Raw genomic sequence first — 144179 nt, 5'->3', positions numbered from 1 at the left:
ATGGATACCAGATTTTTGAAAATCGGACCTGGGGAACCGGAGATATCTGACTTGAAAGCAGTGGTCCCCATCCAAGCCTGTTAATTGCTATTCCCAGCCAGATATCTCAGGTTTTGTCTGACTTAGAGTTTTTCTGAGAGTATACTCCAAAAGCTGGGACTCTCCCCTTTTGGTGGACACTGTCAGTTTGTCTTTACTATGCCCAGAACCAGAGATATCAGCCTTCCAGCAGCCTGTCCCTGCTCTAGCTCCACATGCCTGGGATGCAGTTTTAGATTTTCATTGGTGAATTTCTCTGGCTCCTGAACTCTGATCCCCAAATCCCCAGTACCTCCTGACAGGTGTCCCCAGTACCTCCTGACAGGTGTCCCCAGTACCTCCTGACAGGTGTCCCCAGTACCTCCTGAAAGGTGTCCCCAGTACCTCCTGAAGGTGGGACTCTCCCAATGTTTTATCCCATTCAAAGCTAAGAAATATATTTTCAGGAACTTGAGATATTGTCAGTCAAGCAAGCTGCCCTCCCACCAGAAAATGATGATGCCCCTTCTACAGTTCAGTGTTCTCCCTCCCGCCCCATCTCCCACCATCTGTGCAGTAAAGGAGTAATTAGGAGAAATTACTGCTCTAGGTCCTGCATGCTGAGCGAAAGATAGAACACCCCCTACTGCCCACGGGACATCAAAGCAGCCGCTGATAGAACCCCCTACCACTGGAGGATGTGTAGGGGGCCCAGTGCATTGCTGTGCCCAGGGGCCTACACTGCTGTTAAGATGGCTCTGACCGTGCTGTGTAAAATGGGGACACTTTCCTGCCGCAATGTGTAAAATGGGGACACTTGCCTACCGTGCTGTGTAAAATGGGGACACTTTCCTGCCGCAATGTGTAAAATGGGGACAATTTCCTGCCGCAATGTGTAAAATGGGGACACTTGCCTGCCATGCTGTGTAAAATGGGGGCATGTGCCTGCCGCAATGTGTAAAATGGGGACACTTGCCTGTTGTACTGTGTAAAATGGGGGCACGTGCCTGCCACAATGTGTAAAATGGGGACACTTTCCTGCCGCAATGTGTAAAATTGGGGCACGTGCCTACCGTGCTGTGTAAAATGGGGACACTTGCCTGCTGTAATGTGTAAAATGAGGACTTTTTTTTTTTATCCTGTGGTGGCCGTGATGATGAGATCAGATGAGGCCACGCCCATCTTAACAAAGCCACGCCCATTTTAACGAGGTCATGCCCCCTTGCCGGAAGCGGGATCCGGTCTGAAGATCGACAGTGTCTAGGTCGACAATGTTTAGGTCGACCACTATAGGTCGACAGTCACTAGGTCGACATGGATGGAAGGTCGACAGGGTTTCTAGGTCGACATGTGCTAGGTCGACAGGTCTAAAGGTCGACATGAGTTTTTCACATTTTTTTTCTTTTTTTGAATTTTTTCATACTTAACGATCCACGTGGACTACGATTGGAACGGTAAAGTGTGCCGAGCGAAGCGAAGGCACCATGCCCGAAGCATGGCGAGCGAAGCGAGCCATGCGAGGGGACGCGGTGCACTAATTTGGGATCCCGGTCACTCTACGAAGAAAACGACACAAAAAAAAAAATCCTCATGTCGACCTTTAGACCTGTCGACCTAGCACATGTCGACCTAGAAACCCTGTCGACCTTCCATCCATGTCGACCTAGTGACTGTCGACCTATAGTGGTCGACCTAAACATTGTCGACCTAGACACTGTCAATTTGATGAACCACACCCGCCGGGAGCGAGCGCGCCTGTGGCGCGCGCATACTTTTCCTCTTTATATCTATGGGGGGGGCGCATTTTTTCTTATGTGAATGGGGGGGCGCATTTTTAAATCTCGCACTGGGAGCCAAATTGGCTAGAAACGGCCCTGTTTGTACACAACGTAGGAAAGTATTCTTCACAGTAAGGGCAATAAAGATTTGGAACTCCCTGCCGGAGAAGGTAATAATGGCGGATTCTGTAAATGCATTTAAAACCGGACTGGACAAGTTTCTAACTAAAAAAAGTATCCAAGGCTATAGCATTTAAGATATTGACAATAACTATCTGGGAGTGGTAAGAATCATAGGGGTATATTTACTAAGGTCACGATTTTGACCGAGATGCCGTTTTTTCTTCAAAGTGTAATTTCGGTAATTTACTAAGCAAAAATCTCGGCAGTGATGAGGGCATTCGTAATATTTTGGAAGTCCTAGGAAAAAATCACGAATCAATACACCATAGGTCAAATACACCTGCAATTTGGTAGAAATCGGGAATTTACTAAAAAGTGCAAATCACAAACACTGCCGACAATAGCCAAACACTGCCATGCAGAAATACAATTCGTAAAAAAGTGCTAAAAAAAATCAGACCTGCTTTTTTATCCCGTGTTTGGATTGGCATGCAGGGATCCATGAGATCCGTGCATGTTTATCAGTGGGAAGGGGGTGGGAAAGTGTTCATTTTTTGATAAAAAATTGCGTGGGGTCCCCCCTCCTAAGCAAAACCAGCCTCGGGCTCTGTGAGCCGGTCCTGGTTGCAAAAATATGGGGGAGAAAATGATAGAGGTTACCCCATATTTAAACAACCAGCACCGGGCTCTGCGCCTGGTCCTGGTTCCAAAAATACGGGGGACAAACAGCGTAGGGATCCCCCGTATTTCTGAAACCAGCACCGGGCTCCACTAGCCAGATACATAATGCCACAGCCGGGGGACACTTTTATATAGCTCCCGGCGGCCCTGGCATTACATAACCAACTAGTCACCCCTGGCCGGGGTACCCTGGAGGAGTGGGGACCCCTTCAATCAAGGGGTCCCCCCCCTCCAGCCACCCAAGGGCCAGGGGTGAAGCCCGAGGCTGTCCCCACCATCCAAGGGCTGCGGATGGGAGGCTGATAGCCATTGTGTAAAAAAATGAATATTGTTTTTAGTAGCAGTACTACAAGTCCCAGCAAGCCTCCCCCGCAATCTGGTACTTGGAGAACCACAAGTACCAGCATGCGGAGGAAAACCGGGCCCGCTGGTACCTGTAGTACTACTACTAAAAAAATACCCCAATAAAAACATAAGACACACACCTTGAAAGTATAACTTTAATGCATACATACACACCTCCATATACACATACTTACCTTATGTTCACACGAGGGTCGGTCCTCTTCTCCATGTAGAATCCATGGTGTACCTGTGGAAAAAATTATACTCACATACTCCAGTGTAGAAGCCTCTTCTTCTTGTAATCCATTTGTAAGCCACGTACTTGTCAAAATAAAAAAACGGACACCCGACCTCGCACTGAAAGGGGCCCCATGTTTTCACATGGGCCCCCTTTCCCCGAATGCCAGAAACCCCCTCTGACTTATGTCTAAGAGGGTTTCTTCAGCCAATCAGGGAGCGCCACGTTGTGGCACCCTCCTGATTGGCTGTGTGCTCCTGTACTGTATGACAGGCGGCACACGGCAGTGTTACAATGTAGCGCCTATGCGCTCCATTGTAACCAATGGTGGGAACTTTGTGGTCAGCGGTGAGGTTACTTTCGGTCAACCGCTGACCACAAAGTTCCCACCATTGGTTATAATGGAGCGCATAGGCGCTACATTGTAACACTGCCGTGTGCCGCCTGTCATACAGTACAGGAGCACACAGCCGATAAGGAGGATGCCACAACGTGGCGTTCCCTGATTGGCTGATGGAACCCACTTAGACATAAGTCATGTATGTACAAAAGTTATACTTTCAAGGTGTGTGTCTTATGTTTTTATTGGGGTATTTTTTTAGTAATAGTACTACAGGTACCAGCGGGCCCGGTTTTCCTCCGCATGCTGGTACTTGTGGTTCTCCAAGTACCAGCTTGCGGGGGAGGCTTGCTGGGACTTGTAGTACTGCTACTAAAACAATATTCATTTTTTTACACAATGGCTATCAGCCTCCCATCCGCAGCCCTTGGATGGGGGGGACAGCCTCGGGCTTCACCCCTGGCCCTTGAGTGGCTGGAGGGGGGGGACCCCTTGATTGAAGGGGTCACCACTCCTCCAGGGTACCCCGGCCAGGGGTGACTAGTTGGTTATGTAATGCCAGGGCCGCCGGGAGCTATATAAAAGTGTCCCCCGGCTGTGGCCTTATGTATCTGGCTAGTGGAGCCCGGTGCTGGTTTCAGAAATACGGGGGACCCCTACGCTGTTTGTCCCCCGTATTTTTGGAACCAGGACCAGGCGCAGAGCCCGGTGCTGGTTGTTTAAATATGGGGGAACCTCTATCATTTTTTTCCCCATATTTTTGCAACCAGGACCGGCTCAAAGAGCCCAAGGCTGGTTTTGCTTAGGAGGGGGGACCCCACGCATTTTTTTCTTGTAATTTAACACTGATTTTTTTTTAAAAAAAGTGCACAATGAAGCCCAGCACGGATCTCTCAGATCCGGCCGAGATTCATTGTATTAATGTCGGCAGTGTTTTACAAGTCACTCACGTAAAACACTGCCTAAAAAAACGAATGACATCGACATCGGTAAAACCGAAAATGCAGAATACGGCAGCTTAGTAAATTAGTCGTACTAAATTCAAAAAGTTGCTTATTTACACTTTCGATGTCATTCGTGATTGAACTTTGACCTCAAACGGAAAAATACGAATCTTAGTAAATTTACCCCATAGTTGTTAATTGGTACTAAACCATTACTTCAGCAGACACATTATAAGGTGCACAACTTAACTCAGAATACAGGTTGAACTCGATGGTCATTTTGCCTCTATTCAACCTCATTAACTATGTTACTATGTTAATTCTATGAAATTATTCATAGCAGCTGATTGGTTGCCATGGGCAACTTCTCCACTAACTCACTTCTCCACTTCATATCACTGCTTCATACATCTACCCCAAATCTCAAATGTGGACTTTTACAGGATGAGGAGGGGGGGAAACCCAAAGCATTTTGTTGCACCTGGGCCCACCGCTCGCTAGTTCCGCCACTGAAACTGAATATGGTAAAAACTAAGTTTACATTTATTTAGACACAATATTATAAAACATTAAATGTTGCAACAGACTGCAACTGTCTGGGGACAGTGATGGGGAGTGGTGTGACCCAGTTACTGAGTCTTCCTATGCAATTTCACTTGTCCTGCAGATTAGTTGTGGACATTCTGAACAGCTATAGGGTTGCATAAGGTCTGATCGTCCAACTGATGTTCCCAATGTTCGACCGATGCTGCGTCTTAGGACACATGCAACGTATTCAAGAGGCTGGGGTTGGGTGTCTTATTAGAAAAGATGGATGCTGTGGCATTTGCATTTCTTCACAGATCCGGTGTGACCTGGGATGCGGCACTGACCCAATTTGTGTACACCTCTGAATCAGGCACTATGTATCATAGGCTTTAATGTCTTCTATGCATATGAGTTATATACTTTCAGGGTAAGCCCCATCATTTCTTAAAATGTCTCTGACTTGATTGCTCAGTTAACAAACTATAGGTCTGTAAAAGTAGATTACAGGAAGCCTTGAAATACTGGGATCTCACTAAGCTCACTACTGTCTCTAGTGGTGAATCTGTTAATAAACAATTCATATGGCAGCCAGAACAGAAGCAAAAATAATGTATTGTACACCAGAGTACCAATGATAACCATTAACCTGTCCAATTTAATTCATTTACCAATTATTTAATTATTGTTTGGCTAGCTTTTCTGCTGGGTGCAAATCTAGGATTCCTTCTGTCACATGCAGGGAAAGTACAGTCACAGAACTTATCCCTAGGAACTTCATACATGCATACACTATTTGCCTGCACATGGCAGCTTGTCATATAAGCCCCAATGCTCTGTAATAACTGTGGCTGCAGCATTTAAGAGAGCATACAATAAGAAATCAGCATTTACAGGGCATGGGCAGAAAAAGAGAACATGTTAGGGCTATGTTCAATGTATAGATGTATCTAGCTGCAGTAATGGAATTGTTTTCTACAGAATAGTGAATTTATGAAAACAAACTTCACAAGTGATGTCATAAAAGTTTTAGGTTTTTTTTCTTTTTGACCCAAATCAACAGTTTTTTTTATCCGCTAACTACAAAAACATGTATTATGCTGTACTCTGTACTCTGCTGGTTAAATTGGCTGTGCTGTGTCCATCTAAAGTGGCTGTGTATTCACAAGCAGCACTACAGTGTCACTTGCCAGTTGCAAAAAAGTAAAAAAATAAACAAAAAAGTAAAAAAAAAGTATAAAAAACATAAAGATTTAAAAGTACGAAAAATTTATTATTTTAAGCTTGCACAACCTGTGTGCACTGTATTCCTGTGCATTTATTATTCACGTACATAATAAACTAAAAGCCCTTTGAATTGCCATAGTGAAATATGAGCTGCGAAGTGAAAAATAAATATATTCTTCTATTGTTTGTACTGTTTGGTGCACTTTACCTTAGTGAACTTTGTTCAAAGCTGTGGTACTCCACGCAGTTTGAACCAAACTCATGTTCAAAAAATAAAAAATATTATTAGTTAAGTTTCTATTGTTTGTACTGTTTGGTGCACTTTAGCCTAGTGGGCTATGGGGGTCATTCTGAGTTGTTCGCTCGCTAGCAGATTTTAGCAGCATTGCACACGCTAGGGCGCTGCCCTCTGGGAGTGTATCTTAGCTTAGCAGAATAGCGAACAAAAGATTAGCAGAATTGCGAATAGAAAATTCTTAGCAGTTTCTGAGTAGCTCCAGACCTACTCACAGATTGCGATCAGCTCAGGCCGTTTCGTTCCTGGTTTGACATCACAAACATGCCCTGCATTCGGCCAGCCACTCCCGCGTTTTTCCCTGACACGCCTGCGTTTTTCCGCACACTCCCAGAAAATGGCCAGTTTCCTCCCAGAAACACCCACTTCCTGTCAATCACACTCCGATCACTACAACGATGAAAATTCTTCATTCGGACGTGAGTAAATCTACTAAATTTTGTGTTAAAATACTTAGTGCATGCGCACTGCGTACCATGAGCATGCACATTTTAGCCTTAATCGCTCCGTTGCGAAAATCGGCAACGAGCGATCAACTCAGAATGACCCCCTTTGTTCAAAGCCATGTGGCTTGCTAGATTTAATCAGGTGATTCCCCTAATTAGGCTTTTGGAAAATCAGCTGGAGAAATTGAAGGAGGAGATTAAATGAAGCAATTCTGCGGTTTGCTTCGCCAGGATCCAAGGGTTACAAATATCTTGAAATTAGATAACTACATTTTGACAACTGTGCTTGATCCTAGATTTAATCAGAATCAGAATCGACATTATTGGTCACATATACTCACGTATACTAGGAATTGTTTGCAGTTTACAATGCTTCGACAAATAACAACATAAAGTCATCATGTCTTTCAAACTGACCCAGATCTTAAGAGATGCAAATTGCTCCTGGAAATCAAGTTGGCAGCTCAAGTGGTACACAACATGATGGCATCTCATCCTTCAGTTTCTCCTGCAGCTGTCAGTAAGACTTTTACACTTAGAAATCTATAATAGGTGCAGTGTGTGCAGTACACATGGCCCCCTGAGTCCAGGGGGCCCACACTGCAACTGCTGCTCCCATTTTTTTGAATACTCACCCCTCTGGAGTACTGCGCCGATGTCCACAATGCTCCTAAATCACTGTGAAAATGCCATTTTCACAGAGTTCTGTGCATGCGTAATAGAGAAATCACTGGGAAAATTTCCACTATACCATTTTCCTGGAGATCTGCGTATGTGCAGTAGAATCTGAGCCCACTAGCACTCAGACTCTCAGCACTGCCGTCAGAGAGGAGTGGGTCCGAATGGAAAAGTCTGCACACGAGCCCCCTCCTCTCATAAAGCACCCCTGGACCTTTATCAGCAATTACATCAAAGTACAGAGACTTCTGTAATGGTGGATTCCAGGGGGGATGAATTGAAATTGTGTGAGGATGATGTACACGCTCATGAGGGTGAGGATAAGGATGGTAGTGACAATGACATCTTGCCTCTGCAGAGCTGTTAGCTAAGAGTTATGTCTCTACAGCTGCAGCCTCCCTCCTGTATGTCATCCCTCCAGGAGCTATGGTCAGTGGCACAGACATACCATGACAGTGAATGGTGGGAGGGGGGTTTAGGTTGCTACCTAGTATAGCCTTAGCTTTCTGTTAGTTGCCATTCTATTTGAATTTAATATTAAAAAAAACCTCTGTTAGTGTAGATATTGAAAATAGGAGTAAATGTAACAAAACATTTATTCTAAAGTACACCCACGTGATCAATGAAGAAAGCATCTATCAGTTTAAAAGGTCAATCTTTAGTCAGTCAATCAATCAATCAATCAATCAATCACAAGCAGGTAGCTAGTACTGGTCACCATCATTATCACCAGTATTTTCATCAGCCTCCAGGCACATATAAGTGATTCCACTACTGACAAGCATTTCTATGTCTTCAAAATGCCTTTACTGTAACCTGTGTGTGATTGTCCCTTCCCTCTCCCACTCCACCTCTCCAACTATGAGGACATGCAAATGTCAGTTCTTCTGCATATGGGCATAGGTGTACACTTTTTTTTGTGTGGGCATACTGTACAAAGTACAAATGTGTACATTTTCTTTTAAAATGGGCTTACATTCAACACAGCATTCACACAGTGTCAATTTAATCCAAATGTGTGTGGCTTTCCACAACTTGTATATATGTATATTCTGAGAATATATCTAAAATGCTTTGTTCCAGTGCTAAACAATGAATTGCAGTGTCCATGCAACATAAATAAATAAATAAAAATATATTCTATATGACATGTGAACCAAAATATGAAAACACATTTTTAAAATAACATGTAAGGAGAGCTTATAGCTATACAAAATAAAGTTTATGCTGAACTAGGGTCATTCTATCTGGACAGTCATTCAGGAGAAGCATCAAGGAAGTAAAAGCCAAACTATGACTATATATACATACACATACTAGTTATAGTAACATCCATGCTGGTTTTATTCATTAGCTGTTAACATATATATACATTGAAGATACTGCATGTATGTATACATATACAGTATAGCTATATAGAGAGAGAAAGAGAGAGAGAGAGAATGAGAGAGATTTTATATATATATATATATATATATATATATACACACACACACACACACACACACACACACACACACGCACGCACGCACGCACGTGTGTGTGTGTGTGTGTGTGTGTGTGTGTGTGTGTGTTGAGATAGATAGATAGATAGATAGATAGATAGATAGATAGATAGATAGATAGATAGATAGATAGATAGATATTTAGCTAGTACTTTGTACTGTGTGACCTTAGTGCCCTGTTCTTAAGACAAGTAGCAGTATTTAGGCGTGATCATTACTTTCTTTGGTCCAGAAGAAAATAAATAACCCCGCGTATATTTGCAATGCAGAAAGTGTAATGTTTACAGCATATATCACATCTACCTTCAGCATTCATTTGCTATGTGTGCAGCTCTTTGATGTTTCTGATCCCTCAGAACAGTGTACTATGTAGCTTTATTGAGGAACAACGAATTTCTTGTAAGACATCTGAGTCTTCAGTAAACAACTTATTTAACCTCTATAAATAAAAGGTTTATTCAGCCTTCCATTTGGAAATGATTTCAGAGCAAATATGAATCGAAGCCAACTGGAAATAGTTTAGTTTTGAGTCCAGCAGGGCAAACACGTTAAATAGTAATGATAGTGTCACTGCTTGTACCAAGCTGGCTGTGGGCTGAGGCTCCCTGTCCTGATGCCATACCTGCAGATCGCCAGCGGATGGGGGCGCAAGAAGACAGCAGATAGTACATCAGCTGCAGCGGTCTGTAGGACGCCAGTGATAAGATAACAATGCATTGGATCCGGAAATACTCACAGCTATGTATACTACATATTTATTAACGCTATATTGCTGCAATATTAATGGCTAGTGCTAAATTACTTTTCAATGTTATTATGTAACGTTAATATTTTCATGCAATGTGCATGGTTGGTTAACGTTATATTACTACTGCATCTAACCTTTACTTCTCTGCATTTTATATATAGCAAGCATCCTGGGACTTGTAGTTTCACAAGAGCTGTAGCTACAAATTGCCGATACCTGTTATTGGACAATAGCGCTTTCATTTGGAATCTTACTCTTGTATCTTGAATTACAAGCTCATACACAAGAATTATATTGGCAATCTAGAAGAATTCCGCCGCCTGATATAAATATGTTTTGCCTGGCATGGATTGCGGATTGATTTACAGGTAAGGAATGCATGCAGTGTAACCTTACCTGGAGCTGGTGGAGTTATACCTGACTTTTCCACTTCTTAGGTTATGCGGCTGTTACCCATTAACAGTAGAATCACTACAGTGTCCAGTCCACGGAAATGATAGATCATAAACGCAGGATGAGGTTTCTCCCCTAGGAACTAGGGCTGGTGTAAGACACTTTCATAAAAACTCACTACTTGTTTAACTTTGGAAGATTGTACGAAAATATTTGTAAATCAGCCCACTAGGTCTGATTAATTCCGCCCAACTCATATTACACTGATTTTATAAATAAATGCAATAATTGTTGGAGAACTGGTTTATTTTTTCTCGCTATTGAAACTTGCAATTGCAAACGGATTTTTATAATACGCATATGCCATTCTGTTCATGTACAATTTTCCCCAGTCCGAAAATAACAGCGCAAATTACTGACCTATTTATGTACATTCTGTAATTGTATAATCGGTAATAGGTAGGATACGGGCAAGGGAATATATACACTACAAATGCAATATCTAATAAACAATTTGCTGACATGCTCCTGCATTACGACAGTATGTGGTACATGAAATGTCGCATTAACGTCAAGCCGACGACGTTCCCAAGCGATGGTAGAAGAGACTGACCTTTTTTTGTCATAGATAACGTATTGTAGTGTGTGTTCTCATTTACATTAATCATGTGGTAGAGAATGCTGTGTATTTTCTTGCACATGTTTAGGTGATTACAGTTAAGGTGCAAGTAAATACTCAACTTAAGGAAGACAAAGATACACAAACAACACATTAACCCCTGCTAAAATTGTCTATGAGCTTCTGACTTATGAGATAAATAGCACTACAATAATTATAGACGTAGTAGTAGTAATACGAATATCATCATCATCATCATCATCATCATCATCATCATCATCAGACGTTTGAATTTTTGCATATACTTTTGCATTACAGAATAAATAAGTGATACAGGTTGAGTATCCCTTATCCAAAATTTAAAATCCCACATTTTTGGATCCCCTACTGAGATAATGACATATGTATTACATATATTATCTTTAAATATATATATTTATAAATAATATATATAATATTTATGTCATCTCAGTAGGGGACCCACACATTTGGGATTTTTAATTTTGGATAAGGAATACTCAACCTGTATATTTAATATGATTCATGGTCATGCAAATGATACTATTACCTGCGATGCCTCTGCGCCCTTCCACCGGGTGCAGATTATGATTTAATAGTTCAGTCGTGGGTAATTCTGTCCTTACCGTACTGCTACTCTCAGTAATTCTATTACATCAAGAGAAGCGTGTCCAACTACTGTACTTCATTCATCGGCAGACCGGGAGTTGTTTTAATTATTTAACAGTAAACCTAATCGTTAACAAAGTTATATGCTCACAGGAGTGTAAGAAAAAACATTTTATTAATATTTATAGAAACAAGCAAGTGCGACTGCAACTGTTTTGGAAAAACTGCTAAACTTTACTTTGTTATTCTAAAAGGATAGAGCTTCATGTGTCCTACTATAGAGGGCAGTATAATTGTATGGGTTGGTAGTACGTACATAGTCATTACAGTATTGGTATGTGCTGCTACTGTATTTTCATCTCGGGTAAAAAATGCCGTTTATCTATTTCCATTAATTAAAAGTAGGTAAGTACTGTACTTGCACAAATTAGTAATCGCAAAGTTTGCTAGTAAATAAAACAATATTTTAGCTTTGGTGCGTGTAGTAAATGCTTTAATCCGAGAAGAACTAATATAAATATAACTGATTTATAATTAGTGAAATTGTGAGCCAAGTATAATGTTGCAACTATGTACAGTATTTAGCTAATATCAGCGGACAAAAACGGTACAACGATTGGTAACGTTCGTAATTAATCAAGGATACCATAGAAATTACATGTTTTACTTTATATGTATAACTATTTACAGTAGCTATCATATTTATATTTGTAATGATAATTCAGGGGTCTCTATTATATGATTGTTATATCACTGTATAAGTCAGAACATTGATGAAATATTTTTTTTTTACTTTTCTAATAATTTAAGTCACTATATTTACCGTATTTCCAGCGTAATTGTTTATTCTATATACTTTCTGTAATCTCCGGAAGCCTGATTATATTACACACAATACGTGTCCAATCATATTTTCTTTTGTCCAAATCAATTCTAAGCAAAATATACATGAAAACAAATATACCTTATTTTAAAGGTATTCGAAAACATACTTTGATCAATAACAAAATTAATATTTCTATAAATTATACGACAGACATTATATAGCAAATAAATTACAATCACCACTGGTTTGTGTGCGGCAGTAGATCGCCGAACGTTCTGCTTAAATGAGTTTCAAACGGCAAGTGAATTACTATTTTAGCAATCAATGCAATACAGGGGAAGAACGCTATTATCATAAATGAATGTAGTAATCACAGGCAGATTTGCCAACTGTTCGATTTTAGAATAGTGCAATTTTCATCTGTGTGTAAAATTAAAATTAAAATGTCAAGTAAATCCCGTCTTTATCCTGACATTATTTTTTATTATTATTATTATTATTATTATTATTATTATTATCCTTTATTTATATAGCGCCACAAGGGTTCCGCAGCACCCAATTACAGAGTGCATAAATAAATAATCAAAACAGGAAAACAGCAACTTACAGTTGAAGACAATATAGGACAAGTACAGGGTAACTAAACATAGCTACATCAGCAGATGACACTGAAATGAGTATCAAGTGGCAGAAGACTGCTGGATTTGGTGCAGGTGAAGATTTTTAAAGTAAGAGAAAGGATAAGCACATGAGGGAAGAGGGCTCTACTCCTGAGAGTTTATATCCTAAGGGGAGAGGCAGACAGACAGGGGTGACACAGATGGGGTACATAGAGAGCGAAGGTTAGGATGAGATTTGGCTGGGTTTGGTGAAGAAGTGTGTTTAGAAGATGACTTCAGATATTTTGAGACTGTAGTGATTAAATATAATAATATTACGTATTTTTTCCATTTGTGTAATATATTTGTGCTAAATTGTAATGAAAAATTCGTTAAAAAATGTCGTGATCAAGAAGAAGGATTAACAGTGCACATAAATAATGGAGTATGATATGTTTGGCGAGGAACATAAATGACAAAAATAATTATCACGATCATGTTTACAAATGACAAAAAATGTTGTGTTGCGCGAATGAACACAAAAATCATACACCATAAGCCATTACATACGTTTACTATTCCAATATCTAATACTAGCTACTGTAAATTAATTCCATAATCTTAGCACATACAGTACACTGACTGGAGATACAACTCCGTTTTCTAAGTGGCTGAATTGTGTTGTAGTATAATTTTATGATTTATGCTTTACGCTGTTTTTTATTGTTTGTTAGCAATTCAGTTTATTAATCCAAGTTAATTTTACTTATTAATCAAAGTTAATAACTTTAAAATAGCACGCACTTTTAGTGAATATGGAAGCATGCCGTGAATAATTTCTAGAACATTTTCTAAGATAAATAAAAATTAGGGAAATTCAGCACAATTCTCTTCATTGTTAGACACCTATTAATGGGACATTCGGAGAGCATCACTGCACCATGTACATATTTATCTGAATTACTTGTCCCTGTGATAATTGATTCAACACTGTTCCCTGTACTTTTAGTAAATATAAATACCTGACTGAAAAAAAACCTTTCAGTGTCTGTCAGACATTTGTTAAACACTAGTGAATATAATTCATAGAATTATTATTATGGTCAGTGATACCTATTTTCACAAGCATTCAATTTGCGTCATTGTCTTGTGAATGGAAAACATGGGTGGAGTGTGGACGAATAACTGACTCAAAGTTTTTCTTTAACACATCTGACGTTACTGATGTTTTGAGGTTTAGGTTAACCTCAGATATTGGAACTCAGAGTGAAATGTTAAGTATTGCACGTTCAGCTCAAGATTAACACTCCTAGAAAAGGAAAGTATCAATTCTAAAAATACTTCAACTCCTCAGTGCCTTAAACCCTATCTCAAAGAATCAGTGTTAGGGAAATGTAGGACCCTCTAGTGAATACATATACAAGGATCCAATATACAGCTGTCAGCTGAACTTAATGGTGCTCGTTTATGGTTAAACTATATTGTAGATGTTTTTTCTTCTGGACTTTGAATCTACACCATAAATGGATGCACCCATATATGTTTTCTTTGCATATCGTTAACTTACACCTCTAGAGGTATGGAATGAGGGTGCATGGGCAAACGCGGGGGGAGGGGGGGAGAGGGTCCAGTTGCCTGGAAGCCCACCTCCTCTTGGCAAGTGGCTCAACTTATGAGAATAGCAATGGTATATACTGCAATTACTAGAGCTGTCAGCACATTATGCAATTTAAGGGACAGAGCAGAGCTTCTGCACACAGGGCCATTTATGCAGATTTAGACAGCTGCCTATGGGCGCCGGCGCTTGACGGGTAGCACTGATACAACAACAACAACAAACATTAAGGCAGTAATTGTGAAAGTGATGAGGGATGTGAGGGAGACCTGTTCCCTGCTCACGCTGGGTTAGAGCCACATGTCCCTCCTGCGTCGCTCACTCCCCCCAGTCTCCCGCCACCCACCTGCTGACCCAATGACCATGTTGATTTAGATTTGCTTCCAAAGCACCCAGAGGCAGAACTTTCCTTAGAGGATTTCCAGGGTGTGGGTCCTCCTGGACTGCTGTGGCTGTTTGGCATCAGGAGCAACGCTGATTAACACTTATTTTCATATTTACTTTCATCCCTATCGTGTGCTTTGTTTCAATGTAATTCATTTCCCACCTTCACTTTTCACTACTTTACCTCTCACTACTTTATTTCTCACTTTTACCTCACTAATTTACCCCTGCTGTTATCTGCAGCCTCTCTCACTAAACTATTTTCACTATATATTTTTTCACTTTAGTGTTGCCCTGGGGTCACTCAGCTGCTTCATTTTGGGGTGTCCAGCGCCCTGGATTTGTACCACCCCAAAATGTTAGGTACTTGCCCGACTAATGAGGTCACCTGGACGCGGTGGGCAAGCCATTACTTATATCCATAACTATGCGAAGAACCTCGCTCAAAATGCAAAATTTTAGTGCAATTATTATTATTCATATATTGGTAGTGTTTGAATTGTGCACCTGCAACCTTTTCTTTGTATGCACTTCTACTGAAAGGTCTCCGCAGGGTCGCACCTCTCATTACCGGTGTGCACCTCAGGACCCCTCCCCTGTAAAAGTAAAGCCGCCAGTATTTACCCTGCACAGAAACAATATAACCCACCCAAATCTAACTCTCTCTCCAAATGTTATATCGGCTCCCCCTGCAGTGCACATGGTTTTGCCCAACTGCTAACAAATTTGCTGCTGCGATCAACTCTGAATTACCCCCTATATAAATAGGCCCATCATCATGGACAGACATTGGGCAGCTATAGGGCTGAAGGACTTTGCATTAGAGATTGTCCCAGGGCTGGCTATGAGTGCAGCCTGATCATCTGGCATCCTGAGAACAAGGTACATCCTGTCCAGTCCCCAAACCATACACTGTGACCGGGGACGCCCTAACCCTTTCACCATCATGATAATGCAAATAATGTAATTAAAAATAACCTCTCTTCTGGGTCCCATTCAGTGCTCCGTTGCCGCTCTGACAAAATCATTGAGAGTGCGGGAGCTAGGGTGGCGGCGGGTGTAGTGAACCTGGCTCAGTCCATCATCATGCTGCTACTTCTGGGGTCATTGAAGAGACCTTTGGCCGGGGCCAGAGGGAGGTTGCTGCTGGGCTGGTTAACTTTCTCCAGGTCTCCAGTTGGTAGAACAGCTTCATCACTTTTCACGGCTAGTGGCACCTGGAAGTTCCCGTTAGCCTAACTTCCGGATTGCGTTCCAATGAACTGCAAGTACTGGAAGCAGTGTGAGCCAGCCCATCCTGAGTGTGAATCGGCATGTCTGAGTGGGGTATGGGACCGGCCCATTGGAATCTGTCATGGTGTTCTGGTGGGCCAATCCGCCCCTGATTGTAGCACCCAATTATAACATTTGTTACAAACCGTGTGTAACCTTGAGCACCACCATGTAAGTGATCCTAATTATGACGGAATACATACGATATACCGGCTGTTGGGATACTGGCTGTCAGCATTCTGACAGCGGGCATACCAGCATGGAGTGCAGTGAGTCCCTCAAGGGCTCGCTGAGCTTGCCATGCATGGGGCCTGGTGGAGAGCTTTGCTCGCCACTGGTTGTATTCACACTCGGGTGCTGGCATAGACCCACCACCCTAGTGAGAAAACGGGGCAGCGGTCGGGATTCAGACCACCAGCATTTAGCTGCCTGTCGGGATTCTGGCGTCGGTATCCTGAATGCCGGGATCCCGACAGGCGGTATATTAACCGCATACCATTATGACAGGTAAGCACAATTTACTTAATGTATTTATTTTTACTGAATTGAGAAACTTTTGGCCTAGGAGTGCCGTGAAAAAATTATGATACTCTAGGGCACCTTGAGTCAAGAAAGTTTGAGAACCACTGACTTAACTGCAGATGGGAGGGGTGGTAGTACAGCAAAGGGAGTCTCAACCTTCAAAGGTACTTCATATGCCCAAATAAAGGGTGGGGGGTGTACTAACCATTCTAATTTTAAACATAGTAAGATGTGCTACTATGCTGAGACTTATAGTGCCATGCAGGAAAAAGAAAATAGGATTTTAATTACCTACCGGTAGGGAGGTCAATCCCGGGATCGGGATCGGCGGGATCCCAGGATTTGGGCCCAAAAATGCCAGGATTTGAATCCCGGGATTGGAGCATCCAATCCCGGGATTCACGGGATTACATTGCGCATGTGCGGGAGGGTGGGTGTGTAAGTAATACCACTTACAATTAGGCGGGCGGCAGCCATAGACAAACGCTGAACGCGACAGCACTTCAAATGTGACGCCGGCCGCCAGCCAATCAAAGCTGGCGGACCGGCAGCCAATCAGGGAAGCTGCCGCTGCAGCCAATCAGGAGCGACTGCTGCGGCCGCTTCCCTGATTGGCTGTCGGTCCGCCAGCTCTGGTTGGCTGGCGGCCGGCGCTTCATTTTAAATGCCGCCGCGTTCAGTGTGTCCATGGCTGCCGCCCACCTAACAGTAAGTGGTATTACTTACACCCACTCTCCCCCCATGCAGTGCTAACAGCCTCCCTCCCGCACCGCTACCTACACCCTCCCACACCGCTACCTACATCCTCCCGCCCAGCTACCTACATCCACCCGCCCAGCTACCTACACCCTCCCGCACCGCTACCTACATCCTCCCGCCCAGCTACCTACACCCTCCCGCACCGCTACCTACATCCTCCCGCCCAGCTACCTACACCCTCCCGCACCGCTACCCACACCCTCCCTCTCTTCCGCGCCTCTACCTACACCCTCCCGCACCGCTACCTACCCTCCAGCGCTGCTCCCTGCACCCTTCTTCACTGGTCCCTACTGCAATCCCGGGATCTCGGGAATCCCAGGATTGAGCGTTTTTCAATCCCGAATCCTGGGATTGAAAAAACGTCCCGGGATTGGCCTCCCTACCTACCGGTAAATCCTTTTCTCGTAGTCCGTAGAGGATACTGGGGTTCCATTTAGAACCATGGGGTATAGACGGGGTCCACTAGGAGCATGGGCACTTTAAGAATTTGATAGTGTGGGCTGGCTCCTCCCTCTATGCTCCTTCTACCAGATTCAGACTAGGAAATTGTGTCCGAGGAGACGAACATACTTTGAGAGAAGGATATAAAGGATGGTGGTGGGATTCCAAACTAGCACACACAAACCACAGAAAAGCTATGCTAACCCAACTTTAAACAGGAACAGCAACAACTGAACCAACAATACTTAACCAAGTAACAGTGCAGAAGAATGCAGCACCGGACAGGCGCCCAATATCCTCTAGGACGTAAGAGAAAATAGGATTTTAATTACCTACCGGTAAATCCTTTTCTCGTAGTCTCGTGGGGTTTCATTTAGTACCATGGGGATGTACCAAAGCTCTCAAACCGGGTGGGAGAGTGCTGAGGTTCCTGCAGAACTGATTGACCAAACTGAAGGTCCTCAGAGGACAAAGTATCGAAATTGTAGAACTTAGCAAACGTGTTCGAACCAGACCAAGTAGCTGCTCGACAGAGCTGTAAAGCCGAGACACCCCGGGCAGTCGCCCAGGAAGAACCCACCGACCTAGTAGAGTGGGCCTGTGCAGATTTTGGAACCGGCAATCCTGCCGTGGAATAAGCATGCTGGATAGTGAGCCTGATCCAGCGTGCAATGGACTGCTTTGAAGCAGGACACCCAATTTTATTGGAATCATAAAGAACAAACAGCGAGTCCAATTTTCTGTGACGAGCTGTTTGCTTTACACACACCTTCAAAGCCCTGACAACATCCAAAGACTTTGAAGTAGCAGAGGTATTGGTGACAACCGGAACCACAATAGGTTGGTTTATGTGAAAAGCAGAAACCATTTTAGGAAGAAATTGCTGATGAGTTCAGCTCTGTCCTCATGGAAAATTAAATAGGGGCTTTTGTGAGACAAAGCCCCCAGCTCCGACATACGTCTTGCTGAAGCCAAGGTTAACAGTGTGACGGTCTTCCACGTAAGATATTTTACATCCACCTCCTGTAATGGTTCAAACCAGTCCGATTGGAGGAACTGCAGCACCAAAATGAGATTCCAAGATACCGTGGGAGGCACAAAGGGAGGTTGGATGTGCAGAACAGCTGTTAAGAACGTCTGGACCTCAGGGAGAGAAGCCAATTGTTTCTGAAAGAAAATGGACAAGGCCCGAAATCTGGACTTTTATGGAGCCCAAACATAGGCCCACATCCACACCTGCCTGCAGAGAAAGCAGGAAACTTCCCAGATGAAATTCAGCCGCAGAATAATTTCTGCTCTCACACCAAGAGAGGTATTTCTTCCAAATATGATGGTAATGTTTAGACGTTACTCCCTTCCTGGCTTGGATCAAAGTCGGGATAACCTTGTTAGGGATCGCTCTTCTGGCTTGAATCATCCATTCAACTTCCATGCCGTCAAACGTAGCCACGGTAAGTCCTGATAGACGAATGGGCCCTGTTGCAGAAGATCCTCGTGAAGATGTAGAGGCCATGGATCTTCGAGGAGCATCTCCAGAAGGTCCGCGTACTAGGCCCTTCGAGGCCAGTCTGAAGCAATGAGGATTGCTTGAACCTTTTCCCTTTTTATCCTCTTTAGAATTCTTGGGATCATAGGAAGTGGAGGAAACACGTACACCATCTGATAGACCCATGGAGTCATCAGAGCATCTACTGCCACTGCCTGTGGGTCTCTCAACCCAGAACAATACCACTTGAGCTTCTTGTTTAGACGAGAGGCCATCATGTCGATTTGTGGATATCCCCATCGACGTGTCAAGCACCTGAACACGTCAGGGTGAAGGCCCCACTCCCCCGGGTGCAGGTTGTGTCTGCTGAGAAAGTCTGCTTCCCAGTTGTCTAATGAAGACCGCTGACAACGCCACAGAAAGGGGCCCCATGTTTTCACATGGGACCCCTTTCCCGGACTGCCAGGAACCCCCCCTGACTTCTGTCTAAGAGGGTTCCTTCAGCCAATCAGGGAGCGCCATGTCGTGGCACCCTCCTGATTGGCTGTGTGCTCCTGTAGTGTCTGTCAGGCAGCACACGGCAGTGATACAATGTAGTGCCTATGCGCTCCATTGTAACCAATGGTGGGAACTTTGTGGTAAGCGGTTGACCGAAAGTAACCTCACCGCTGACCTCAAAGTTCCCACCATTGGTTACAATGGAGCGCATAGGCGCTACATTGTATCACTGCCGTGTGCTGCCTGACAGACACTACAGGAGCACACAGCCAATCAGGAGGGTGCCACGACATGGCGCTCCCTGATTGGCTGAAGGAACCCTCTTAGACAGAAGTCAGGGGGGGTTCCTGGCAGTCGGGGAAAGGGGTCCCATGTGAAAACATGGGGCCCCTTTCAGTGTGTGGTCGGGTGTCTGTTTTTTTATTTTGCAAAGTACGTGGATTACAAATAGAACAGAAGAGGACCGATCTACACTGGATTATGTGAGTATAATTTTTCCAACAGGTACCCCATGGATTCTACATGGAGAAGAGGACCGACCCTCGTGTGAACATAGGTAAGTATGTATGTTTGGAGGTGTGGATGTATGTAATAAACTTTTACTTTCAAGGTGTGTGTCTCCTGTTTTTATTGGGGTATTTTTTTAGTAGTAGTACTACAGGTACAAGCAGGCCCGGTTTTCCTCCGCATGCTGGTACTTGTGGTTCATCAAGTACCAGCTTGTGGGGGAGGCTTGCTGGAACTTGTAGTACTGCTACTAAAAACAATATTAAAATTTTGACAAACAGGCTATCAGCCCCCCATCCGCCGCCCTTGGATGGGGGGGACAGCCTCGGGCTTCACCCCTGGCCCTTGGGTGGCTGGAGGGGGGGGGACCCCTTGATTGAAGGGGTCCCCACTCCTCCAGGGTACCCCGGCCAGGGGTGACTAGTTGGGTATGTAATGCCAGGGCCGCAGGGACCAATATAAAAGTGTCCCCCGGCTGTGGCATTATGTATCTGGCTAGTGGAGCCCGGTGCTGGTTTCAGAAATACAGGGGACCCCTACGCTTTTTGTCCCCCGTATTTTTGGAACCAGGACCAGGCGCAGAGCCCGGTGCTGGTTGCTTAAATATGGGGGAACCCCTGTCACTTTTTTCCCCATATTTTTTCAACCAGGACCGGCTCAAAGAGCCCGAGGCTGGTTTTGCTAAGGAGGGGGGACCCCACGCATTTAAAAAAAAAAATTAACAATGATTTTTTTTTTTATGAAAGGTGCACAATGAAGCTCAGCATGGATCTCACAGATCCGGCCGAGATTCATTGTGTTAAAGTCGGCAGTGTTTTACAATTCACTCCCGTAAAACACTGCCAAAAAATACGAATGACATCGACATCGGTAAATACGAAAATGCAGAATACGACAGCTTAGTAAATTAGTCGTAATAAATTCAAAAAGTTGCAAATTTACACTTTCGATGTCATTCGTGTTTGAACTTTAACCTCATTCGGAAAAATAAGAATTTTAGTAAATATACCCCTATGCCTGACATAATGTAAATGTGACAACACACACACACAGGAAAAGGTTAAGCACAATTAACCCACAAAGATCCCTTCAGGGAGACACAGAGTTATTTGGAGCCAGCCCCTAAAGCGCCGTTATTGCTAATGCCAAGCTTAGTCGGGTCGCAGACTAAGTACCCTGATAGGGGACTTAGTACACTAACATGTGATTGCGGGCGATAGACTTAACGCAGGCCCTAGCAGGTCACCAAGGGCTAGGAACAGAGGCCGACGCGCAGGTACCCTAGTGAAGTGGCAGCGGAAAGGGCATAAGTCAGCACTCCCTGCGATCGTACTGTCAAATGTGCGCTCACTGACAAACAAGCTTGATGAGCTGTCCCTCCTTCTGGGCTGTGCGAGGTCAGGCGTTGCCAGGTCATTGGTCCTTTGCTTCATGAAGACGTGGCTGGATGACCTCACTGTGGACTCCCTGGTGTCCCTGCCCAGCTTCGGACTCTACGGGCAGACCGCTCCAAGGAACTCTCTGGTAAATCGAAGGGCAGCGACATCTGCTTTTACACCAATGACAGATGGTGCACCAATGTCACGATCCTAGACAAATCTTGCAGCCGCCACCTGGAGATGCTATGCATCAACTGCAACCCCTTCTATTCCCCCCAGGAATTTGCCTCAATTGTCCTCGTAGGAGTGTACATCCACCCGCAAGCCTGCGCAAACGAAGCCCTGCATCACCTGGCCGCCAGCATATCAGACATAGAGCAAAAACATCTGGACTCTCTGCTACTCGTGCTAGGTGACGTCAACAGGACCAACCTAAGCAAGGAACTACCAAAGTTCAAACAACAGGTGACATGCCCTACCAGGGAAGGGTGTACCTTGGATCATTGCTACACCACCCTCAAGTCTGCCTTCCGGTCAATCCCCCGAACGGCTCTTGGCCTATCCGACCCCTGTCTTGTCCACCTTCTCCCCACATACACGCAGAAGCTGAAAGCGGCCAAGCCAGTTTGTCAAAACGGTCAAGAAATGGACCAGTGAGGTTAAGCTGAAGCTACAGGCCAGCTTCGACTGCACGGAATGGGAGGTCTTCGCAGCCGCGGAATCCGACCTGAATGACCTGACTGATACCACAACATCCTACAGCAAGAGTGGTAAGGTCTGCTGAGAAGATCATCGGAGTTAACCTCCCACTTTCCACGACCTGTACCGGTCCAGAGCCAAAAAAGGGCAACCAGGATAGTCAGTGATCCGCCTCACCCGGGCTATGGCGAGCTCAACCTGCTGCCATCGAGAAAAAGATACAGGGTCATTCCAACCAGAACCAATAGAAGCCTCAAAAGCTGCTTTCCTCAAGCAGTCCACCTGCTGAACTCCTGACAAACCGCCGGGTTGACTGTCCAGTCACTCTACTCTGATCTTCTGACTGTAACGGACACTGTGTTCTTTTTCTTAAGCTGTATACTGCATATATTCTCCCTCCCCATCCCCCCCTCTTGTTTATGTGTTCCCTTCGTGGCTGCTGCACTTTAAACCGAAATCAAATTCCTAGTATACGTAAGTATACCTGGACATGAAAAGCTGATTCTGATTCTAATAATCGCTTACCCCCTGCTATGACCCCCTTGTACCGCTGAGGTAAACTGGAGTCACTCCGGAGGAGCTGCGCATCCCTGTCAGTCAGCATCTGTGTCCACTGCAGAGGGAAAATGGTGCTGGTGAGCTGCTGGATCCGCTCATAGTGAAGGCCCCGCCCCTTCAATCGCACGTGGTCTTCCCGCTTTTTTATACTGGCTGAAGTAATCTGGTGCTTAAAATGGAGAGAAAACCGTTTTAAGGCTGTTTTTGCTAGTGTGGGTACTGTATAGTGTACTGAGACGCAGTTCTGTACTGTGCCTGGAGATGCATTCCGCCCTGGTTAGAAGCCGTGCATCTCCGTACCCTCATGCCGCCATAATGGCGGTTAGAGGGGCGCCGACTTAGTACTCACCACTCTTCATTCTTCTGGCTCTGTTAGGGGTGGCGGTGTGCTGCGGGAATGTACGATTGCCGTGGTGGGGCTTGCAAATAGTTCTCTCAGGAGCTCAGCGTCCTGTCAGCGGGGAACGGGACCATTAACCCTTCAAGAGGTTTGACTGCCCCCCCCCTCGCCCCCCCCCCTAAGTCCCACGAAGCAGGCAGGCTGGTGTCAACCAGCCCTGTCTGAAAATAACAAACATAAATTAAATGCAGAAAACTCTTCAGGAGCTTCCATAAGCGTGACCGACTCCTCTGGGCACATTTTCTAAACTGAGTCTGATAGGACAGGAATAGAGTTAGGAGCCAGCCGACACTATCAAATTATTAAAGTGCCCATGGCTCCTAGTGGACCCGTCTATACCCCCTGGTACTAAATGGAACCCCAGTATCCTCTAGGACGTAAGAGAAAATACAGATGCACACTCTAAGCACTAAGAATACTGCAGTGAAAACAAGTTTCATAAACTCTACAATTGACGTGGAGTATAAATTCAGGGGGTTATTCAGATTTGTTAGAACAGCAAAATAGTTAGCAACTGGGCAAAACCATTTTGCACTGCAGGTGGGGCAGATGTAACAGGTTCAGTATGGTATGCCGGCAGTCGGGCTCCCGGCGACCAGCATACCGGCGCCGGGAGGCCGACCGCCGGCTTACCAACAGTGTGGCGAGTGCAAATGATCCCCTTGCGGGCTCGCTGCACTTGCTACGCTATGGGCACGGTGGCGCGCTATGCGCACCACGCTATTTTATTATCCCTCCAGGGGGGTCGTGGACCCCCACGAGGGAGAATAAATGTCGGTATGCCGGCTGTCGGGATTCCGGAGCCGGTATACTGTGCGCCGGGATCCCGTCAGTCGGCATACTGAAGACCACACAATGTAACACGTGCAGAGAGAGTTAGATTTGGGTGGGTTATATTGTTTCTGTGCATGGTAAATACTGGCTGCTTAATTTCTACACTGCAATTTAGATTTCAGTTTGAACACACCCCACCAAAGTCTACTCTCTCTGCACCTGTTACATCTTCCCCACCTGCAGTGCAACATGGTTTTGCTCAATAGCTAACTTTTTGGTTTGCTAACAAACCTGAATAAGGCCCTAAGGGGGTCATTCAGACCTGATCGCACACTAGCTTTTTGTGCAGCGCTGCGATCAGGTCAGAACTGCGCATGTGTATGCACCGCAATGAGCCTGCACGTTGCACGGGTACAAAGTGGATCATTGCTGTGCAATGGTTTTAACGAAGAATCCGTTTGCACAGCCGATCGCAAGGTGATTGACAGGAAGAAGGCGTTTGTGGGTGGCAACTGACCATTTTCTGGGAGTGGTTGGAAAAACGCAGGCGTGTCCAAGCATTTGCAGGGCGGGTGTCTGACGTCAATTCCGGGCCCGGACAGGCTGAATTGATCATAGTGGCTGAGTAAGTTCTGGGCAACTCAGAAACTGCACAAATATTTTTTGTACCGCCCGGTTGCACAAGCGATCGCACACTTGCACAGCAAAAATACACTCTCCTGTAGGCGGCGACTATCTGATCGCAACACTGCCAAAAATTGCTAGCGAGCGATCAGGTCTGAATTAGGCCTTAAGTCTGTAGTGCATATTTGGACAAACATGTGAGCTGAGCCCATCCACCACGCCAAGGTGAACCTCATCAGATGGGACCTTAACATCCATAACACATATGGCCTGATTCTAAATCAGGTGCAGGCACATCTTTTTGCAAATGGCGCAACTGATTTTGATGATACTGAGATGCCCACTTTCAGCGATGGAAACCTGTCTTGGGTCTTGGTGTGTCCTTAGATGCACTATCAGATGCACCACTGAAATGTGCACCCGTCCCCTGCCAGGTACAGTTTCTCCATCTGGACATAACCTATGTGAGTGGTTCTGCCCCTTTAGATGCAGCCGCTGTCAGTGACATGCCCGTGTCACACTATTGTTTGCCTAACCACCCCATGTTACCTCCCAGAAATATCAATGAAAATCTCCATGCACAGTGCGACCCGACTGCATACACTGTACGACACCAGCCATCTGGGTGCATATCGGCATTGTGTGTGATTAGCGTCCAACTCAATATCAGGCCAATTATATTAATTGGCACGGCCCAGTTGTTTCTGATTGGCTGATTGTTTATTGACCCTTCTGGGTGATATTGATTATATCATTAGTGTGGCTGTCATATTGTATGTAGCCATGGACATCTATTTGCATAGGTAGGTGATTTTACATTTCTACTACAAAGGACAATAACAGATGTTTGTATTTAACTTAATTTAATTTGTGATTGTATTTAATTAAATTAAATATTGAATATTTGACAATTTCAATAATTAATATTCTGCCGTGTGCATATGACACTTCATTATATTACTCTATAATGTACAAATGAGGTAATGTGATTTTAGCATTTACTGCTTTCTCTGTTGAACCACATATGTTATCATACAGCATATGTACACACATTTATTACGCTAGACACCCCTGATGCTAATACTATGGTCTGTGATCCAGACATACCAGGTTATGCATCTGATTCCATATAGATACGTGAATATTCTTTCTGAGCACATTCGCAGTGGGATGGGTTTGTACATGACAGAATACTTTTGGAGAAAACAGGCAGCATGAAGGGTTCTAATTGTGCAGTTGTAGCAATGAAAACATTGTATATAAACCTTTTTCTGTGTTTTCTAATACGTGTTAATGATCCATATCATTGCTAAATTCAGACCATCTTCTCATATGGGCCAGAGGCACAAATATTAGAGATGAGCGCCTGAAATTTTTCGGGTTTTGTGTTTTGGTTTTGGGTTCGGTTCCGCGGCCGTGTTTTGGGTTCGAACGCGTTTTGGCAAAACCTCACCGAATTTTTTTTGTCGGATTCGGGTGTGTTTTGGATTCGGGTGTTTTTTTCAAAAAACACTAAAAAACAGCTTAAATCATAGAATTTGGGGGTCATTTTGATCCCAAAGTATTATTAACCTCAAAAACCATAATTTACACTCATTTTCAGTCTATTCTGAATACCTCACACCTCACAATATTATTTTTAGTCCTAAAATTTGCACCGAGGTCGCTGTGTGAGTAAGATAAGCGACCCTAGTGGCCGACACAAACACCGGGCCCATCTAGGAGTGGCACTGCAGTGTCACGCAGGATGTCCCTTCCAAAAAACCCTCCCCAAACAGCACATGACGCAAAGAAAAAAAGAGGCGCAATGAGGTAGCTGTGTGAGTAAGATTCGCGACCCAAGTGGCCGACACAAACACCGGGCCCATCTAGGAGTGGCACTGCAGTGTCACGCAGGATGGCCCTTCCAAAAAACCCTCCCCAAACAGCACATGACGCAAAGAAAAAAAGAGGCGCAATGAGGTAGCTGTGTGAGTAAGATTAGCGACCCTAGTGGCCGACACAAACACCGGGCCCATCTAGGAGTGGCACTGCAGTGTCACGCAGGATGTCCCTTCCAAAAAACCCTCCCCAAACAGCACATGACGCAAAGAAAAAAAGAGGCGCAATGAGGTAGCTGTGTGAGTAAGATTAGCGACCCTAGTGGCCGACACAAACACCGGGCCCATCTAGGAGTGGCACTGCAGTGTCACGCAGGATGTCCCTTCCAAAAAACCCTCCCCAAACAGCACATGACGCAAAGAAAAAAAGAGGCGCAATGAGGTAGCTGACTGTGTGAGTAAGATTAGCGACCCTAGTGGCCGACACAAACACCGGGCCCATCTAGGAGTGGCACTGCAGTGTCACGCAGGATGTCCCTTCCAAAAAACCCTCCCCAATCAGCACATGATGCAAAGAAAAAGAAAAGAAAAAAGAGGTGCAAGATGGAATTGTCCTTGGGCCCTCCCACCCACCCTTATGTTGTATAAACAAAACAGGACATGCACACTTTAACCAACCCATCATTTCAGTGACAGGGTCTGCCACACGACTGTGACTGATATGACGGGTTGGTTTGGACCCCCCCCAAAAAAGAAGCAATTAATCTCTCCTTGCACAAACTGGCTCTACAGAGGCAAGATGTCCACCTCATCTTCACCCTCCGATATATCACCGTGTACATCCCCCTCCTCACAGATTATCAATTCGTCCCCACTGGAATCCACCATCTCAGCTCCCTGTGTACTTTGTGGAGGCAATTGCTGCTGGTCAATGTCTCCGCGGAGGAATTGGTTATAATTCATTTTAATGAACATCATCTTCTCCACATTTTCTGGATGTAACCTCGTACGCCGATTGCTGACAAGGTGAGCGGCGGCACTAAACACTCTTTCGGAGTACACACTTGTGGGAGGGCAACTTAGGTAGAATAAAGCCAGTTTGTGCAAGGGCCTCCAAATTGCCTCTTTTTCCTGCCAGTATAAGTACGGACTGTGTGACGTGCCTACTTGGATGCGGTCACTCATATAATCCTCCACCATTCTATCAATGTTGAGAGAATCATATGCAGTGACAGTAGACGACATGTCCGTAATCGTTGTCAGGTCCTTCAGTCCGGACCAGATGTCAGCATCAGCAGTCGCTCCAGACTGCCCTGCATCACCGCCAGCGGGTGGGCTCGGAATTCTGAGCCTTTTCCTCGCACCCCCAGTTGCGGGAGAATGTGAAGGAGGAGATGTTGACAGGTCGCGTTCCGCTTGACTTGACAATTTTGTCACCAGCAGGTCTTTCAACCCCAGCAGACTTGTGTCTGCCGGAAAGAGAGATCCAAGGTAGGCTTTAAATCTAGGATCGAGCACGGTGGCCAAAATGTAGTGCTCTGATTTCAACAGATTGACCACCCGTGAATCCTTGTTAAGCGAATTAAGGGCTGCATCCACAAGTCCCACATGCCTAGCGGAATCGCTCCCTTTTAGCTCCTTCTTCAATGCCTCCAGCTTCTTCTGCAAAAGCCTGATGAGGGGAATGACCTGACTCAGGCTGGCAGTGTCTGAACTGACTTCACGTGTGGCAAGTTCAAAGGGCATCAGAACCTTGCACAACGTTGAAATCATTCTCCACTGCACTTGAGACAGGTGCATTCCACCTCCTATATCGTGCTCAATTGTATAGGCTTGAATGGCCTTTTGCTGCTCCTCCAACCTCTGAAGCATATAGAGGGTTGAATTCCACCTCGTTACCACTTCTTGCTTCAGATGATGGCAGGGCAGGTTCAGTAGTTTTTGGTGGTGCTCCAGTCTTCTGTACGTGGTGCCTGTACGCCGAAAGTGTCCCGCAATTCTTCTGGCCACCGACAGCATCTCTTGCACGCCCCTGTCGTTTTTTAAAAAATTCTGCACCACCAAATTCAAGGTATGTGCAAAACATGGGACGTGCTGGAATTTGCCCATATTTAATGCACACACAATATTGCTGGCGTTGTCCGATGCCACAAATCCACAGGAGAGTCCAATTGGGGTAAGCCATTCCGCGATGATCTTCCTCAGTTGCCGTAAGAGGTTTTCAGCTGTGTGCGTATTCTGGAAAGCGGTGATACAAAGCGTAGCCTGCCTAGGAAAGAGTTGGCGTTTGCGAGATGCTGCTACTGGTGCCGCCGCTGCTGTTCTTGCGGCGGGAGTCCATACATCTACGCAGTGGGCTGTCACAGTCATATAGTCCTGACCCTGCCCTGCTCCACTTGTCCACATGTCCGTGGTTAAGTGGACATTGGGTACAACTGCATTTTTTAGGACACTGGTGAGTCTTTTTCTGACGTCCGTGTACATTCTCGGTATCGCCTGCCTAGAGAAGTGGAACCTAGATGGTATTTGGTAACGGGGGCACACTGCCTCAATAAATTGTCTAGTTCCCTGTGAACTAACGGCGGATACCGGACGCACGTCTAACACCAACATAGTTGTCAAGGCCTCAGTTATCCGCTTTGCAGTAGGATGACTGCTGTGATATTTCATCTTCCTCGCAAAGGACTGTTGAACAGTCAATTGCTTACTGGAAGTAGTACAAGTGGGCTTACGACTTCCCCTCTGGGATGACCATCGACTCCCAGCGGCAACAACAGCAGCGCCAGCAGCAGTAGGCGTTACACGCAAGGATGCATCGGAGGAATCCCAGGCAGGAGAGGACTCGTCAGAATTGCCAGTGACATGGCCTGCAGGACTATTGGCATTCCTGGGGAAGGAGGAAATTGACACTGAGGGAGTTGGTGGGGTGGTTTGCGTGAGCTTGGTTACAAGAGGAAGGGATTTACTGGTCAGTGGACTGCTTCCGCTGTCACCCAAAGTTTTTGAACTTGTCACTGACTTATTATGAATGCGCTGCAGGTGACGTATAAGGGAGGATGTTCCGAGGTGGTTAACGTCCTTACCCCTACTTATTACAGCTTGACAAAGGGAACACACGGCTTGACACCTGTTGTCCGCATTTCTGGTGAAATACCTCCACACCGAAGAGCTGATTTTTTTGGTATTTTCACCTGGCATGTCAACGGCCATATTCCTCCCACGGACAACAGGTGTCTCCCCGGGTGCCTGACTTAAACAAACCACCTCACCATCAGAATCCTCCTGGTCAATTTCCTCCCCAGCGCCAGCAACACCCATATCCTGCTCATCCTGGTGTACTTCAACACTGACATCTTCAATCTGACTATCAGGAACTGGACTGCGGGTGCTCCTTCCAGCACTTGCAGGGGGCGTGCAAATGGTGGAAGGCGCATGCTCTTCACGTCCAGTGTTGGGAAGGTCAGGCATCGCAACCGACACAATTGGACTCTCCTTGTGGATTTGGGATTTCGAAGAATGCACAGTTCTTTGCTGTGCTGCTTTTGCCAGCTTGAGTCTTTTCATTTTTCTAGCGAGAGGCTGAGTGCTTCCATCCTCATGTGAAGCTGAACCACTAGCCATGAACATAGGCCAGGGCCTCAGCCGTTCCTTGCCACTCCGTGTGGTAAATGGCATATTGGCAAGTTTACGCTTCTCCTCCGACAATTTTATTTTAGGTTTTGGAGTCCTTTTTTTTCTGATATTTGGTGTTTTGGATTTGACATGCTCTGTACTATGACATTGGGCATCGGCCTTGGCAGACGACGTTGCTGGCATTTCATCGTCTCGGCCATGACTAGTGGCAGCAGCTTCAGCACGAGGTGGAAGTGGATCTTGATCTTTCCCTAATTTTGGAACCTCAACATTTTTGTTCTCCATATTTTAATAGGCACAACTAAAAGGCACCTCAGGTATACAATGGAGATGGATACTAGTATACAATTATGGACTGCCTGCCGACTGCAGACACAGAGGTAGCCACAGCCGTGAACTACTGTACTGTACTGTGTCTGCAGCTAATATAGACTGGTTGATAAAGAGAAGATGTCTATGTAACTATGTATGTATAAAGAAGACTGAAAAAAATCCACGGTTAGGTGGTATACAATTATGGACGGACTGCCTGCCGAGTGCAGACACAGAGGTAGCCACAGCCGTGAACTACCGTACTGTACTGTGTCTGCAGCTAATATAGACTGGTTGATAAAGAGAAGATGTCTATGTAACTATGTATGTATAAAGAAGAATGAAAAAAAACCACGGTTAGGTGGTATACAATTATGGACGGACTGCCTGCCGAGTGCAGACACAGAGGTAGCCACAGCCGTGAACTACCGTACTGTACTGTGTCTGCAGCTAATATAGACTGGTTGATAAAGAGAAGATGTCTATGTAACTATGTATGTATAAAGAAGAATGAAAAAAATCCACGGTTAGGTGGTATTACAATTATGGACGGACTGCCTGCCGAGTGCAGAGACACAGAGGTAGCCACAGCCGTGAACTACCGTACTGTGTCTGCTGCGACTGGATGATAAATGATATAAAAAATATATATATATCACTACTGCAGCCGGACAGGTATATATTATATATTATATAATGACGGACCTGCTGGACACTGTCTGTCAGCAGAATGAGTTTTATTTTTATAGAATAAAAAAAAAAAAAACACACAAGTGAAGTCACACGACGAGTGTTTAACTTTTTCAGGCAATCACAATATAAGTATACTACTAACTATACTGGTGGTCAGTGTGGTCAGGTCACTGGTCAGTCACACTGGCAGTGGCACTCCTGCAGCAAAAGTGTGCACTGTTTAATTTTAATATAATATGTACTCCTGGCTCCTGCTATAACCTATAACTGGCACTGCAGTAGTGCTCCCCAGTCTCCCCCACAATTATAAGCTGTGTGAGCTGAGCAGTCAGACAGATATATAATATATATAGATGATGCAGCACACTGGCCTGAGCCTGAGCAGTGCACACAGATATGGTATGTGACTGACTGAGTCACTGTGTGTATCGCTTTTTTCAGGCAGAGAACGGATATATTAAATAAACTGCACTGTGTGTCTGGTGGTCACTCACTATATAATATATTATGTACTCCTGGCTCCTGCTATAACCTATAACTGGCACTGCAGTAGTGCTCCCCAGTCTCCCCCACAATTATAAGCTGTGTGAGCTGAGCAGTCAGACAGATATATATAATATTATATATAGATAATAGATGATGCAGCACACTGGCCTGAGCCTGAGCAGTGCACACAGATATGGTATGTGACTGACTGAGTCACTGTGTGTATCGCTTTTTTCAGGCAGAGAACGGATATATTAAATAAACTGCACTGTGTGTCTGGTGGTCACTCACTATATAATATATTATGTACTCCTGGCTCCTGCTATAACCTATAACTGGCACTGCAGTAGTGCTCCCCAGTCTCCCCCACAATTATAAGCTGTGTGAGCTGAGCAGTCAGACAGATATATATAATATTATATATAGATAATAGATGATGCAGCACACTGGCCTGAGCCTGAGCAGTGCACACAGATATGGTATGTGACTGACTGAGTCACTGTGTGTATCGCTTTTTTCAGGCAGAGAACGGATATATTAAATAAACTGCACTGTGTGTCTGGTGGTCACTCACTATATAATATATTATGTACTCCTGGCTCCTGCTATAACCTATAACTGGCACTGCAGTAGTGCTCCCCAGTCTCCCCCACAATTATAAGCTGTGTGAGCTGAGCAGTCAGACAGATATATATAATATTATATATAGATAATAGATGATGCAGCACACTGGCCTGAGCCTGAGCAGTGCACACAGATATGGTATGTGACTGAGTCACTGTGTGCTGTGTATCGCTTTTTTCAGGCAGAGAACGGATTATAAAGTAAACTGCACTGTCCTCACTAGTAAACTCTCTCCACTCAGTCTCTACACTTCTATAGTAACAGTACTCCTCCTAGTCAGCTCCAGTAAATCTCTCTCAGTCTCTTATAATCTAAATGGAGAGGACGCCAGCCACGTCCTCTCCCTATCAATCTCAATGCACGTGTGAAAATGGCGGCGACGCGCGGCTCCTTATATAGAATCCGAGTCTCGCGATAGAATCCGAGCCTCGCGAGAATCCGACAGCGTCATGATGACGTTCGGGCGCGCTCGGGTTAACCGAGCAAGGCGGGAAGATCCGAGTCGCTCGGACCCGTGAAAAAAAACATGAAGTTCTGGCGGGTTCGGATTCAGAGAAACCGAACCCGCTCATCTCTAACAAATATATCAGAATCATTGCACCAGTATATCTGACACTATTCCCTCTTAGGTGAAAAATGTGGAAATGATAATACAATATATTGTGCTGGATTTGACTGGACACAATTGTGAAGGTAACCCTTAAGTTATAGATCACGTTTTGAATATATTGATGTCCTGATTGGCCATTGTAGAAGGAACATAGGGGGGTAATTCAGACCTGATTGCTAGGCAGCGATTTTTGCAGCTCTGCGATCAGATAGTCGCCGTCTATGCGGAGAGTGTATTTTAGCTGTGTAGCAGAGCTGTACAAACTGATTTTGTGCAGTCTCTGCGCAGCCCAGGACTTACTCAGCCGCTGCGATCACATCAGCCTGTCCAGGACCGGATTTGACGTCAGACACCCTCCCTGCAAATGCATGGACACGCCTGCCTTTTTCCAAACACTCCCTGAAATAGGTCAGTTGCCACCCACAAACTCCCTCTTCCTGTCAATCTCCTTGCGATCGCCCATGCGAATGGATCCATCGCAAAAACCCATCGCTGAGCGGCGATCCGCATTGTAGCCATGCGACGCTGCTGTGCATTGCGGTGCATACGCATGCGCAGATAATTGCTGATCGCCCTCTGTGAGAAAACGCACAGCAGCGATCAGGTCTGAATCACCCCCATAGATACCTTTGTCATTACATTTGTGCAGCTTCAGATTTTTCTTTTATTCTGAATATTTTGACATATGTATCTATTTACAAGAAATTAAATATACAAACAGAACTGTAGGGCCCAGTCATTAACATGAAGCAGAGTTTGAAGTAAATCGGATGTACATTGCTCAAAAGGAACACTCATACATAGAATAAAGGCATCTATTCCCCAGGGCCGTAACTACGTGTGTGCCAAGGGGGCTTGGCACACAGCGCAGTTGCCCTGGGGGCGCAACGGCCAGCGGCATGTAATGAGTCAAATTGACTGATTACATGCCGCCTCTGTGTGCGCCGTGCGCCGCGCTGGAGGAGAGAGACCAGCGCCGGGTTCAAGGAGGAGGAGGGAGGGGGAGCAGGGAGCCGCAGCAGCGCTATTTGATTGGTAGTAAGCGCCGCTGCAGCATCCCCCTCTCCTTCTGTATTGGCTGCCCGGTGCTGCTATGGATGCTGGGATGCGGTTCCTTCATCCCAGCATCCACAGCAGCGCCAGGCAACCAATACAGAAGGAGAGGGGGATGCTGCAGCGGCGCTTACTACCAATCAAATAGCGCTGCTGCGGCTCCCTGCTCCCCCTCCCTCCTCCTCCTTCTCACCTCACACAGCCTGCACCGAGAGGGAGCTGCACGAGGAGCCTGTCAGCGGGGAGAAGGTAAGTATGTCTCTCTCTCTCTCTCTCTCTCTCTCTCTTTCTCTTTCTCTCTCTCTCTCTCTCTTTCTCTCTCTCTCTCTCTCTCTCAGGGGGACACCGTCTGCCGCAATGTGTAAAAAGGGGTCCTGGCTGCCGCAATGTATAAAAAGGGGGTCTGGCTGCCGCAATGTGTAAAAAGGGGTCCTGGCTGCCGCAATGTGTAAAATGGGGTCCTGGCTGCTGCAATGTGTAAAAAGGGGGACTGGCTGCCGCAATGTGTAAAATGGGGTCCTGGCTGCCGCAATGTGTAAAAAGGGGGACTGGCTGCCGCAATGTGTAAAATGGGGTCCTGGCTGCCGCAATGTGTAAAATGGGGTCCTGGCTGCCGCAATGTGTAAAAAGGGGGACTGGCTGCCGCAATGTGTAAAATGGGGTCCTGGCTGCCGCAATGTGTAAAAAGGGGTCCTGGCTGCCGCAATGTGTAAAAAGGGGGACTGGCTGCCGTAATGTGTAAAAAGGGGGGGTCCTGGCTGCCGCAATGTGTAAAATGGGGTCCTGGCTGCCGCAATGTGTAAAAAGGGGGACTGGCTGCCACAATGTATAAAAAGGGGGTCTGGCTGCCGCAATGTGTAAAAAGGGTGCTTGGCTGCCGCAATGTGTAAAGAGGGGGCCTGGCTGCCGCAATGTGTAAAGAGGGGGACTGGCTGCCGTAATGTGTAAAAAGGGGGGGTCCTGGCTGCCGCAATGTGTAAAATGGGGTCCTGGCTGCCGCAATGTGTAAAATGGGGTCCTGGCTGCCGCAATGTGTAAAAAGGGGGACTGGCTGCCACAATGTATAAAAAGGGGTCTGGCTGCCGCAATGTGTAAAAAGGGTGCATGGCTGCCGCAATGTGTAAAGAGGGGGACTGGCTGCCGTAATGTGTAAAAAGGGGGACTGGCTGCCGTAATGTGTAAATAGGGGGGGTCCTGGCTGCCGCAATGTGTAAAATGGGGTCCTGGCTGCCGCAATGTGTAAAATGGGGTCCTGGCTGCCGCAATGTGTAAAAAGGGGGACTGGCTGCCACAATGTATAAAAAGGGGGTCTGGCTGCCGCAATGTGTAAAAAGGGTGCCTGGCTGCCGCAATGTGTAAAGAGGGGGCCTGGCTGCCGCAATGTGTAAAGAGGGGGACTGGCTGCCGTAATGTGTAAAAAGGGGGGGTCCTGGCTGCCGCAATGTGTAAAATGGGGTCCTGGCTGCCGCAATGTGTAAAATGGGGTCCTGGCTGCCGCAATGTGTAAAAAGGGGGACTGGCTGCCACAATGTATAAAAAGGGGTCTGGCTGCCGCAATGTGTAAAAAGGGTGCCTGGCTGCCGCAATGTGTAAAGAGGGGGCCTGGCTGCCGCAATGTGTAAAGAGGGGGACTGGCTGCCGTAATGTGTAAAAAGGGGGACGCTGTCTGCTGTAATGTATAAAAGGGGCTCTACCTGGTGTAGTGGCGCTACTGTGCAGCGTAATTTGAATAATGTAGACTACTGTGCACCGTAGTATGAATTGCTGTTATTTTGTGGCCACGCCCCTTCCCCATGAAGCCACGCCCCTATAAATTTTTTGCGCGCCTGTGGCGCGCACTGCCCCTGTCTTACATGGGGGGGGGGGCGCCACTGTCGTTTCTTGCACACAGCGCTAAAATGGCTAGTTACGGCACTGCTATTCCCACATATGCTGAGATATACTGATCTCCAGGTACTACTGAGCCACATCTGTAGATGCACCATCTTCTTCTGATTTACATAAGTCGTCATCACCAGTGAGTAGTTGCACCAGCCGTTTACTAAGTGGAAAAAATACGTCTCCCAAAAAGCGTATCTTGCCTTATGTCTAGCTCTGCATAGGATTTGTTTACCGCTTTAGTAAATTAGCCCCCATGTCTCAGATCAGGGTTACTTAACCTATGGGATGGGATCCAATACATGAATCACCATGCCAATTAGTGTCATTCCCCAAAATGTAACAAAAGTGTATTGCTAAAATAATATTATTGCAAATCCCCTAGTTTGTATTTGTTATAATTATTAAAGCTAATATACTTAGCGATAAGCTATAAAGTGATTAAGAGAAGCTACATTATTAATTAAGAGCTGAAGAATGACTTGCAAAGTTGATTCTCACAGGCTTAATCTGTGTTTTGCACAACAAAGGTTATGAACTCCTGCACTAAGGCAGACAGCATTGTTTAGATGGCACCAGAAGATTGATTTATGTTAATCACATACCTCATAAACAAACGGCTTGATCAATATGAAACACGGTATTATTAAGTACCAAAATGTGCAATAAAACAAATGATAGTGACACCAATCACTGAATGTGGCAGCTGGCATTATTGTTATACAGAAAAGTAGAAAATAAAAAAATATACTTTTTATGAATATGTAACAATCATACACAGCATTACAATACAAATTATTGTTGTTATTGACAAAACAACCACTCTTTTAGTGATGCTGTCTCAATAGCTCTTAACACATTAACTGCAACAACCTGAGTATGCCTACTAAGACTGAAACAGCCTGTATCTATGTGTCTGTATGTACGCTCTCTATGTACCCCATCTGTGTCACCCCTGTCTGTCTGCCCCTCCCCTCTAGAATGTAAGCTCTCACAAGTAGGGCCCTCTTACCTCATGTACTTATCCTTTTCTTACTATAATAATCCTCAACTGCCCAAATCCCACAGTTTTTTGGCCACCTTGGAACTTATCTCTATGTCGTTTACTGGTGTAGTTATGCTTAGTTACCCTGTACTTGTCCTTTTATTGTCTTCAACTGTAAGTCACTGTTTTCCTGTTTTGATTACGTGCATATGTACTCTGTAATTGGGCATTGCGGAACCCTTGTGGCGCCATATAAATAAAGGATAATAATAATAATAATAATAATATTAATAATATTAATAATAATAATAATATTGTGCCCTTACAAGGGAGCATGGCCAAGGAATGTGAACAATGGGATTTCTTTACATGCCACCTTGGGGGTGTGGCTACACCTTCTAGGAAGCCTGAGCCCCAGGGACAGGCTTTACCTTGGCATTTTGTACAGACTTTGCCACCTCTCGGTGTTCCTGGCAATAAAAATTCAGATCCAAAGGGCTCCTATGTAAATGGTATTTCTCAGAACAATATTTTACTTTTGTATAAGCTTTTTTTGTTTGCAATAGACACAATTAGAAACAGATAACATTTTAATACCTGCATAAAATGTGTATGTATTTGGTGTTGATAGGACATGCATGTATGTGAGTTTGGAGCAAAGAAGGGAAAGGGGGGACATTATAGAAACTTTCAAATATATCAAGGGTCTTAACAAACTGGAGGGAGGTATGCTCAAAGAAAACTTGGGGGGAAATTACTTTACAGAAAGGGTAGTAGATAGGTGGAATAGCCTCCCATCAGAGGTAGTAGAGGCTAATACAGTAGGGCAAGTTAAACATGCTTGGGACAGACATAAGGATATCCTTACAGAGAAGTAAGGATCAAATAGGGTTTGAGATTACTGTAAGATTAAAAAGGGGCAGACTAGATGAGTCAAGTGTACAAAAATATTTATAGAAATACGTAAAAACAAAATTTAATAAAAATGTATAAATAAAAATGGTATGAGATCACACGAAAAGGTTTAGTGCTGATGTATTTAAAATAGTTTGTAAAATTGCAGCACATAAATTCTTAAATTATAAAAAGTATACAAGTTAATATACATTTTTAAAGAAGAGTAACCCAGCGCAAGCTGATAATATTTTGATATCTGCAGCCTCTAAAAGTGGGTGTGCTCGTCCCACTAAAAAGCAAAAAGAACCTGAAAAGTTCCTTTTCCCAACAAGTGGGAAAAAGAGTTGAGGCGCTGATATGAAAATATAATGAATAAACAAACCATATAACAGTATATAATTAATGATTTATTAAAACTAAAAAAATGTTTGTATATAGAGTACCGGCCGGTATGTACATTCAGATTAATACAATCCTTAAAACAGAACAATTTAAAACAAGTGCATTCCTGTGTCTAAATGGCTACACTCAAAAATAATTTGTAGTAAACATGTATCAAGATGCTCATACAAAATAAATATATATATATATATATATATATATGTGTTTAGAATCACACTTCCCATCCGCTGGTGGCAGTTCCTTTATGTGCGGACGTATCTGGAAGTCCATAAGGTGATCTTTAGTGCAAAGTTGGTTAATGTGATACTCAGGGTGGACTGTTAATTTACTCCGTGACTTGCACTGTGGAGCAGTCTTTTAGTAGTAATAACCCAGAATGGGCACACTATATGCAGTCTTTATGTCACTGTATGGCAAGAGGGGCACACTGATCTTTCGTGCAGATGCTTGTTAGCTGGGTAATGGGGGAACTGGACGGCAAGGATTTTTATTATTAGCAAGAGGTGTATGATCACATGCTCACCTCATCCTCCACATTGGTCAAACAGCTGCTTCTGACTTCGGCTGTCAGCGTTATTGCAAACGCTCGTCCTTCCCACCTCTATGACACAAGCTTCTCCCTCTGCGTCGTGGCGCTAGGCGCTGGGCTGCACCCGGGCTAGCCGGCAGTTGTTGTTTTTCGTGCCGCCCGCCTCCGCACCAGGTTACCACCGCTGCTGGGACATTCGTCTCACCTGCAGCTGTCTCCTCGTCGGTAACCTTTTTGCCTGCAGTGTCAGGCTCCACACTGCCGTTTGGCAGTAATTATTCTCCAACTCGCTCCTCCTCATGTATCATCAGTTGTAGAGCAAATGACCAGTAAATGGAAATACCGGTTTGGGGTACACTCAACAGAATGTTTACGCGTTTCTCTGAAGAAGCTGCCGATTGTAAGATTCTGTTCTGAAGAAGCTGCCGATTGTATCTAAGGCAGAGAAACGCGTAAACATTCTGTTGAGTGTACCCCAAACCGGTATTTCCATTTACTGGTCATTTGCTCTACAACTGATGATACATGAGGAGGAGCGAGTTGGAGAATAATTACTGCCAAACGGCAGTGTGGAGCCTGACACTGCAGGCAAAAAGGTTACCGACGAGGAGACAGCTGCAGGTGAGACGAATGTCCCAGCAGCGGTGGTAACCTGGTGCGGAGGCGGGCGGCACGAAAAACAACAACTGCCGGCTAGCCCGGGTGCAGCCCAGCGCCTAGCGCCACGACGCAGAGGGAGAAGCTTGTGTCATAGAGGTGGGAAGGACGAGCGTTTGCAATAACGCTGACAGCCGAAGTCAGAAGCAGCTGTTTGACCAATGTGGAGGATGAGGTGAGCATGTGATCATACACCTCTTGCTAATAATAAAAATCCTTGCCGTCCAGTTCCCCCATTACCCAGCTAACAAGCATCTGCACGAAAGATCAGTGTGCCCCTCTTGCCATACAGTGACATAAAGACTGCATATAGTGTGCCCATTCTGGGTTATTACTACTAAAAGACTGCTCCACAGTGCAAGTCACGGAGTAAATTAACAGTCCACCCTGAGTATCACATTAACCAACTTTGCACTAAAGATCACCTTATGGACTTCCAGATACGTCCGCACATAAAGGAACTGCCACCAGCGGATGGGAAGTGTGATTCTAAACACATATATATATATATATATATTTATTTTGTATGAGCATCTTGATACATGTTTACTACAAATTATTTTTGAGTGTAGCCATTTAGACACAGGAATGCACTTGTTTTAAATTGTTCTGTTTTAAGGATTGTATTAATCTGAATGTACATACCGGCCGGTACTCTATATACAAACATTTTTTTAGTTTTAATAAATCATTAATTATATACTGTTATATGGTTTGTTTATTCATTATATTTTCATATCAGCGCCTCAACTCTTTTTCCCACTTGTTGGGAAAAGGAACTTTTCAAGTTAATATACAGCCTGAGCTGAAAGATATTATGCATACATAGACAAGTACAAAATGGTTGTTATTGGTAACACAGGAGTCTGTGTGTGTAATGTTAGGGTTAGTTGCTGTATCCACATAGAGCAGTGGTTTCCAAACTTTTTTAAATCACGGTGCCCTAGAGTATCAGAATTTTTTTCACGCACCCCTAGGGCAAAAATTTCTTTAGAAAGTGATAAAGCTAATTATTTACCTTTTAACATAAGCTATTTACTAATACCGTGTTGCCGTAATGGCCGCTAAACCACGTGCACGTGCTACGCACTTCGTACGCTATTTGCGTACAAAGACCACACACGTGGTACGCAAGTTACGTACACACGCTGCGCTGGGTGTACGGAATATCCACAGCGAGCGTACACACAGACAGTAACCTTTATAAACTTTAAACACAGAATATGCTTACACTGTAAACCTTAATACCGTGGTACTATAATGGTGTAACACTGAACCTTTGTGAGTATGCAAGCTGTTTGAGCAATTGAGATGCTCTGAAACCCTTAGCACTTATATGGTGAATCAAACAAACACTTGTTAAGGTTCCAACACTTTACCAGATGATTTTTAGTAAGTAAAAGGGAAAAGAATACAGATTACAGCTTATACACTACAAACCTAACATTAATAACTAAACGGAATAACTAAATAGAAATATACACAATAGCGAACGATCGTAACACAGATACATATAATAAACACAAAGAGAATAAAATGGCAAACACTTAAAGGATAACAAGATGAGAACGAATTGCATACACACAGAGTAATGAAATGGCCACAGAGAAACTTACACACGTGGGAATGAATCGCATGCGCTATCTGGAAACCAGCTCTCAGTCATCACAGGGAAAACCTTGTGGAGAGAAGTGAGAGCTGGTCTGGCTATGGGGGTCTTTATATACACAGCATACTGTACACTACAAAGGTCCTATAATCTCATTGTTCATTGGACACAGGAATTTGTCTCTGCATTATAACAAAAGGTCATAGGTGGGTTCGTACGGGGGGGATGTGTCTCTATCCAACTGCTCAGGTGGGAGGCATCCTCAGGACTCCCACCGCATGTGTAATAAAACAGCAAATACATTTAAAGCCCATAAACTACTTTTACATATAACTATACGCTGGAGCGACCGATCTCTTCTTAACCAACACCGGAATGTTTCTAATAAAATACTCTTTAGTTAGACACTAGACACCGCTGTTCAACCTTTGTCAGACCCTTCGTATCATGCAAAGAGGAATCCCCATGTCCACGAACCATTTACACTAAACATACTTGCAGACATTATTGAGGGGATTAATATCTACAAAACACACTATAAAGGTTAAATATGCTGCGATCGAGTCGCCCGCTACAAGCCCACAAACTCCACCGTAACTACACATCCCCATGCGCAGGCGACGTTGGAGCGTCCCTTACGCAACCTGAGGGGATGCGTACGCATGGGGGAGTCGGTGCACGAGCAGCGGGCACATGCATTGGGGTTAGTACAAGGCAATAGTGAATCATGATATTTTTCGACTTTGACAGTCCACCCTTTGGCAGTCACCAATAACTGCCACTTTCTAAACAATTCAAACAGAAAAATATATGTCATCATGTAAATACCTTTTTATGATTGGGTAGAGGGAGGAGAGGAGAAGGTGGGAAAGATATAACCTAGTGAGATAGTAAAAGCATGTGTGTATGGGATCCATGTCTGAGGGGTCATGTATCATCGTGCCGTACGTGTTCTAAATCAAGCTTTGAGGTATTGCGAAGTATACATTGAATCCTTCTTATCCCGTATCAAGGGTCTGTGGATGGGCTGTCAAACTCTACCGAGCTCTTTTCGGCTTTCGGTTACAACAAATGGGGTGCACATTAGTTGATGATACATGAAGGGGGAGAATATGTGAATGCTAATATGTGGAAATCACCTGTCGACTATGTGGGGTACTACCTGGAGGTTGTAGAGATGAAGATAAGAAACAAGCATTATAAATGCAGTCATATAACTATGTGAGATTTAGTATGCAGTCGCCGATTGGGGTCTTGTTGATGTCTTGTCTGATGTCTTGTCGAGATCGTCGGGTCTTTACTGTAGCTTTGAGGTTTATTGGCAAACAAAAAGCTTCTTCAAGTGTCCATAAGAAGAATTACAGTCTCTAAAAAGCTCATCAGGTGTCAAAAATAAATTTCAGTCTCTAAAAGCTCATCAGGTGTCTGTGACACAGTTCATCATTGGTCTTGTATAAATGGTCATCAAATTCTTCTTCCAGGTGGATCTCTTGGTACCTTGGAGAAAATCAAAAGAGAAACGGGTGAAAGAAACGGTCCTTGGAATCATATCTTATCACAACATTGTCTCAATCGTTGGGTCATAAATTCACTTCAGGCAACACGTTTCCAATGTAACACAATCCCTCTGAGTTTGGGGCAAGGAACCTATACGCCTTTCTCCCACATATGAAATATGCGTCATCGGGGAGAACATATGGGACAGAATATGACATAACCATATTACCAACCTTCCAGGGGAAGAATCCTATCCCTAGCTCTCTCATTTGACTAGTACACGTATCAGTCTGTATGATATGTGCACAGTATCCTGGTGATACTTCTCCAACTCGCATGGTCCTACTTCCTAGAGTGTACCTATACCGGAAATATTTTCCACTGTCGGCTATTTGGCGTATAAGTTCTGAGTCTAGGGGCATTCTGTCGGCTCTGTGTGAGAATGTCATGGTTTGGTTGTTCCATGACACTTCCCAATTTCCCGGCTTTCGGGGATTGGAAATGTTAAAACATATTAAGGACCTATCTACATGGTATTGGTGGAGCTTCAAACTAGGAGGACTAGAAATATTAAATCTCTTGTCCACCGGTCTCCCACCCTTTAACTCAAGTACCTCATCTACCGTTAAAGGGTATGGCACTAGTCCTGACTTTCTATGACCTTGAGGTACTTGTGAGCACACCCAACAGTCTATCTGGTTTAACACTTTACCCACCAATGAGTGGTAGTCACTCAATGGATGCCGGTCCGTGTTGATATTAAAACGGGACTGACATTCCTTGATGCAACCGTCCTCAACTATGTTGTCACAATTCCTACAGATACAATTCTCTTCAGCTAACAATCCTTCACAATGTCTATTAATAACATGGCTGCCAGATCGTTTTCTGATACTCACCTTTTCTCGTGATTGTGTTGCTCTTGGAATTCTATGCCTCCATCCTGATCATCAGATCCCATTCCAGATCCTTTCTCGACCTCACTGGTACTCTCACCGAAACAGACTGATCTGGTCAACAACAGGGTCAACAGGAAAACACGGACTGCAGTCTCTTGGGGCGAGTCCATCTTACAGGAGGAGAAAGAGAAAGTTGTAATGGGGGGACAGAAAATAATTGAAGGGGAAAAAAAAACTTGTTACGATGATTTGTCCTCTAGTTTTGTTGTTCTTCTTGCTCAGATGTCATCTCAAAGGTGCTGTCTCTCAGTCTTCCCAAAACGAACACTCCGGTGATACAATATTCTTTCCCAATCAGTGATCTTTCTGTAAGGAGCATAAATCTTGCATTACCATTTGTCTAACTTTTGTGTGACATACCATCCGTAAAACATGAAAGAACAAAAAGAGAGAGAACAATTTGAAAAGAAAAAAACATTATCAGATTTTCATCAACAGGCTGTCACATCAACATGTCCACCAGTATCTCTGCATAATCTCCCCCCACCAGTATTTCCCCTCTCCACCCTTTGTGTCTGGCCAAACACAACGATGTTGGTAAGACATACTGGGGTTAGGTAGACCTCTGAAAAGACCAAGTAGCCATGTGACGTTTGAGTTCTGTTGGTGAAAGTTACAGATGGGAAGTAACTATTTAAAGATAAATTACAAAGTTTACCCGGCCGTTCCTGTGTCTACAAGGAACTGACCTCCCAATTACATTGACTGTAACCTCAGGCTTACTATCAAGGCTACTGATTAGCTTTACTGGCTGCAAATTACAGGTGCGGCCCAAAATTCTTCCTATATGATCCCTGATTACAATTTCGTGTCATAACTTTGCTTGTGTTTTTGTCTAGGGGGTCTGACTTTATGTGGGCTGTTACAGTTGCTGGCATAATGCCCTTCTCTTTTACAAAGATAACAAACACTTGGCTTCCTCCATGTGCCAGTGGCCTGGGGTTTTGGTCGATTTGATGCCTCCTCTAGTGCTTGGATGCTCATCACCATCAACCGCTCTCCCTGTGCTTCCCTGGTTCTTTGGATATTACGGTCATGCTCGATAGTGGACTCTATTAATGCAGCCACCGAGATACCTCTCCAGTGAGGTAGAGAGGTTTGTACCCTGATTCTTAATGTGTCTTTTAAGCCGTCCATTAATACGGACACAGCTACCTCCCTATGATGTACATTATCCTCAATGTCCGTGATCCCAGTGTATCTAGATATTTCCTGCAGTGCTCGATGGAAATATTCCGCTGCCATTTCACCTTCTTTTGTCTAATGGAGAAAATTTTGTTCCACTCGACAATAGTTGGGAAATATACTCCTAATTGCAGATTGATTTGTCGTACATTCTCCTGGGTGTATTCCTCAGTAAGGGGTACGTCTGCGTCTAATCTACAATCAGTGATGAATTTTGCAGGATCAATGTTGGAAGGTAAACATACTCGTAGCACTGTTCACCAATCTTTGTTTGTGGGTTCTGCGGTGTTACCTAATTCTTTAAAAAACCTCTGACATGCGGCTAGATCTCTCCTGGGATCAGGCAATTCAGACATAATTGTTCACAATTCCATCCGGGACCAGGGACAATGCATAGCAATGTCTCTGACGGGAGTGATTCCCTGAGCGTCAGTCCTCCTATTGGGGACTGTGATCACCCTGACAGGATTTAGTTCAATTACACCATCTTGTGTTGACTCTACAATGTGAGGTGCAATTGTCTGTGCATGATATACAATACCATACTTACCTGTGGACACGACCTCACCTGACCCTCCGTTAGGGGGTTTGACTACTGCCTTTACCGATTGGGTCGAGCCCACCTGGGTGTCTTGTATGGTGGCTGCTGGAAAAGGTGCCGACATCGTCCTGGGCTCACTTTCTTGCTTGTAATCCTGAGGGAAGTTTAACATGGGGTGCGACTTGCACGGGTTAGAATTTGTACATTTATCAGTTTTCCTTCTATCATTATTACATTTATTACAATTATTACATTTACTCTTATCATTAATAATACAGTTACTAAGTGCACAATTACCATCATATCCCAGTATGTCATTCTCTGCAGCCATTTGTTCTCCAGTTGCCATATGTTTCCTGCTAAGGTGAGAACCAGCTGTGTAAGCTAATTCCCTTTGTATCTCACCTTCCTGTTGCCATATCTGTAAACAATCATAATGTCTAATCCGTTGCTTCCCGGATTTTATGAGACAGATCCTTCTCCTTAAATGATGCAATACCTCTGAGTCAAAACTACCTATCCCAGGAAATGGTGCTTTATCCCCCACAGTCATTCGTGTCCATTTATCACAAAAGGTCTCAGTGTGGGGACCATACTTCCCCCACATTACTAACCGAGCAGACCCTCGGGGTCTGAAAATCTCTGCAGCCTGAACTCTGACTGCTAAATGTCCCTGTGTTGTGCATTTGGCTTCCATTGTGGACCTCTTTAACACAGAAAAACTTCCTAAAATGCACCAAACACAGTAGTCTACGGTGGGAGTTTTCCAAGCTCTTCCACCAGCTTCTTCTGCTCCGAGTACAATGGATCCGCCCCTTTTAGCAGACCCACGTAATCGTTGCAGGCCCTACCAGTGAAAATTCCTTACCTTTTTATTTTACACAAATCACGCTTGCATGTGCTCCCTACAACACGCATGAGGGCAATTTAAATATACGACCTTATATAACGTTGCGTTATTGGTCACACATACAACCGTGTGGTCCAATCGTACCACTTATTGATACTTGTTATCTATAAATGGTAGGATCACTGGAGTCTTCCTACTGTGCTCCACAACAGCCGGAGCGTAATACCATGAAAACTTCTATCACACTCCGTCGCACGTGTTCACCAAGACCGTGCTCGCACGTTTTCACCTAGACCAAGTTTCACCAAGACTTCACCAAGCGGAGTTCAATACACTCACACCTTTTTTCTTTTTTCCCACACTATCATTCTATAATTTTCTGATCAGAAAAAAAAAAATAATTTCCCGTAATCTGATAGCTTTCCCCAGAGGTATTACAGTAAAGTATGGTATTTAAACTAAATTTTGGAAACTGAACAAATGTGTGCTATTATCTTCGTGGCTTCCGTATCGCCTACTAAAATAATACTATCGTGTGATTTGTATTTAGTGGGCGTATCCGTGCGCTTGTTGCGTAAACACGCCACGTGTGAAGGCCTTTGCGTTTGCGTACGTAATCTCGCACGTTGCCCGAGACACGTATGCAAAAGGCCAGATACGCTCAAAGTAACGCAAATAACACGCTTCTATAAATGTAAGCGATATTTCACTATAATCACTTACCATACACCACACAGTATCTGCTATGCTGTGTGCGTGTTTTTACAATTACTCCCTTAAGTATTACTGTTTACTTTTAACTAAAATAGCAGCAAATTTTCTCAGTACGTTATCAATGCAAATGGCAAACAGGAAGGTAGATAGGTGAAAATACACAGATACAATACAATTCTAAATTAATCTAATAATCAATGCTTCCAATAGTATGATAGCCATCTTGCAGAGCATACATTGCTGTAAACACACACATAATTATAAATATTACATCTATGTACTAATCACTGGTCTCCCGAGACCCATTCACTCCTCTAATTTGCATATGAATGTGCCCTTGACTGTGTGTGAAGGTGACATTTCACTGCCAGGAAAAAGCAGCCACACAGGTTAATTTGCATTTCAATGGCTTATCCTACAACAAGCAAAGTTTAACTGAATCACAGGAGGTAAGGAAGAGAGAGAGAGAAAAAAAAAAAACAACAACTTTGTTTTATCTCTGTGTGTCGTTCTTAAATCAAAATATTCATTTTACTATTAACTTACATTAAACCCTATCTGAACTATTTATAATTGATTATTATATGGATTAAATAAATGCATTGGAAACTCATAAATGGTGATTTCTTTTTGACAAGGGATGGATGATTATTCCTGAGTCAACTGAAAATCAGCCATTCAGAAAAAAACAAAAATTTTGACCTTCCCAAAATGGCCGCTGCTCCTCCCACTTCCACATCCATGAGGGTTACACAAAATGGAGGACAGACCATGCGGCTTCTTTTGTCACAAAGAAAATCATCATACAAGCCCCTGAAGTTATTTTAGGCCTGGGTTAAAAATAAAACTATCAAGCTATGCAGAGCGATTAAAATACTTTCAAACCTACTTAACAGAAATTAAAAACCGTTTAAAAAGACAATAGCTTAATGTTCTTACCTTCTTCGGATTCCACCAGCATCCCTACAAACCAAGCGAATCAGATGCAGACGCTCATCTGATCAGCACTACAAGATACCACCTTTCCGCCCTTTGCTGATCGATAAAGTCTGCGCGTTTTCGCCTGACTGCGGATATGAGGTGGACCGGACTTGCCCCCAATTGATAAAGCTAATTATTTACCTTTTAACATAAGCTATTTACTAATACCGTGTAGCCGTAATGACCGCTAAACCACGTGCACGTGCTACGCACTTCGTACGCTATTTGCGTACAAAGACCTCACACGTGGTACGCAAGTTACGTACACACGCTGTGCTGGGTGTACAGAATACACACAGCGAGCGTACACACAGACAGTAACCTTTATAAACTTTAAACACAGAATATGCTTACACTGTAAACCTTAATACCGTGGTACTATAATGGTGTAACACTGAACCTTTGTGAGTATGCAAGCTGTTTGAGCAATTGAGATGCTCTGAAACCCTTAGCACTTATATGGTGAATCACACAAACACTTGTTAAGGTTCCAACACCTTACCAGATGATTTTTAGTAAGTAAAAGGGAAAAGAATACAGATTACAGCTTATACACTACAAACCTAACATTAATAACTAAACGGAATAACTAAATAGAAATATACACAATAGCGAACGATCGTAACACAGATACATATAATAAACACAAAGAGAATAAAATGGCAAACACTTAAAGATAACAAGATGAGAACGAATTGCATACACACAGAGTAATGAAATGGCCACAGAGAAACTTACACACGTGGGAATGAATCGCATGGGCTATCTGGAAACCAGCTCTCAGTCATCACGGGGAAAACCTTGTGGAGAGAAGTGAGAGCTGGTCTGGCTATGGGGGTCTTTATATACACAGCATACTGTACACTACAAAGGTCCTATAATCTCATTGTTCATTGGACACAGGAATTTGTCTCTGCATTATAACAAAAGGTCATAGGTGGGTTCGTACGGGGGGATGTGTCTCTATCCAACTGCTCAGGTGGGAGGCATCCTCAGGACTCCCACCGCATGTGTAATAAAACAGCAAATACATTTAAAGCCCATAAACTACTTTTACATATAACTATACGCTGGAGCGACCGATCTCTTCTTAACCAACACCGGAATGTTTCTAATAAAATACTCTTTAGTTAGACACTAGACACCGCTGTTCAACCTTTGTCAGACCCTTCTTATCATGCAAAGAGGAATCCCCATGTCCACGAACCATTTACACTAAACATACTTGCAGACATTATTGGGGGGATTAATATCTACAAAACACACTATAAAGGTTAAATATGCTGCGATCGAGTCGCCCGCTACAAGCCCACAAATTCCACCGTAACTACACATCCCCATGCGCAGGCGACGTTGGAGCGTCCCTTACGCAACCTGAGGGGATGCGTACGCACGGGGGAGTCAGTGCACGAGCAGCGGGGACATGCATTGGGGTTAGTACAAGGCAATAGTGAATCATGATATTTTTCGACTTTGACAAAAGAAATATAAAATTAGGTAAATTGTATTTATACGTCATCCTTAGGCTCAATTGTGTGGTGAGGGACAAGATTTGCTTCTATTTGTCCCCATATTGTATGACTGACAGCCACAGCACTAGTTTTGCCTATTATATTGACCATAAATAATTTGAATTGGTCCTTGACCACCAACCCAGGGCACCCCTACAAATGTCCCGAGGCACCCCAGGGAGCCACGGCACACAGTTTGGGAACCACTGACATAGGCTATCCATTTGGTAGAATGGGGAAGTACTGAGTGACTCTCTGCAACTCAGTGCAGTCCTACTTAAAGGCTGGTTCTTATCTGCCATCAAATTCTATGTAGACGGCACTGTTTGGGACATGCCTGTTCTGATTGTACATCCTGCACTCTGATTATCTGAATCTGTCCAGTTTCATCCATCACAAGATAAATTAGTTAAGACTAATTGTACAATAATCTACCTATCCATTGTCTATACCAGGCATTAGAAACTTTGCACTTTATGATAACAGGAGCTAAACAGGATTTGTTTCTATAGAGCAAGCACAAAATACAGCATATATTGGATATTGAGATGTCTATATGGAAGCCATATACAATGATAGGATCACACTATAAACCCAAATATTTTTATTTGGACACTGTCGTCTGCTTGGGTGTGGATCATTAGATCGACAGTGTCTAGGTCGACAATGTTTAGGTCGACCACTATAGGTCGACAGTCACTAGGTCGACAGGTATGGAAGGTCGACAGGGTTTCTAGGTCAATATGTGCTAGGTCGACAGGTCTAAAGGTCGACATGAGTTTTTTTTGTGTGTCGTTTTCTTCTTAGAGTGACCAGGAAGTCCAATTAGTGCACTGTGTCCCCTCGCATGCTTCGGACAAGGTGCCTCGCTCCGCTACTGCTTCGCTTGGCACAGAGTACCGTTCCATTCGTAGTCCACATGGATCGTTAAGTATGAAAAAGTAAAAAAAAAAGAAGAAAAAGAAAAGAAAAATTCAAGTCGACCTTTTGACCTGTCGACCTAGCACATGTCGACCTAGAAATCCTGTTGACCTTCCAACCCTGTTGACCTATAGTGGTCGACCTAAACATTGTCGCCCTAGACAGTGTCGATCTTCACCGGATCCCGTCTGATTACTGTTAAGAGTTTGGGCTAATCCGTAGATAGGTGTAATTCTCTTTGCAAGTTTAGCCTTTCACAAAACTAACATGGGTATTTATTATTATTATTATTATTATTATTATTATTATTATTATTATCTTTTATTTTTAAGTTGCCTCAAATTGCCTGCAGCACTGTACAAGGTGTGTATATATAGGTACAATGGAATGTGATATACCATAAGTACAATACAGTGTAAACTGATTCATTTTAGGTACAATAAACAGCAATAAAACATAGACTAGGAGGCTACAAGGAGAGGGTAGGACAACTGACTGTATCCTGTAGGGCAAGTCATAGGGAGGGGAAGGCAGTGCAGTACTCATTAAGCACCTTTAGTGAGTTTACACCCAGCATCAGATTTGTTGAACAGACTTGGAGACAAAACACAAGGCGCATAGGAACTGGCATCACTAGGGGGGAGTGGACCGCACCAGGGTCCCACCCTCCAAGGGAGTGGCACTGAAATGCCGGCTCCTTCTTAGTGTTAGGGGGGCAGGTGCTGCACTGTGACAGTGCACACAGAGTCTCTATTGGAAGACCAGGATCTCTGGGAATGATGAGAATGCACCCGGAGTGATGAAAATGGGGGCATGTCATGAGGCCATACCCCTCCACCTTGTAGCCAAACCCCCTTTTCAGATGCACATTTCTAAAGGTGTTTATGTGGCGCACTGGGTGTCACCAACTCCAGTTATGCACAGGTGGCATGGATAGGAACAGAGACAAACACGGGGAAGGGGAGGGAGGGGTGTTCCATATGCTTAAGTTTATAGTGTGGCCAGTCCATGGAGGGGGCATAATGAGCACTTAATAAGTGCTATAGGTGGTCATTCCCAGATGTTCGCTAGCTGTTTTAGTTCACAGCACAGCGTTCAGGCAAAAAAGCGACACTTCTGCGCATGCGTATGCGGCGCAATGCGCATGCGCAACGTACTTTCACAACAGCTTAAGTAGTTTCACACAGGCTCTAGTGAAGCTTTTCAGTCGCACTGCTGACCGCAGAGTGATTGACATGAAGTGGGTGTTTCTGGGTGTGAACTGATCGTTTTCATGGAGTGATCGTAAAAACGCAGGCGTGCCTGTGAAAACGCAGGCACGACTGGCCGAACGCAGGGCGTGTTTGTGACGTCAAAACAGGAACTGAATGGTCTGAAGTCTCCGCAAGTGCTGAGTAGGTCTGGAGCTACTCTGAAACTGCTCAAAAATATTTTGCAGCCGCTCTGCGATCCTTTCGTTCCCAGAGGGCGGCGGCTTAGCGTTTGCACGGCTGCTAAAAACAGCTAGCGAGTGAACAACTCGGAATGAGGGCCATAGTCTAGTGCTCTAATGGAGTGCTTAGTTCCACAAACACACAGCAGACTTGTTAGGAAAAAATGCTATCTCCATGCATGCACAACTGCTATGTTCATTCTTTTATAGTGTTGTGGCTGCTGCTCTAGTAAAATCATATTATACAATATGACAATTGTGGTCAGTCTTTGGCCTTTAGCGGGTTTCTGGGCAACTGGAAGTCAAACCTGCCTTTGCCTATGTGGTAAGTGGAGATTTAGGAGGAGGGTTGATAGGCTTTATTGAAAGAGTGTGTTGTCAAAAAAAAGTTTGTTTAGAGTTCTACATGAAATAAACCATCTCACAATACGAAGTGTTAGCTAAATACATTAAAAATAGACTCATATATGTACTTTAAATATGCAAGTAGCTGATTTTCAGACTGTGATAAGAAATCCATAAATATAAAAATCAATAATGGCCCCAATACAGCCTTGAGGGATTATAGGAGGAAAAGGTTGACACATGCCTCATAAATAGGAGTAAAACCACTTTAGTGCATGTTTTCTCATACCCATGCACCAAAGTTTGCTTAACAGCATAGTGTGATTTATAGTATCAAAATCTTTTGCAAATTAAGTTAATAAAGCACCAGTCAACTGTTTATTGCACACTGAATTTCATTACAGATTTTTAATAAGGTTTTTACTGTTGAATGGTTTCATCAGATTATTTACATTTTGCCAAGAGAAGAATGTTGGCGGCACAATGCAAACACAATTGTTAGTTAAAGCATTTATATATTATTCCAAGGAGCATCTGCACTCTCATCTGCAACCATGGACATCAACTGGGGTGCTCCACAATGGTACTTGAATGTCTAAGTCATATAGAAAATGATAGAGAGGACATTCTTCAGATTATAAACAATAAAGACATTCATTTACTTATAGCAGCTGATTATTCATTTGCATTTCCGTCTGGTGGACCTTTTTCAAGGTGGTCATGGGTCAATAATACAGCACAGCAGATCAGCAATCCATCCAAGTATAGATATAAACTTACTACTTGGGCCCTTTTATATACACCAGAGAAAAACAAATAAAATGCACAAAAACAGTATACTGTACTTCATTGTAAGCAAGAACCAAAAGAATAAATAACCACATACAGTAAGTGTAAGCGCAAGGCACAACACCAAGCCGTATTACAAAACACACAAATAGCTCCATACATACACTGCCACAACAATCAAGCACAGCAAGAACAAAAAAGAATATGTGATGCCCCATGCCAGAAATAGACTTCTGGGTCAAGTAGTCCCAAGATCATTAAATTCAATACACAGCAACACATCACAGCGGAACTTCAAATGTTTTTAAATAATGCAACTGCATAGCAAACAATACTAATAATATTCCAAATGAACTAAATATTAAAACCAAATAAAGTAAATAAAATACCACCAGAAATGACCTAAAACTATTACACAGCATAAATGACTGAAAATCAATCACCATAGTCCCAAACAGGGACGGCTCTACCATTAGGCAGCTTTAGGCAGCCGCCTAGGGCACTGTGATCTTGTGGGCGCCCCTTGAGTCTGCCTATCGTGAAATTAAGGATGACTCTCAGAGAGGCATTTCTATTGCGCATTAGTTGTGGCAGTTGTTAAACTTCTAAGTTGCCACCTCCACACTTTCACCTGAGGGCAGGGGCTGATTAAGAGAGGAGGGGTCCCTTGTGGAGGCTCTTTGTAGGCCCCCTCCTCTCTGTCAGTGACTGAAGCACTGTAGACTCTGACTTTGTGCCAGAGTCTACAGTGCATGTGCAGGACTCAGGGAAAATAGCGACCTGCATCTTGTTCCTGGGTACATATCTGCAGTGCATGCATTAATCACCAAGAAAATGGCCACCACACCATTTTCCCAGTAATTTATGTCACCGGTGCCGGACACCTCAGGAGTCCGGAGGGGTAAGTATAATTATATGGGTGCAGGGTGTGCGATGTAAGCCCCCCTGGACCCAGGGGTCTGTGTGCACGTCACATCTTGCACCCATTATAGATACGCCAATGCCTGAGGGGTATATTGGTGTGTAGGTTGGGAGAGAGGGAACAGTAGGCCGAAGTCTTGCTAGGGAAACTTGCACTGGCCCTGTTCCCAAACCAGTAAGAGAAGTATACCAGAAAATAAGCAGCTTGTACATTTCTGGTATGTTTAACATTTTTTATCGCAAAAGCAGTCCCCATAGAGACTAATGGTCTTCAAACTGTGTTAGCCCTAGTAGTTTATGGGCTACTGTTTCATTTTTTCTTTTTAGACAGATAGCTAGTCCGAGTCCTTCACTACTGGCCCAGTCCATTGGCTGCACATGCTTATTGGGCTGCCTTGGTTTGAACCTGGAAGCAAATTAATAGCAGTAGCTATCATTTTGCTTCCATTTGCTGTTTTCAAAGCCCGTGTCCCAGTAAGAGAAGTTTGCTCAATTAATTTCACTTTGGGAATTGAATCATTACTGTCACATCGCATCCTTAATGTGGGATGTGATAAATATGCCCCTTAGTTTCAGGAAAGGTTAAATTGTTACAAAGTTTCACCTATACAAATACTGTAATACAAATGGTGCTGATTGGTTACATAGAATAGATACATATCATTGGTAGTCTATAGAGTATACAGCATCTGATTAAAAGTGCTGACTCTACAGTTCTATTAAGAAAACGATGGGGCTGATACTAAGTTGCACGCAGAAGCATATGCATCAGCGTCTATTGGCGGTAACCCGTCTGCGAGTTTATGCAAATGCTACTACAAATTCCTTCCCTTGTGTACATCCATTTGGCCGAATGTGCACGTAAGGAAATCACCCACTTTTAGTGTCTGAGCATGCTGTAATACCGAAGCCTTATGGCAGGTGTAGTTTCTTTGACTATGTCCTCCTATGGCTGCGGCTGTGCATCTGGGAATGCAGCATCCTGCCCAGTCACCAACCACTGAATTTTTGCATGCACTACTATCCACCTCCCAGTCAGCACCCAGGAATGGCCACCACTTTTCCAACACCTTTCTGGTACCATCTGACCTGATTGCGACAGCACATTTGTGCTTACACTCTGTGTACTGCAGAGGTTTCCAAACTCAGTACTCAAGGCACCCTAACGGACCAGGTTTTAAGGATAACCATGCTTGGGCACAGGTGTCTTAATTAGGATATCAGTCCATTTGATTCAACTATCTGTGAGCAGCAATGGACATCCTTAAAACTTGGACTGTTAGGGTACCTTGAGGACCAAGTTTGGGAACCTCTGGGGTAGTGTATGCACAGTAGGAGTTTTCAGAAAGCCAGTCATATGCTGGGAGTGTGACAGTGGGATATGTGTGTAGATCCTAGCAACACACTCCCTGTCCGACACAAAGGCACAAAGGATTCCAGCCTCTGTCCAGCCACCTGTTTGATCCTCACAAAAATAAAAGCAATGATGAAGCTGCTTAGGGATGGCCATGGAAGGGTTCACCATTGATGATGCCATGATGCCATTAGTGCTGTACATTGATGGCATGAACCCATCAATGAAAAACCATTGATGGGTATTTCTACTGGGGGACACGGTAGACCAATCAGTGAAGGGAGCAGGATTAAGTGATACAACTAGGACCAGAGCTATGTGTTCTGACCATTGAGCCAGGAAAATAAAAACAAACATTACCATGTGCAAAACCATGTCACGTCTAGCAAAGTTTGAGGATCCGGCAGCTGAGACTTGCCCGAGGAGGTAGTTGGCTGTGGGTGAACAAGATGAGGGGGTTGGATATAGTTCCTTCGCATGGGACACGGAGTAATGAAGAACGTAGGCGGGGTTGAGAGTCAATGAATAGTATTTATTATGTACAGGGCAGAGGTAGAGAACTGTGGCTGGAGCACGATGGTTAAAGAATGTAATTGCGGATAAAGAACTGCAGGTTGTGGCTTGAAAGACGAGGTTGTGAATAATGAACTGCGGAACTGTGAATAGTGGTTAAAAGACGTGGCTGGAGGCAAAGAACTGTGGACTGTAATTTGAAAGACGAGACTGTAGATCATGAACTGTGGAACTGTGGATGGTAGTTGAAGACGTGGCTGGAGACAAGGACTGTGGTTTGGAGGATGAGGCTGAAGATAACAATCTGCAGATTGTGGTCGGTGGTACAAAGACGTGGCTAGTGACATAGATCTGTGGAGTGTGGCTTGAAAGACGAGGTAGAAGACCCGGGGCCGACTGTGCCCAAAGAGTCTTACTGGACCGGGTTTTCCAGGAGCGCTTCCACAGGCAGTAGCAAGTTAGGAACAGCAGGATTGTAGCAACAACAGAGAACCGACCAAGCAGGATCAGGAGTAACCAGAATACGACAAGGATCCCGGGAGCACAGGCTAAAGCACCTACAACAGGGTTTTAACTTGAAGCACTGGCATCCCTGTCCTAAACCAGCCCCCTTTTATAGGGAGAGCGTTCCCTGGATTGGCTGGAAGAAACAGGAAACAGGAACTATGCATAAAACTTGGTCTCCAACATGGCGGCACCCAGTAATGCAGACCTTTCTGCAAAGCCACATTGCTCACTGCCTCTGGACTCCTAACAACGGCTCAGCAAGAGCGACCCGCTGTAGCGGCGTCCCGCCACCATGAGCGGACACCCTCACCGCCACCACTGCTGCCCACGGACCCGGCGCAGCAGCCCACCTCCGCCGTTGCCCGCACACCACCAGAGAAGCCAGCCCCACGGCCCCAGCGTACCGGTAAGACTCCGGAAGCTGACAAACCAGGCTAGCTCACTTTATTACATTTTGTCAATGTTGCTCATTCAGAATATCCTATTCAAGAATTTGTGATTATATTTTGTAGGTGGAGGTTGGGTAAAAGTGTGAATAAATAGGACATATGAATGCTGGTTACAGTTATGCCTCACCAACAAAGCATTAGTGCAGCCCCCAAGTATTCACTGAATTTGCAGGAGTTGGCATTTTTGAGAGCACTGTATTATTCGTATTGGTGCAAACAGGTTTTATAATAATTTTACAGGATATGAATTGTTTTTCATGAAACTAATGAGCTAACTGGATAATCCCATTGATGCACATAAATTGGGTACATACATACATACATACATACATACATACATACATTAGTGATGAGCGGGTTCGGTTTCCGAGAAACCGAACCCACCCGAGCTTTACCTTTTTTTACACGGGTCCGAGCAGACTCGGATCCTCCCGCCTTGCTCGGCTAACCCGAGCGCACCTGAACGTCATCATCCCGCTGTCGGATTCTCGCGAGATTCGGATTCAATATAAGCAGCCGCGCGTCGCCGCTATTTTCACACGTGCATTGAGATTGATAGGGAGAGGACGTGGCTGGTGTCCTCTCCGTTTATATACGAGAGGAGACAGTTGATCTGATTGCTTTTTTGCTTGTTTATTTTACTATTGTGGGGAGGATTGGGGAGCAGCTGTTAGGAGGAGTACACTACAGTGCAGAGTTTTGCTGATAGTGACCACCAGTTTTTTATCCGTTCTCTTCTCTGCCTGAAAAAAACGCTCCATACCATATCTGTGCTCAGTGTGCTGCATGATATATCTGTGCTGAGTGCAATGCTCACACTGCTTAATTGTGGGGACTGGGGAGCAGCTATAGCAGAAGTACAGTGCAGAGTTTTGCTGACAGTGACCACCAGTATACGTTTGTCTGCCTGAAAAACACTCCTGTGGCTTTTTTTTTTATACTAGTAGTTTTTTTAGCAGTTTGCTGACAGTGTCCACCAGGTCCATTATACTGTATATAGCAGTACGGTAGGCCACTGCTGTACCTACCTCTGTGTCATCACTCGTCATCCATTAAGTATACTATCCATCCATCTACATTGTATACCTGTGGTGGCTTTTTTTTATACTAGTAGTTTAGCAGTCTGCTGACAGTGTCCACCAGGTCCATTATACTGTATATAGCAGTACGGTAGGCCACTGCTGTACCTACCTCTGTGTCGTCACTCGTCATCCATTAAGTATACTATCCATCCATCTACATCTTATACCTGTGGTGGCTTTTTTTTTTATACTAGTAGTTTAGCAGTCTGCTGACAGTGTCCACCAGGTCCATTATACTGTATATAGCAGTACGGTAGGCCACTGCTGTACCTACCTCTGTGTCGTCACTCGTCATCCATTAAGTATGCTATCCATCCATCTACATTGTATACCTGTGGTGGCTTTTTTTTATACTAGTAGTTTAGCAGTCTGCTGACAGTGTCCACCAGGTCCATTATACTGTATATAGCAGTACGGTAGGCCACTGCTGTACCTACCTCTGTGTCGTCACTCGTCATCCATTAAGTATACTATCCATCCATCTACATTGTATACCTGTGGTGGCTTTTTTTTATACTAGTAGTTTAGCAATCTGCTGACAGTGTCCACCAGGTCCATTATACTGTATATAGCAGTACGGTAGGCCACTGTTGTACCTACCTCTGTGTCGTCACTCGTCATGCATTAAGTATACTATCCATCCATCTACATTGTATACCTGTGGTGGCTTTTTTTTTATACTAGTAGTTACGCAGTCTGCTGACAGTGTCCACCAGGTCCATTATACTGTATATAACAGTACGGTAGGCCACTGCTGTACTTACCTCTGTGTCGTCACTCGTCATCCATTAAGTATACTATCCATCCATCTACATTGTATACCTGTGGTGGCTTTTTTTTTATACTAGTAGTTTAGCAGTCTGCTGACAGTGTCCACCAGGTCCATTATACTGTATATAGCAGTACGGTAGGCCACTGCTGTACCTACCTCTGTGTCGTCACTCGTCATCTATTAAGTATACTATCCATCCATCTACATTGTATACCTGTGGTTGCTTTTTTTTTATACTAGTAGTTTAGCAGTCTGCTGACAGTGTCCACCAGGTCCATTATACTGTATATAGCAGTACGGTAGGCCACTGCTGTACCTACCTCTGTTTCGTCACTCGTCATCCATTAAGTATACTATCCATCCATCTACATTGTATACCTGTGGTGGCTTTTTTTTATACTAGTAGTTTAGCAGTCTGCTGACAGTGTCCACCAGGTCCATTATACTGTATATAGCAGTACGGTAGGCCACTGCTGTACCTACCTCTGTGTCGTCACTCGTCATCCATTAAGTATACTATCCATCATCTACATTGTATACCTGTGGTGGCTTTTTTTTATACTAGTAGTTTAGCAGTCTGCTGACAGTTTCCACCAGGTCCATTATACTGTATATAGCAGTACGGTAGGCCACTGCTGTACCTACCTCTGTGTCGTCACTCATCATCCATAAAGTATACTATCCATCCATCTACATTGTATACCTGTGGTGGCTTTTTTTATACTAGTAGTTTAGCAGTCTGCTGACAGTGTCCACCAGGTCCATTATACTGTATATAACAGTACGGTAGGCCACTGCTGTACCTACCTCTGTGTCATCACTCGTCATCCATTAAGTATACTATCCATCCATCTACATTGTATACCTGTGGTGGCTTTTTTTTATACTAGTAGTTTAGCAGTCTGCTGACAGTGTCCACCAGGTCCATTATACAGTATATAGCAGTACAGTAGGCCACTGCTGTACCTACCTCTGTGTCGTCACTCGTCATCAATTAAGTATACTATCCATCCATCTACATTGTATACCTGTGGTGGCTTTTTTTTATACTAGTAGTTTAGCAGTCTGCTGACAGTGTCCACCGGGTCCATTATACTGTATATAGCAGTACGGTAGGCCACTGCTGTACCTACCTCTGTGTCATCACTAGTCATCCATTAAGTATACTATCCATCCATCTACATTGTATACCTGTGGTGGCTTTTTTTTATACTAGTAGTTTAGCAGTCTGCTGACAGTGTCCACCAGGTATATTATACTGTATATAGCAGTACGGTAGGCCACTGCTGTACCTACGTCTGTGTCGTCACTCGTCATCCATTAAGTATACTATCCATCCATCTACATTGTATACCTGTGGTGGCTTTTTTTTATACTAGTAGTTTAGCAGTCTGCTGACAGTGTCCACCAGGTCCATTATACTGTATATAGCAGTACGGTAGGCCACTGCTGTACCTACCTCTGTGTCGTCACTCGTCATCCATTAAGTATACTATCCATCCATCTACATTGTATACCTGTGGTGGCTTTTTTTTTATACTAGTAGTTTAGCAGTCTGCTGACAGTGTCCACCAGGTCCATTATACTGTATATAGCAGTATGGTAGGCCACTGCTGTACCTACCTCTGTGTCGTCACTCGTCATCCATTAAGTATACTATCCATCCATCTACATTGTATACCTGTGGTGGCTTTTTTTTATACTAGTAGTTTAGCAGTCTGCTGACAGTGTCCACCAGGTCCATTATACTGTATATAGCAGTACGGTAGGCCACTGCTGTACCTACCTCTGTGTCGTCACTCGTCATCCATTAAGTATACTATCCATCCATCTACATTGTATACCTGTGGTGGCTTTTTTTTATACTAGTAGTTTAGCAGTCTGCTGACAGTGTCCACCAGGTCCATTAAACTGTATATAGCAGTACGGTAGGCCACTGCTGTTCCTACCTCTGTGTCGTCACTCGTCATCCATTAAGTATACTATCCATTCATCTACATTGTATACCTGTGGTGGCTTTTTTTATACTAGTAGTTTAGCAGTTTGCTGACAGTGTCCACCAGGTCCATTATACTGTATATAGCAGTACGGTAGGCCACTGCTGTACCTACCTCGGTGTCATCACTCGTCATCCATTAAGTATACTATCCATCCATCTACATTGTATACCTGTGGTGGCATACTAGTAGTTTAGCAGTCTGCTGACAGTGTCCACCAGGTCCATTATACTGTATATAGCAGTACAGAAGGCCACTGCTGTACCTACCTCTGTGTCGTCACTCGTCATCCATTAAGTATACTATCCATCCATCTACATTGTATACCTGTGGTGGCTTTTTTTTATACTAGTAGTTTAGCAGTCTGCTGACAGTGTCCACCGGGTCCATTATACTGTATATAGCAGTACGGTAGGCCACTGCTGTACCTACCTCTGTGTCATCACTTGTCATCCATTAAGTATACTATCCATCCATCTACATTGTATACCTGTGGTGGCTTTTTTTTTATACTAGTAGTTTAGCAGTCTGCTGACAGTGTCCACCAGGTCCATTACACTGTATATAGCAGTACGGTAGGCAACTGCTGTACCTACCTCTGTGTCGTCACTCGTCATCCATAAAGTATACTGTCCATCCATCTACATTGTATACCTGTGGTGGCTTTTTTTTATACTAGTAGTTTAGCAGTCTGCAGACAGTGTCCACCAGGTCCATTATACTGTATATAGCAGTACGGTAGGCCACTGCTGTACCTACGTCTGTGTCGTCACTCGTCATCCATTAAGTATACCATCCATCCATCTACATTGTATACCTGTGGTGGCTTTTTTTTTTTAAACTAGTAGTTTAGCAGTCTGCTGACAGTGTCCACCAGGTCCATTATACTGTATATAGCAGTACGGTAGGCCACTGCTGTACCTACCTCTGTGTCGTCACTCGTCATCCATTAAGTATGCTATCCATCCATCTACATTGTATACCTGTGGTGGCTTTTTTTTATACTAGTAGTTTAGCAGTCTGCTGACAGTGTCCACCAGGTCCATTATACTGTATATAGCAGTACGGTAGGCCACTGCTGTACCTACCTCTGTGTCGTCACTCGTCATCCATTAAGTATACTATCCATCCATCTACATTGTATACCTGTGGTGGCTTTTTTTTATACTAGTAGTTTAGCAATCTGCTGACAGTGTCCACCAGGTCCATTATACTGTATATAGCAGTACGGTAGGCCACTGTTGTACCTACCTCTGTGTCGTCACTCGTCATGCATTAAGTATACTATCCATCCATCTACATTGTATACCTGTGGTGGCTTTTTTTTTATACTAGTAGTTACGCAGTCTGCTGACAGTGTCCACCAGGTCCATTATACTGTATATAACAGTACGGTAGGCCACTGCTGTACTTACCTCTGTGTCGTCACTCGTCATCCATTAAGTATACTATCCATCCATCTACATTGTATACCTGTGGTGGCTTTTTTTTTATACTAGTAGTTTAGCAGTCTGCTGACAGTGTCCACCAGGTCCATTATACTGTATATAGCAGTACGGTAGGCCACTGCTGTACCTACCTCTGTGTCGTCACTCGTCATCTATTAAGTATACTATCCATCCATCTACATTGTATACCTGTGGTTGCTTTTTTTTTATACTAGTAGTTTAGCAGTCTGCTGACAGTGTCCACCAGGTCCATTATACTGTATATTGCAGTACGGTAGGCCACTGCTGTACCTACCTCTGTTTCGTCACTCGTCATCCATTAAGTATACTATCCATCCATCTACATTGTATACCTGTGGTGGCTTTTTTTTTTATACTAGTAGTTTAGCAGTCTGCTGACAGTGTCCACCAGGTCCATTATACTGTATATAGCAGTACGGTAGGCCACTGCTGTACCTACCTCTTTGTCGTCACTCGTCATCCATTAAGTATACTATCCATCATCTACATTGTATACCTGTGGTGGCTTTTTTTTATACTAGTAGTTTAGCAGTCTGCTGACAGTGTCCACCAGGTCCATTATACTGTATATAGCAGTACGGTAGGCCACTGCTGTACCTACCTCTGTGTCGTCACTCATCATCCATAAAGTATACTATCCATCCATCTACATTGTATACCTGTGGTGGCTTTTTTTATACTAGTAGTTTAGCAGTCTGCTGACAGTGTCCACCAGGTCCATTATACTGTATATAACAGTACGGTAGGCCACTGCTGTACCTACCTCTGTGTCATCACTCGTCATCCATTAAGTATACTATCCATCCATCTACATTGTATACCTGTGGTGGCTTTTTTTTATACTAGTAGTTTAGCAGTCTGCTGACAGTGTCCACCAGGTCCATTATACAGTATATAGCAGTACAGTAGGCCACTGCTGTACCTACCTCTGTGTCGTCACTCGTCATCAATTAAGTATACTATCCATCCATCTACATTGTATACCTGTGGTGGCTTTTTTTTATACTAGTAGTTTAGCAGTCTGCTGACAGTGTCCACCGGGTCCATTATACTGTATATAGCAGTACGGTAGGCCACTGCTGTACCTACCTCTGTGTCATCACTAGTCATCCATTAAGTATACTATCCATCCATCTACATTGTATACCTGTGGTGGCTTTTTTTTATACTAGTAGTTTAGCAGTCTGCTGACAGTGTCCACCAGGTATATTATACTGTATATAGCAGTACGGTAGGCCACTGCTGTACCTACGTCTGTGTCGTCACTCGTCATCCATTAAGTATACTATCCATCCATCTACATTGTATACCTGTGGTGGCTTTTTTTTTATACTAGTAGTTTAGCAGTCTGCTGACAGTGTCCACCAGGTCCATTATACTGTATATAGCAGTACGGTAGGCCACTGCTGTACCTACCTCTGTGTCGTCACTCGTCATCCATTAAGTATACTATCCATCCATCTACATTGTATACCTGTGGTGGCTTTTTTTTTATACTAGTAGTTTAGCAGTCTGCTGACAGTGTCCACCAGGTCCATTATACTGTATATAGCAGTATGGTAGGCCACTGCTGTACCTACCTCTGTGTCGTCACTCGTCATCCATTAAGTATACTATCCATCCATCTACATTGTATACCTGTGGTGGCTTTTTTTATACTAGTAGTTTAGCAGTCTGCTGACAGTGTCCACCAGGTCCATTATACTGTATATAGCAGTACGGTAGGCCACTGCTGTACCTACCTCTGTGTCGTCACTCGTCATCCATTAAGTATACTATCCATCCATCTACATTGTATACCTGTGGTGGCTTTTTTTTATACTAGTAGTTTAGCAGTCTGCTGACAGTGTCCACCAGGTCCATTAAACTGTATATAGCAGTACGGTAGGCCACTGCTGTTCCTACCTCTGTGTCGTCACTCGTCATCCATTAAGTATACTATCCATTCATCTACATTGTATACCTGTGGTGGCTTTTTTTTTATACTAGTAGTTTAGCAGTTTGCTGACAGTGTCCACCAGGTCCATTATACTGTATATAGCAGTACGGTAGGCCACTGCTGTACCTACCTCGGTGTCATCACTCGTCATCCATTAAGTATACTATCCATCCATCTACATTGTATACCTGTGGTGGCATACTAGTAGTTTAGCAGTCTGCTGACAGTGTCCACCAGGTCCATTATACTGTATATAGCAGTACAGAAGGCCACTGCTGTACCTACCTCTGTGTCGTCACTCGTCATCCATTAAGTATACTATCCATCCATCTACATTGTATACCTGTGGTGGCTTTTTTTTATACTAGTAGTTTAGCAGTCTGCTGACAGTGTCCACCGGGTCCATTATACTGTATATAGCAGTACGGTAGGCCACTGCTGTACCTACCTCTGTGTCATCACTTGTCATCCATTAAGTATACTATCCATCCATCTACATTGTATACCTGTGGTGGCTTTTTTTTTATACTAGTAGTTTAGCAGTCTGCTGACAGTGTCCACCAGGTCCATTACACTGTATATAGCAGTACGGTAGGCAACTGCTGTACCTACCTCTGTGTCGTCACTCGTCATCCATAAAGTATACTGTCCATCCATCTACATTGTATACCTGTGGTGGCTTTTTTTATACTAGTAGTTTAGCAGTCTGCAGACAGTGTCCACCAGGTCCATTATACTGTATATAGCAGTACGGTAGGCCACTGCTGTACCTACGTCTGTGTCGTCACTCGTCATCCATTAAGTATACCATCCATCCATCTACATTGTATACCTGTGGTGGCTTTTTTTTTTTAAACTAGTAGTTTAGCAGTCTGCTGACAGTGTCCACCAGGTCCATTATACTGTATATAGCAGTACGGTAGGCCACTGCTGTACCTACCTCTGTGTCGTCACTCGTCATCCATTAAGTATACTATCCATCCATCTACATTGTATACCTGTGGTGGCTTTTTTCTATACTAGTAGTTTAGCAGTCTGCTGACAGTGTCCACCAGGTCCATTATACTGTATATAGCAGTATGGTAGGCCACTGCTGTACCTACCTCTGTGTCGTCACTCGTCATCCATTAAGTATACTATCCATCCATCTACATTGTATACCTGTGGTGGCTTTTTTTTATACTAGTAGTTTAGCAGTCTGCTGACAGTGTCCACCAGGTCCATTATACTGTATAGAGCAGTACGGTAGGCCACTGCTGTACCTACCTCTGTGTCGTCACTCGTCATCCATTAAGTATACTATCCATCCATCTACATTGTATACCTGTGGTGGCTTTTTTTTATACTAGTAGTTTAGCAGTCTGCTGACAGTGTCCACCAGGTCCATTATACTGTATATAGCAGTACGGTAGGCCACTGCTGTACCTACCTCTGTGTCATCACTCGTCATCCATTAAGTATACTATCCATCCATCTACATTGTATACCTGTGGTGGCTTTTTTTTTTATACTAGTAGTTTAGCAGTCTGCTGACAGTGTCCACCAGGTCCATTATACTGTATATAGCAGTACGGTAGGCCACTGCTGTACCTACCTCTGTGTCGTCACTCGTCATCCATTAAGTATACTGTCCATCCATCTACATTGTATACCTGTGGTGGCTTTTTTTTTTTATACTAGTAGTTTAGCAGTCTGCTGACAGTGTCCACCAGGTCCATTATACTGTATATAGCAGTACGGTAGGCCACTGCTGTACCTACCTCTGTGTCGTCACTCGTCATCCATTAAGTATACCAATATCCATCCATCTACATTGTATACCTGTGGTGCCTTTTAGTTGTGCGCAGTAAATATAGTAGTAGGCCATTGCTATTGATACTGGCATATAATTCCACACATTAAAAAATGGAGAACAAAAATGTGGAGGTTAAAGGGAAAGATCAAGATCCACTTCCACTTCATGCTGAAGCTGCTGCCACTAGTCATGGCCGAGACGATGAAATGCCATCAACGTCGTCTGCCAAGGCCGATGCCCAATGTCATAGTAGAGAGCATGTAAAATCCAAAACACAAAAGTTCAGTAAAATGACCCAAAAATCAAAATTAAAAGCGTCTGAGGAGAAGCGTAAACTTGCCAATATGCCATTTACGACACGGAGTGGCAAGGAACGGCTGAGGCCCTGGCCTATGTTCATGGCTAGTGGTTCAGCTTCAAATGAGGATGGAAGCACTCATCCTCTCGCTAGAAAAAAGAAAAGACTTAAGCTGGCAAAAGCACAGCAAAGAACTGTGCGTTCTTCAAAATCACAAATCCCCAAGGAGAGTCCAATTGTGTCGGTTGCGATACCTGACCTTCCCAACACTGGACGGGAAGAGCTTGCGCCTTCCACCATTTGCACGCCCCCTGCAAGTGCTGGAAGGAGCACCCACAGTCCAGTTCCTGAAGATGTCGCTGTTGAAGTACACCAGGATGAGGATATTGGTGTTGCTGGCGCTGGGGAGGAAATTGACAAGGAGGATTCTGATGGTGAGGTGGTTTGTTTAAGTCAGGCACCCGGGGAGACACCTGTTGTCCGTGGGAGGAATATGGCCCTTGACATGCCTGGTCAAAATACAAAAAAAATCAGCTCTTCGGTGTGGAATTATTTCAACGCAAATGCGGACAACAGGTGTCAAGCCGTGTGTTGCCTTTGTCAAGCTGTAATAAGTAGGGGTAAGGACGTTAACCACCTCGGAACATCCTCCCTTATACGTCACCTGCAGCGCATTCATCATAAGTCAGTGACAAGTTCAAAAACTTTGGGTGACAGCGGAAGCAGTCCATTGACCACTAAATCCCTTCCTCTTGTAACCAAGCTCCTGCAAACCACACCACCAACTCCCTCAGTGTCAATTTCCTCCTTACCCAGGAAAGCCAATAGTCCTGCAGGCCATGTCACTGGCAAGTCTGACGAGTCCTCTCCTGCCTGGGATTCCTCCGATGCATCCTTGAGTGTAACGCCTACTGCTGCTGGCGCTGCTGTTGTTGCTGCTGGGAGTCGATCATCATCCCAGAGGGGAAGTCGGAAGACGACTTGTACTACTTCCAGTAAGCAATTGACTGTCCAACAGTCCTTTGCGAGGAAGATGAAATATCACAGCAGTCATCCTGCTGCAAAGCGGATAACTGAGGCCTTAGCAGCCTGGGCGGTGAAAAACGTGGTTCCAGTATCCATCGTTAATTCAGAGCCAACTATAGACTTGATTGAGGTACTGTGTCCCCGGTACCAAATACCATCTAGGTTCCATTTCTCTAGGCAGGCGATACCGAAAATGTACACAGACCTCAGAAAAAGACTCACCAGTGTCCTAAAAAATGCAGTTGTACCCAATGTCCACTTAACCACGGACATGCGGACAAGTAGAGCAGGGCAGACTCAGGACTATATGACTGTGACAGCCCACTGGGTAAATGTATTGCCTCCCGCAACAAGAACAGCAGCGGCGGTACCAGTAGCAGCATCTCGCAAACGCCAACTCGTTCCTAGGCAGGCTACGCTTTGTATCACCACTTTCGAGAATACGCACACAGCTGAAAACCTCTTACGGCAACTGAGTAAGATCATTGCAGAATGGCTTACTCCAATTGGACTCTCCTGGGGATTTGTGACATCTGACAACGCCAGCAATATTGTGCGTGCATTACATCTGGGCAAATTCCAACACGTCCCATGTTTTGCACATACCTTGAATTTGGTGGTGCAGAATTATTTCAATAACGACAGGGGCGTGCAAGAAATGCTGTCGGTGGCCCGAAGAATTGCGGGCCACTTTCGGCGTTCAGGCACCGCGTACAGAAGACTGGAGCACCACCAAATATACCTGAACCTGCCCTGCCATCATCTGAAGCAAGAGGTGGTAACGAGGTGGAATTCAACCCTCTATATGCTTCAGAGGATGGAGGAGCAGCAAAAGGCCATTCAAGCCTATACATCTGGCCACGATATAGGCAAAGGAGGTGGAATGCACCTGTCTCAAGCGCAGTGGAGAATGATTTCAACGTTGTGCAAGGTTCTGCAACCCTTTGAACTTGCCACACGTGAAGTCAGTTCAGACACTGCCAGCCTGAGTCAGGTCATTCCCCTCATCAGGCTTTTGCAGAAGAAGCTGGAGACATTGAAGGAGGAGCTAAAACAGAGCATTCCGCTAGGCATGTGGGACTTGTGGATGGAGCCCTTCATTCGCTTAAACCAGGATTCACGGGTGGTCAATCTGTTGAAATCAGAGCACTACATTTTGGCCACCGTGCTCGATCCTAGATTTAAAACCTACGTTGTATCTCTCTTTCCGGCAGACACAAGTCTGCAGGGGTTCAAAGACCTGCTGGTGAGAAAATTGTCAAGTCAAGCGGAACGTGACCCGTCAACAGCTCCTCCTTCACATTCTCCCGCAACTGGGGGTGCGAGGAAAAGGCTAAGAATTCCGAGCCCACCCGCTGGTGGTGATGCAGGGCAGTCTGGAGCGAGTGCTGACATCTGGTCCGGACTGAAGGACTTGCCAACGATTACTGACATGTCGTCTACTGTCACTGCATATGATTCTCTCACCATTGAAAGAATGGTGGAGGATTATATGAGTGACCGCATCCAAGTAGGCACGTCAGACAGTCCGTACGTATACTGGCAGGAAAAAGAGGCAATTTGGAGGCCCTTGCAGAAACTGGCTTTATTCTACCTAAGTTGCCCTCCCTCCAGTGTGTACTCCGAAGGAGTGTTTAGTGCAGCCGCTCACCTTGTCAGCAATCGGCGTACGAGGTTACTTCCAGAAAATGTGGAGAAGATGATGTTCATTAAAATGAATTATAATCAATTCCTCCGTGGAGACATTCACCAGCAGCAATTGCCTCCAGAAAGTACACGGGGACCTGAGATGGTGGATTCCAGTGGGGACGAATTAATAATCTGTGAGGAGGGGGATGTACACAGTGAAAGGGGTGATGAATCGGACGATGATGATGAGGTGGACATCTTGCCTCTGTAGAGCCAGTTTGTGCAAGGAGAGATTGATTGCTTCTTTTTTGGTGGGGGCCCAAACCAACCAGTCATTTCAGTCACAGTCGTGTGGCAGACCCTGTCGCTGAAATGATGGGTTCGTTAAAGTGTGCATGTCCTGTTTATACAACATAAGGGTGGGTGGGAGGGCCCAAGGACAATTCCATCTTGCACCTCTTTTTTCTTTCATTTTTCTTTGCATCATGTGCTGTTTGGGGAGTATTTTTTTCAAGTGCCATCCTGTCTGACACTGCAGTGCCACTCCTAGATGGGCCAGGTGTTTGTGTCGGCCACTAGGGTCGCTGAGCTTAGTCACACAGCTACCTCATTGCGCCTCTTTTTTTCTTTGCATCATGTGCTGTTTGGGGACTATTTTTTTCAAGTGCCATCCTGTCTGACACTGCAGTGCCACTCCTAGATGGGCCAGGTGTTTGTGTCGGCCACATGGGTCGCTGAGCTTAGTCACACAGCTACCTCATTGCGCCTCTTTTTTTCTTTGCATCATGTGCTGTTTGGGGACTATTTTTTTCAAGTGCCATCCTGTCTGACACTGCAGTGCCACTCCTAGATGGGCCAGGTGTTTGTGTCGGCCACTAGGGTCGCTTAGCTTAGTCACACAGCTACCTCATTGCGCCTCTTTTTTTTTTTTTTGCATCATGTGCTGTTTGGGGAGTATTTTTTTCAAGTGCCATCCTGTCTGACACTGCAGTGCCACTCCTAGATGGGCCAGGTGTTTGTGTCGGCCACTAGGGTCGCTTAGCTTAGTCACACAGCTACCTCATTGAGCCTCTTTTTTTCTTTGCATCATGTGCTGTTTGGGGACTATTTTTTTCAAGTGCCATCCTGTCTGACACTGCAGTGCCACTCCTAGATGGGCCAGGTGTTTGTGTCGGCCACTAGGGTCGCTGAGCTTAGTCACACAGCTACCTCATTGCGCCTCTTTTTTTCTTTGCATCATGTGCTGTTTGGGGAGTATTTGTTTCAAGTGCCATCCTGTCTGACACTGCAGTGCCACTCCTAGATGGGCCAGGTGTTTGTGTCGGCCACTAGGGTCGCTTAGCTTAGTCACACAGCTACCTCATTGCGCCTCTTTTTTTCTTTGCATCATGTGCTGTTTGGGGACTATTTTTTTCAAGTGCCATCCTGTCTGACATTGCAGTGCCACTCCTAGATGGGCCAGGTGTTTGTGTCGGCAACTAGGGTCGCTTAGCTTAGTCACACAGCTACCTCATTGCGCCTCTTTTTTTCTTTGCATCATGTGCTGTTTGGGGACTATTTTTTTCAAGTGCCATCCTGTCTGACACTGCAGTGGCACTCCTAGATGGGCCAGGTGTTTGTGTCGGCCATTTGGGTCGCTGAGCTTAGTCACACAGCTACCTCATTGCGCCTCTTTTTTTCTTTGCATCATGTGCTGTTTGGGGACTATTTTTTTCAAGTGCCATCCTGTCTGACACTGCAGTGCCACTCCTAGATGGGCCAGGTGTTTGTGTCGGCCACTAGGGTCGCTTAGCTTAGTCACACAGCTACCTCATTGAGCCTCTTTTTTTCTTTGCATCATGTGCTGTTTGGGGACTATTTTTTTCAAGTGCCATCCTGTCTGACACTGCAGTGCCACTCCTAGATGGGCCAGGTGTTTGTGTCGGCCACTTGGGTCGCTGAGCTTAGTCACACAGCTACCTCATTGCGCCTCTTTTTTTCTTTGCATCATGTGCTGTTTGGGGACTATTTTTTTCAAGTGCCATCCTGTCTGACACTGCAGTGCCACTCCTAGATGGGCCAGGTGTTTGTGTCGGCCACTTGGGTCGCTGAGCTTAGTTACACAGCTACCTCATTGCGCCTCTTTTTTTCTTTGCATCATGTGCTGTTTGGGGACTATTTTTTTCAAGTGCCATCCTGTCTGACACTGCAGTGCCACTCCTAGATGGACCAGGTGTTTGTGTCGGCCACTAGGGTCGCTTAGCTTAGTCACACAGCTACCTCATTGCGCCTCTTTTTTTCTTTGCATCATGTGCTGTTTGGGGACTATTTTTTTCAAGTGCCATCCTGCTTGACACTGCAGTGCCACTCCTAGATGGGCCAGGTGTTTGTGTCGGCCACTTGTGTCGCTTAGCTTAGCCATCCAGCGACCTCGGTGCAAATTTTAGGACTAAAAATAATATTGTGAGGTGTGAGGTGTTCAGAATAGACTGAAAATGAGTGGAAATTATGGTTATTGCGGTTAATAATACTATGGGATCAAAATGACCCCCAAATTCTATGATTTAAGCTGTTTTTTAGTGTTTTTTGAAAAAAACACCCGAATCCAAAACACACCCGAATCCGACAAAAAATTTCCGGTGAGGTTTTGCCAAAACGCGTCCGAACCCAAAACACGGCCGCGGAACCGAACCCAAAACCAAAACACAAAACCCGAAAAATTTCCGGTGCACATCTCTAACATACATACATACATGTGAATTTTTTCAGTTTCCCCTCCGGAAGATCCCAGGGAGGATTTCCAGGTGGGAGATACAGAAATGTGGTCGTACAAGCTCATTATTCACAGTGAATTGCATTATTGTGGACCTGTCCCTTGCTGTACAGTACCACAAATTACAAGGAAAGGAAAAAACAAGCCTGCACTGATATATGATGCACTGGTGGTATATGATGCAGAATGATGTAATGGCTCCACTGCTGTCCAGGGTCATACACAGGATTTCTGGAGGCAGGGGATTTCCAAATGTTAGCCCGTTTGTTCTTTGTTATGATTTGTTTGTATGCTTTAGCACTGTATTATGCACTTATTCAAATGCATTGTGAACTGTCTGTATGCCTGAACACTACGTAAAGGGGATCATGCACAGTTGGATGCAAATGCAGTTTTTTTAACGTTATTTTCACTGCAAAATGTGTCTTTTCACACTAGTCATGTGCCGCAAGTTGCCATACACATGGAGACCAAAACATATTTAGCAGTTGTTTGGACACTTGTAAGGTGATCAATCCTGGTGCAAGATCTGTCCAGAGATGATCATCATGGATCTTGCATTAGCTGTTAATTTTTTTTTTAATGCCATACCAGTCATAGGCTTTGCCAGTCAGAGTTTGTGGTTCTGTGGTAGAGAACACTGCAAAGTAAGGGATTGTTCAAAACAACCTTGCTGCCCCTAAGTAATATATCCCTGTGATGACCAAACTAGTCTTGTTTTGGCACTATGGTGGGGTACCCTATTTATTATTATTATTATTATTATTATCCTTTATTTATATGGCGCCACAAGGGTTCCGCAGCGCCCAATTACAGAGTACATATGCACATAATCAAAACAGGAAAACAGTGACTTACAGTTGAAGACAATATAGGACAAGTACAGGGCAACTAAGCATAACTACACCAGTAAACATAGAGATAAGTTCCAGGTGGCCAAAAAACTGCGGGATCTGGGCAATTGATGATTATTAAAGTAAGAAACGTATAAGCACATGAGGGAAGAGGGCCCTACTCGTGAGAGCTTACATTCTAAGGGACTACATTGCAGTGTTCTCTACTACAGAACCACCAACTCTGGCTTGCAAAGCCTATACTGGTATTTGCACAAAAAATGTAGGCTCAGCCTACTGATAACACAAGGGCTAGTTCTTCTAACACCCTTGAGTAGTGGGCATTGGGTTAACAGTTTAAAAATAGAATAAACTGTGGATAACTACATCCCAACATGCCCAGGCCACCTTTAAAGGGGTTTTCATGCTGGCCTGGGGGATGGTAGTGCACTAAAGAGAAACGTAAAAAATAAAATAATAAATCTATCACAAACTTTGAAAAAAAATCCTTTATTTAAATAAAAACTCCCCACACATTCCGTCTCTTTCTACTGTGTTGTTCTGCTAGATTCAGGCGGATTCATCTTCATTCTTCAAGGGAATCTGCATGGAAAGCTAAAAATAACATGAAGCTCAAAGCCTTTAAAACCAGAGTGGTGTTCTCGGATTGTTTAGAAGTGCAACAAGGTCTAGTGCGTGTGCTAGTGGCAATGGGGGTCATTCCGAGTTGATCGCTCGCTAGCAGGTTTTAGCAGCCGTGCAAACGCTATGCCACCGCCCACTGGGAGTGTATTTTAGCTGAGCAGAAGTGCGAATGATTGTATCGCAGAGCGCCTGCAAAAAAATGTTTGTGTAGTTTCAGAGTAGCTCAAAACCTACTCATTGCTTGCGATCACTTCAGACTATTCAGTTCCGGATTTGACATCACACACCCGCCCAGCGTTCGCCCAGCCACGCCTGCGTTTTTCCGAACACTCCCTGTAAATGGTCAGTTGCCACCCATAAACGCCCACTTCATGTCAATCACTCTGCGGCAACCAGTGTGACTGAAATGCATCGCTAGACACTGTGCAAAACTGCATCGCTCTTTGTGCCCGTACGTCACGTTGTGCATTGCGCCGCATACGCATGCGCAGAACTGCTGTTTTTTTGCCTGACCGCTGCGCTGCGAACAAATGCAGCTAGTGATCAACTCGGAATGACCACCCATGTCAGGGGATACTACCGATTTTGCTGCTAGCAGCCCAAGGATAGCAGCACTAGTGCTGGCTGTACTGCTACAAGAAGCAAACATAAAATGCATCCAGAAACATGCGTTTTGCTACCTATACAGACTTGGTTGCATCTCATGTTGGCAGCTAGATCTGCTTCATAACAAAATGCATGTTTTTCCTTCAGGATGCAATTTATAGCTTCAATTACATGCAATCTGCGTTTAAATCTTCATGGGTCCTAAAGTGTACTGTTACCATTTTACTCTGGAAACAGGAAGTTCTACTGTCATTGTTATTATATTTTAACACGCTTTCCAGAAACTTGTGTCACTAGACTAGTCCATTCCAAATAATAGACCTGGGAGTCACTAACCTGACCCCAGCACTGTCAGCAGTTAGATTAGTAGTTCAGCATACTGTATCTACTTTGTGTGTCTGATTGAATATATGCAAGGGTCTAGCTACCATAGGTACAGGGAGTGCAGCTGCTGAGAGGTGGCCACCTTCCCTGTCACAGTTACATGTGTTATATACATTTTTCACCATTAGGTGGTACATAGGAGCCTGTACAAACTTTTGCCATGGGGTCTACAATATATTTATTTACACCCCGGGATCCTACTTACCTACTCTCTCAAAAATGGGGTAGCACTCCCGGGCCTCCCGGAAGAGTGGTCAAGTCTCCCGGCTGGGCGCTGTCAGCCCGCAACCCCCCCTCCATTGCCTGGCAACCCCCCAATGCTGCTGTCCGAAGTGGGCGGTCCGGGGGTCTCAATGCCAGTAATCTCGGCACTGTGCCGACCTGGCTGCCCCCACCTGCTTAGGAGCTCCTAATAGTGGTTCACTTATACGGTACACATTCATATTTTAAAGGACACTTGGGGGCAAGCTCTGTCCCTGTGATACCTCTCCGCAGCATCATCAGGGTATTTTTTGTAAAAAAATACCCCAATGTCCTGCTGCGCATGCGTCCCCACCACCCGTCACTACCGCCGGGTTCCTCTCCTGTTGCTACTGCCCCTGAATCGCAAAAGGCCCCCCCCCCCCCCCCCGATTTTATACTTACCAGTCGTAGGTGCTGGTATCCGCTGCTCCGGGAGGCTACCGAGCGCCGGGTCCTTCTTCTGCGCTGTGACTCCCGGTGCTGTAAAGTTAGCTGCCATTTTGCTGTGTCACTTTACTGCACCATGGTCACAGCGCAGCATATGGAGGACCTGGTGTCCGGCAGCCTGCACAGGAGCACTGATGACCGGCTCCTAGCAGGGCCGTCTTTTCATATGGGTTCAATGGGCCGTTTCCCAAGGGCCCCAGGAGTTTAAGGGTCCTAGACTGATAGCTGAGAATCCCCTTCTTCAGGGGTACCAGATTTTTGAAAATCGGACCTGGGGAACTGGAGATATCTGACTTCAAAGCAGTGGTCCCCATCCATGCTCTTCCCAGCCATATATCTCAGGTTCTGTCTGACTTAGAGTTTTTCTGAGGGTATACACCAAAAGCTGGGACTCTCCCCTTTCGGTGGACACTGGCAGCTTGTCTCTACTATGCCCAAAACCAGAGATATCAGCCTTCCAGCAGCTGGTCCCTGCTCCAGCTCCACACGCCTGGTATGCAGTTTTATATATTCGTCTGTGGATTGCTCTGGCACCTGAACGCTGATCCCCAGTACCAGTGCTTAAGGTGGTCCTAGAAAGATGGTGGAACTCACCCCCCTCCCATCCCAGCGCCCCACTCATAAAGGAATTGTGCGCGACGCAAAAGGGAGTGTGGTCTCAAAAAGGGACGTGGTCACCCAGTAGAGATGCCTCCAGTAGAGATGCCCCCTGTAAAGCTGCCCCCAGTACAGATGCCCCCTGCAGAGATGCCCCACTGCCAGTACAGATGCCCCAGGTAGAGATGCCCCCATTATAGATGCCCCAGGTAGAGATGCCCCCAGTACAGATGCCCCAGGTAGAGATGCCCCCATTACAGATGCACCAGGTAGAGATGCTCCCTGTAGAGCTGCCCCCAGTACATATGTCCCCTGTCAAGCTGCCCCCAGTACAGATGCACCCTAGTAGTGTCGCTTCACACACACAAAAAAACACACAATACTCGCCAGCCCCGCTCCTGCTTCCGGACTGGTGATCTCAGCCTGGCTGCCCGCTCCTCAGATCTGACGTCTCTCCCATAGCGCCGCACACAGCCGGAAGACGAAGCGCTTGAGTGAGCTCCAACTCTCTCTGAGAGGAAGGTGCCAGTGCCCGCTGGTAACACAACCTCCGTGGGTGCCCGGCATCCCCATACTGCTCCGGGCTCACATTCTTCTGGGTTAGATGAGCCAGAGGATTCCAATTGGAACTGACGGAATGCAGTTCCGCCCCGTTCTGGCTCACTTTAACCTCTGCCCAGTAACCCCTAAAAGGTGGGTCTCTCCAGTGCTTAAAGTGGTCCTAGAGAGGTTGTGGAACTCACCCTCCCCCTGGTGGCCAGTAATAAAGGTATTGCGCCCCCCCAAAAAAGGGGAATGGTCTCAAAAAGAAAGGGGCGTGGTCACACAATAGTAATAATGCCCACAGTAGTAGCACCCCTAATAAACATAATGCCCAGTAGTTCCCCATAATACGCAGAATTCCCACAGCAATAGCACCCCTTATACTATGCCCACAATAGTAGTGCTCCTTATGCAATGTCCACTGTATTGGTAGTGCCCACAGTGGTAGTGACCCTTATATAGAGCCCATAGTAGTGGTGCCCATTATGCAATGCCCCCAGTAGTAGTGTTCCTTATGTACCCAGGAGTGATGCCCCTTATGAAGTGCCCCCTTTACAATGCCTTCATTAGTAGTGCCCCCATTAGTAATTCCCTTAATGGTAATGCCCCTGTGTAGTATTACCCCCAGTAGTAATGTCGCCTGTAGCAATGTCCCTAGTCATTTAGCCCCAGTAGTTATGCTCCTGTAGTTATGCCCCTAGTAGTTTAGCTCCCAGTGGTAATGCCCCTGCAGTTATGACCCCAGTAGTCCCCCCCTGTTAGTTTAGCCTCCCAGTGGTAATACCCCCAGTAGTTTAGCCCCTGTAATTTAGCCCTCATGTAGTTTGCCCCATATAGTTAAGCCCCTCTGTAGTTTAGCCCCCAGTGGTAATGCCCCCTGTAGTTTATATACACAGTAATAATGCCCCCAGTAGTTTAGCCACTGTAGTTTAGCCCCCATGTAGTTTGCCCCCAGTAGTTAGCCCCCGTTAGTAATGCCCTCAGTAGTTTAGCCCCCCTATAGTAATGCTCCCTGTAGTTTGCCCCCTTGTAGTTTGCCCTCCTGTAGTTTAGCCTCCTTGTAGTTTAGCACCTGTAGTTATGACCCCAGTAGTTTAGCCCCTGGAGTTATGCCCCCAGTAGTTTTCCCCCTTGTAGTTTAGCCCCCTTGTAATTTAGCACCTGTCATTATGCCCCCAGTAGTTTAGCCCCTGTAGTTATGCCCCCAGTAGTTTGACACTTGTAGTTTAGCCCCCTTGTAGTTATTCCCCCAGTAGTTTAGCACCTGTAGTTATGCCCCCAGTAGTATAGCCTCCTTGTAGTTTGCTCTCTTGAAGTTTAGCCCTCAGCAGTAATGCCCCCAGTAGTTTAGCCCCCTGTAGTTTAGCCCCCAAGTAGTTTAGCCCCCATGTAGTTTGCCCCCAGTAGTAATGCCCCCTAGTAGTAATGTCCCTGTAGTTATGCCCCCAGTAGTAATGCCCCTGTAATTATGCCCCCAGTAGTAATGCCCCCCTGTAGTTTGTCCCCTTGTAGTTTGCCTATAGTAGCTAGTCCCCCTTGTAGTTTGCCCCCAGTGGTAATGCCCCCCTGTAGTTTGCCCCCAGTAGTAATGACCCCTGTAGTTTGCCCCCAGTAGCTAGCCCCCTTGTAGTTTGCCCCCAGTAGTAATGCCCCCCTGTAGTTTGCCCCCAGTAGATAGCCCTCTTGTAGTTTGCCCCAGTAGTTTAGCCCTGTTGTAGTTTGCCCCAATAGCTAGCTCCCTTGTAGTTTGCCCCCAGTAGTAATGCCCCCAGTAGTAATGCCCCAAGTAGTAATGCCCCTGTAATTATGCACCAGTAGTAATGCCCCCTGTAGTTAGCCCCCAGTAGTAATACCCCCTGTAGTTTGCCCCCTTGTAGTTTGCCCCCAGTAGCTAGCCCTCTTGTAGTTTGCCCCAGTAGTAATGCCCCCAGTAGTAATGCTCCCTGTAGTTTGCCTCCAGTAGTTAGCCCCTTGTAGTTTGCCCCAAGTAGTTTAGCCCCTTGTAGTTTGCCTCCAGTAGCTTGCCCCCTTGTAGCCTGCCCCAGTAGTTTGCCCCCAGTAGCCTGCCCCCTTGTAGTTTGCCCCCAGTAGTTTAACCCCCTTGTAGTTTGCCTCCAGTAGATTGCCCCCAGTAGTTTACCCCCTTGTAGTTTGCCCCCAGTAGCTTGCCCCCTTGTAGTTAGCCCCCTTGTAGTTTGCCCCCAGTAGCTTGCCCCCTTGTAGTTTGCCCCCTTGTAGTTTGCCCACTTGTAGCTTGCCCCTAGTAGTTTGCCCCCTAGTAGTTTGCTCCCAGTAGAAGCGCCGCTAATATACTCACACATATGTAAAAAAAAAAACACACCATACTCACCAAGACCCGCTCCCGCGTCCGACTGCTGTGGTCCATCCGGCGTACGCTCCTCGGCACTATGGGAGAGACGTCATGACGTCTCTCCCATAGCGCACACTGACAGAGCTCCTGCCGCCGGCTTCCACTGTGGAGAGAGAGCCGGGAGCCCGCTGGTAACACAAGCTCAGTGGGCGCCCGGCATCTCCCTGCGGCACCGGGCACACCTCGGGTTAGGTTCCGTTTCCAAGTGGAACTGACGGAACGCAGTTCTGCCTCGTTCCGGCTCACTTTAACCCCTGGGTTTCTCTAGTTTTATATATAACTGAAAGATTAGAAATCTATTTTCAGGAACTGGAGATATCTACAGTCAAGCAAGCTGCCCTCCCACTGGAAAATGATGAATATTAAGCCCACTCCACTATCCTCCCTCCCCGCGTATTAAACATCCCCTACCACCCTGGAAGTCATGTACCGGGGCCCCTTCATTCAGCCCAATGCCCCCTTCTACAGTTCAGTGTTCTCCCTCCCACCCCATCTCCCACCATCTGTGTAGTAAAGGAGTAATTAGCAGAAATTATTACTCCAGGTCCGACACACTGAGCGGAAGATAGAAAACCCCTGCGGCACATAAATGCAGCCGCTAATAGCACCCCCCTCTCCCACCGCTACCGCTACCTCCAGGTCCGACACACTGAGCGGACGATAGAAAACCCCTGCGGAACATAAATGCAGCCGCTAATAGCACCCCTCCACCCCTACCGCTACCTCCAGGTCCGACACACTGAGCGGAAGATAGAAAACCCCTGCAGAACATAAATGCAGCCACTAATAGCGCCCCCCACCCCTACTGCTGGAAAATGGGTATAAGCTACAGTGCATTGCTTTGCCCAGGGGCCTACACTGCCCTGGCTCCTAGGACAGGTAAGTATGTTTTTTTTTTTTTACACTGTGATAAGCTTGTGTAGGACACACATAGCTGATCACTGGAGCCGGGTCCCGCACAGCTTTTTCTTCCAAGGGCAGAGAATGCTGGGCAAAAGGCTGTACATTGCAGTGCTGCTCTGTGAATTTGCCAGCCTGAGCTGGCCAAATTATCACAGGGCACACTGCAGTCGTTTTTTTACAGTTTTTTTTTTTTTAGTAAATTCGGCCACATCGCATTTCCCATTACTAGTATAGGAAGTGCAATGTGAGTTACTAAAAAAAAGTGAATGAAAAGGTTTGGAGCAGTTTTTCATGAAAACTGCTCCAAATGCCCTTTAATACATTGGAGTGATACTAAAATAGGCTGACCATATTATCCCTTTTACCTGGGATGCTGATGGTTTACACAGGTTCTGTGGCTGATTAAAACCAGCTGAAATGTAGGCTTAAAGTCAGCCAGCCACAGAACCAATCCATGAGCAAAGGGGCGGATTAGCCCACCAGAACACCATGACAGATTCCGATGGGCCGGTCCCATACCCCACTCAGCCAGGCCGATTCACACTCAGGATGGGCTGGCTCACATTGCTTCCAGTACTTGTGGTTCATTGGAACGCAATCCGGAAGTTAGGCTAGCGGAAACTTCCAGGTGCCACTAGCCGTGAAAAGTGATGAAGCTTTTCTACCAATGGGAGACCTGGAGAAAGTTAACCAGCCCAGCAGCATCCTCTTTCTGGCCCCGGCCAGAGGTCTCTTCAACGAGCCTGGCACAGAAGCAGCAGCATAGCGATGGTCGGAGCCGGGGTCACTACACCCGCCGCCACCCTAGCTCCCGCACTCCCACTGACCTGGCCAGAGTGGCAACAGTGCTGTGCACTAAACGGGACCCGGCAGAGAGGTTATTTTTAAATTACATTATTTGCATTATCATGATGGTGTAAGGGTTAGGGTGTCCCTGGTCACAGTGTATGGTTTGGGTACTGGACAAGAGCAGGATGTACCTTGTTCTCAGGATGCCAGATGACCATGCAGCATTCACAGCCAGCCCTGGGACAATCTCTAATGCAAAGTCCTTCAGCCCTATAGCTGCCCAATGTCTGTCCATGATGATGGGCCTATTTATATAGGGGATAATTCAGAGTTGATCGCAGCAGCAAATTTGTTAGCAGTTGGGTAAAACCATGTGCACTGCAGGGGGAGCAGATATAACATTTGGAGAGATAGTTAGATTTGGGTGGGTTATATTGTTTCTGTGCAGGGTAAATACTGGCTGCTTTATTTTTACAGGGGAGGGGTCCTGAGGTGCACACCGGTAATGAGAGGTGCGACCATGAAGAGACCTTTCAGTAGAAGTGCATACAAAGAAAAGGTTGCAGGTGCACAATTCAAACACTACCAATATATGAATAATAATCATTGCACTAAAATTTTGCATTTTGAGCGAGGTTCTTCGCATAGTTATGGATATAAGTAATGGCTTGCCCACTGCATCCAGGTGACCTCATTAGTCGGGCAAGTCCCTAACATTTTGGGAGGGTACAAATCCAGGGCGCAGGACCCCCCTAAATGAAGCAGCTGAGTGACCCCAGGGCAACACTAAAGTGAAAAAATATATAGTGAAAACGTAAAAATAGATTAGTGAGAGAGGCTGCAGATAACAGCAGGGGTAAATTAGTGAGGTAAAAGTGAGAAATAAAGTAGTGAGAGGTAAAGTAGTGAAAAGTGAAGGTGGGAAATGAGTTACATTGAAACAAAGCACACGATAGGGATGAAAGTAAATATGAAAATAAGTGTTAATCTGTGTTGCTCCTGATGCCAAACAGCCATAGCAGTCCAGGAGGACCCACACCCTGGAAATACAACCCCCATCTGATAATCCAATTATACATTTGTGCAGGTCTTACCTTGCTCTACATGCAGTCTAAGAAATGTCAAGAACCTACCGTATTTTTCGGACCATAAGACGCACTTTTTCTCCCAAAAAATGTGGGGGGGAAAGTATGTGCGTCTTATGGAGCGAATAAGACGTGGAGCACACAGCAGGAGCGAATAACACATTGTGGAGCATACATACGGGGCATACGGTGCTCCCACTGCACTGGGTGGGAGAGCCAGCGCAGATGGAGTGTGCGGGTAGCGCTGGCGGGTAGTGGCGGGTCCTGGATGCTGCTGCTGCTGCTGTGCCGTCATCTCAGAGCTCGGCAGCAGTGCCTTAGATGGAAGTGAAGATGGTATCTTATATGAAGACAGCGAAGAAAGTGATGTCAGTGATTGTGAGCAAATGAGCTTCATAAATTCTGACTCTAGCGATGATGAGTTCTTGGGGTTTCCAGAAAACTAGAGTACTCAAACCTTTAAGTCTCTCCATTTGTAAATGACAGTGATAATGGTTCTTAATGCCACTGTTGAGTGCTGTTCACTTTACATGGTTCAAATGCTATTCTGTTATAGTTTATTAAATATTTTATTACACTATTTGGTTCAGAATATTTTTTTTCCTGTTTTCCTACTCTAAACACTAGGTGCGTCTTATGGTCAGGTGCGTCTTATGGTCCGAAAAATACGGAGATGTGTAAGTAGAGATGTGCACCGGAAATTTTTCGGGTTTTGTGTTTTGGTTTTGGATCCGGTTCCGCTGCCGTGTTTTGGATTCGGACGCGTTTTGGCAAAACCTCCCTGAAAATTTTTTGTCGGATTCGGGTGTGTTTTGGATTCGGGTGTTTTTGTTGTTTTTTTTCAAAAAACCCTCAAAAACAGCTTCAATCATAGAATTTGGGGTAATTTTGATCCTATAGTATTATTAACCTCAAAAACCATAATTTCCACTCATTTCCAGTCTATTCTGAACACCTCACACCTCACAATATTATTTTTAGTCCTAAAATTTGCACCAAGGTCGCTGGATGACTAAGCTAAGCGACCCAAGTGGGCGGCACAAACACCTGGCCCATCTAAGAGTGGCACTGCAGTGTCAGACAGGATGGCACTTAAAAAAAATTGGCCCCAAACATCACATGATGCAAATATAAATAAAATAAAAAAAAAGGTGCAAGATGGAATTATTCTTGGGCCCTCCCACCCACCCTTATGTTGTATAAACAGGACATGCACACTTTAACAAACCCATCATTTCAGCTACAGGGTCTGCCACACCACTGTGGCTGAAATGACTGGTTGGTTTGGGCCCCCACCAAAAAAAGAAGCAATCAATCTTTCCTTGCTCAAAATGGCTCTACAGAGGCAAGATGTCCACCTCATCATCATCCTCCGATTCCTCACCCCTTTCACTGTGTACATCCCCCTCCTCACAGAGTATTAATTCGTCCCCACTGGAATCCACCATCTCAGGGCCCTGTGTACTTTCTGGAGGCAATTGATGGTGAATGTCTCAACGGAGGAATTGATTATAATGCATTTTGATGAACATCATCTTCTCCACATTTTGTGGCAGTAACCTCGTACGCCGATCGCTGACAAGGTGACCGTCTGCACTAAACACTCCTTCGGAGTACACACTGGAGGGGGGGCAACTTAGGTAAAATAAAGCCAGTTTGTGCAAGGGCCTCCAAATTGCCTCTTTTTCCTGCCAATATACGTACGGACTGTCTGACGTGCCTACTTGGATGCGGTCACTCATATAATCCTCCACCATTCTTTCAATGGTGAGAGAATCATATGCAGTGACAGTAGACAACATGTCCGTAATCGTTGGCAGGTCCTTCAGTCCAGACCAGATGTCAGCACTCGCTCCAGACTGCCCTGCATCACCGCCAGCGGGTGGGCTCGGAATTCTTAGCCTTTTCCTTGCAGCCCCAGTTGCGGGAGAATGTGAAGGAGGAGCTGTTGACAGGTCACGTTACGCTTGAGTTGACAAGTGTCTCACCAGCAGGTCTTTGAACATCTGAAAGAGAGATACAATGTAGGCTTTAAACCTAGGATCGAGCACGGTGGCCAAAATGTAGTGCTCTGATTTCAACAGATTGACCACCCGTGAATCCTGATTAAGCGAATGAAGGGCTCCATCCACAAGTCCCACATGCCTAGCGGAATCGCTCCATTTTAGCTCCTCCTTCCATCTCTCCAGCTGCTTCTGCAAAAGCCTGATAAGGGAAATGACCTGACTCAGGCTGGCACTGTCTGAACTGACTTCACGTGTGGCAAGTTCAAAGGGTTGGAGAACCTTGCACAACGTTGAAATCATTCTCCACTGTGCTTGAGTCAGGTGCATTCCCCCTCCTTTGCCTATATCGTAGGCAGATGTATAGGCTTGAATGGCCTTTTGCTGCTCCTCCATCCTCTGAAGCATATAGAGGGTTACCTCGTTACCACATCTTGCTTCAGCTGATGGTGGGGCAGGTTCAGGAGTGTTTGATGGTGCTCCAGTCTTTGGCACGCGGTGGCTGAATGCCGAAAGTGGCCCGCAATTCTTCGGGCCACCGACAGCATCTCTTGCACGCCCCTGTTGTTTTTTTTTTAATTCTGCACCACCAAATTCAATGTATGTGCAAAACATGGGACGTGCTGGAATTTGCCCACATGTAATGCATGCACAATATTGGTGGCATTGTCCGATGCCACAAATCCCCAGGAGAGTCCAATTGGGGTAAGCCAATCTGCGATGATGTTCCTCAGTTTCCGTAAGAGGTTGTCAGCTGTGTGCCTCTTATGGAAAGCGGTGATACAAAGCGTAGCCTGTCTAGGAATGAGTTAGCGTTTGCAAGATGCTGCTACTGGTGCCGCCGCTGCTGTTCTTGCTGCGGGAGGCAATACATCTACCCAGTGGGCTGTCACAGTCATATAGTCCTGAGTCTGCCCTGCTCCACTTGTCCATTTGTTCGTGGTTAAGTGGACATTGGGTACAACTGCATTTTTTAGGACACTGGTGAGTCTTTTTCTGACGTCTGTGTACATTCTTGGTATCGCCTGCCTAGAGAAGTGGAACCTAGATGGTATTTGGTACCGGGGACACACTACCTCAAGAAATTCTGTAAGTCCCTGTGAACTAACGCCGGATACCGCACGCACGTCTAACACCAACACAGCTGCCAAGGCCTGAGTTATCCACTTTGCAGCAGGATGACTGCTGTGATATTTCATCTTCCTGGCAAAGGAATGTTGGACAGTCAATTGCTTACTGGAAGTAGTACAAGTGGTCTTCCGACCTCCCCTCTGGGATGATGATCGACTCCCAGCAGCAACAACAGCAGAGCCAGGAGCAGTAGGCGTTACACTCAAGGATCTATCGGAGGAATCCCAGTCAGGAGAGGACTCGTCAGACTTGCCAGTGACATGGCCTGCAGGACTATTGGCGTTCCTGTCTAAGGAGGAAATTGACACTGAGGGAGTTGGTGGTGTGGTTTGCACTGGGAGCTTGGGTACAAGAGGAAGAAGGGATTTAGTTGTCAATGGACTGCTTCCGCTGTCACCCAAAGTTTTTGAACTTGTCAATGACTTCTGATGAATGCGCTCTAGGTGACGTATAAGGGAGGATGTTCCTAGCTGGTTAACGTCCTTACCCCTACTTATTACAGCTTGAGAAAGGCAACACACGGCTTGACACCTGTTGTCTGCATTTCTGTTAAAATAATTCCACACTGAAGAGGTAATTTTTTTTGTAATTTGACCAGGAATGTCAATGGCCATATTCATCCCACGGACAACAGGTGTCTCCCCGGATGCCTGACTTAAACAAACCACCTCACCATCAGAATCCTCCTTGTCAATTTCCTCCTCGGCGCCAGCAACACCCATATCCTTATCCTGGTGTACTTCAACACTGACATCTTCTATTTGACTATCAGGAACTGGACTGTGGGTGCTCCTTCCAGCACTTGCAGGGGGCGTGCAAATGGTGGAAGGAGCAAGCTCTTCCCGTGCAGTGTTGGGAAGGTCAGGCATCGCAACCGCCGACACAATTAGACTCTCCTTGGGGATTTGTGATTTAGAAGAATGCACAGTTCTTTGCTGTGCTTTTGCCATCTTAACTCTTTTCAGTTTTCTAGCCAGAGGATGAGTGCTTCCATCCTCATGTGAAGCTGAACCACTAGCCATGAACATAGGTCAGGGCCTCAGCCGTTCCTTGCCACTCCGTGTCGTAAATGGCATATTGGCAAGCTTACGCTACTCCTCAGGCTCTTTTAATTTAGATTTTTGGGTCATTTTACTGAACTTTTGTTTTTTGGATTTTACATGCTCTCTACTATGACATTGGGCATAGGCCTTGGCAGATGACGTTGATGGCATTTTACCAAAAAGAGAAAAAAGAAGGGTAGTTCTGTGGTGCACTTAGTCGATAAGTTTCACAATTTCTGTTTATTAAAACATAGCTTTTATTAGTATCATAAAATATAATCTCCCCACTTATCTATAAAAAGCTAAATATTAAAATATAGAGATAGAAAGAAATGAAATAATAAAATCTGGCGTTGGAGCACCCGATATTTCTCCTGTTATTATTTAAATATTCAATCCAAATATCATTGGTATTATTGTGTCTGAACCATGATGATATATTAATTCTAATTCTCTAAATGTGTCATAAAGTGATCTATTCGTGATATCCTTCCTCCTCTTATAAACCAGTCCAATTGTATAGTTATGAGGTAATTACAGATAGGATGTATATAGATCACTAAGCATTAAATAGATAGTATGCAATCTTTTATCAAGTACAGTTTAACTGTCCTTTCAGTTCAATAGTGTATTTCCTCATGCAATGTTGTGAGGTTGATACAGTGTATTATATTCGATCCTCCACTGTTACAAATTGACTGAACAGATCACTGTAGCAATATTATAACAGTATCCGGACTCCAGGTCGACAGCACAAAGGTCGATACACCTTAGGTCGACGCCAATTGGTCGACACACCTTAGGTCGACATGGACAAAAGGTCGACATGGACAAAAGGTTGACAGGAACAATGTCGACTTGGAAAAAGGTCGACATGAGTTTTTCACGATTTTTTTCTTTTTTTGAACCTTTTCATACTTAACGATCCACGTGGACTACGATTGGAACGGTAAAGTGTGCCGAGCGAAGCGGTAGCGGAGCGAAGGCACCATGCCCGAAGCATGGCGAGCGAAGCGAGCCATGCGAGGGGACGCGGTGCACTAATTGGGGTTCCCCGTCACTCTACGAAGAAAACAACACCAAAAAAACATTAAAAACTCATGTCGACCTTTTTCCATGTCGACCTTGTTCCTGCCGAACTTTTGTCCATGTCGACCTTTTGTCCATGTCGACCTAAGGTGTGTCGACCAATTGGCGTTGACCTAAGGTGTGTCGACCTTTGTGCTGTCGACCCTCAGTTCCAGACCCATTATAACAGATGGGTTGCTCATTCACTCCTCTGTGCCTTAATGCAGAGCATAATCCCAAATCAGTACTTCTATAATGATAATGTGCTGTAGTATGGGGATACGGGGTTATCCCATTCACAGGTACTGCCTCCCTAAGTGTGTTCTTTTTTCTTTTTTTTCTTTTTTATATATTGTTCTTTGCTGTTTGAGAATTTTAGCTCATGCAGGGCTGCAGAGACTTAGTTTATAGATATGCAGTCCTACATTAGACAGTCGCAGACATAATAATAATAATAATAATATATGGCAGCTTGGCTATTAGATTTTTCCTCTATACAATCATGAGGTACATAATCTAAATCACCACTGCTGTGTAATTACATGCAGATAAATAAATGCTGCCGATGTATTGTCAAATAGGGCTAAGGTTGATCTCTAATATTAAGCCTTTATGCCTGCTACCAGTGTACTGAATACACGTACGTTGTGCTGAGTAGGAAGATATCACAAAATGACAGTCTGCACGCGCTGCATATATTTAGAGCTTTCTCATGATGCAAAGAACTTCTATTAGTGTTTGCATACTTGAATTAGATCACTTAAATGGTATTAATGACACATAACATAATTGCACAGTATTTGCAGGAGCAAAAACGGGGCTACCAGCGCCTCACTCCAATGCGCATTTTGCCCGTAGCTTAATCATGGAGCCGACCGATGGCATGTCATCGTCTCTGCCATGACTAGTGGTAGCAGCTTCAGCACTAGGTGGAAGTGGATCTTGATATTTCCCTATTAAACCCTCCACATTTTTGTTCTCCATTTTTTAATGTGTGGAATTATATGCCAGTAATATTATTATATCAATAGCAATGGCCTACTGTACTGTACAACTGTATACTGTTGGTCACCAAAATACTGCACTGTACTACTATATTTACTGCTCACAAAAATGCAGCACATATATGGAATGGATACTTGCAGTGACACGGAGCTACAAGATACAGAAATGGCCTACTGTACTGTACAACTATATACTGTTGGTCACCAAAATGCTCCACTGTACTACTATATATACCGCTCACAAAAATGCAGCACAGATATGGAATGGATCCTTGCAGTGACACAGAGCTGCAAGACACAGCAATGGCCTACTGTACTGTAAAACTATATACTGTTGGTCACCAAAATGCTGCACTGTACTACTATATATACTGCTCACAAAAATGCAGCACAGATATTGAATGGATACTTGCAGTGACACGGAGCTGCAAGATGCAGTAATGGCCTACTGTACTGTACAACTATATACTGTTGGTCACCAAAATGCTGCACTGTACTACTATATATACTGCTCACAAAAATGCAGCACAGATATGGAATGGATACTTGCAGTGACACAGAGCTGCAAGATACAGCAATGGCCTACTGTACTGTACAACTATATACTGTTGGTCACCAAAATGCAGCACACTGAGCACAGATATTTGCAGCACACTGAGCACAGATATGGAGCTTTTCAGGCAGAGAACGTAGATATTTGCAGCACACTGAGCACAGATATTTGCAGCAAACTGAGCACAGATATGGAGCTTTTCAGGCAGAGAACGTAGCCACGTCCTCTCCGTTCAATCTCCAATGCACGAGTGAAAATGGCGGCGATGCACGGCTCTTTATATAGAATACGAATGTCGCGAGAATCCGACAGCGGGATGATGACGTTAGACCACATTCGGGTTAACCGAGCAAGGCGGGAAGATCCGAGGCTGCCTCGGACCCGTGTAAAATAGGTGAAGTTCGGGGGGGTTCGGATCTCGACAAACCGAACCCGCTCATCTCTAATTAAAACTAGAGATGTGCGGCGGGCACTTTTCGTGTTTTGGTTTTGGTACTGGTTCCATGCTCGTGTTTTGTGTTTTGGTTTTGCCAAAACCACCCTTTTGTGTTTTGGTTATGGTTTTGGTTTTGGATCTGGGTTATTTTTGAAAAAACATAAAAACAGCTAAAATCACAGAATTTGGGGGTAATTTTGATCCTGCGGTATTATTAACCTCAATAACATTCATTTCCACTCATTTCCAGTCTATTCTGAACACCTCACAATGTTGTTTATAGGCCAAAAGGTTGCACCGAGGTGGCTGTATGACTAAGCTAAGTGACACAAGTGTGTGGCACAAACACCTGGCCCATCTAGGAGTGGCACTGCAGTGTCAGATAGGATGGCAGATTCAAAAAATAGGCTGCAAACAGTACATCATGTAAAGAAGTAAAAGAGGTGCAATGAGGTAGCTGTATGACTAAGCTAAGCGGCACAAGTGTGTGGCACAAACACCTGGCCCATCTAGGAGTGGCACTGCAGTGTCAGACAGGATGGCAGATTCAAAAAATAGGCCGCAAACAGTACATCTTGTAAAGAAGTAAAAGAGGTGCAATGAGGTAGCTGTATGACTAAGCTAAGCGACACAAGTGTGCGGCACAAACACCTGGCCTATCTAGGAGTGGCACTGAAGTTGCAGACAGGATGGCACTTAAAAAAACTAGACCCCAAACAGCACATCATGCAAAGAAGAAAAAGAGGTGCAATGAGGTAGCTGTATGACTAAGCTAAGCGACACAAGTGTGCGGCACAAACAACACGGGACGTGCTGGAATTTGCCCAGATGTATTACACGCACAATATTGGAGGCATAGGAGAGCGTACCCCTAAACCACACACACACACACACACACACACACACACACACACACACACACGGCAAAGCCTGTAAAATTAATTTGGATAATAATAACCCTTTTATTTGGAGCTATTATAATAATATGCAGCACAGGCGAGCATACCCCTACACCACACAGGGCAAACCCTGTAAAAACTAATAATATACTATAAATAATGTATATAACCCTTTTATTTGGAGTAAATAATATACAGCACAAGACACCACCCCTGGACTGATGCAGCACAAGACATAACCACTGGACTGGACTTATACGGCAGTATCCCTGCACTTATATGGCAGTACCCCTGGACTTGTACGACAGTGTCATACAGGATGGCACTTTAAAAAACTAGTCCCCAAACAGCACATGATGCAAAGAAGAAAAAGAGGTGCAAGATGGAATTGTCCTTGGGCCCACCCACCCACCCTTATGTTGTATAAATAGGATATGCACACTTTAACAAACCAATCATTTCAGTGACAGGGTCTGCCACATGACTGTGGCTGAAATGACTGGTTTGTTTGGGCCCCCACCAAAAAAGAAGCAATCAATCTCTCCTTGCACAAACTGGCCCTACAGAGGCAAGATGTCGACCTCATCCTCATCCTCTGATTCCTCACCCCTCTCAGTGTGTACATCCTCCTCCTCACAGAGTATTAATTCGTCCCCACTGGAATCCACCATCATAGGTCCCTGTGTACTTCCTGGAGGCAATTGCTAGTCAAGGTTGTCCTGGAGGAATTTAAAATTCATTTGATGAACATCATCTTCTCCACATTTTGTGGAAGTAACCTCCTACACCGATCCTTGACAAGGTTACCAGCTGCACTAAACACTCTTTCGGAGTACACACTGGAGAGGGTGGGGGGGGGGGGCAACTTAGGTAAAATAAATAAAAGTTTGTGCAAGGGCATCAAATTGCCTCTTTTTCCTGCTAGTATACATACGGACTGTCTGACATGCCTACTTGGATGCTGTTGCTGATATAATCCTCCACCATTCTTTCAATGGTGACAGACTCATGTGCAGTGACAGTAGACATATCAGTAATCGTTGGCAGGTCCTTCAGTCCGGACCAGATGTCAACACTTGCTCCTGACTGCCCTGCATCACTACCAGTGGGTGGGCTAGGAAATTTGATTATTTTCCTCGCAGCCCAGTTGCGGGAGAAAATGAAGGAGGAGCTGTTGACGGGTCACATTCCGCTTGAGTTGACAATTTTCTCACCAGCAGGTCTTTGAACCTCTGCAGACTTGTGTCTGCTGGAAAGAGAGATACAACGTAGGCTTCAAACCTAGGATCGAGCATGGTGGCCAAAATGTAGTGCTCTGATTTCAACAGATTGTCCACCCTTGAATCCTGGCAAAGTGAATGAAGGGCTCCATCCACAAGTCCCACATACTTTGCGGAATTGCTCCGTCTTAGATCCTCCTTCAATTTCTCCAGCTGCTTCTGCAAAAGCTTGATGAGGGGAATGACCTGACTCAAGCTGGCAGTGTCTGAACTGACTTCACATGTGGCAAGTTCAAAAGGTTGAAGAACCTTGCACAACACGGAAATAATTCTCCACTGCGTTTCAGTCAGGTGCATTCCCGCTCTTTTGCCTATATCGTAGGTGGATGTATAGGCTTGAATGGCCTTTTGCTGCTCCTCCATCCTCTGAAGCATATAGAGTGTTGAATTCCACCTCATTACCACCTCTTGCTTCGGGTGATGGCAGGGCAGGTTCAGGAGTGTTTGCTGGCACTCCAGTCTTTGGCACGCAGTGGCTGAATGTCGAAAGTGGTCCGCAATTTTTCGGGCCACCGACAGCATCTCCTGCATGTCCCTGTCATTTTTTAAAAAATTCTGCACCACCAAATTAATTGTATGTGCAAAACATGGGACGTGCTGGAATTTGCCCAGATGTAATGCACGCACAATATTGGTGGCGTTGCCCGATATCACAAATACCCAGGAGAGTCTAATTGGGGAAAGCCATTGTGAGATGATGTCCCTCAGTTTCCGTAAGAGGTTGTCAGCGGTGTGCCTCTTACGGAAAGCGGTGATACATAGCGTAGCCTGCCTAGGAGCGAGTTTGTGTTTGTGAGATGGTGCTACTGGTGCCACTGCTGTTGTTGCTGCTGGAGGCAATACATCTAGCCAGTGGGCTTCCACAGTCATATAGTCCTTAGTCTTCCCTGTTCCACTTGTCCACATGTCCGTGGTTAAGTGGTCAGTGAGTACAACTGCATTTTTTAGGACACTGAGGACACTTTTTCTGACGTCTCTGTACATTCTCTGTATCGCCTGCCTAGCGAAGTGGAAACTAGATGGGATTTGGTACTGGGGAAACACTACCTAAAACAATTCTCCAAGTCCCACTGAACTAATGGCAGTTACCGGACACACGTATAACACCAACATAGCTGTCAAGGCCTCAGTTATCCGTTTTGCAACAGGATGACTGCTGTCATATTTCATCTTCCTCACAAAGGTACTGTTGGACAGTCAGTTGCTTAGTTGAAGTAGTACAAGTGGTCTTCCGACTTCCCCTCTGGGATGACGATCGACTCCCAGCAGCAACAACAGCAGCGGCAGCAACAGTAGAAGTAGGTGTACCACTCAAGGATCCTCCGGAGGAATCCCGGTTAGGAGAGGACTCCTCAGTCTTGCCAGTGACATGGCCTGCAGGACTACTGATGTTCCTGACTGAGGAGGAAGTTGACGTTGTGGGAGTTGGTGGTGTGGCTTGCAGGAGCTTGGGTACAAGAGGAAGAAGGGATTTAGGTGTCAGTGGACTGCTTACGCTCTTACCTAAAGTTTCCCAACTTGACACTGACTTCTGATGAATGCGCTGCAGGTGACGTATAAGGGAGGATGTTCCTAGGTGGTTAACATCCTTACCCTTACTTATTACAGATTGACAGAGGCAACACACGGCTTGACACTTGTTGTCCGGATTTGTGGAGAAATAATTCCACACCGAAGAGGTGGCTTTTTTGGTATTTTGTCCAGGCAGCAAAATGTGCTTATTCATCCCACAGACAACAGGTGTCTCCCCCGGTGCCTGATTTAAACAAACCACATCACCATCAGAATCCTCCTCGTCAATTTCCTCCTCAGCGCCAGCAACACCAATATCCTCTTCCTGGTGTACTTCAACAGTGACATCTTCAATTTGAATATCAGGAACTGGACTGTGGGTGCTCCTTCCAGCACTTGCAGAGGGTGTGCAAATGGTGGAAGGGCCAATTCTTCCTGTCCAATGTTGGGAAGGTCAGGCCTCGCAATCGCCGACACACTTGGACTCTCCTTGGAGATTTGTGATACCATCTTAGAACGTACAGTTCTTTGCTGTGCTTTTGCCAGCTTAACTCTTTTAATTTTTCTAGCCGGAGTAGGAGGGCTTCCATTGTCACGTGAAGCTGAACCACTAGTCGTGAACATAGGCCAGGGCCTTAGCCGTTCTTTTCCACTCCATGTCGTAAATGGCATATTGGCAAGTTTATGTTTCTCCTCAGACCATTTCAATTAATTTTTTGGGGTAATTTTACTGAACTTTTGCTTTTTGGATTTGACATGCCCTCTACTATGACATTGGGCATCTGCCTTGGCAGATGACGTTGATGGCATTTCATCATCTATGTCATGACTAGTGGCAGCAGCTTCAGCACTAAGAGGAAGTGGTTTTTGATCTCTCCCTATTTTATCCCCCAAATTTTTGTTATCCATTATTTTTCTGGAGTTATATAACAATGGGGGTCATTCCGACCCGTTCGTATGCAGCGTTTCTTTGCTGCGGTGCGAACGGGTCTGGAATAGGCACAAGCATTGTTGCCCGGCGACAGGGGTCGCCGGCCAACGATGCTGGTTTTGAAGAAAACGGTCGAAGCGGCGACCGCAAGAAGATTGACAGAAGGAAGGTGTTTCCGGGGCGTCACCTGTCCGTTGGCGGACGTTTTCGAGGAGTGGTAAGGAAAACGCAGGTGTGTCCAGGCAAATGGAGGGCGGATGTTTGATGTCAAAGCCAGGAGGAACGTCGCTGGATCCGTTGCACGGTGTAAGTAGATCCAGCATTACTCCTAGGTTGCTTGAAACTTTTTTAGCTTAGCAGGGCTGCACAAGCGAGCGTAGCCCTGCTAAGATAAAATACACTCCCCTATAGGCGTGGATTAGTTGATCGCACCAGCAGAAAAAAGTTGCTGACTGCTATCAACTCGGAATGACCCCCAATATGCGGTACAGGAGAGCGTACGTCTGCACCGCACAGGGCAAACCCTGTGAAAATTATTTGGATTAAATATTAATAACCCCTTTATTTGGAGTAAATAATATTCCTCACAGGACAGCACCACTGAAATTATATGGCAGTACCACTGGAATTATATGGCAATATCACTGTATTTATACACCAGTACCACTAGAGTTATATGGCAGGATCACTGGAATTATACGGCAGTATCACTGGAATTATATGTCAGTACCACTGGACATATACGGCAGTATCACTGGACTGGATTTATACGCCAATACCACTGGAATTATATGCCAGTACCACTGGAATTATACGGCAGTATCACTGGAATTACACGGCAGTACCAATGGAATTATATTGCAGTACCTCTGGACATATACGGCATGTCACTGAATTTATATGGCAGCACTACTGGACTGGATTTATACGGCAGTAACACTGGAATTATACGGCAGAATCACTGGAATTATACAGCAGTACCACTGGATTTATACGGCAATACCACTGGACATATACGGCAGTATCACTGGACTGGATTTATACGCCAGTACCATTGGATTATACGCCAGCACCACTGAAATTACACGGCAGTATCACTGGAATTATACGGCAGTATCACTGGACTGGATTTATATGCCAGTACCGCAGGAATTATATGGCAGTATCACTGGATTTGTACGCCAGTACCACTGGAATTATACAGAAGGACCACTGGAATTATACGGATGTACCACTGGATTTATACGGCAATACCACTGGACATATACGGCAGTATCACTGGACTGGATTTATATGCCAGTACCACTAGAATTATATGCCAGTATCACTGGAATTATACGGCAGTATCACTGGAATTATACGGCAGTACCACTGGAATTATGTGGCAGTACCTCTGGACATATACGGCATGTCACTGAATTTATATGGCAGCACCACTGGACTGGATTTATATGGAAGTAACACTGGAATTATACGGCAGAATCACTGGAATTATACGGCAGTATCACTGGAATTATACAGCAGTACCACTGGATTTATACGGCAATACCACTTTACATATACGGCAGTATCACTGGACTGGATTTATACGCCAGTACCATTCGAATTATATGCCAGCACCACTGAAATTACACGGCAGTATCACTGGAATTATACGGCAGTACCACTGGACATATACGGCAGTATCACTGGACTGGATTTATACGACAGTACCGCAGGAATTATATGGCAGTATCACTGGATTTGTATGCCAGTACCACTGGAATTATACAGAAGGATCACTGGAATTATACGGAAGTACCACTGGATTTATATGGCAGTACCACTGGACATATACGGCAGTATCACTGGACTGGATTTATATGCCAGTACCGCTGGAATTATATACCAGTATCACTGGAGTTATACGGCAGTATCACTGGAATTATACGGCAGTTCCAAAGGACATATATGGCAGTATCACTAGACTGGATTTATACACTAGTACCGCTGGAATTATACGCCAATACCACTGCAATTATACGGCAGTATTACTGGAATTATACGGCAGTACCACTGGAATTATACGGCAGTACCACTGGACATATATGGCAGTATCAATGGACTGGATTAATACGCCAGTACCTCTGGAATTATATGCCAGTACCACTGGAATTATACGGCAGTATCACTGGATTTATACGGCAGTACTGCTGGACATATACGGCAGCATCACTGGACATATACTGCAGTATCACTGGACTGGATTTATACGCCATTATCACTGGAATTAAATTCCAGTACCACTGGAATTATACGGCAGTATCACTGGACATATACGGCAGTATCACTGGACATATACGGCAGTACCACTGGACATATAAAGCAGCACAGGGACACCACCACTGTAATGATGCAGGATAACACAGCACCACTGCAATGGACTGGATTTATACAGCAGCACTGGACATATGGCAGCAGAGGACACCACCACTGTGACTGGACTGCTGCAGCACAATACACCACCACTGAACTGATGCAGCACAACACAGCACCACTGGACTAGACTTATACAGCAGCACTGGACATATGGCAGCAGAGGACACAGCCACTGTGATTGGACTGATGCAGCACAAGAAACTGCCACTGAACTGATGCAGGACACTGAGGACGAAGACACGTCCTCTCTCTACACTCTCCAATGCCTGAGTGAAAATGGCGGCGATGCGCGGCTCCTTATATATAATCCAAACCCTGCGAGAATCCAACAGCAGGATGATGACGTTTTACCTCGTTCTGGTTTACGAGTCAGGCAGGAAAACCCGAGCCTGATTCGGATCCGGGCTCGGGTAGTGAAGTCCGGTAGGGTTCGGTTCTCAGGTAACCGAACCCGCTCATCTCTAGTGTCAGTAGACACTGAAAGTGGACCTATCAGTCCTTGTATATTCAGACGTACAGATGTACATCAGGGAAGGGCATTGTAGCAGCATATGCATAAAGTCTCAGGTAAACATTAGCATAACGTAAAGTACTCAGCCGCTGCGCACCCTTCAGACTGTCCGGGACCGGAATTGACGTCAGGAACCCACCAACAAATGGATTCTTCCTGTCAATCTCCTTGTGATCGCACGTGCGAATGGATCCGTTGCACAAACCCACCACTGAGCCGCGATCTACTTTTCTACCCATGCAACACGCCTGCGCATTGCAGTGCATGCGGATGCACAGTTCTGACCTGATCGCAGCGCTGCACCCCCATGGTTTTGCCCAACTGCTAACAAATTTGCTGTTGCGATCAGGTCTGAATTAGGCCCAATGTTCCCATTTGTGAGCTGATACAAAACATCATGAGGATGCCTCCCATTTCCATGTGACCATCACACAATTGGGTGTATCTAAAAGGTGTTTCCAGGTTGGGAGACACAAAGAGCCAGGAGCTAAGAGACCTGACGTCATTGAATGCACTACACGCAGATATATTAATATTATTCTGGTACACATATTACTTTTAAGTGTATGAATATACCACTACTTTAATTTACTACATTATTAGACGCTTGTCTTATCTTCATTTATCCAGATTACTGTACCGATCAATCCATTGGTTTATTGAAAGACTGAGCTGCCACCCATCAAGTGACTGTGGGGGTAATTCAGACCTGATCGCTAGGATGTGTTTTTTGCATACCTGCGATCAGGTAGTTGCCGCCTACAGGGGGAGGGGGAATTCGCTGTGCAGGTGTCCAATTCCTCTACAAATCAAATTACTCCAGTCTGAGTAATCCAGACACTTATAACTTAAATCTGTGTTTGGAACGCTGCATGACCTTTTCACTTCATCCGCAACTACTCAAATTTATGTCTATACAGTAGCTTACCAAAAACATCTGAATTATCACCTGTACCAATGTTATCTGTCTTTTTAAACTATGAAAAGACATCCCCAATCTGCTCACTTCAGTTCTCTGTTATGCAAACTCATGTATGTTTTTTTATGTAATTATTGGCTTGTAATTGGCATTGCATGTGTGGGGAAGTTGCTCAGTGAAACATAGTTTATCATTTCATGCTGTCTGGTGTTTATCTCCTTTGATCATTTGGCCATTTGTGGTCAGGTGTATTACATCTTTACATTTAGTGAAGTGAAGTCCTGGTGTAAAGAAAGGATAGAGTGTGATTCCTGATTAGTAAAAAAAAAAAAACAACTGAGCAACATCACCAAACAGGTAATTTCAACTTTAAACTTGTCATTTATTTTGTACTGTCTGGACATGGCTACTAATAACAGATGCACAGACAAAATTCTTAAAGCTATGTCTGCAAATGCTAGGAGCTTAGGAAACAAAATTCCAGAGCTAACTGCTATAATGACAAGGGATAACCTGGATTTTGTGGCAATTACAGAGTCATGGTGCAATGAGAATCATGACTGGGACATAGCTATACCAGAATACAATTTATTTAGGAAGGATAGAATGGGAAGAATAGGAGGAGGGGTAGCAATGTATGTGAAAAAAGCATAACTGCTACTTTAATACAAAATATTGAAGATAAAACTGATGCCCTTTGGGTCACCATAGAAACCGGGGAGAAGGACATTATTCGCATTGGGGTGATCTATAGACCACCAGGCCAGGGGCAGGATTTGGGCAGGAACCTATTGTTGGACATCACTAAAATGGCTTTAAAGGGAGAAGTCATAATCATGGGAGACTTTAATTTACCCGATGTAAATAGGGAGGAGTCTTTTGCAAGTTCAGCTACAAGTGGCAAATTTCTACATTCCTTACAGGGAGCATCTCTCAAGCAATTGGTGAGGGAGCCCACATGCAAAGAATCAATATTAGATTTAATTCTTACAAATGGTGACAGGATATCTGACATATATGTGGGTGAGCACCTGGGATCCAGTGGTCATCAAGCAGTATGGTTTAGTATAAAGACAGGATCACACTCCTGTCACCACAAAAACAAAGGTGTTGGATTTTAGAAATGCTGACTTTGCAAAAATGGGGAGATGTTTAAGTGATTCATTGACAGACTGGAGGAACTTGGAAGGAGTGCAGGAGAGGTGGGAAAAACTGAAAAGTACAATACTAAGTGCAACAGACCTTTGTATCAAAAGGGTTAGGAAAAGCACCAGGAAAAGGAAGCCAGTGTGGTTCACAAAAGAAGTATCAACTAGTGTTAAAGCAAAAAAGATGGCTTTTAGGAAATACAAACAGACTCAAAATAATAACGACAAAGAGGTGTATCTTGACAGACGGAAGGATGCTAAGAAAGTGATCAGATGTGCAAAGGCAGAAGCTGAGGAGAAAATGGCCCAGTCAGTAGATAAAGGGGGCAAAACTTTTTTTAAGTATATATGTGAAAGGAGAAAATCAAATGGAGGAATAATAAGACTTAAGACAGAGAGTGAGCATTTGGTGGAGGGAGACAAGGCAATAGCAGATCACCTAAATAATTATTTTTGCTCAGTATTTACTACAGAAGGAGAAGGGATGGGGCCACAGTTAAGTTGCAAGGACATTCATAAAAATAAGGTAGATGAGGAGAAGGTCCTAACAGAACTTTCAAAACTAAAAGTGGATAAAGCAATGGGGCCGGATGGGATACACCCAAGGATACTCAAAGAGCTAAAAGATGTGCTGGTTACACCTTTAACAGAATTATTTAACCAGTCACTAAATACAGTTGCCATTCCAGAGGACTGGAAAAGAACAAATGTAGTTCCACTGCACAAAAGTGGAAGCAAGGAAGAAGCAAGTAACTACAGACCAGTAAGCCTTACATCAGTATTAGGGAAAGTAATGGAAAAACTATTAAAAGAAAGAGTTGTGGAATATCTTAAATCAAACAACTTACAGGATCCAAAACAGCATGGATTTACTGGTGGGAGATCATGCCAAACAAATCTTATTGACTTTTTTTACTCTGTGATGAAAATAATAGATCAAGGGGGAGCTGTAGATGTAGCATATCTAGACTTTAATAAGGCATTTGACACTGTCCCTCATCGCAGACTGCTAAATAAACTTGAAAGCGTGGGGGTGGATTATAAAACAGTTAAATGGATAAGAACCTGGTTGCAGGATAGGAAACAGACAGTTGTATTAAATGGAGTGCAATCTATGGAGGGAAATGTTACCAGTGGAGTACCCCAGGGATCTGTACTTGGTCCAGTTCTCTTTAATATCTTTGTTGGTGACATTGCAAATGGTATTGAAGGGAAAGTATGCCTTTTTGCAGATGATACAAAGATATGCAACAGGGTAGACACATCGGGAGGGGTAAAACAAATGACTGATGACCTAGGTAGGCTTGAGAAATGGTCAAGAATGTGGCAACTACAGTTTAATGCTAAAAAATGCAAAATCATGCACTTGGGTCTCAAAAACCCAAAGGCTAAATATAGTATCAAGGGTACTATAATGGAAACTACTGAGGAGGAAAGGGATTTAGGAGTCACTATTTCAAGTGACTTGAAGGCAGGAAAGCAATGCTAGAAAGCAATGAGAAAGGCAAGTCAGATGCTTGGTTGCATAGGGAGAGGAATCAGTAGCAGGAAAAAAGAAGTGATAATGCCACTGTATAGGTCATTGGTACGGCCCCATCTGGAATACTGTGCCCAGTTCTGGAGACCATATCTCCAGAAGGATATAAATACATTAGAGAGTGTCCAAAAAAGGGCAACTAAAATGGTGCATGGCCTACATCACAAAACCTACCCGGAAAGGTTAAAAGATCTTAACATGTATAGTTTGGAGGAGAGAAGGGAAAGGGGGGACATGATAGAAACTTTCAAATATATCAAGGGTCTTAACAAAGTTCAGGAGAGAAACATTCTTCAAAGGAAGAGAAGTATTAGAACTCGAGGACATACACTGAGACTGGAGGGGGGGAGGTTCAGGGGAAAGTTAAGGAAAAATTACTTCACAGAAAGGGTAGTGGATAAGTGGAATAGCCTCCCATCAGAGGTGGTAGAGGCTAAGACTGTAGAGCAATTTAAACATGCTTGGGATAGGCATATGAATATCCTTACAAAGAATTAAGGTTCAAACAGTGTTGAGATTGCCTAAAGGATAAAAAAAAAAGAGGCAGACTAGATGGGCCAAGTGGTTTTTATCTGCCGTCAAATTCTATGTTTCTATGTTTCTATGTAGGTGTGCGATCGCATGTGCAGGAGAGCTGCACAAACAGCACAGGACTTACTCAGCCGCTGCGATGATCTGGGCCAGAGCTGACGTAACTAATCCTTCCACAAAACGCTGAGTTCCTCCTGCATTTTTACGAACACTCCCTAGAAACGGTCAGTTGCCACCCACAAACGTCCTCTTCCTGTCAATCTTCTTGCGATCGCCGGTGCAATCGGATTTGTCGCACCATCCCGTAGTTGCCCGTCGCTCCCCGTCGCTGTGGACCATCGCACCTGCGCATTGCGGTGCATACGCATGCGCTGTTCAGACCTGATCGCTCTTTTTTTTTTAAGGGGGGGACACCAAACTCCAATTTGTCTCTGAGCAACTGAGATGAACTTACACCCCTGAGACTGAACATACTGTACAGGTTTATGTGTTTTCCTTACACTTCCTATTTGCATCTACTGCTCCTCACATTTGACATGCTCCAGTCCTCTTGTGTACGCACATGCACAATAACCAAAAAAATTACAACTTGATAAAAAAAATCCCGCACATGACGTCTCAGACTGTCTCTGAATAAGGCACATGCCTGTGGAACGGGTCTACTACGGTATGCCGGCCCTCGAGATCCCGGCACCGAGCATACCGGCTCCGGGATCCCAACCGCCGGTGTACCAGCATCGGGGCGAGCGCAAAAGAGCCCCTCGTGGGCTCGCTATGCTCGCCATGCTGCGGGCACTGTGGCGCGCTAAGCGTGCCACGCTATTTATTCTCTCTCCAGGGGTGTCGTGGACACCCCAAGAGGTAAAATAGTTGTCGGTATGCCGGCTGATAGGATTCCAGAGCCGGTATGCTGAGCGCCGGTATCCTGACAGCCGGCATATCAAGTGCCACCACTGTGGAACACATTGGGCGGGATGTAAAAAAGCAGAAATGCAGTAAAAAAAAAAAAATTCTGGGAGTTTTACTGTATTTCTAAATGTACTAAAGCCCATGGGCTTCTTATTGCATTACGCTGAGGGATCCGATTGGATCCCTCCCAGCATGCCTCAGAGCCACCATTGCCTTCTGCGCATGCGCAGACGCAGTCCCGGGTCATAAACCCAGGAATCCAGGGACCAGAGCTCTTATCAGGAAAGCGGTTAGTGCATATACGATTGGTATCGATGTGATGTGTGGCAAGATGTACACTGCAAGGTTAGTACATTTCGCCCAATGGTGGTCATTCCAAGTTGTTCGCTCGCTAGCTACTTTTAGCAGAAATGCAAACACAAATCCACCGCCCTCTGGGAGTGTATCTTAGCATAGCAGAATTGCTAACGAAAGATTAGCAATTCTGCTATTAAGTATTTCCTTGCAGTTTCTGAGTAGCTTCAGACCTACTCCTAGATTGCGATCACCTCAGTCCGTATAGTTCCTGGTTTGACGTCACAAACACGCCCAGCGTCCGGCCAGCCACTCCCCCGTTTCTCCAGCCACTCCTGCGTTTCCTGCTGGCACGCCTGTGTTTTTTAGCACACTCCCGGAAAACGCTCAGTTACCACCCAGAAACACCCACTTCCTGTCAATCATTCTCCAATCAACAGAGCCACTGAAAAGCTTTGTTCGCCCATGAGTAAAATAGCATAGGTTTGTGTAAAATTGCTTAGCGCGTGCGCTCTGCTGTGAATACGCATGCGCAGAACTGCCAGATTTTAGCCTATTAGCAATTCTGCTAAAATTAGCAGCAAGCGAACAACTCGGAATGACCACCATTATCCCTAGCTCTAGGTAGATGGGTCTATAATAAAAAACAAGCAAATTAATTTAACTGACAGCAAAGTTCTGTACCGCTGTTCACGGAGCTGAGTGGGAGGTGCCCAGGGACTGCATGTCGCACTTTGAATACAAAATGCAGTGTTATTCAAGTTCATTAAAAGTGTTTTAGAAATGTTTCTATTAACTGTTTATGGGTTATACAGTATAAATGATATAGCTGTTTAGTTAAGAATGCTGATGGTTTCATTCAGATTTGGGACTGAATAATGTAGTGCACTAATCAAAATTTTTTATTATTATTATTCCATATATATTATGAAATATTATTTATTATAATTTATTTACCGAGCACCAGCATACAGTGTTTGGAACACAGTTACAGTTATCAAAAATATATATTTAGGCTGGTAATTAAATAATAGATGTTTTAGCCCTTAAGGAGGTTCTCCACCAAATACTTACTGAAACTGGAAGGCAGTAGTGAGAGGTAAGTAAATATTTTGTAACATCATGCAACATACACGCAGCCAGGAGGACAAAATCAGTGCCTACTCAGCACCTATGCAGGAACTGAAGGGTTGTATACCACCCAGCACCATGGATTATGTGCCACCCACTGCTTTGGCTTATGTGCTGCCTGACATAACTGATGATGCAATGCATGCATTGGTGTCCAGTTGTTGGCACGGTTCTCCTCTTCCCCCGGATGCTGCAATACAGACAGTGCATGTCTTGAAAACAGTGGAGAAGCGACAAAGAGTATCTGCTCATCCAGCCTATTGAAGTGGAAAAGAAGAAGAGAATTAGATGAACATACAAAGAAAATAGAAGCTGAGCATGTGAGTAATAAAGAATTTTGGAGAGGGGGAAGGGGGTATAAAAATAAAGGGATATGTATAAAAATATAAAGTATAAAAAACATATGCCTCCACTTCCAGGTTTGGTCCCAGGCTCAGCAGAGCAACTGTGCATATGTGACCATCTCACTGTCCATGTGCAAGCAGCCATTAATGGGGAGGAATCTGAACAGCCTGTCTCTGGAGAAAATAAAGTGATATTGTAGCCCAGGGGTACTCAACATGTGGCCCTCCAGCAGCTGTGGAACTACACATCACACCATGCCCTGCCACAGATTTAGAATGGCCTTATAGCAAAACTTTGGCAGGGCATGCTGCGATATATAGTTACACAGTAGCTGAGGAGGGAGGGGGGGGGGGGGGGCGCATGTTAAATATTACTATTGTAGCCTAAAGGATATTTAAAGATGCTGTGATCCATTGGGAGCCAAATTGATTCATATGGCAATATCACAGTCCCAAAACTTCTACATCAGTTGAGGACAACTCCACAATAGAATGAATACTTTTAGACACTTCTCTCTGGCCATTGTGCCTTCTATCAACAACCATATAAAATGATTGCATAGCAATGGAAGGCTAAATAAAGATATCTAAATTATTTCCACATGGATTTTTCAGAAAAATAATTAATAATTATATAATACAATAATAATTTATACAAAACTGTTGTAGTCAATGCAAGTTCTGTAAGACCCAGAAAATGACTGATAGAATGGCTCATAAACTGGTCGTATATGCCGAGGGGATGGTGGCGGGATCCCGGTGCTTGGGATACTGGCAGTCATAATACTGACAGCGGCATCCTGATGCTAAAGATCCCGACACCTACTAGGTAAGTATTCTATCCCTGCTCCCTAACCTCCCTAACCCTAACCCTCCTTTTCCTAATCCTGACACTACCCCCCCCCCCCCCATCCCCAGCCTAAACCTAACCCTCCCTCCGCAGTCTAACCCTAGCCCTCCCTGGTGGTGCCTAACCCTAACCCCCCCTCCCCACAGCCTAACCCTAACCCTCAACACCCGTAGCCTAACCCTAACCCTCCTTTTCCTAATCCTGACACTACCCCCCCCATCCCCAGCCTAAACCTAACCCTTCCTCCGCAGTCTAACCCTAGCCCTCCCTCCCCACAGCCTAACCCTAACCCTCAACACCCGTAGCCTAACCCTAACCCTCCCCCAGCAGCCTAAACCCAACACCTCCACACCCCCGTGGCTCCCCTTTTGGCAGCCCCGGCAAAGACCTTCGTTTGGGAGTGCGATCCATGTCGGAATCTCGGCGCTGGCATTCTGAGCAGTGTCAGGATTCCTGTGTCCGGTTTCCGACTGCCGGGATCCTCAACATCAGTATCCTGACCAGATCCCATGCAGAGTACAACCCGCATATCACTGCACAGAACTCCGAGGAAAGGTTTAGCTCACATCAGCAGTGTTGCTCACATAAAAATGAACTTTATGGAAGAGTCATGGATGGAAACTACTTCAGCAGGAAAATTACTTAGACAAGCCAGGAACCTTTTAGAGCACTGTGGAATGATAAAACAGATCTGTAACTTTCTTTGGCCACAGTCACAATATACTGTATATATCCACAGAAAAAAAACAGGTGAAGCTTTTAAAGAAAATAACATCTTGCCAACCATTATGCATGGAGGTGGATTTATTAAGCTTCAGGTGTTGTTTGCCAGCCAGTGGTACAGAAAATCTGTATCATAACTAGAATTCTGGGTGCACATGGTAAAGTGAATTAATTGCTGCAGCGCCATTTTCCTGGTGATTTCTGCAGCGCTGCTGCTGCCAACGTGAGTCTCCGGAGGGCAAGTATTGAAAAAAATGTGTGCAGGGTGCACCATAAATACACCAGTGGGTGTAGCAGAGTTACAACATTTTTACCTTAAAATATTTTCCCCACATTCACAGACTCATCGGCTGTAACTCTCCCTTGGAGATCTGTGTTAACGCAATATGGATTATCTAACTGAAAATAATACACCCATGGGTTTTTTAGCCTAGCCCCCAGAATTTTCAGTGCAGGGGTATTCAGCATGCGGCCCTACAGTTGCTGTTAGTCTACATATCCCAGCATTCACTGACACTGACAATCATGCTTAAAACTGTGACAGGGCATGCTGGAATGTGTAGTTCCACAGCAGCTTGAGGGATGTATGTTGAATAGCCAATTAAGAGGGGACTTCAAATAGGTGCTGCGAGCATTCGCCTGCTGAATCCGCCCGACACTGCTGCACTTTACACGGTGGGGATCTCACTGAAAAGTGCTCACTGCTCAAGCATTCAGCCAGCCGGGGGCGAAGGGGATGAATCGTGATGCCATTGCTGGCATTGAAACAATGCAACAACTGCTGATAGGCCCCCTTTAAATTTAATTGAATCCCCACTTCCAAAGTGTGTTTGATATTGTAAAATAAATTTTTTAAGCTTTTTTGGTATGTTGTCGAAAAGTCAATAATAACAATGTTGACATTCATAATGTCAACACCAAAATGTCAAGTTATGATGTCAACATTGTTAAATGTCGATATTAGGGTTAGGCTGTGCAGAGAAATTAAGGTTAGGTTGTGGGGGGAGGTTAGGGATAGGTTGTGGGGGGAGGTTAGGGTTAGATTGTGGGGGGAGGTTAGGGTTAGGTTGTGAGGGGAGGATAGGGTTAGGCACTAGAGGGAGGGTTAGGGTTTATAGTAGAGATGTGCACTTGAAATTTTTCGGGTTTTGTGTTTTGGTTTTGGGTTCGGTTCCGCGGCCGTGTTTTGGGTTCGACCGCGTTTTGGCAAAACCTCACCGAATTTTTTTTGTCGGATTCGGGTGTGTTTTGGATTCGGGTGTTTTTTTCAAAAAACACTAAAAAACAGCTTAAATCATAGAATTTGGGGGTCATTTTGATCCCAAAGTATTATTAACCTCAAAAACCATAATTTCCACTCATTTTCAGTCTATTCTGAATATCTCACACCTCACAATATTATTTTTAGTCCTAAAATTTGCACCGAGGTCGCTGGATGACTAAGCTAAGCGACCCTAGTGGCCGACACAAACACCTGGCCCATCTAGGAGTGGCACTGCAGTGTCACGCAGGATGGCCCTTCCAAAAAACACTCCCCAAACAGCACATGACGCAAAGAAGAAAAAAAGAGGCGCAATGAGGTAGCTGTGTGAGTAAGATAAGCGACCCTAGTGGCCGACACAAACACCTGGCCCATCTAGGAGTGGCACTGCAGTGTCACGCAGGATGGCCCTTCCAAAAAACACTCCCCAAACAGCACATGACGCAAAGAAGAAAAAAAGAGGCGCAATGAGGTAGCTGTGTGAGTAAGCTAAGCGACCCTAGTGGCCGACACAAACACCTGGCCCATCTAGGAGTGGCACTGCAGTGTCACGCAGGATGGCCCTTCCAAAAAACACTCCCCAAACAGCACATGACGCAAAGAAGAAAAAAAGAGGCGCAATGAGGTAGCTGTGTGAGTAAGATAAGCGACCCTAGTGGCCGACACAAACACCTGGCCCATCTAGGAGTGGCACTGCAGTGTCACGCAGGATGGCCCTTCCAAAAAACACTCCCCAAACAGCACATGACGCAAAGAAGAAAAAAAGAGGCGCAATGAGGTAGCTGTGTGAGTAAGTTAAGCGACCTTAGTGGCCGACACAAACACCTGGCCCATCTAGGAGTGGCACTGCAGTGTCACGCAGGATGGCCCTTCCAAAAAACACTCCCCAAACAGCACATGACGCAAAGAAGAAAAAAAGAGGCGCAATGAGGTAGCTGTGTGAGTAAGATAAGCGACCCTAGTGGCCGAAACAAACACCTTGCCCATCTAGGAGTGGCACTGCAGTGTCACGCAGGATGGCCCTTCCAAAAAACACTCCCCAAACAGCACATGACGCAAAGAAGAAAAAAAGAGGCGCAATGAGGTAGCTGTGTGAGTAAGATAAGCGACCCTAGTGGCCGACACAAACACCTGGCCCATCTAGGAGTGGCACTGCAGTGTCACGCAGGATGGCCCTTCCAAAAAACACTCCCCAAACAGCACATGACGCAAAGAAGAAAAAAAGAGGCGCAATGAGGTAGCTGTGTGAGTAAGATAAGCGACCCTAGTGGCCGACACAAACACCTGGCCCATCTAGGAGTGGCACTGCAGTGTCACGCAGGATGGCCCTTCCAAAAAACACTCCCCAAACAGCACATGACGCAAAGAAGAAAAAAAGAGGCGCAATGAGGTAGCTGTGTGAGTAAGATAAGCGACCCTAGTGGCCGACACAAACACCTGGCCCATCTAGGAGTGGCACTGCAGTGTCACGCAGGATGGCCCTTCCAAAAAACACTCCCCAAACAGCAAATGACGCAAATAAAAATGAAAGAAAAAAGAGGTGCAAGATGGAATTGTCCTTGGGCCCTCCCACCCACCCTTATGTTGTATAAACAGGACATGCACACTTTAACCAACCCATCATTTCAGTGACAGGTTCTGCCACACGACTGTGACTGAAATGACGGGTTGGTTTGGACCCCCACCGAAAAAGAAGCAATTAATCTCTCCTTGCACAAACTGGCTCTACAGAGGCAAGATGTCCACCTCATCATCATCCTCCGATATATCACCGTGTACATCCCGCTCCTCACAGATTATCAATTCGTCCCCACTGGAATCCACCATCTCAGCTCCCTGTGTACTTTGTGGAGGCAATTGCTGCTGGTCAATGTCTCCACGGAGGAATTGATTATAATTCATTTTAATGAACATCATCTTCTCCACATTTTCTGGAAGTAACCTCGTACGCCGATTGCTGACAAGGTGAGCGGCGGCACTAAACACTCTTTCGGAGTACACACTTGTGGGAGGGCAACTTAGGTAGAATAAAGCCAGTTTGTGCAAGGGCCTCCAAATTGCCTCTTTTTCCTGCCAGTATACGTACGGACTGTCTGACGTGCCTACTTGGATGCGGTCACTCATATAATCCTCCACCATTCTTTCAATGGTGACAGAATCATATGCAGTGACAGTAGACGACATGTCCGTAATCGTTGTCAGGTCCTTCAGTCCGGACCAGATGTCAGCATCAGCAGTCGCTCCAGACTGCCCTGCATCACCGCCAGCGGGTGGGCTCGGAATTCTGAGCCTTTTCCTCGCACCCCCAGTTGCGGGAGAATGTGAAGGAGGAGATGTTGACAGGTCGCGTTCCGCTTGACTTGACAATTTTGTCACCAGCAGGTCTTTGAACCCCAGCAGACTTGTGTCTGCCGGAAAGAGAGATCCAAGGTAGGTTTTAAATCTAGGATCGAGCACGGTGGCCAAAATGTAGTGCTCTGATTTCAACAGATTGACCACCCGTGAATCCTTGTTAAGCGAATTAAGGGCTCCATCCACAAGTCCCACATGCCTAGCGGAATCGCTCCCTTTTAGCTCCTCCTTCAATGCCTCCAGCTTCTTCTGCAAAAGCCTGATGAGGGGAATGACCTGACTCAGGCTGGCAGTGTCTGAACTGACTTCACGTGTGGCAAGTTCAAAAGGTTGCAGAACCTTGCACAACGTTGAAATCATTCTCCACTGCGCTTGAGACAGGTACATTCCACCTCCTATATCGTGCTCAATTGTATAGGCTTGAATGGCCTTTTGCGGCTCCTCCAACCTCTGAAGCATATATAGGGTTGAATTCCACCTCGTTACCACTTCTTGCTTCAGATGATGGCAGGGCAGGTTCAGGCGTTTTTGGTGGTGCTCCAGTCTTCTGTACGTGGTGCCTGTACGCCGAAAGTGTCCCGCAATTCTTCTGGCCACCGACAGCATCTCTTGCACGCCCCTGTCGTTTTTTAAAAAATTCTGCACCACCAAATTCAAGGTATGTGCAAAACATGGGACGTGCTGGAATTTGCCCAGATTTAATGCACACACAATATTGCTGGCGTTGTCCGATGCCACAAATCCACAGGAGAGTCCAATTGGGGTGAGCCATTCCGCGATGATCTTCCTCAGTTGCCGTAAGAGGTTTTCAGCTGTGTGCGTATTCTGGAAACCGGTGATACAAAGCGTAGCCTGCCTAGGAAAGAGTTGGCGTTTGCGAGATGCTGCTACTGGTGCCGCCGCTGCTGTTCTTGCGGCGGGAGTCCATACATCTACCCAGTGGGCTGTCACAGTCATATAGTCCTGACCCTGCCCTGCTCCACTTGTCCACATTTCCGTGGTTAAGTGGACATTGGGTACAACTGCATTTTTTAGGACACTGGTGAGTCTTTTTCTGACGTCCGTGTACATTCTCGGTATCGCCTGCCTAGAGAAGTGGAACCTAGATGGTATTTGGTAACGGGGGCACACTACCTCAAGAAATTGTCTAGTTCCCTGTGAACTAACGGCGGATACCGGACGCACGTCTAACACCAACATAGTTGTCAAGGCCTCAGTTATCCGCTTTGCAACAGGATGACTGCTGTGATATTTCATCTTCCTCGCAAAGGACTGTTGGACAGTCAATTGCTTGGTGGAAGTAGTAAAAGTGGGCTTACGACTTCCCCTCTGGGATGACCATCGACTCCCAGCAGCAACAACAGCAGCGCCAGCAGCAGTAGGCGTTACACGCAAGGATGCATCGGAGGAATCCCAGGCAGGAGAGGACTCATCAGAATTGCCAGTGACATGGCCTGCAGGACTATTGGCATTCCTGGGGAAGGAGGAAATTGACACCGAGGGAGTTGGTGGGGTGGTTTGCGTGAGCTTGGTTACAAGAGGAAGGGATTTACTGGTCAGTGGACTGCTTCCGCTGTCGCCCAAAGTTTTTGAACTTGTCACTGACTTATTATGAATGCGCTGCAGGTGATGTATAAGGGAGGATGTTCCGAGGTGGTTAACGTCCTTACCCCTACTTATTACAGCTTGACAAAGGCAACACACGGCTTGACAAATGTTGTCCGCATTTCTGTTGAAATACTTCCACACCGAAGAGCTGATTTTTTTGGTATTTTCACCAGGCAAGTCAACGGCCCTATTCCTCCCACGGACAACAGGTGTCTCCCCGGGTGCCTGACTTAAACAAACCACCTCACCATCAGAATCCTCCTTGTCAATTTCCTCCCCAGCGCCAGCAACACCAATATCCTCCTCATCCTGGTGTACTTCAACACTGACATCTTCAATCTGACTATCAGGAACTGGACTGCGGGTGCTCCTTCCAGCACTTGCAGGGGGCGTGCAAATGGTGGAAGGCGCATGCTCTTCACGTCCAGTGTTGGGAAGGTCAGGCATCGCAACCGACACAATTGGACTCTCCTTGTGGATTTGGGATTTGGAAGAACGCACAGTTCTTTGCGGTGCTTTTGCCAGCTTGAGTCTTTTCATTTTTCTAGCGAGAGGCTGAGTGCTTCCATCCTCATGTGAAGCTGAACCACTAGCCATGAACATAGGCCAGGGCCTCAGCCGTTCCTTGCCACTCCGTGTGGTAAATGGCATATTGGCAAGTTTACGCTTCTCCTCCGACAATTTTATTTTAGATTTTGGAGTCCTTTTTTTACTGATATTTGGTGTTTTGGATTTTACATGCTCTGTACTATGACATTGGGCATCGGCCTTGGCAGACGACGTTGCTGGCATTTCATCGTCTCGGCCATGACTAGTGGCAGCAGCTTCAGCACGAGGTGGAAGTGGATCTTGATCTTTCCCTAATTTTGGAACCTCAACATTTTTGTTCTCCATATTTTAATAGGCACAACTAAAAGGCACCTCAGGTAAACAATGGAGATGGATGGATAGTAGTATACTTATGGATGGACCAGCGACTGCCGACACAGAGGTAGCTACAGCCGTGGACTACCGTACTGTGTCTGCTGCTAATATAGACTGGATGATAATGAGATGAAATTAATATATATATATATATATAATATCACTAGTACTGCAGCCGGACAGGTATATATATTTATTATGTAATGACTGATGACGGACCTGCTGGACACTGTCAGCTCAGCAGCACCGCAGACTGCTACAGTAAGCTACTATAGTAGTATGTATCAAGAAGAAAGAGAAAAAAAAAAACACGGGTAGGTGGTATACAATTATGGATGGACCAGCGACTGCCGACACAGAGGTAGCTACAGCCGTGGACTACCGTACTGTGTCTGCTGCTAATATAGACTGGATGATAATGAGATGAAATTAATATATATATATATATATATATATATAATATCACTAGTACTGCAGCCGGACAGGTATATATATTTATTATGTAATGACTGATGACGGACCTGTTGGACACTGTCAGCTCAGCAGCACCGCAGATTGCTACAGTAAGCTACTATAGTAGTATGTATCAAGAAGAAAGAGAAAAAAAAAACCACGGGTAGGTGGTATATAATTTTGGATGGACCAGCGACTGCCGACACAGAGGTAGCTACAGCCGTGGACTACCGTACTGTGTCTGCTGCTAATATAGACTGGATGATAATGAGATGAAATTAATATATATATATATATATATAATATCACTAGTACTGCAGCCGGACAGGTATATATATTTATTATGTAATGACTGATGACGGACCTGCTGGACACTGTCAGCTCAGCAGCACCGCAGACTGCTACAGTAAGCTACTATAGTAGTATGTATCAAGAAGAAAGAGAAAAAAAAACCACGGGTAGGTGGTATACAATTATGGATGGACCAGCGACTGCCGACACAGAGGTAGCTACAGCCGTGGACTACCATACTGTGTCTGCTGCTAATATAGACTGGATGATAATGAGATGAAATTAATATATATATATATATAATATCACTAGTACTGCAGCCGGACAGGTATATATATTTATCATGTAATGACTGATGACGGACCTGCTGGACACTGTCAGCTCAGCAGCACCGCAGACTGCTACAGTAAGCTACTATAGTAGTATGTATCAAGAAGAAAGAGAAAAAAAAAACCACGGGTAGGTGGTATACAATTATGGATGGACCAGCGACTGCCGACACAGAGGTAGCTACAGCCGTGGACTACCGTACTGTGTCTGCTGCTAATATAGACTGGATGATAATGAGATGAAATTAAAATATATATATATATATATATATATATATAATATCACTAGTACTGCAGCCGGACAGGTATATATATTTATTATGTAATGACTGATGACGGACCTGCTGGACACTGTCAGCTCAGCAGCACCGCAGACTGCTACAGTAAGCTACTATAGTAGTATGTATCAAGAAGAAAAAAAAAACACGGGTAGGTGGTATACATATACAATTATATATATATATTATATACAATTATATATATATATATATATATATATATATATATTAAACTGGTGGTGATTAATTAAACTGGTGGTCAGGTCACTGGTCACACTATCAGCAACTTGCAAGTAGTACTCCTAAGCAGACAATCACAATATATACTGGTGGTCAGTGTGGTCACAATGGCAGTGTGGCACTCTGGCAGCAGAGTGCCAGCAAAAGTGTGCACTGTATGTTAAAATATGTACTCCTGCTCTCAGACTCTAACTGCTCCCCACTGTCTCCCCCACAAGTCAGATATACAGTCACACTATCACTTCAGCAAGTAGTAGTACTCCTCCTAATGCTCCCCAAAATTACTAAAGTAAATAATACTGTGTCTCTCTCTACTCTAGTAGTCTCACTCTCTATAAACGGAGAGGACGCCAGCCACGTCCTCTCCCTATCAATCTCAATGCACGTGTGAAAATGGCGGCGACGCGCGGCTCCTTATATAGAATCCGAGTCTCGCGATAGACTCCGAGCCTCGCGAGAATCCGACAGCGGGATGATGACGTTCGGGCGCGCTCGGGTTAACCGAGCAAGGCGGGAAGATCCGAGTCGCTCGGACCCGTGTAAAAAAAACTTAAGTTCGGGCGGGTTCGGTTTCCGAGGAACCGAACCCGCTCATCTCTAGTTTATAGTTAGGAATATTATACTAGAATACGGAGGATTAAAGGTCTGACTCATAAGTGACGCTCGCTGCAGCCTCCAGGGTGACGTAAATGACCTCTGGACCTCCAGGAATAAAATATCGACATTCTAACTTGTTGACATTTTATCACTATCTACATGATGAATGTGGGCATATCACACCCATCCTGCTTTATTTAATATGGTGTAATGGTTAGCATTACTGCCTCACAGCACTGAGGTCATGGGTTCGATTCCCCCTATGGCCCTAACTGTGCGGAGTTTGTATATTCTCCCCGTACTTGCGTGGGTTTCCTCCAGGTGCTCCGGTTTCCTCCCACAATCCAAAAATATACACGTAGGTTAATTGGCTACAACAACAAAAAATGTAACACTAGTGTGAGTGTGTGTGTACATGTGATAGGGAATATAGATTGTAAGCTCCACTGGGGCAGGGACTGATGTGAATGGCCAAATATTCTCTGTAAAGTGCTGCTGAATATGTGTGTGCTATATAAATAACTGGTAATAAATAAATAAATTGCTGAGAGTTGAAATGTTAGGCCACTTTTGTTAATATTACGTTATGTACCACACTGGCATGCCCCAATTCACATTATATACCACACTGGCATGCCCCAATTCACATTATATACCACACTGGCATGCCCCAATTCACATTATATACCGCACTGGCATGCCCCAATTCATATTATATGCCACTCTGTTCATGCCCCAATACATATTATAGGCCACACTGCATGCCTTAATTCACGTTATATTGCACACTGTGCTTGCCTCAAGTCACATTATATGCCAGACTGTATTCACATTATAGGGCACATCTTCAGATGGTGTAAGCTGCGGGGGGACAAGCTTGGGAATGCTTTGCATTCCAGAAGTTAGTAAGTCTGACAGCATCACGTCCCCCAGAGAAACCCATGGGGTTGCGGCTGCTGTCGGGAATGGAGGGATCCTCATTCATACATGCGGGTGATACTAAATATTTGTGGTTACCCCCTGAAAAGAAGTGTTTTCCCAGAATAAGCCGCAAATATTTAGTGACAACTGGGCACATAAGACAAACTCTGTCCCCAGTTCAAATTATATGCCACACTGCTGTAACCCCCCTTTTACCGCTCTAACTATAGGTGCTAAATCTCTCACCAAAGGGATGGTTACCCTATCTAGTAATGTGCCTCCACCCAAGCTATTGATTGATAACAGGCTGCCTGGGATGCCTGAATTCTGTTAGTATGTAAATTATAGTGATTATGTTATCTATAGATGAATGTCAATTAATACATATTACTCATGTACCTGTTCTTTTCTTCCAGTTCTTCAATCAACGTCCAGCGACAGCAGATGGTAAGTATAATATTTTTAATAAAAGATAACACATCCCACACACATATATATGTATATTCAAATATATTGTTTCCTAGCTACCCCACCTTCCTATACAATTTAATTGCATGCAATACAAAAAAAAACTATATGGTTTAAACCTCAATAAATGAGTGACCCGGGTACTCTTAATGCAATAGATAGTGCACTATTAGGGCCCATAAAATTCACAAAAGTAATAACAATTTAACATTACACAGAAATAATAACATTTTCCTTTAGTGGCTTTCAATATGTTGATGAATTGTTCAGCTCAAGGTAGAATGTTACTGTTGCAATTTCTGTTCTGTAGAATGTCATTTATGTATCCTTTTCTCTAGCTAAATAGAAAGTATCTATTCCTTCAAGTTGGCTATCTCTTTACCACAATAAAAATATGCTTGTATCTACACAATATTATATCCAACTCCTTTGTGAAGTTTATCTCTGGTGATTTTGTCTCTTATGCGGAACAATGCTCCCATGTACTTTTACCATATAAATGTCCTTTTAATTCCTCTGAGGCTTTGTTTTAAACTGTCTCTTAAGCGATGTTCTCAGTAAAGGTATTAAACGAAATATATTGACAATCTTGGTTGTTTCATTGTCTTTATCTCCTGGCTCTATGCTGTAAATACCTTAATAAGTTTCATATGATGTCATGGGGATAATAACAGTTACTTGGGTCCCACGGGCTCCTAAGAATATTTGGTACTCTTTACAGTACATCAATTCACTGTACTTATCCAGGTACTGCCAGCTTTCTTTCCCCTTTACTGGTATTAAAGTTATGCAGTTTACATAGAGACAGTCAGTAACTGTAGAGGTAATTATTTGACTAGTTCATATATTCATGTTACCCCCACTCACTGGAATCATGCTGGGTGTTCAACTCCTCCAGGGCACTACCCTAATACTGTGTTACCAGAGAAAAGCACTATGAGTATAGAGTGGCTATTACCCGCTATGCTCTCTATATTTGTATACTGCTGCCTTAATAGTCTATGGTCACCGCTTAGTGCTGCTGCTTCAATCCTAGTATAAGTTAAATGTTCCTCAGCTTATTACTGTCTGCTGTGCATAGTGTTAAGTAAGTGGTAGCTTTGTTTTTTCACTTACATATCCACAGCACAACGGTACTGCTCTGAGTGCTCCCCCGACTCCTCCTCTGATCAGCAACTGTCAGGCAGGCTCCGCCCCTCTACTGCTTATTGGGCCTCTGCTTCTGCTCTGCCTCTAGAGGGAAGGGTAAGCTATTTCTGCCGTTGGCGTCAGTGTTGCCATGGCGCCATGTTGTCACCTCCGATGGATCTAGCCGCGTACCGCCGCTCACCCGAACATCACCGTCGGCAAGACATCACAGCGGCGGCTCCTGGCGGGATCTCCGCTTCTCCACCTGACACCTCAGCGACAACAAGGTCAGTCAGCAGCAGCTTCCTGGCGCAATATCTATCTATCCCTTCCAATTGCCCTCTCTGGCTGCGCACCCCAAGCTACTCCTGCCGCCGCTGTAATGTTTACAGTGTTTCAGCTCTTAGCAGCGCTGGAGACCTGGGTGCGAGCACTGAGAGGGGGATCTGCAGTCTGCCTGACCGCCGGCGGGGAGCGTCTTTTATACGCTCTCCTCTTGACAGCGCGTGGGACCATTTCTTTGCACCCGGCCTCTTTTACCTGCGCGAGGTGACCCTGTTTGCACACGGTACCAACTACCTGGCAGCTATTATACTTAGCCTCATGCATATTTTGCACTCAGCCCGCAAATCACAGCACACACAGCTGTTTCCACTGTCTCCTCACCATTACACCACACCTCTCACTCCCTTCTGTATACTCCACATATTAAATATATTTTATATTTCTTGTATATTTTATATATATAATATATATATATAAATACAAATGAAAAATGAATTATAACTATGTTACATACAGGCATAAATAAAAGCACACATTGTCTATACAATTTATACACATTTTATCCTCTCTAATTCCATCTGTATACATATATTTACAATATTATACATACATTACTTACCAATACATGAATAAATATAAATATATACCATACACATAACATTTCATATATCAACAGCCTAATATTCATATTACACTCTCCCCCTGGTGATCCATTTTTTGAATAATTTTAAGCAATCGGATCACCATTTCTAATTTGACTAACTCCAGGTTTGTATGGGTAAGTACCCATAGTAAGGCCACACATCTACCATATTGGGATGTATTATTCTGGGTACAATGCTAGGTTTTCCTAATTCATCATAAGTAAGCATAGATGGGGGTCGGCATACCCTTTTTGATCTATCCCATACCTGCTCCTTCTCTATTTCACTATAAGGATATGAAAACCTATCAGAGTCATCTGATACTCTTGGACTTTCAGCATTACAATAGTCCAGATTTCCTTCCCAGGAATAGTTATCATTAGACTTTTGGATATTACCTTCCACATGTTCTAGGGGACCCTCAGTAACATGGTCATCAGTAATTTTGCCAAAATCCAAACATTCATCCTTATAATAATACCCTTGTATCTCTGGTTCATCCTCTAGGTCATTTATAATACTCAATTCATTATGTATTGCATCTCTACTTCTTGTTCTTTCATTAGTTGTGCTGGTAGTATCGTTTAGTTCAAGCCCTTCTAACCGAACTTCTTTCCCTATAGGTAATAGATGTTGCCTATGATATGTCAGTATCCTGTTTTCTCCTGACTCAGGCTTGATCTTATATACAGGTAAGTTTGAAAATTTCTCAACAATCACAAAAGGATCTTCCCTCCACCTATTTGAAATTTTAAACTTTCTAGGTGTCCCTAGGTATCTCAGTAAAACTCGATCCCCTGGAACTAACTCATGGTCACGTATTCTCCTGTCATATCTGGTCTTATTTTTTAATCCCAATTTCCTGGCTGCACATTCAGCAATATCATAAGCCTCCTGTAATTCCCCCCGCAATTTCTTTATGTATTTTAAGTGGGAGATAGCAGGTTTGTCACTAGTGGATATCCCCATACATACATCTATGGGAAGCCTGGCTTCACGGCCGAACATTAAATAGTAGGGGGAATACCCTGTGGCTTCATTCTGCGTACAATTATATGCATGTACTAAACGGTCAGTATGTCTTTTCCAGTACCTTTTATCAAAGGGATTTATTGTTCCCAACATATCCAATAAGGTTCTGTTGAACCTTTCGGGTTGGGGGTCACCTTGTGGATGATATTGGGTTGTCCTTGATTTGGTTATTCCACAAATTCCACATAGCTCCTTTATCAGTTTACTTTCAAATTCTCTACCTTGGTCAGAGTGAAGTCTGTTTGGAAGACCATAATGGACAAAAAATTTGTTCCATAGAGTGTTTGCTACCGTCGATGCCTTTTGATTGGGTGTTACATATGCCTGGGCATACCTGGTAAAATGATCAGTTATCACTAATATGTGGCATTTCTTTCCTGACTCTACCTCCAATGTCAAAAAATCCATGCATACCAAATCCATAGGCCCACTACTTTTAATATTTACCAAAGGGGCAACTTGCTTAACTACAGTTTTCCGAACTATACAATTCCCACAGTTTCTACAGTAGCTTTCTACTTCCTCCCTCATTCCTGGCCAATAAAATCTATCAGATATTAATTTTATGGTTTTATCGTACCCTAAATGGCCATGGTCATTGTGCAAAGCTTTCATCACTGTATTTCTGTGCTTTTTAGGCAGTACTAACTGTTGCCTTTCACCTCCTCCATGTTTTTTAGATACACTATATAACAACCCATTTGTTAGGAATAATTTGTTTTTTTGTCGTTCTAATAACTTAGCTTCCTTGGTGACTAGTCGGGACTTAGGATTCCAACTCTGTTTCATTTTTTCTATTACATCTCTTATGTCTAGATCTTGATTCTGATCAGTCTGTATCTGACCTCTCCGGAGTCTTGGCAACCCTTCTAACTCTAAATTACTCAGCCAACAATATGATAATGGGAGAGCTTTAGAAGTGGCTCCCAAAGAACTCAACCTTTCCCCTGGCATCATTTCTCCAATTTGTATTTGATGACATATCCCTTTCACATCTCCCATAGGCACTTCAATCCATTCTTCTTCAACATCACTATTTTCTTGGTTGGGAATTCTGGACAGTGAATCGGCATCAATGTTATTAATTCCAGGTCTGTATTTCAGAGAAAAATTATACAAGGCCAATGCTGCAAGCCATCTGTGTCCAGTAGCATCAAGCTTTGCAGTTGTTTGTATATATGTTAAGGGGTTATTGTCAGTGTGTACCTCAAAAGGTACACCATACAAATAGTCATGGAATTTTTCTACTACACACCACTTCAAAGCTAAAAATTCCAACTTATGTGTAGGATAATTTCTTTCACTAATGGAAAGGCCCCGGCTAGTAAAAGATACAGGTTTCAGTTCACCCTGGCACTTCTGATATAATACCCCTCCTATTCCTTCTTGTGAAGCATCTGTGTGAAGCACATATGGAAGGGATGGATCAGCATATGCTAAGACTGGAGCACCAGTCAGTTTTTCTTTTAAAGCATGAAAAGCTATTTCACATTTTTGGTCCCATCTATTTCCAAATGGTTCACTTGGTTTGAACCACTGGTTGGAAATTGCTTTAGTGGCTTTCTTTTTACTATTTGGAGGATAACCCTTAGTCAAATCAGTGAGAGGCTTTGAAATTTTAGAATAATTTGGGACAAAACGGCGGTAATAACCGCAGAATCCTAAAAAAGACCTGAGTTCTTTCAATTTAGTTGGACGGGGCCAATTCTTCACTGCATCCACTTTGGCAGGGTCAGTTGACACCCCTTCCCTCCCTACAATGTGTCCCAAATATTTCACAGAGGACCTACATAATTGGCATTTATCGATGGATAGCTTCAATCCTCCCTCTATTAATCTATCCAACACTTTTAATAGACGGGAGTTATGTTCAGCAAGCGAATTTCCAAAAACAATAATATCATCTAGGTAGACAATAACTTCTCTGTAATTCATATCCCCTATAACTTTTTCCATAGTCCTTTGAAAAGTAGCAGGGGCTCCTTTTATACCTTGCGGCATCTTCAAGAATTCAAAGAATCCTAATGGGCAGATAAATGCTGTTTTTTCTCTGTCTTCTGGGCACATTGGGACCTGATAAAATCCATTCCTTAGGTCGAGTACAGAAAACCACCTGCTCCCCTGTAAGCAATCTAATGCCTCATCAATCTTAGGGACTGTATACTGGTCTGGTACAGTTCGAGAATTCAATGTTCTATAATCTACGCACATACGGATTTTTCCATTTTTTTTTCTTGCTATTACAATTGGAGACGCATATGGGCTACGAGACTCTATAATGATTTGGTTCTCCAATAATCCCTTCAGATGTAACCGAACGTCTTCAAAATCCGCAGGTGCTATCCTACGGGAGCGCTCTCTAAAAGGACTTGTATCATTTAACTTTATGCCATGCTCTACTCCTTTTGCTTCTCCTAAATCCCATTCTCCCGTTGAAAAAGCTTGTTTCCTACTTTCTAATTCCTTAATTAAAAAGGTTTTGTCTTCTTCTAATATGTCACTTTCCTGGAAACAAACATCAAATTCGTCCCTACTTTCGCTAAAATTTATTTCTGGTTGCACTGGCAATGTAATTCCTACATCCTCAACTCGTCCATCTTCATCCTGACACCAATTTGATAGTGCTTGATATAACTGAGTGTTAGTCCCCACAATCACAGGGGGTCCATTTCTTTCTCCCTGAATTTCAGGACATATAAGAGCAATAAAAGGTACTTTTAAAGACTCTTCGGATGTTTTCTTATCAAATTCAAGGGTTACTTGTACATAACCCAAGTAGGGATATTTTTCAACACTTAATCCCCAGATAACTAGCCCACTGAGGGGTTGTATGGGTACATTTGATATATGATTATTGTACCATGTTTCAAAAATTATAGACACCTGGGATCCACTATCTAAAAGTACCTTACAATTATTCCCATTAATAGATGCAGGAACTATGGGGGTAGGCCCCAATAACCCCTCTGGCACTTTCCCGTTCCACCAGGAATTCCCCATTGCACAGTAGCTGACTTCTAGGGGGACTGTGTGGGGTTCACAGTCCTCCCCTGTTCGTTTCCCTGCCCCGTAGAATTTCCTCGAGGTGCGTTATAATTGGTTACAGGAGTTCTTGAAGATGATCCATCAGTATTAGCATTACATTCATAGGCTCTGTGTCCCATTCTACCACATCTAAAACATCCTCTTCCTCTATTGTTGTAAGAATTTCCCCTTCCAATACCTCGATCGGATGAATTGTTATTACTCCTCTGAGAAGAATTTCCTGAGTTTCGGCTACTTTGAGAGGATATAAATTGCTCTATTTTCTTATTTTGCTCCTCTATCATTTTAACTATTTTATCTTCTAAAGGATTTATTTCTACAGAGGGTTGAACAACTTTAACTTTTTTTATGGTTTTTTTCTCTCATTTCAATTAGTACTTCTTCCTGCTTTATTTCTTTTAACAATTCATTAAAAGTAAGAGTAGGTTCCCTTGTTCCTGAGCATCTAAATTTCTGGGCCACAGAATCAGTTGTCAATGCTCCCCTCAGTAACTGTTTCATTCTACTTCTATCCACTTCATCCCGTGTAATTCCACCTTTTTCTACTATCTTGTATAAAAGTTTGTCCAATCTTATTAAGTACGTACTTAACTTTTCTCCAGGTTCCTGAAACGTATGATGTAATCTAGATGTTAAATCCCCTACATCTTCTAACGTACCATAGGCATAATCTAGAGCCTCGAAATACGTCTCAAGAGTAGCTTGAGGATTACTTCGTCTAGCTGCCTGTATTATTCCCATGGCAGGTCCCCTTAGACTTTCAACCACTCTTTGTCTTTTTATTTGATCAGGGCATTGCCATTCCTCAGCTTGCTGAACAGCAGCTTCCTTCCACGATTCGTACGTTTCTTCACCCAGTGGTACAGGCACCGTCCCCGAAAATATTCGTAATCTCCTGTAGCTCCCTTCATAGTGCCAGCGTTCTAACTGGGTAACTACTCTATCTACCATCGTCTCAAACTGTGACCCATCTACATTTGCACCATTTCCTTGTGTATTACTATGTGCATTTTCCCTTTCAGGAGTATCCCTAGAAGTGGATATATGTGCATTACTAGCTTCCTCATCTTTCCTCTTAGGCCAGATAATATACCACCTCCTCCCAATTTCCTCATTTGCCATTATCATTATTGGTATCATACATGGGTCTAGTTCCCTTTCAGTCTCTATTAATATGGCTATTTCCTCTCTCCATTTATCCACAATTTTAGGTCTTTTGACCCCATATAATTTGTCTATAATTGTTCTTATGACTTCTTCATCTGAAAATTCAGAGAAATTCCCTCCTATTGCTATACATTTTTTTGGATTTTTCTCTTTTTGCATACACCAAGTGTATATATCCTCTCCTGTTAAATTTTCCATTTTTTTTTTTAAAAGATCGTAATCTCAGCAGTGCCTCCAAATGTAACCCCCCTTTTACCGCTCTAACTATAGGTGCTAAATCTCTCACCAAAGGGATGGTTACCCTATCTAGTAATGTGCCTCCACCCAAGCTATTGATTGATAACAGGCTGCCTGGGATGCCTGAATTCTGTTAGTATGTAAATTATAGTGATTATGTTATCTATAGATGAATGTCAATTAATACATATTACTCATGTACCTGTTCTTTTCTTCCAGTTCTTCAATCAACGTCCAGCGACAGCAGATGGTAAGTATAATATTTTTAATAAAAGATAACACATCCCACACACATATATATGTATATTCAAATATATTGTTTCCTAGCTACCCCACCTTCCTATACAATTTAATTGCATGCAATACAAAAAAAACTATATGGTTTAAACCTCAATAAATGAGTGACCCGGGTACTCTTAATGCAATAGATAGTGCACTATTAGGGCCCATAAAATTCACAAAAGTAATAACAATTTAACATTACACAGAAATAATAACATTTTCCTTTAGTGGCTTTCAATATGTTGATGAATTGTTCAGCTCAAGGTAGAATGTTACTGTTGCAATTTCTGTTCTGTAGAATGTCATTTATGTATCCTTTTCTCTAGCTAAATAGAAAGTATCTATTCCTTCAAGTCGGCTATCTCTTTACCACAATAAAAATATGCTTGTATCTACACAATATTATATCCAACTCCTTTGTGAAGTTTATCTCTGGTGATTTTGTCTCTTATGCGGAACAATGCTCCCATGTACTTTTACCATATAAATGTCCTTTTAATTCCTCTGAGGCTTTGTTTTAAACTGTCTCTTAAGCGATGTTCTCAGTAAAGGTATTAAACGAAATATATTGACAATCTTGGTTGTTTCATTGTCTTTATCTCCTGGCTCTATGCTGTAAATACCTTAATAAGTTTCATATGATGTCATGGGGATAATAACAGTTACTTGGGTCCCACGGGCTCCTAAGAATATTTGGTACTCTTTACAGTACATCAATTCACTGTACTTATCCAGGTACTGCCAGCTTTCTTTCCCCTTTACTGGTATTAAAGTTATGCAGTTTACATAGAGACAGTCAGTAACTGTAGAGGTAATTATTTGACTAGTTCATATATTCATGTTACCCCCACTCACTGGAATCATGCTGGGTGTTCAACTCCTCCAGGGCACTACCCTAATACTGTGTTACCAGAGAAAAGCACTATGAGTATAGAGTGGCTATTACCCGCTATGCTCTCTATATTTGTATACTGCTGCCTTAATAGTCTATGGTCACCGCTTAGTGCTGCTGCTTCAATCCTAGTATAAGTTAAATGTTCCTCAGCTTATTACTGTCTGCTGTGCATAGTGTTAAGTAAGTGGTAGCTTTGTTTTTTCACTTACATATCCACAGCACAACGGTACTGCTCTGAGTGCTCCCCCGACTCCTCCTCTGATCAGCAACTGTCAGGCAGGCTCCGCCCCTCTACTGCTTATTGGGCCTCTGCTTCTGCTCTGCCTCTAGAGGGAAGGGTAAGCTATTTCTGCCGTTGGCGTCAGTGTTGCCATGGCGCCATGTTGTCACCTCCGATGGATCTAGCCGCGTACCGCCGCTCACCCGAACATCACCGTCGGCAAGACATCACAGCGGCGGCTCCTGGCGGGATCTCCGCTTCTCCACCTGACACCTCAGCGACAACAAGGTCAGTCAGCAGCAGCTTCCTGGCGCAATATCTATCTATCCCTTCCAATTGCCCTCTCTGGCTGCGCACCCCAAGCTACTCCTGCCGCCGCTGTAATGTTTACAGTGTTTCAGCTCTTAGCAGCGCTGGAGACCTGGGTGCGAGCACTGAGAGGGGGATCTGCAGTCTGCCTGACCGCCGGCGGGGAGCGTCTTTTATACGCTCTCCTCTTGACAGCGCGTGGGACCATTTCTTTGCACCCGGCCTCTTTTACCTGCGCGAGGTGACCCTGTTTGCACACGGTACCAACTACCTGGCAGCTATTATACTTAGCCTCATGCATATTTTGCACTCAGCCCGCAAATCACAGCACACACAGCTGTTTCCACTGTCTCCTCACCATTACACCACACCTCTCACTCCATTCTGTATACTCCACATATTAAATATATTTTATATTTCTTGTATATTTTATATATATAATATATATATATAAATACAAATGAAAAATGAATTATAACTATGTTACATACAGGCATAAATAAAAGCACACATTGTCTATACAATTTATACACATTTTATCCTCTCTAATTCCATCTGTATACATATATTTACAATATTATACATACATTACTTACCAATACATGAATAAATATAAATATATACCATACACATAACATTTCATATATCAACAGCCTAATATTCATATTACACTGCGCCCTCCCCCCATATTATTTATTACTAACTGGCTGATCTCAGCTTTAATGAACGGTGCAGCAGCTCCAGTACTGCCTCCTATCCTGTCACTTTTCCAGGAGCCATCTCATTATCGCTATGCAGGCTGCATCATTTATAATGCTTGGCAAGGCCCGGCTGGCCTGGCATTGTGACTCCTCTGAGAGGCTAGGATGACTGCTGTAGTTTTTCCTATGGCAAGGATGGTGCTCCACCTATAACCTGCGCACCTGGCAGGTACCATTCTGGCAAACCTCTAGTTACAGCCCTGCAGGAAATATTGCATGGGTGCAGGGCCTGCACAATCCATTCAAGGAAAGGTATGCAAGGGAGGTGCCAGACTGGAGAGGCACTCTAGCTGCTTTGCAACCCTGTTACTGTCCACAATTGCGGCAGGCTTCCACTGAGCCTGTCAAACTGTATGACAGGCAGCGGTGCCGGCAGCATGAACCGTGAAGCGCATCGGTGCGCCCAGTTAGTGCTGAGTAGCGGCGGCAGCAGAGGCAGTGTCAGCAAGGCTGGCCAGACCATTACGCTATACTGAAGTGCAGAGGGCACATGCCAACTCGGAACTAATACCTAGTGCTGTTAGCTGCACGCTGCTTGGACTCTTTGAGGAGCTGATCAGGACAGGGTAAAGGTTCCAGTCGGGGCTAGAAAAAGTACGTTTAACGGGGCTGTGCTGGGTGTTCAGTCTCCCCTGCCCTTGCTCATCTGATGGCCGGGAATGCCATCACCCGATGCAGCAGCCTTACGGCATATTATGCACATCACTAAGTACTTTCTGCCCTGCTGGGCTCCTATATTAGGAGCACCCAGTCTCCCAGGTATATGTATTAACTGAACTTTATGAAGGGGTACAGGTCTGACAGGCAGGACAGGGGAACTACAGGTCCTATCATGCCCTCATTACTGACCTAACTATAATGCAATATGATTGATCAATATATAATGGTTATATACAGTGGTTAAAGTGGGCTGGAATGGGGCGGAACTGCGTTCCGTCACCTCTAATTGCAGGCGGAACCAGTTCTGCCTCCGCCCGGCTCACTAAGCATCAGGTCCCAGCAGCCATCTAAAGTTGGCAGCGGCCGCCAGCCAATGCTGGCTCGGGGACCGGCTGCATTGCCAGTGAAAAGAAGGGGCGGCTATTTCAAAATGTGACGTGAGCCAATCACGTCTCGCGGACCACCAGCCAATGAGAAGCTGCCAAGTGGCAGCTACTCATTGGTTGGTGGCTCGCGAACCGTGATTTGTGTGCAGTCGACGCCAGTTTCGAAGTGCAGCTGGCAGCCCCTTCTTTTAAATATCATCTGGTCCGTGAGTCCTGTCTGGCGGGGGTGAGATGGGGAGTGAGTGAGAGGTGCAGGGGGTGAGATGGGGGAGTGAGAGGTGCAGGGGGTGAGATGGGGAGGGAGTGAGAGGAACAGTGGGTGAGATGGGGAGAAAGGGAGAGGTGCAGGGGGTGAGATGGGGGGAGTGAGGCACAGGGAGTGAGAGGTGTAGAGAATGGGGAGAGAAAGATACAGATGACCAGACACAAAGGAGAGCATATAGGGAGTAATGGATACCTAGGATGAAGATATGGACACATGAGGAGAGCCACAGACAAAGGAAACATGAAGGCAAAAGGGACACATAGAAGACATAAGAGAGGTGAGCAAAGGTTGTTCAACATATACTGCAATATTGGGAATCGAATCTAAAATTAGGAGGGGGGGCACTGCTTTGGGCATTGTGTGTGTAAGTGGCTCTACTATTGTGGGCATTGTGTGTGTAAAGGGCACTAGTATGTGGGCGGGCAATGTGAATAAGATTGTGCTACTGTAATGCATTATTTTGAATTGGGGGTACTTTTGTGTGGCCACGCCCCTCCCTTGTAAGGCCGCACCCCTTTTTTGGTGCACGCTAAGCGGGAGGGGTCGTGGGGGAGATGTGTTCCCCCACCTCTCGAGGATCACTTTAAGCCCTGGCTATATATACATATATACAGTGACTCACACTCTTGGAGGGGGGTTTTTGGGGGGAGTACTGAGTTACTGAGTACTGACAGCTCAAATTACAGACAAATAAAATCACTACAGTAATGCTAGATGAGGCTTAGGAGGGTATACAATTATCTGCGGACAATGACCGCGGGTAATTGTATCGCCGGGGGCTATCCTATTAGCCCCGATGTGGCCGGCTCCTCCCCCTGATGCTGGCACTTATCGCAGATTATGCTTCGGGTGCCTGAGTCAGTTACTCCCATACATTACCAGATTTTCATTCCAATCAGCCAGATTGAACAGACACTTGTATAGTGTGTACCTAGTGATTTAGGTGGGGTGTGTTTAAACTGAAATCTGAATTGCAGTGTAAAAATAAAGTTTTGTCTAACATTTGTGGGCTACATTCAAAAGCAGACAGTATTTACCCTGCACATAAAAAAATATAAATGTATTTGCTCCGCTTGCATGGCAACATGGTTTATTCCAGACACAACATTATGTGCTTTTTTTCCCCTTTACTTACAATATGAATCAGGCCTATAGTACAATATGCAAAAATCTGTCACATTTAAGTTAGTACTCTGCAGAGGGCATGTAACGTCCTTTCACTTACAGATATAGTGAAACATACATAAGGGAATGTTAATACACTACCATAGTTATTTTATTATAAAAAGCATTGGTAACTAAAGTGAAGCAAACATTTGGCAATATCTTAAAGGTAATGTGGGAATTGTTTCACTGGACAGTAAATTATTATATAGTACTTTGACAAGTGTGAATTTATTTGCACAGCAAGTTCTTTGTGCAGAACAATTTGTTTTTATTGAGCATTTTATTGAAAAAATAAACCATTTTAACTCCATAACTGTCTACAACTGCCTCCACTTCTTTATATTGTATAAAGCAGGGGTTCTCTCTCAAACTCCAGTCCTCGAGTATCACCAACAGGTCATGTTTTATGTATTTTTTTTAGTCATGCACAGATGCCCCTTTCAGATATAAACCCCGGCTTTAACCTGGCTTGGACCCTGGACACAGAACATTGGTTAAAGCTGGGGTTCATAGTACTTACTCCCGTGATGGACCTGGGTCCTCCGTGATGGACCTGGGTTATTCCCAGGTCATCACCCTTCACATCAGACCCGCCAATTAACTTCTTTCAGGCATGACCCGGGTCATCAAAACCTGGGTCATACCTTTCAGACACAAACGCCAGGCACTAACCTAGGTTACAAGTCCTGGGAATAACACTGGTCAATTGCAGGATCACGGACCAGGAACTGTCAACCTGGGTCTGATCCTTTCACATATAAGCCCCGGCTTTATGCATATTTCTGAAAGAGGTATAAATCTATTTTGCTGGTCAGTGATTAACCTACATGCTTCCACAGACAGAAATCCAGAAAACATGACCAGTTGAGGATGGAGGCCGAGAACCACTGGTAATTAGTATAAAGATACAATAGAAATGTGCGCTGGTCCAAATCTTGGGTTTTTGGTTCTTGTTTTGGATCTGTATCTTCTTCGTGTTTTGGATCTGTATTGAATTTACCAAAATCACCCTTGCGGGTTTTGGATCTGTATTTGTTTTGGATCTGTATTTAAAAAAAAAAAAAAATCATAACAACAGCTAAAATCACAGAATTTGGGCCTGTTTTTGTTCCTACAGTATTATTATCCTTAATAACATTCATTTCCAGTTGTTTACAATGAATTTTGACCACCTCACAGTTCACAATATTGTTTTCATCCATTTTAGGGCAAAGGTTGCAGCGAGCCGGCTGGTCACTAACCGACACAGCAGAGGCACAAACACGCAGCAGTTTATAGCACATCCATAAAACATTGACAAACGTCAGTGCAGAAATGAAAAGTTGTGCAAGATAGAATTTTTCTTGAGCCCTCCCTCATGTTGGATATTAAAAAGGATATGCATAATTTAACAAAGCAAGCACTTCAGTGACAGGGACATACACTATTGTGGCTGAAGTGCTTGCTTTGTTTGAGCCCCCACAAAAAAATTTTTTAGAAGGACTAGCTCCGATCACTAATGATGAGGATGTTGATGATGAGGGTGTTAATTACATTATAATCTTGTACAATAAATTTCATGTCTTCGTCGTAAATGACGTAACATGGAGGAGGTGCCTGGATGTCCCTACCTCTACTAACGTTGGCCTCACAAATGGAGCAGATGCCTTCACAAACATTGTAGTAGTAGAAAGGAGCTAAAAAGTGTATAGGTAAGACTCTAAAGTGGTTGAGCACAGCCTTCACAAACATTGTCAGATTTTGGGGGGAAATAATCCCACACTCAACATGTGGCTTTTATTACAGGCAACAACTGCAGCTACTGGTGGCTTACTTACACAAATAATATCATCATCATCATCAACATCCTCACTGTCAGATAGTACACACATATCCCCCTCATCCTTTGCCACTTCCACACATGAATCATTAATTTCTATAAGGTCCTCATCATCACCACCTTTACTTGCACTACTCTCCACATGTGCAGATGGTGCAGAAATGGAGGAAGGAGGTGAAAGAGGCTTCTCTATGAGGACACTGTGAGAAATGTCAGACTCACACATAGCTGACGTGGACACCATTAAACATTCCTCAAGAATGTCTGACGGTTCTGAATGCACAGTTTGTCTTACTGCCTCTGCAGCTAACTTTCCTTTTGATGGTTTTTTCTTTACCACTGTAAAATTAAATTGTTTCTTTGATTTTACATGCCCTGATTTAAGCCCTCTATGCCCCTGGGCATTGGCCTTAGAAGATGACGTTGACGGACTTGTATCATGGTGGTAGCACCTGCACCACTAGTATATGCTTCCTGCTCTCCTCTCAATTGTACGTCCTCCTTATCTATCCACAGATATGAATGAAGTGGGGTACAGCGCACGCCACAGTTTGTACAAACAATATCATAGTCAGAAATAGTAATCAAACACTGTAGTTTAATTTCACTAACAGTGTCGCACAATACATATATGATTCAGAAATAGTACTCAAACAATGCGGTTTAATTTTACCAACAGTGTCGCACAATACATGTATGAGTCAGGAATAGTAATCAAACACTGCGGTTTAATTTCACCGATAGTGTCGCCGCACAATACGTGTATGAGATAAGTATAATAATATATTACTTTGAAACCACCTTCACCCACAGTGTTGCACAATTTGTTTATGAGTCAGGAATAGTAATCAAACACTGTGGTTCAATTTTACCAATAGTGTCGCACAATACGTGTATGAGGAATTGTCACAGTATGAAAATAAAATAAAAATTGTATAGTAAACTGGGGTACAGCACAAACAAAAACTATATATATATATTTTAGAATTATATTTTAGGCTTTTTAGCTTTTAATATTTTAATTTTACACTGGGGCAGAGCACCTGGGTGGATAGACAGATCATCCCTAGGATGGACACATCATCCCTTGTTGTCAGATACACCACCAGACGATAGACAGAGCACCCCTGGACTGGTACTGTTACAAAGGACACACCAGCCCCTGGATGTACACTCACAGTATACTGGGATTTTTTTTTTAACACTGGGGCAAAGCCCCTGGATGTATATGACAGATCATCCCTTGTTGTCAGATACACCACCAGACAACAGACAGAGCACCCCTGGACTGATACACCTACAGCAGCCAGCAGCCCCCTGCCCATGCCCTACGCCACACAACCCTAGCGTTGAGATGGACGCGTTTGTTCAGTTCATTCTCCACAGCCGGAGTGAAAATGGCGCTGATCACTTGGACCTTTATAGAATCCAAAACCCCAGCAAGAATCCGATAGCGGGATGATGACATTTTGCCTCGTTTTGGGATCTGAGTCTGGTGGGTAACACCGAGCAGGATTTAGATCGAACTCAGAATGCAAAGTTCGGGTGAGTCCGGTTCTCTGAGAACCGGACCTGCTCATCTCTAAGATACATGCAGTTAGACATCTGCAAAAAAAAGGGTTTTTTAATTATACAATGTAATTTTATTGCCATAACAACTATCTACAAAGTATTGTATATTAATAACTAGCCAATCACACTTTACATGTATATGCATTAGGTGTTATGGGATGTAATTATGTGACCGACTGTCAGGAGACCGACGGTCACAATAACTCCCCCTGCATCCCGAACCCACACAATACCGACAGACGGCATGTCCACGACATCTATAGAGTGGGAATAGAACCTGCGGCAAGCACAGAAAGGGGCTTCGTTGCGCTCGGCCCCTTCCCCGGCAATCTGCGGCTGGGATCCCGGCACCGGGATGCTGCCCGCCTGGATCCCGGCCGCTGGTAACGCAGCCTTAACATGGTGTTATTATATAGGGCATTAACCAAGACTCACATTGGTGTGTGTGAAACAACAATCTTAGTAAACTACAAAGATTTAACCGGAATATTGAATCTGCTGAAGCAACATACCTGTATTCTTCTAACTCATTATTGAATTTTCCATGTCAGAGAGGAATTCCCAGCAACCACTATAAGTTATCCAAAACATACAAACTGCTCTTCATTCCATTCCATTGCACTGCATTCACTGGACATCAATCTATTCCACTTAACTCTATTCTGTTTCACTCTACAGGACTATCCAGACCAGGCAACCAGCAACAATATTGAAATGGGATGTGGTCAGGATACCAGCAGTTGGAATCCCGAGGGTCAGAATCCCGATGGATCCTGACATTTAAAGTACTGGGGGTAGATGAGGCGGAACCAACATTGGTGAAGCAGGTGCATTGCACCGGTGCCCCCGAGATAAAGGGGCCCACTGCTGCACAGCAATGAGTTATCTCCTGGCCCCCCGGCAGACCATTTTGTGCAATGTCGGATGAATGGCCTAGTGCAGAGAGCAGGGGTGGCCCCACTGCCTAATGGACGTGCCATTACCTTAGGTAGGCAGGGCTGGCCTTGTGTGTGACGGGCTGGGTATAGAGAGGAGTCCTGCCACATATAAGTGCTGATGATCACAGCCACATACTGCCTCTAATTAACAGACCACTGTGTATTTATTCTCTGCCTTACGCTGTCAACCTCTGCCTCCCCTGCCTTACGTTGTCATCCTCTGCCTCTTCCTGTGACCCAATGCTGTATGGCATATTGTGAACTTGGGTTGGGGTGGAGGAGGAGTACCCAAATTATATTTTTGAACCTGGGCCCACCACTCACAAGTTCCACCACTTGGGGTTAGGGCTCGGCACTAGGCATAGCCAGATTAAGGAGAGGGGGACACACAGGGCATACTGTACCGGACCCCACTCTGTCACCGCCCTCTCTGGCTGGAGTACACATTCTGGCTGCCTTGTTCTGCTGCTGTGCAGCAGCAGAACATGGCAGCCAGAATGTGAGCAGGACAGTATGCATTGCAGGCAGATACACAGGAGTAACAGGTTTCATGAGATACTGATGGAGCTTCCCGACCAGAGGTGAAATAGGAGAGGGGAGAGACCTGTAAGTGACCCAGGGATCCCAACTTCTCCTCCTCTTTACAAAATGGAAAAAAGGGGGTATGATCAAAGGCGCCTGAATGGGTGGGAAGGGAAAAACGGGAAGGGATACAAGGTATACGAGGTGATTACTTGGATTATGACATAAGCAAAATAAGTAAATATAATTAATTTCAACAATACTTGATGTATTCTTCAAACGGGTCTCAATCAGAACGTCCGTCTATGGTAAGAAGCCTCAATGGATATATAAAATAGAGAAAATAAAAGAAAGACCAATGTGTAGTATGTTTAAGAGAGTCTATAAAGCAGTGGTGTCCGGAAGATGGAGCCCTGGTGATTGGGGAACTTGATAGCAGAAAGGACAGGGTCTCACCACCAATTCTTTCAAGAGTAGGGACGTACCAAGACTCACAATGAGAAAGATGGGAGAAAGCACATAAAGGTATCTTTATCTTTTTCTGATCGATGGAAGGTACAGCGTACCTCACTCACATGTACAGCAGAAGATTTCCTCATATAATGGTATCTTTCAAAAATGGATCCAACGAAATCGATTTCAATAAAAATGTTTCTTTTTAATGAATGACAAAAAGTCAATTTGAAATAAAAATAAAAACAAATACAGAAGCCAATGCGAAAACCTTATTTGTATGGTAACAGCGGGGGTGTGGGGAGAGAGTGTTGATAAACTCCAAAAACAAGAGGGTAATCCGGAATTCCCTCCTGTAAACAAACCCCCCGTGTACCTTACAGAGGTGATCAGGCTTAGGTCAATAAAAGAAATCCACTCTCAGCATGCACCAACGCCGTTTCAACCCTAAGGTCTTTTTCAAGGTGTACACCTTGAAAAAGAAACATTTTTATTGAAATCGATTTCGTTGGATCCATTTTTGAAAGATACCATTATATGAGGAAATCTTCTGCTGTACATGTGAGTGAGGTACGCTGTACCTTCCATCGATCAGAAAAAGATAAAGATACCTTTATGTGCTTTCTCCCATCTTTCTCATTGTGAGTCTTGGTACGTCCCTACTCTTGAAAGAATTGGTGGTGAGACCCTGTCCTTTCTGCTATCAAGTTCCCCAATCACCAGGGCTCCATCTTCCGGACACCACTGCTTTATAGACTCTCTTAAACATACTACACATTGGTCTTTCTTTTATTTTCTCTATTTTATATATCCATTGAGGCTTCTTACCATAGACGGACGTTCTGATTGAGACCCGTTTGAAGAATACATCAAGTATTGTTGAAATTAATTATATTTACTTATTTTGCTTATGTCATAATCCAAGTAATCACCTCGTATACCTTGTATCCCTTCCCGTTTTTCCCTTCCCACCCATTCAGGCGCCTTTGATCATACCCCCTTTTTTCCATTTTGTATTGATTCTCACCTGTTGTTTGGGCAGGTTTAGGGGTTTGATTGGGCAGACTTTCCCTGCGCCAGAGTTCACCACCCACTTTTTCTTCATTCTCCTCCTCTTTGCCCGGCTGTCAGGGTCCTGTGTAACCTGTTATCTATTGAGAGCATTCAGTCCTAAAGAGAGAGACACATAGAGTCCTCCTGCGTCCTGTCCTAGTGTGTAAGTAGTACAGAAGCTGCAGCTATTGCATTTTTGCAAGATAAATTATAGAATTTATTTTTTCTATGTTTATTTTAAGGTTGTTTTGAGTTGTATTTGTTCCATTACAAGAAAACATTATAAAATAGTTGTCTATATATTAGGTGGAGCTATAAACAGTACCCAGGGATTATTAAACTATTAGTTTAAATCTAATATACACCATTGGTTTATATTTAATATACACAATCCATACATCCCACCATGACCCATTCCAGGATGCCAATCATATATTAAGAGGGAAGTCGAAGTAGAGAGCATTTTTGTCTCTCTGGAATGGGTCATGTTGGGAGGTATACACAATCTAATATACATCCCACCTTCACACGATTTCCCCTTTCCTAAGTGCCCCAGGACCCCCAAGGCATAATCAGGCAATGGCACTAGGAGGAGGGAGGGTTGAGGCTAGGTTTAAGGGCTTAGGGTTAGGCTGCGAGGGGAGGGTTAGGCTGCAGGGGGGGTAAGGTTAGGCTGCAGGGGTTAAGGCTGCGGGAGGGGATGGTTAGGGTTATGCTGCAGGAAGGGACGGTTACGGTTAGACTACAGGAGGGGACAGTTAGTGGTAAGCTGCAGGACGGGTGGGTTAGGGGTATGTGTAGGGATAGGAGTTGGGTTATTGTCTTCAATAGCAGTGCTGGACAGTGCTGTGTTTGATTTAAAAACAATATAAAATGTGGTGTATATATATTTATAATGAAAAGAGAATCACTTGATTCCAAGCTTTTTTGTGGAGATTATTGGGGGCATGTTTATTGAAAAATAAAAATGAAGAATCGTTATTGCTACATATTGTGGCAATTAGGATTATTTTTCAAGAGGAATGTAACAATCTAAGGGGTAGCTATATGAAACATTGATATAAGGGATAAGTGGTATCAGCGTACGTTATGTGCAGCGATACCGCTACTCCCCCATGTATTACAGCAGCGGTGCGTGCTGAATGGGATGTAGTTATGTGACCAACGGTCAGGAGACCACCGGTCACATTACTTCCCCCTACATCCCACCCCCTCACAATCCCGACAGTCGGCATGCCGACCAACAGGGACTATTCCCACTCATGGGTGTCCACGACACCCATAGAGTGGGAATAGAACCCGTGGCAACTGCAGGTGCACTCGCCTCCCCCCCCGGCTGCCGGAAGGGCTGGCGCTACCATTAGGCAGCTTTAGGCAGCTACCTATGGGCTCTGGCACTTGACGGGCGGCGCTGATGCAATAACAACAACTATAAATTAAGGAAGTGATTGTGGAAGTGATGAGGGGTGTGAGGGAAACTCGTTCCCTGCTCGCGCTGGGTTAGAGCCACACGTCCCTCCTGCGATGCTCGCTCCCCCCAGTACCCCGCCCCCCGCCTGACCCAATGACCATGTTGATTTAGATTTGCTTCCAAACTGGCCATGGAGCTGTTGGAGCCCGAGTAGGAGTACGGGTGCCAGTGGCGTTTAAGAAGCTATTTATTTATAATGCCGCCCAGCACCCAGAGGCAGAACTTTCCTTAGAGGATGACGCGCAGCGTGCCTCTAACTATGAGCCAGCTCCAGAGCACATCGCAGGTGCCAGCTAAGCTTTTACAATTTACTTCCAGGTCCCCGGCTGACCACTCCCCAGGGACCAGCGGCCGCCTCTTTGAAAAAGCTCCTCTCATGATACACCCATGACTGCTCCCTATATCCCTGATCAGTGGCAAACGCAGGATTTGCATGGGGGGGTTTCCAGAACTGGGCGGAGCCAATCACGGGGGTGGGGACTGAGGTGACCCAGTATATGCTGGGTCCGTAAAACTAGTGTGTCTGTGTATGTGTGTGTGTATATATATATATATATATATATATATATATATATACATATATCTAAACATATATATATATATATATATATACATACACACACACATACATATACACATATACATAGCATATTAAACATGCATACATATATATATATATATATATATGTACACACACATACAGTACACATATATATACACATGTATATATATATATCGTGTGTGTGTGTGTGTGTGTGTGTGTGTGTGTGTGTGTGTGTGTGTGTGTGTGTGATATGTATGTATATACATGTGTATATATGTATGCACATGGATATATATGTACTATAATTAAAATAAAGTAAACTTTTATTGCACTTACAAGTGCCACCAGGAAGACAGCAGGCTGCAGAGGACGCTAGACAGCCATTAATAATACTCATGCAGCTAAAAAAAAAAAAAAAAAATTTTTTTTTTTTTAGTGGAGGGAGGTTTCTGGATGCTCGGAAACCCCCCCCTGGGTGCGCCACTGCTGATACACTCCTGACTGCTCCCTGTGCCACTGACTGCTCCCTATGTCCTTGATACACCCCTGACTGCTTCCTATGCCCCTGATACACCCCTGACTGCTCCCTATGCCCCTGACTGCTCTTTATGTCCCTGACAAACCCATGACTGCTCCCTATGTCCCTGACCTCCCTATACCCCTGATACACCCCTGACTGCTCCCTATGTCCCTGATACACCCCTGACTGCTTACTATGCCCCTGATACACCCCTGACTGCTCCCTATGCCCCTGACTGCTCTTTATGTCCCTGACAAACCCTTGACTGCTCCCTATGTCCCTGACCTCCCTATACCCCTGATACACCCATGACTGCTCCCTATGTCACTTGAGGATCCAATAATGTAGCAGTGTAGGATGGATCCAAATTACTATATTATGGTATATTTACATATGTGTTACACAGGGGCTCTGTATTTTGGTGGGGGAGGGGGGGGGGCGTGCTGTCAATTTGCTTACGGTGCTGAGGAACCTTGCAGTGGCCCTGGCTACCGGGATGCTGGCGTCGGTACGCTGACCGCTGGTCTCCTGACAGCTGGTCACGTGTTGCAGACCCTGTTGAATGGCATGTACTTTGTGTGCCCCTGTCTATATCGGCACTGCTAACTAAAAGATAGGACACCGATATGAGGGGGCAATGTATAGGACACCGATATGAGGGGGCATTGACACTTACTGTTACGGCATTTGCTGCTATAAGTTTCAACAGCTGCAGGTGTCGTTGCCCTATCTCCACAGCAGCTGCCTGCTCCGAGCTGCATATGAGATCTCACAAGAGTAGTAGCAAAATCTCTACTATACCATGGGGGTAATTCTGAGTTGATCGCAGCATCAAGTTTGTTAGCAACTGGGCAAAACCATGTGCACTGCAGAGGGGGCAGATATAACATGTGCAGAGAGAGTTAGATTTGGATGGGTTATTTTGTTTCTGTGCAGGGTAAATACTGGCAGCTTTATTTTTACACTGCAATTTAGATTTCAGTTTGAATACACCACACCCAAATCTAACTCTCTCTGCACATGTTATATCTGCCCCTCCTGCAGTGCACATAGGGGGTCATTCCGAGTTGTTAGCTCGTTGCCGATTTTCGCTATGCTGCGATTTGCTACTAAATGCGCATGGTACGCAGCGCGCATGCGGTTAGTTATTTAACTAAAAATTTAGCAGTTTTGCTGTGGCTTCAGCTGCGCTTTTCATTCGCACTGCTGATCGGTGAATGATTGACAGGAAAGGGGCGTTTCTGGGTGGTAACTGAGCGTTTTCCGGGAGTGTGCTAAAAAAGGCAGGCGTGTCAGGGAAAAACGCGGGAGTGTCTGGAGAAACGGGGGAGTGGCTGGCCGAACACAGGGCGTGTTTGTGATGTCAAACCAGGAACAAAACGGACTGATCTGATCGCAATCTGTGAGTATGTCTGGAGCTACTCAGAAACTGCAAAGAATTATTTAGTAGCAGTTTTGCTAATCTTTCATTCGCAATTCTGCTATGCTAAGACACACTCCCAGAGGGCGGTGGCCTAGCGTGTGCAATGCTGCTAAAAGCAGCTAGCGAGCATACAACTCGGAATGAGGGCCATGGTTTTACCCAACTGCTAACAAAATTGCTGCTGCGATCAACTCAGAATTAGGCCCCATATGCCATCATGACAGGGGCGTCTTAAGAGAGGAGAGGGCCCGTATGCATACTCCAGGTGGGCCCCCTCCTCTCCACGATTGAGCCGGAGTCTACTACGCATGCGCAGGTCTCCAGAAACATGGCGCCTGCCATGTTCTGGAGATAAAATTCATACTGCGCATGCGCAGTGGCCATTTTGGAAGGGATTTTCTTCCGCGACGGCTGCGGCTGCAGCATCCGACGCTAGACTCCGGAGTTGTGAGTATTAAAATATGGTGAGTTGTGTATAAATGGTAGGACATGCACATACTGCCTCTGTAAGCTGTCCTACTTAGTAAATACGGGGTGTGGTACAGAAGATAGACTTTTAATAGGTAGACAGTCATTTGGGGGAATTCAGTTGTTTGAAAAGTCGGTTGGGTGTCTGTTTTTCCCCGTCTATTAGATAGGAAAAAACAGACACCCAAATGACTTTTCAAACAATTGAATACCATTATGTCTACACCATAAGGTTGACAGTCAAAAGGTCGACAGGGTCAAAAAGTCGACAGTTAAAAAGTCAACATGGTCAAAATGTCGGCAAGATCAAAAGGCCGACACTATTTTTTTTGTGGGTGGTGTGTAATATTGTGTTTTTAAACATTTTCCCCCCCCAAAATTTATGAAATGCGTCCCCTTGCGGGCTCGCTTCACTCCCCATGCTTTGGGCTTGGTGGCTCGCTCCACTCACCATGAGGTTACTAAAAGTAATAGTTTGTGACATGGATAGCAAATTTGTTTAATTGCCCCACACCCCTTCGCGGGCTCTCTTAGCTTGCCACGCTTAGGGCTCGGTGGCTCGTCTGCTTCGCTCGCCACAAGGTTACTGAAGGTAATGGATAGTAAATGCAGTAAAAGTTGTAAACACATGAAAAAACCCTAAAAAACATATGTTGATCATATGTTGACCATATGTGTGTCGGCCTTTTTCATATCGACATTTTGACCATGTAGACTTTTTGACCCTGTTGAGCTTTTGGCTGGCAACCTTTTGACCCTTTTAAACTTTTGACTGTCGACCATATGGTGTTGACCTATTGGTTGTCTACCTAGACATTGTCTATCTATACATTGGAATCCATAAACATGTATGCATAATTTAAAATGGAATGTCATAGTTCCCGGCTTTTTTTTTTTATCAGTCTATTAAACTGCCAATTATTAAATGAGGGATTAAAACTAATCAATGAAAGTAATAAAATTAGTCAGAGGGGTGGCTGTTACTGTTGTACCTAGGGGCGCCCTGACCCTAAATCCGCCCCTCGTGTAAAAATGATAATGATCATCATCTAGTATACGGTTGTCTGCAAAAGGTATGGCATCCCTGAACACAGTGCATTTTCCTTGAATTGATTTTGAAGCAAAGAGTAGAAAACACCTTTGCAGGATATAAACTTATGAAAGGTATTTCTGATAAAGCATTTGTCATGGGAGAAACCTATTTTCCTTTACTCCTGACTTCTTACCACTAAATCCACGAATGACATTGGGGGTCATTCTGACCCGATCGCATGCTGCAGTTTATCACAGCGGTGCAATCGGGTCAGAACTGTGCATGCGCCGCCGCATGCCAGAAGGCCGAAAGCCATCGGGCCACTACAATCGCCTCTGCCTGATTGACAGGCAGAGGCGATCGCTGGACGGGGGGATGGAACGGCGTTTTGTGGGTGCAGTCCGGCCAATGCAGGCGTGGCAGGACCGAATGGGGGGGGAGCGGGCCGCAGCGGCTGCGTGACGTCACACGCAGCTGAGGCGGGCCGGGGAGTGATGAGTATCTCCCGGCCAGAACGCTAAAGTTGCGCTGGTCGGGAGATACTCTTGAAGTGTAAAGGCATCGCCGCTGTGCAATGCCTTTGTCAATTCTGTGGGGGGGGGGGGGGGGGGCAGCACTGACATGCTTGGCGGGATAGCCCTGTGCTGGGCGTCCCCCCGCATGTCAGTGTGAATGATCGTAGCTGTGCTAAATTTAGCACAGCTACGATCATCTCAGAATGACCTCCATTGTACGTTGTGTTTGAAATTACAATTATGTATTAAGGTCAACTGTCATGAGAATGCTCCCATCCACCTTCCAAACTCTGAAAAGTAAGTTGTGGTGTACTTTGGATGCCTTGCCAAACAGTGGGTGTGGTTATGTAAATAATGGATGTGTATATTTAAATAGTCAGCGTGGTTATGTAAATCGTGTATGTGGATATGTAAAAAGCGACAAAGCAGATTTATCAATATGTTACCCCAATGTGAAATGCTGTGTCTTCGCCTCCCAAGGCAAGTAGATACAAATCAGTAGAAGTCTACAACACAAATACCTTTGTAGACCATACTAATGGCTGGTACAGGCATTATACAGGAGGACATCAGACCTGTAAGAGATAGCAGACTTCACACAAACCTGTAAGATAAATGGATAAGAAACAAATTAGAACCCTATACTGAGAATTCCTTCCTGTGAACCTAAGAACTACCTAAAACAAAAATAGAATAATCACTTTGGAGAAGAAACAGTAACATACAGACAAGCAATCCTCATTATTTATCCATGCATTTACAGTAGGATGAGGACAGACTCCTGCCTGCCCTCTTCACTCCACAAATGAATGCCACCTCTCCGGCCAGCTGATTACTTCCTCCCACTCACGCCTCAAAGAATTTGCCCGTGCTGCTCCCTACCTCTGGAACTCCCTCCCTATCAAACTCTCCTCCTCCCTTCAAAACTTCAAATGGGCTCTCAAGACTCACTTTATCATCAGTGCCATCCAGCTCTTATACTATTCCACTGCCCTTGCTCAGTGTCTACATCATCTGTGTCTCACCTATAGAATATATGCTCTCACAAGCAGGGCACTCTTCCCTCATATGCTTTTCCTTCTCTTACTTATATTATCATCTACTCCATACTTCCTAGAATGGCACCTAACCCTTGGTTTCTGCCATCCGTCTGCTTATTTGATTGTTATGGCCACTGATAAAGCAATGTTCATAAACCATATACTTGTCCTGCAATGCCTTATACTTTAAGTTATTGTTTTCTTGTTTTGCTCATCTATTTATGTACATTGTTAGGCACTACAGAACCCTTATGGCACCAGATATATAAAAAATAATAATAATAATAATTATTATTATTATTATTATTATTATTAAAATGGCTTTTAAAAAAAAGTTAAAAAACACTTTTAAATATCTCCACAGATAGGCTGTTGATGTAATGGTAGGCATTAATGCCTCATAGCACTGAGGTCATAAATTGAATCCCCTATCACCACCAATCTGTGTTGAGTTTGCATACTTTCCCTGTGTTTGCATGGGATTCTGGTTTCTTCCTACACAGGGAGGTGCATGTGATAGGGAATATACATTGTAAGCTACATTGGAGCAGGGACTGATATGAATGGCTTAAATATTCTCGGCAAAGCACTGTAGAATATGTGTGCGCTATATAAATAACTGTTAAGAAAAGAATAATAGGCAGACGTAAGATGATCAGGTAATTGGTTCTCGGACACCTACAGAAATATCCTGTAAATACTGGAAATTGGTTGACTCATACTCAAGGGGATGTTAGTGATCGAATGAAAACATAATTGACATGCTATGTTGTATTACTTTATGCATTTGTATTATTTCAGCATTTTTGCTGTTTTGTAAACACTCTTGTGTGTGCCTGTGCTGTTTGTACTCACCCCTATGGCTATTCCCTACTCTCTGAGATAAGAGGGCACTGGGGAAGCTGCCATAACACAGTTACAGTCCTAAATGGACAATACTAGCAGCTTGCTGGTAGCTGCTACAGACCTACAGGTTTGTGCCCCGATATACATTTTTTTTAACTAGTTATTTTATAATCATGTCTCTTTCATCATTTTCTAGAATGCAATAGAAAAATTATAGACAGACTCTGATTGGTTGCTATGGGCAACATCACCACTTTTTATTTTTAGAAGCTTTAGTAAATGTACCCCTAAGGCTGTGTACACACGGCGCGACGCACCACGCAGCACGGCATTGACTATTCGACGTGGCCGGAGCCCGGCCCCACTGATATAGTCAATGTTGCGCTGCCTGCACAGTCTATTTTTCGCTGCAATGCCGATCCCGCGGGACCGCGCATCGGCATTACAAGGACTATACACACGGTGCAATATGCACTATGGCCCTCATTCCGAGTTGTTCGCTCGGTAGCTGCTTTTAGCAGCCGTGCAAACGCTATGCCGCCGCCCTCTGGGAGTGTATTTTAGCTTAGCAGAAGTGCGAACGAAAGGATCGCAGCGCGGCAACAAAAAAAGATTGTGCAGTTTCTGAGCAGCTCCAGACCTACTCAGCGCTTGCAATCACTTCAGATTATTTAGTTCCTGTTTTGACGTCATGAACACGCCCTGCATTCGGCCAGCCACGCCTGCGTTTCCCCAGGACACCTGCGTTTGTATCTGACACGCCTGCGTTTTTCCACACACTCCCAGAAAATGGTCAGTTACCGCCCAGAAACGCCCACTTCATGTCAATCACTCTGCGGCCAGCAGTGCAACTGAAAAGCTTCGCTAGACCTTGTGTGAAACTACTTTGGCTGTTGTGAAAGTACGTCACACGTGCGCATTGTGGTGCTTACGCATGCGCAGAAGTGCCGCTTTTTGACTAAACGCTGCAGTCATATATAGTCATAATCGAAAGAAATATCGCACCATGTGTACATACCTTCAGAATCATTAAAATTTTTATTTTTTTTGCCTTATGATAATATTTTCAAAGCTATTTTCACCCCCAAATGATATGCAATTGGGATGAAATTAGAGATGGACAAATATTCAGCAATATTTTATATGAGAATTAGGGGGAGATATATCAAAGCTTGGAGATAAAGAGAGAGAGATAAAGTACTAACCAATCAGCTTCTGTCTCTCCAATTCATCTCTCTCCAAACTTTGATCATCTCCCACTTGTCTTATATGACAGTGTGTATAACCCCTAAACAAGAACATGCTGTAAAAGTATAATAACTATCAGCCTGTACATTGGGGGTCATTCTGAGTTGATTGCTCGCTAGCTAATATTAGCAGCCATGCAAACGCTATGCTGCCGCCCACTGGGGAGTGTATTTTCGCTTTCATAAGTGCGAACGCATGTGCAGCCGAGCTCTGCAAAAACAGTTTGTGCAGCTTCTGAATAGCTCTGAACCTACTCAGCGCTTGCGATCACTTCAGCCTATTCCTGTCCAGACTTGACGTCATATACCTGCCCAGCGAACGCCCAGCCACATCTGCGTTTTTTCAGACATGCCTGCGTTTTTGCAAACACTCCCAGAAAACGGTCAGTTGACACCCAGAAACGCCCCCTTCTTGTCAATCTTCTTGCAGCTGTCAGTGCAAAGAAAAACTTCACTAGAACCTGTGCACAACCACAACGGGCTTTGTACCTGTACGGCGTGCGTGCGCATTGCGGCCCATACGTATGTGCATAAATGATGTCTTTTCACCTGATCGCTGCGCTGCAAAAATCGGCAGCGAGCGATCAACTCGGAATGACCCCCCTTGTGTCATCTTATACGCAGCACTGACAGACCTCAGTTTCTGCAACTTAGCTATACAGGTGCGTGGCTCTACTGCACCAAGATCCTGCCAAGTATTATTTGATCAGCATGTCCTTGTTAAAGCTTCTTATCCTGTATAGACAAACAAGTGTTTGGAATTTTGGGGATTTATCCTAAACACAAATAGAATTTGTTTTAGAAGCACCCAACAGCTAATAACTACTTGCCTCCACTGTAGTAAACAAAAACATACTTTATTTTATATATTATCATATATACATTACATCAGAATAACTCATGTAAATCACACAGACATTTCTTCAAATGTTTCGACAAGTTTTAAAGGGTCAATGACACAAATATTAAAATGTACTTTCATTGTGATAAAGCTTCTAGTAGTACTGGTAAACATTGTAAAGATTTAAGGTATTTTCAGAACCATAGCTCTGAAATTCTGCTTTTGATTTTGTGGGAAACACATAAACACATTTCTACGTTGCCTGTCTGTAAAGGCCCATACACATTAGACGATGTCGCTCTGTGAGCGACATCGTCTAATGTTTCCCCCTCCCGGGCCAGCCGGTCGGCGGCCGACTGTACACACTGGGGGTCATTCCGAGTTGTTCGCTCGTTGCCGATTTTCATTATACTGCGATTAGTCGCTAACTGCGCATGCGCATGGTACGCAAAGCGCATGCGCTTAGTTATTTTACTATAAACGTAGCTGTTTTGCTGTAGCGTCTGCGGCGCTTTTCAGTCGCACTGGTGTTCGGTAAATGATTGACAGGAAAGGGGCGTTTCTGGGTGGCAACTTAGCATTTTCCCGGCGTTGGCTAAAAAACGCAGGCGTGTCAAGGAAAAATGCGGGAGTGTCTGGAGAAACGGGGGAGTGGCTGGCTGAACGCAGGGTGTGTTTGTTACGTCAAACCAGGAACGAAATGGGCTGAGCTGATCGCAGTGTAGAAGTAAGTCTCGAGCTACTCAGAAACTGCTAAGAATTTTCTATTCGCAATTCTGCTAATCTTTCGTTCGCAATTCTGCTATGCTAAGATACACTCCCAGAGGGCGGCGGCCTAGCGTGTGCAATGCTGCTAAAATCAGCTAGCGAGTGAACAACTCGGAATGACCCCCACTGAGCGATATGACCGCTCATATCGCTCAGTGACGTCACGCCTCCGGCAGCCCTGCATGCAGGTCATGGACAACAGTCCAGATCCTGCGTGCATGCCCTACCGACAGCGACGATCGCTGCCGACTCGTGGAGCCGTGCATCGGTCGTCGCTGGCGGCATACACACTTGACGATAAAATGAGCGACGTCGCTCATTTTATCGTCAAGTGTGTATGGACCTTAAGACCCATTGGACAACACAAAGAGGTTGGTTCTGAGTTACAGACAAGTCTGATTTGAGTGGATGGGTCTGGTGATCTTCACACTGCACATGCTATGCAGCTGAACATACACAAATGTGAGCAACTACCGGTGATTCAGATTTTAACACATATCAGACATAATTCCATTTGTGGTAAAGTACATGGGTGGCAACTAGTTCTTTGCATGGTGGATAAGAGAGTTTTAGGCACGATAATTGTAATTTCTTATCACAGCAATTTGCAGCAATAAGATAATAAATCCCGTTCAAATGGATCAACTGGGTGCCTGAAGTTCGTCCCTGTGAGGTGTTCAGAGTGAAGTAACCGCATCAGTGGTCTCTTCACTCCTCTATCAGGACTTCTGCACATGTGCAGCCTACTGACCATGTATTTGTGGTGGCCATTGCTGGGTAGGGTTCTGTAGGAACCCTCTGCCAGTCATTTTTGTGAAATGTCATCATGGGTTAACGCAATTTTTTAAATGGAGTTAGCTGCTGGGGCCAAACTCTGGAATTTTTCATATTCCAGAGTTTAATATATCTGACAGCTAAACCTATAGGGGCTGCAGCTGCTGTCAAAAATAAAGGGCCCACAGCAGATAAGAGATATCTGTTGCAGTTCCTT

At 44.5% G+C, this 144179-nt stretch overlaps 1 protein-coding gene across 1 annotated transcript; it reads right to left on the bottom strand.

Moving 5' to 3' along the window:
- Positions 1 to 120102: 120102 nt before the first annotated feature.
- LOC134929580 (paraneoplastic antigen Ma1 homolog) lies at positions 120103 to 121092 on the bottom strand. Its single transcript, XM_063925170.1, has one exon. It carries the CDS (start codon positions 121090 to 121092, stop codon positions 120103 to 120105), a length of 990 nt encoding a protein of 329 aa, XP_063781240.1.
- Between the last annotated feature and the right edge of the window lie 23087 nt (positions 121093 to 144179).

The sequence above is a fragment of the Pseudophryne corroboree genome, chromosome 5, assembly GCF_028390025.1.
Source record: "Pseudophryne corroboree isolate aPseCor3 chromosome 5, aPseCor3.hap2, whole genome shotgun sequence".
NCBI lineage: Eukaryota > Metazoa > Chordata > Amphibia > Anura > Myobatrachidae > Pseudophryne > Pseudophryne corroboree.
The sequence above is the reverse complement of the archived record's forward strand: the minus strand, read 5'-3'. Positions and strand labels throughout refer to the sequence as shown.

What these genes read in the sequence shown, in the direction of transcription:
- LOC134929580 (XM_063925170.1), bottom strand. Translation starts at nt 121,092, where the DNA reads ATGCAAAAAGAGAAAAATCCAAAAAAATGTATAGCAATAGGAGGGAAT.